This window comes from Pinus tabuliformis, chromosome 5_1, assembly GCF_031772625.1.
Source record: "Pinus tabuliformis cultivar Carrire ecotype Pingquan chromosome 5_1, CPIR1, whole genome shotgun sequence".
NCBI lineage: Eukaryota > Viridiplantae > Streptophyta > Pinopsida > Pinales > Pinaceae > Pinus > Pinus tabuliformis.
In genome coordinates, this window is record NC_142305.1 from 225,431,461 (window position 1) to 225,575,639 (window position 144,179).

A 144,179-nucleotide genomic window follows, 5' to 3' on the forward strand; every position below is an offset into this window, starting at 1 on the left:
AATGCGTCGCGCCAGTTCATTTTTTACACTGCAGAGGGCTACCCAATGCACAGCGCCATCTCAATGTGTAGCGCCTTTTTGGAGACAATTTTTGGAGCTCTTCCTAATGTCCAAATTGGGTACGAGATAGCTCATTGGAAAGCGTATTGAGTCTACCTTCCAACCCAACTTTAATTTTTCAATTTGGAGTTCATTTTCCCTATCAAAAATCAAATCTCCCAAGACTGGTCAAAATGTGAAAAATGAGGCTACCTCAAGGCAGAGTGTTGTTGCAGACAACTTTTTAAGGTCTTCCTCAACTCCAAATTGAGCTCATGATAGCTCATTGGAAATCTCTTTGTGTCTTGTTATCATTTGAATTATCAAGCAAGTAATTATACCAACCAAGCTAAGAGAAATCTTGATTTTCCCAAGGTCACTTCAGAGGTGCATCAATTGTCCTCAGGCAACTGTATTTTTGACATTTCTATAAAACCATGAAACCTGTGTAAAAAGTGAAGGATTTTGTTCTTCCTTGGCCTATTTTGGACAAAAACCTCTCTCAGTTTTCCCAAATTCATCTTTTCTTGCTCAGAAACATCATTGGAGTAAAACCTATCCCGATGTGTGGAGCAGGGGATTTGTCGTAATGAAGTGAAATGAAGGGGATAAGGGGCTTCTAAATTCTTGAGAAAATTTTGGGAAGTAGGGAGGGATGTTAGGAAATAGGGGAAAGTGGAATTTAAAATATTGAGTGAGGGGAAGAGGTCCAAAAGGGCAAAACACAGGTCTAGCCTAGAAAATTGTCAAGTTGTAGCAAGAAACTAGGGTTTGTATGAAAATGAGGAATTTGAGGGATATCAGTGATGGGAAGTGTTTAATAAGGTAAATTAAGGATAGGGGAAGGTGTATGAACATCAGGATACAAGTTTTGTTAATGATTTTACCATACAAGAGAAATTACCTTCAAAACCCTAGGAGAGGGAAAGGAACCTTACCTAGGCACAACTAAAGCATGAACAAGGTGTAAAATGACCATTGGAACCTGAAATGATGATGACAACCTCTGAATGATGGTATACTCAGCTAGATGGTGACATGGACCGACATTTGGACAACTTTGACAGGAGTAAAAGCAAACCCTAGACCTAATACCTAGTGACCAAATTTTACTTGAAGACTCACTGAAATGACGAAATTTGACCTTGACACCTTAAAATCACTTTGTAAGAGCATGTTTGATCACAGGAGGAAGGCTGCAAAGACTGAAAATAATATGGCTCATTTGGTAAAATAGTCAATGGCGACTATAATATACCCATTCCCCCTGGCCGAGGTGGGGTTACATGTCATAAAGTCAATGCCCCATTTAGCGAATGGGCCAACAGCATTGACTGGATGCAATGGTGCAGGTGGTAGTCTGGTTTTTCGGTCATATATTTGGAATGCATGACAGCTTCTGATAGTAATAATACAATATGTAAATATACTTGGCCAAAAGTAACCAACACGAAGAATCCTTTGTGCGTTGCATATCTAGATAAGTGTCCACCACAGGCACCTAAATGGAAATCATTCAATGCTTTCTCGGCCTCCTCATGAGTGGGGCACCTCCATAAAACCGTATCGGTACCACAACAGTAAAGTGTGTCACCAATGATCAAATAATCTTTGGCTTGGTAACGAATACATCACTATTGCGAGTGAGAGGTATCTTATCGGAAAGTTTGGGTTTGGAGATAAATAAATATATCTCCATACCAAACGTCAAATGAAGAAATCAGAAACAGAGACTCATCCAAAATTGATGGTTCAGATGTTAGATCAATGGAGGTCGAGGGAAGATCACATAGCAACTCAGCAAAAACTAGATATTTCTTTGACTTAGACTTGATGAATTCTAAATCAAATTCTTGTAAAGTAACTATCCATTTTGAATATCCCCCCCCCCCCACCAGCAATTGACGTGACAGAATGTATGTCATAGGGTTGCAATCTAAAATGACAGTTATTTTCCATAACAAGATATAATGGCGAAATCTTTGAACAGCTTGCACAGCTACCAGAGCTAGTTTTTCAACATAAGAGTACTTACTTTCTGTATCATTGAGATTATGAATCAAGTAATAAATAGGATGTTCAATCTCATTTTCTTCCCGGACTAAAACCATGCCAATGGTTGTATCTGCAGTGGCAAGATACAGGTAATAGTCATTTTGGTAATTTGGAGAATACATTAATCAAGCTCTAATCAGGGTATCTTTAAGAGCGTTAAAGGAAGTTTATGCGACCTGACCCCAATGAAAGGGTATCTCCTTTTTCAAAAGATTTGTAAAAACTTTAGCCATTTTAGCGTAATTAGGAATGAACCTCCTCAGAAAGTTGGCTTTCCCTTGGAGTCTCTATAATTGTAAAAGATTTGAAGGTGGAGGCAAAACCAGAATTGCCTAAACCCTTAATGGATCGAGTCGAATCCCCTCTCAAGACAATACAAATCCAAGCAAGCGACCGTAACCAACATAAAACACACATTTGTGTGGATTGAATCGAATCTTGTAGTGTCGGCACCGTAAAAATATTGCTCTCAAATGTTGTGGGTGATCAGTCCGCTTTCATGAATGAGCAAGTAAATCGTCAAGATAAGGTTGAACAATGTGCTTGATGTCATGGAAGGCATAATTCATTTCCCTCTAAAATGTAGCCCCAGCATTCTTCATACCGAATGTGAGTTTCCTATAGGAGAATGTGCCCCATGGAAAAATAAAATCTGTTTTCGATTGGTCCTGTGGGCATATATTGATTTGGTTGTAGCCAAACAATCCATCCATAAATGAGAATATTTCGCATCTGGCACATTCGTCAATAATCTTGTCAATAAAAGGAGTAGTATAATTGTCTTTTGGACATGCCTGATTTACATCCCTATAATCGACGCACACTCATATTATTCCTTGTTTCTTCATGACAAGAACAATGTTGGAAACCCAGTCAGTAAGAGGAATAGGGTAAATAAAACCAGCCCGCAAAATTTTTTCAACTTTTGCTTTAATTGCAACAGCTCTCTTCAGATGAACAGGTCAAAGCCACTATCGAACTGGCTTGACATCAGGGTACATTTTAATTTCGTGTTCAACAATACTAGAGTCAATCCTTGGCATCTCCTCATAAGACCATGCAAAAATATCTCTAAATTCACGAAAAAGAGCACGGTAATTATCAAGTTCCAATGGAGAACAATATTTGCCGACATGAATGTTCTCTACAATATTAGGCTTGGTCGAAATATTAATAGAAATCATTTCTTCAATATTTGATAGTTTTTACTCAGATTCGATTATGTCTATGAAAACTAAATTTGATAGGAAATCAATGACTAATGGGTGGTTTAGTTCATTTGAATAATCTTCGATGTCATCTGGAAGATGGGAACGATGATGATAATCTTCCCATGGTTCCTCTCCTATCATCATTGATTGGATGATTCCTTCATCCATAGAATGTATATGTGAAAAAGGATCCAAAGAGGTACCATATTCTAACGACCTATCTACCCATACAATTGTTGAGTGTGGATTTGGGTTTGCCGCACAAGCCCGAAAGATTGATTGCTATGATGATTCAATGGGGATTAACAACATCACCTCAATATTACTATAAACTTCAACTTTCTTGGTAATCCTCCTTAAATCAGATGAGGTGGAGGAAATCATGTTGCAAGTCTATACTCTTGCCACTTCTGCCAAATCAGATGGTGACAGTAGGGTCAAAGTACCCATTAGGGAAGGATCTTTAAAGAGACCTACTCCAACACTTTGAAGTGACAGCGGGGGTCCGTGTACCAACAAAATGCTTCCCGTAGCCTGTGAAGTATTGGCAAAGAAGGCTAGCTAATCAATGACTGTTATTCCACCCCTAAAAGGGAATGCAATAGTATGAAAGTACGTGGAAACTATAGCAGCCATAGCATATACCCAAGGCCTTCCCAGTAAAATGTTGTAATCGAGCAGTCCGTCAACTACCTCAACTTCAACAGTGATTGTTTTGCCCCCTAGTTCGATTTGCAGATTACTCAAAATCCCACATGGAGTATATGTTCTTCCATCAAAGGCTTTCAATGTGGTTGGTGATCATGACAACGACGGTGAACCAAGTGTTTCCCAGCAGCTCATGGACATAATGCAAGTAGATACCCCTCATCAATAATAGTTCGGTGAACATTCTTTTTGAGAGATTTTACTTGAATTAGGAAGGATAACTACGCCAATAACTGTGGTGTATATCCCGCATGGTTAAAAACCACAATATTTGAATCTATAGGATCTATTCCACCTATTGCTGACAATAAAGCCTACTTCTAGGAGGGACAGTTTTGCAACACCTCGAGTGTCGACATAGCAGAAAGTGATTGAGCAATATCTTCCACTATGTTATAATTTTGAGTTGCTTGAGTAATGAGCCCCAAAAATGGATAATTATATGGGCTCATTCAACCTCCTAATTTGACTTAATCCACCATTCTCATTAGTTTATTGCATGTTTTTTCTTATATTTATGCTAATAGAGTGAATTGGGTTAGTCATTATGCCAACAAGTCTAATGGGTGCTTTGTGCATATTTTTAGTCAATTTTGAGACAAAATCAAAGGTTTTAATGAGCACTTGGCAGCCAAATTTGTGGAAGAACAACGGAGAGGATTTGTAGGAAGGTGTCCCCTTCATTTATGGGCCCTTACCTTGAATTCTCCACCATCAGCTCGGAGTTCAAGGGCCACCAAATCAATTATCACAAGGGCAATCGAGCAAGTGCTAGTAAAAGTGCTGTTAACTACAAGTTTTGGCAGCTGAGTTCCTAAAGTTTAGGAGGGCTGTTGGGGTCCTCAATTTGTATAAATAAGAGGGCTTAGGGCCTAATTTCAGTTAGTCACTTTGTAGGCAGAAGTTAACTAGTGTGTAGTTTGATTTTAGTCATTTTTTAGGCAGTAGATTAGCTTTGCATTTCAACACATTTTCAAGCTTTTCCTTGTGGACAGTTTTTGGAATGTAACATTTCTTTTGATCAATAAAGATGAATCTAGATTTTGCACCAGGTATAATCTCTCTTAGGAGGCTGTACCTCTTGGGGTTGGGCCCATCTCATGTGCCCAGTACCTCCTTTGTTTACCTTTATGTGTTTTTGCTGCATTCTTAGAATAAAATCTGCTATTTAGGTTTAAATCTTGTTTTGTTGTTTAGGTTGCTTTTGATGATTAAAAAGGCTTTTCATGTTTAGATTTAGTTGATAGGTTAATAACAGTTAGAAAAAGGGCCATCAAGCATCTCTGATTTCACCTCTCCCTCAGTGGGATCAGGAGCTGGGATCAAGGTGACCTTGCTGCCAACAAAAAAACAGTCTTTGCTTCGCCATGCAATCATTAGTGTTCGATTTTTATTTGCAGAAGTTGTTTACATGTTCAGATTCTTGATTGCTTCATTGCATAGTTATTTCACATGGTTTCATTGCAAATAGAATTCTGTTCCATTTCTTTGTTGTTATCTAGGTCATATTAGGTCAAAGTAATTAGCTTCTTGATTTTCCAAGTCTTCATTTGTCTAATTCGAAAGATAACTTGCAGAGAACCTGTTATCCTTCTTTATATGTCCATTCTCAATCAATCCCACTTGCTTCATCCTATACTTAGAATCCTTGCCTTACATTTTCCATTTGCTCACTCTGCCCTAAATTCCCATATTGTTGTGCAACATTGCTCTACCTCTCCTTGAACAAATCCAACCATCCTTGCCACTTCTCGGCTCCATTCCCCAAGTCCTGGACCTCCTCACACCCCTATATCACCTCCATACCCACTCCTTCATCTTTCTTCCTCCATCCATCCTCCAAAATCCCATTTGTGAATGTCCTATAGAAAAATTACAGACATCCTGTAGAAATTCCAGAACATCCTATAGAACCCCTGCAGACTTCCTGTAGAAGCTCACGAATGGGGTTTCTTGATAGCCAAACTCTGTGAAACTCTCTGGAAGGGTGTTAGGGACCCCTTAGGCCCTCTCTGAACCTTCCCGACCTCCTCCAAGCATTTCCTCTCACCAATCCACCTCTGCATAGTCACAAACCAGTTAAAAGCACTTGCATGATAATTCTAACAACTTATTCAAAAATACAAAAAGATGTTTCTTTTCAGATGTTACTGTAGAAGTAGCTTAGACACATGAATTTTACCTTCCTAGAAGTCAATGGCATCTCTTTCAGTAGCTTGCATCCTCTTTCTTGCATCAGTAGGGCTAGCTGGTAAAATTAGGGCTTGCTAGGGTTTGCGTTTCCTTTCAGCTTTCTAGTTTCTTTCTGCAAGTAGATTAGCTTTCTTTGAGTTAGCTTTTGTCCATCAGTTAAAAAGCTTCTTCTCAGAGCTCATAGAAGTTGGCTTAAGCTCCTAGCGGACTTGTGCTAGCTGACCAAGTGACAGCTGCGGCAAGAGCTAGTACTTGTGCATACAACATCGTCGCTTCCAAGTTTGTTACGAACTACCGGTTTGATAAAATTAAAGAAGGGAGTCCCAGGAGTTGCAACATTATTGCTGCAATACTAGGGCTCACCACTCTTTTTGGCGCCGTTTCCGGGGAAGCGTCAGAGTATTGGTGATTACTGCTATTCTTCTATTTTCTACTACAACCTTCTGCTAAGTAGTTTATTTCATTTCCATTATGCAATTTCATTTCTGCAAAAGTAGATTAGACATTTCCCGCTTTCATAGATTAGCATTTCAATTCCGCAATTTCAATTTTACAAGCGTAGACTAGCATTTCATTCCTGCAATTTCATTTGAGCAAAATAGATTAGTCCTTTCCTACTTTCATTTCAATTCCGCATTTTCATTTCAGTAAGATAGTTAGTTGCAGTTCAATCTATTTTAGTTTTGTAGGTACAAGCAGAAAAAAGCAAAAATCAACCAAAAATATTTCCTTTCATGCCTTGTAGGAGTAGAGATAATTCGGAAAAATGATTACACAACACCCCCACTGCTTCACACAGCCAATGTTCTCCCTTCTTCGATGGCTGTGATTGAAGAACCCTTAGGTGGATAGCAAGACATATTTGAAGAACCTCAAGGGAAGAAGAAGAAGAAACCATTCCTCTGGAGCAAATGGCTATAAACATAAATGTTGGGAGCAGTACCTTATCCAAAAATGAATTTGCAAATCAGATGGAAGATTTCAAGAGCGATATGAGGCAGTTTCTTGCCATGCAACTGGATACCTTGCAGATCCAAAGGAAGCAAGAGGAAGCCAAGAGGGCTTTGGACATCTTTTTTCCTAGGTGCACTAGAAAGCATCCTAGGGACGAATGTCCAATGCACTCCCTAGAAGTGTATTTCTTCTGTGAAGAATACCATCCTACGAATCAGTGCCATTCCTTGCCTGGACTTAAAGCTGCATATCAGAGAGTCAAAGGAGCCACTAAATCACTCTATTATATGAACCAAAGGAGGCCACGTGGACCCATACCCTACCAGGAGGGAATGCAAGGGACATCCTAGACCTATTACGACCCCTATCAAGCCACTTCCATGCCTTCTTGGGGCCCCCCTGCTCATCCTTCCTAGTCCACACCTCCTCCTTGGTTCGTATCCTCTTCAATACCATGCTTCTCTAGCTGCTCATTCATTTCACTCTTATGCTCAGCCACAACCTCAGTGGAATGCACCTCATCAGGGGTGGAGGCCCCAGTACAACTCTCCTCCTGCTCATTTCCCTCCACCACCTGCCCAACCACAACCCCATCCACATCCATCTCAAAAATACACCCCCACTCAACTACCCATATCACCATTTCCAAACCCGCACATTGGAATAGCTCAACTCTATTACAATGTTGAGGCACAACATGTCCAAACAACTCCTCTTGAGCTCCAAGATATTCACCATAGCTCAAGAAGAGTATTGGAGAAAAGAGATTATATTGACAACACTGAAGGACCACATCCAGCAAAAGAAGATTCAAGAGAGGAGATCAAAGAACCATGGGCTGCACTTGATGAAGAGAAGAGATCAGAATCAGAGATCGAGAAAGCTCCCTCATGATTACCATCAAACCCTCCATGTAGTCAAGAGAAAAGTCAACAAAAAGAGGAAGATGTGAAGGTCATGATAGAAGAAGATATGGAGAATGATCCAGATCAGCAAAAGGACCAAGGATATCAAAGCTATATTGAGACATGGTTCCAGGCAGTCACTAAGTTGCAGCAGTACTCTCTTCCTCAGCTATGTTTGATCCCTTCAAAGTCAAATCATTTGGTCTCTGAAATCTGGATAGCTGTAAAAGCATGCATTTCAAGCCGCCACGTCATTTTGTCTCTAATCTCGATGTGCACATGGCTCCATTGGAAGTATTCTTATACTTGAAAAGAATTTTGTTTTTCAAGTTGGGTAGGGTAGGAAAAAAAAAATGAAAATAAGATGAAAATAAAAATCTAAGGTGAAAACCTCCTCGGAGGCACCTCAGATTGGCTCATTGATTGAAAACCTCCATGAGGCGGTCAATGGGCTGGAAAGAAGATAAAATAAAAAGGGAATAAGATCCCTGGGTGAAAACCTCCCTTGGAGGCGCCCAGGGCAGGCAATTAGGGTGAAAACCTCCATGAGGCACCCTAGTTGTTTTTCAAAAAAAAAAAGAGAAACAGAAAAGAAAAATAAAGCTAATTTCCATTGAATAATTTCAGGTTGCAAGAAGGACATTGCAGGTCAGGGGGATCGCTCAAAACAAAGACAGAGAGAGTTTTTTGCCTTCTACAGGAAGTTCTGTGTCTTCTACAGGAAGCCTACAAACAAGCCAAAATCGATCTCCGAAGAGGACCGGAAGGCTAGGAATATGTCCATAAGGCCTGCAAGCATCCATGTTTCCATCCCTCACCCTTCTCCATCATTTTTTCCATCTCATTGTGCTTCTTTCCTCAAAACTGTGTGTTCTACAGGAAGTTCCTGTAGAAATTACAAGATTTCTACAAGAAGCTAGAAATGGATTTCAAAAAGGTAGTTTGGCAAACATGATAGCTTCCTCAAGGGTTTAGAAGTCCTCCTGCAATCTTCAAACTCCTCCTCCATCATCTCCATGCCTGCATCACAGCCCAAGCTCATTTTTTCTACCATGCAAAAACTTGCAGAATGCTTTGAAGAAAAAATACATAGAACAGAATTTGTTTTTTCCCTAGCTTGAAAACCGTGCATCCATTTGCAAAATTGTTACAGGGGGAGTTGTATAGGGACAATGGCAACATGCCTGAGAAATTTCAGCCCATTCGGTTCACAGTTTCCAAGAAACAAGACTCCATCACCTTTAGCCATTTTTGCATTTTCTCCATATCCGTGCATCCGTTTCAAAACCTGTTTCATGGGGAGATGCACTTGGGTGATAGTAGCCCACCCAAGCAATTTCAGCTGATTCCAATGCACGGTTTCTGAGAAATTGATCTCTGTAATCTTCAGCCATTTTCCATTTTTCTCAAAATCTGTGCATCCATTGATCGCAATTTTGCTATGGGAGGTGCATAATGATGATAGGAACATGCTCAGCAAGTTTCAGATCGATCCGATCTATCGTTCGGGAGCAATGGTGAAAACAAGTTTCGGTCCTGTGAAAATTCGACATCAGCAGCTTGAGGGTGCAGATCTGAACATGAAGCCAGCTCCTACAGCATGGATCCGGCCAGAGGATACCTGCACAAGAAAAAATAGCCATGAATCAGCAACCAAGCCACCATGCAACCACAGAAACCAGTGCATGCAGCAAATGAAAGGCCACAGCACCTCACAGTAACCATTCGACTTCCAGGTACGTGACTAAAACTCATTCCTTTGATTGCATGAATGTAATTTGGAAACTTCATGATCAATGAGATGGTTGGGATTAAAAAAATTGGTGGCTAGCTAACTGGCCACCCTCATCTAGTTCAACAGCGCTCAGTGGGTGAATGAGACACGTGCGCTCAGCCATCTCAGGAGGAAATCAGGAAACAAGTAATGGTGATTGTTTGACCTTCAACGTAATTGATGGAGTGATCACAGGTAGGAAACAAGATGTTTCGTAACAGCACCGCCGTCTGCATGGGCCAGCTCACATGTTGGCCACTTCACTCCCTCACCGCAAATCACGCAGCAATTAAAGAATGCTCGACTGACTCTCACCACCCACTAATTAATTTGCACTTGCAGCGTTCTTAGCTGAAGTACGTGTTCTTTGCACCCACAATCTGTTAACCCATCATCCTCCACGAGCTTTTCAGCTTAGTTTAAGATTCTGCTGCGTATCGGGCTCGCTCAGAGGCGCAGGGGTGTTCTACAGGAAGTACGACATATCCTTCCGAAGCAAAGAAGCCTGGACTTTTCTTCATCGAGTTTGGAGTTCTAAGAGGTAGGCTTGAAAAAACACTCTTCCATGCATGATACATTCGAAAGGCGGTGAATTAAACTGTTTTGAATAAGAAAGTATGAAACAAGTCTGCCTGTGAGTCAAAAAATAGCAGCTGCCTGTGTGTGGCACGGAATTTCTCAGTTGATTTTGTGTCAAAATTCTCCTCCACAGTTCTTGTTAACAAATTCCTTCTGTAGAAACGATAAACCACTGTAAGGGCTAACCTGTGCATAAAGAATGTAACTTTTATGTGGTTGGGGATGAAAATTAAGCTCTGCACTCTATCTATGAGAGCCTAATTCCCTTTTGAAAGTTGAGTTTTGGGTAGCAACAGCATTATAACCAGGGAATTGTTGTTCATTGATATCAAACAGCCGAGGAATTCTTCCTTGAGTCCAAGGGGAAACTATGAACAAAATTTCTGTTTCTGACCAAAGCATAAGAAAAAGGGAGCACTCTCACCATGCCAGGGGAATTCATAATTTAGCATTATCCATGGTTATCATTTCAGGTTGCTGTGTGAACTTACACTTCATCCAGTAGCGAAAACAGTCAACACAGGACTTTCTATAGGAAGTCTGGAAACAGGGCAACAGAAGGAAAAATCGCCTGAGATTTTAGCCAGGGAGGCAGCAGCTGTGCTGGCCACCCTAAGCACATCTCCCAAGCAGAAGGGGAAGCGAAAGAGGGAGCCTTCCCTGTATATTAAAGCAAGAAGGAGCGTGAGGATAAAAACTGGCAGACCCCAACCACAGTCAAAAGAGCCAATTACAATGGTAGACACCCCAGCTACACAAAAGGAGAGGTCTCCCTCCAAGGCATCCATCACCTATGAATGGGGAAGCCCGAAGACATCCACCTGGAGAGAAAGAATGAAAATGTTGGACACAAAGGCCTCTCTACAGGATGCTGAGACAGTTCTATAGGAAGCTGAGAATTCTCTAGGAAAAGGAGCACAGGCAGTGGGAAGAAGCAGAGAGAAAAGCATGGTTTCATGACCGAGAAGAGGACATCACTTCAGAAGCTTGGCATGACAGGGAGGCCACCAGGGCCATCAAAGATGAGGAGATAGATTAGCTGCTCAGAGGATGAGCAACACTTTCAGTAGGGGGGTGATGATGAGCCCTAAAAATGGATAATTATATGGGCTCATTCAACCTCCTAATTCGACTTAATCCACCATTCTCATTATTTTATTGCATGTTTTTAATTGTATTTATGCTAATAGAGTGAATTGGGTTAGTCATTATGCCAACAAGTCTAATGGATGTTTTGTGCAGATTTTTAGTCAATTTTGAGACAAAATCAAAGGTTTTAATGAGCACTTGGTAGCCAAATTCGTGGAAGAACAAGGGAGAGGATTTGTATGAAGGTGTCCCCTTCATTTATGGGCCCTTACCTCGAATTCTCCACCATCAGCTCAGAGTTCAAGGGCCACCAAATCAATTATCACAAGGGCAGCCGAGCAAGCGCTAGTAAAAGTGTTGTTAACTACAAGTTTTGGCAGCCAAGTTCCTAAAGTTTAGGAGGGCTGTTGGGGTCCTCAATTTGTATAAATAAGAGGGCTTAGGGCCTCATTTCAGTTAGTCACTTTGTAGGCAGAAGTTAGCTAGTGTGTAGTTCGATTTTAGTCATTTTTTAGGCAGTAGATTAGCTTTGCATTTCAACACATTTTCAAGCTTTTCCTTGTGGACAGTTTTTGGAATGTAACATTTCTTTTGATCAATAAAGATGAATCTAGCTTTTGCACCAGCTCTAATCTCTCTTAGGAGGTTGTAGCTCTTGGGGTTGGGCCCATCTCATGTGCCCAGTACCTCCTTTGTTTACCTTTATGTGTTTTTGCTACATTCTTAGAATAAAATCTGCTATTTAGGTTTAAATCTTGTTTTGTTTTTTAGGTTGATTTTGATGACTAAAAAGGCTTTTCATGTTCAGATTTAGTTGATAGGTTAATAACAGGGAAGATCTTTAGAAAAAGGGCCATCAAGCACCTCTGATTTCACCTCTCCCTCAGTGGGATCAGGAGCTGGGATCAAGGTGACCTTGCTGCCAACAAAAACACAGTCTTTGCTTCGCCATGCAATCATTAGTGTTCGATTTTTATTTGCCGAAGTTGGTTACATGTTCAGATTCTTGATTGCTTCGTTGCATAGTTATTTCACATGGTTTCATTGCAAATAGACTTTTATTCCATTTCTTTGCTCTTATCTAGGTTAGATTACGTCAAAGTAATTAGCTTCTTGATTTTCCAAGTCTTCATTTGTCTAATTCGAAAGATAACTTGCAGAGAACCTATTATCCTTCTCTATTTGCCCATTCTCCATCAATACCATCTGCTTCATCCTCTACTTAGAATCCTTGCCTTACATTTGCCATTTGCTCACTCTGCCCTAAATTCCCATATTGTTGTGCAACAATGCTCTACCTCTCCTTGAACAAATCCAACCATCCTCGCCACTTATCAGCTCCATTCCCCAAGTCCTAGACCTCATCACACCCCTATCTCACCTCCATACCCACTCCTTCATATTTCTTCCTCCATCAATCCTCCAAAATCCCATTTCTGAACATCCTGTAGAAAAATTATAGACATCCTGTAGAAATTCCAGAACATCATGTAGAACCCTTGCAGACTTCCTGTAGAAGCTCACGAATGAGGTTTCTTGATAGCCAAACTCTGTGAAACTCTATGGAAGGGTGTTAGGGACCCCTTAGGCCCTCTCTGAACCTTCCCGGCCTCCTCCAAGCATTTCCTCTCACCAATCCACCTCTGCACAGTCACAAACCAGTTAAAAGCACATGCATGATAATTCTAACAACTTATTCAAAAATACAAAAAGATGTTTCTTTTCAGATGTTACTGTAGAAGTAGCTTAGACACATGCATTTTAACTTACTAGAAGTCAATGGCATCTCTTTCAGTAGCTTGCATCCTCTTTCTTGCATCAGTAGGGCTAGCTGGTAAAATTAGGGCTTGCTAGGGTTTGCGTTTCCTTTCAGCTTTCTAGTTTCTTTCTGCAAGTAGATTAGCCTTCTTTGAGTTAGCTTTCATCCATCAATTAAAAAGCTTCTTCTCAGAGCTCATAGAAGTTGGCTTAAGCTCCTAGAGGACTTGTGCCAGCTGACCAAGTGACAGCTGCGGCAAGAGCTAGTACTTGTGCATACAGCACCGTCACTTGCAAGTTTGTTACGAACTACCGGGTTGATAAAATTAAATAAGGGAGTCCTAGCAGTTGCAGCATTATTGCTGCAATACTGGGGCTCACCATTGAGCCTGAGGGTTGAATGTAGATTTGTGCACAACTCCCTTTGGTGGTTTTATTGTCAATTTACGTATAGTGGGTGGAACAACTTTAGATGAAGTCAAAGTCGAAGGATTAGGTTGATTAGTGGCCTGATTATTCGACCATGATGATGGATTTCCATAATATTTGTTTCTCATTAACACCAAAGCTTCGTTTTTTGGCTTTGTGATGGATAACATGAGTACTTGGGATGTGGAAGCATGGTCTATTGCAACCAAATGTGTCTCCGGGGTTAGAAACAGATCGATAAACACTGCTGATGTTTTTGAAGTCTTTAAAAGTTTAGAGAACTCAGAGCGGTGTGGAGAATCTCTTGAAAATTCTCATCATTAAAATTAGACATGGATAACGAGGTTTCCTTGTTGAAGTAAAGGAATCATATGATTTCTCTAGAGGGGACTTATCTTGTTTCTTTTTGTTTTTCCCCTTTTTCTTGCTCCCTGGTTGCTTTGGATTTTTGCCTTTGTCAAATGAAACAACATTAATCTCGAAGGCAAGAGTATTTTCTGATGCATTGGTAGTTTGATTGGAAATAGCAATAGTTTGACCTGATGGTCTTCATGTTGTTTGCATGCTCAAAGAACCAATCACACCATCGCTGGCATGAGAGTCCTTACTCTATTGTGGAGGAGGGGGGACAGTGAAAGCTGGTCGAGGTGCATTGGGACTTTTGTCATAAAATGTGCCAGATTGTGTGTAAATCAAATCCAAGTATTGGGCACGAGCAATAACTTTCTCTTTTGTGACAACTCCACCTTTTGCCACATCCTTGATGATTGATGGCAACAAGGATTTTATGAACCACTCAACGAAAAGCTGATCGAGAACATATGTCTTAACCATTCGACGATGACGCCGCCACTCATGAATATGATCTGTTATATGGGTAGCAGTAGTCTGTTTAAAGTTGGTTAGGAGTTTTGTTCCAGTCTCGTATCTGATGGGAAATTGAAAGTGGGTCAAAAATGTAGTGGCTAAAGTGGTGAAATTATCAAAAGAAGCTCTTGGTAATTCAATGTACCATTTAGCAGCTAGACTAGTAAGTGTTCTTTGGAAAAGACAAAGTCTAACCGAATCATCATTTAAGAAGTTTGATGAACACCACAGATGAAAGGGCATGACATGATTTGATGGGTCTTCTCCAGGATTTCTGTTAAATTTCGGAATGTCAGATGGTAACTTATGCGGAATTATCAGCCACCAAGGTGCATATAAGATTGGATCATTAGTAAGCTGATTTAAATCTGGTAATTTTAAAGTTGCTACAAACAACAACTATCAATTCAAGTCAAGTTGATCATACCCGGGATAAGATGGAATTGCCTGAGCAATAGGTCTTTGCATACCGACATAGGGCATCTGCATTTGGTAATCTTGGTATGGCTATTGAACAAAACTAGTATAAGGTGGTTTTTGATAACTAGGTTGAATGTGTGGTTGTCCATAACCTGCAAAGCCTTGTTGACTAGAACCTTAGTAAGATTGAGATTGACCAAAACTAGGTTGAGCCTGTGAAACAAGTCCAAACTAGGGTTGGAATTGTTGGAATTGGGGTTGTTGAAAGTGAGGTTACCACGGTTGTTGAATAAACTGTTTTTGTTGTTGGTACAACTGTTGTTGATTTAATGGTTGTTGTTGTCCAGCGATGAAAGGTTGGCCAAGTTGTGAATAAACTATACCAGTGTAAGCCTGGGTCAGTCCAGATAAGGGTATACTAACCTGAGGTTGTTGCTAAACTCCAGAAACAAGTGGTTGTTGTACAACAACCTGAGGAACTTGAACTTCTTGACCTAAAACTTGTGGTTGCAAGGTAGAAGGATCAGTTTGTACCAGTTGAGATACAACAATTTGAACTTGTGACTATGGTACAGTGGTAACAACAAGTGTAGTAGGAATAGCTGACACAGTTTGCATTGGTTGTGTTGGATACACAAGCCTCGATTGAACTGGCATTGTTGGTTGCCATTGACATACTCTAATTCCATATTGGCCTGAATACTGTAGGATATTACCATATGGTTGTCCTCTGAAATAAGGCGGATATGGTGAATAAGCATATTTCTCTCCATATGGTGGCAATCTAGTATTTAATGGATACATAGGTCTTTGTTGACCAGATTGCCCAGCTTGATACTGATATGCAGGATCAAACTATTGAGTTCCCATTAGAGAAGAACTAAGTAAAATTCTAGTTGAGGACATGGATGATGACCATGGTGTAGAAGCAACCCCTAAATGTGTTCCAGATAATGATTGGTAACCAACCAAGACAAACGATTCACCATACAAGTGCGACTCAGGTGTGGTAGAAAACAACGAAGAGGTTACAACAGAAGATTCTATTGCAGCTGCATCAGATGATACAGTCTGAGATGTTGACGGTTGTTCAACCATAGTTAACTGACCCAAAAGTTGTCCTAAATAATCGACAGGTACTTGAAAAGAAGCAAGATCAAATGGAGCGAAAAAATCAGGAGTATTAGGGTAAAGATAAAGCCTAGTTCCAAAGTGAAATGGGGTTCCAGGTGTGGAATCTTCTTCCAATTTCTCCTCTATAGCAATTAAACCTGGTGGAAGAACTTCACCGTCAGGTCCGTAAAATATTTCTGGTGTTGATGAAGTTGAAGTTTCAATAGTTACTGGTGTCTGGGGGGTAACTGGTTGATCGTCTTCCCATAAAGTAACAACTTATGAATGTTTGAATTTGAAGTCCAGATGTTCGGGTAAATGAACAATAGCTTCAGAAAGAGGTTCCTAAACAACTTCAGGTTCAGATGTAACTTCTGTTCGAACTGGGATATATTCTTGATTAACCTCTGGTTGAAATGATTCAAGTTCAGAAGTACTTTCTTGTTGAGAAATTTCAAGTTGAGGATCAACTTGTTGTTGAAAAACCTCAGTTACTATTTCACTAAGATCAGTGCTAATGTCCTCAGGTAATTGTGAAACTTCTTCTTTAGAAATAGATGGGCCAGAAATAGTTGGAGTAACTGGAGTCTCAGTACTTACTGAAATAGATGATTCAGGTAATTCAGATGAAGAACTAGGAGTTCTTGATGTACTAGACTCAGTTAAGCGAGACCGCTTTGCTCGAATTGGTGTCACTTTGAGAGGCAAAGGCGGTTTTCTCATTGTTCTCTGCGAACGACGAGGTATGGGTTGATGTTCCTCCACAATTTCTGATTAATTTTATTATCAAAAAATAAATAAACAAAAAGGGGTATACTAGGCAAAAGGTTTACCAAGCAACTATGAACTGCAGAATACCTCCTGGCAAACCTAGAAGTACGGGTGGGCAATCTCCTCGAATGCTTTGTTTGGTGTATCACAGTTTACAAGGCAGACGACTCAATTACTTAAGGATGGACAACAACCTAGAGTTGTCCTCCCATATATACCCAAAGGTACATGGAGGCCCAGTCCATATAAGTGTTGTCTAATGCAAAACCACATAGTGAGAGCATTCCTATATACTTTATTTACTATAACACCGCCCTATATACCCGAAGATACGTGGACGAGCTATGATATACTCACGTACGTGGAATGAGGTATCACATTCGAGATGTATTGCAGCCAAGTTAGTGGTAGCTGCTTTGTTTTATGATGTCGGACAATCTCTAGCTTAGAACCACTAAATTTTCTTGTTAATGACAATGCTCCATTAGGTAAATTGATGTTTATTTTAAGTTGATCTTTCTTAGGAATTTTCCTTTCAAGTTCACCACATGATGTATTCTGAAATTCCTAGGAATGAAACTATCATGATAAGCATTCTTTCCATTCAATTTAACAATGAAAATCCTAGCTACTTAGGGATAGAGCAATCAAATTTCTTTTGATCAAAGAGAAAATAGCACAATCTAAATGAAATTTCCCCACACTATTCCTATCAGCACACACAAGATTTTTCAATGCAACATTCATGTATTTAGTTTCGATTCTCTTAATGTGAATATGAACAAAAAGGAAATATGCACATACAATCAATCAATCTTTCATATGAACGAAAACTTTTATGGTAGTTCAAATTCGAAGGAAGAGAAGACTTTACGATGCCTTCTTTCGAATGAAGATTAATCAATTATATCCTAAATTTGACTGTTGATCGATAATGACAAAGAAAACATGAAGAAACATTTATCAATCCTATCAAAGTTTGGCTAGACAAGGAGATAAACGCTCTTTTTCTGAGACATAACATTCATTGATCAATCAACAAACAATCAAACAGAGAAAATTTAGCAAACTCTTTCCAAAGGTGGGAAACTGATCCTAGGAGGATCAGCGCAGCCCAGAGTGGGAGACAGTGTGCTTCAGAGCATTGTCCCTAAGCGAGGGATGCTCTGCAACGCACTGTGTCGGTCACAAGCCTGCGCTGGTGATAGTAAGCCATTTCAAGAGGTAATTTGACACAGTTTTGACCAATTTTTCAATGTAAACGGTTGAATTTCAATCTATGAACACAAATAGAGTCTACAAGGATGTCTAAGGAGGTGGATGAGCTACTAGGAAAGAGGATTCTTCCCCAGTGGAGTCGCCAATTTGTTTTGGATAATTTAGCATCTATGGATAAAAACTAATTCACTAGACAAGTAGTTGTGCCTAGAACAACAGTTTAAAGTGTTTTAGACTTTCCTTATAATCAATAGATAAGAAGAGAGGATAGAAGGCCTACTTATAGTTTCGCTTTCCTCGTGTCTCCCTTGTATCGATTCCGTCACTCCTTCCCATACTTAATCTGATTGAAAAGTACCCTGTAAACACAATAGAAGATGAAAATTGATCAAAGAATATGATCCATTGAATATAAATGAAAGGAATCAAAAGTAATTCATACATATAAGCATTATGAAAGAACACATCATATGGAAAAAGGTTCAAACACTTTATTAGGTAGAAGAAGGAATTACAACCATCAGTGTCTGATTCAAAGTCATTCCTCCAACTTGGATCCCATCCACATCACATCAAAAGCAAGACAAGCTTGTGGCATCACATCATTTTCTCCAAAGTCAATTCTCATAACAGTCTTATCTCCTTACAATTAAACATAATCCAGCCCCTGATCACTTAGATGAGTGGTCAATTTATAGGAAGATGAAGGAGGTTTTGTCATTAATGGTGACATTGAATGGCCTTCCATACTTAGAATTAGTTCCATGGAGGAAGGGATGTGAGGATAGGATGCTCCTTAACTGATTCCTCGTCCATTTTTGAGCTCATAGGAGTTGATAAGACAAGGAAACTTCTAGATGACTCCAAAACATAAGAATATTCCCCAAACCCTATGTGAATTTCGCTCATTCTCGCCCAACACACGTGAAAGGAAGCCTAAGTGCTCTGTAGAGCACCCTGGCAATCGACTCAACTGCTTTGCAACGCACCTTCATAAGGGCTTAGCTGTGCTGGTCCCTCTAGAGGCAATTTCTTGATGTCTTCAAGTCATGAAACTATATGGGAAGGAAGCATTCAAAGGGTTGACCTGTTTAGGGCATGAAACAACTGAACTTAGGGTTTGATGAGCCCTAAAACACTGATCTGAATGTTGGGATTTGATGTGCCCAAATGGATATGTAATAGATCCCGAAATTGCTTCTAAAATTATAGAAAGAATAAGGAACACAACATTGAGTTCAACATAGATTTTGAGAGAGGCAATTTCTGGATGTCTTCAAGTCATGAAACTGTATGGGAAGGAAGTATTCAAAGGGTTTACCTATTTAGGGCATGAAACAACTGAACTTAGGGTTTGATGAGCCCTAAAACACTGATCTGAATGTTGGGATTTGATGTTCCCAAATGGATCTGTAACAGATCTGGAAATTCCTTCTAAAATTATAGAAAGCATAAGGAACACAACATTGATTTCAACATAGATTTTGAGAAAGGATGGTTAGATATCGATCTTGATATTCTAAGGCCATCATATGCTAATACAAAATGATGCATGGAACTAGCTGTTATCACCAAAAAATAGATCATCTAGCCTAATTTATTAGATGGATCGATGTACACCATGTCCCACCCTCTCATCTCAAAGCCTAACTCTTTGAGTGTTTGCATGTTACAAGCATCACAGGATGCCCTCAAGAAATCTGGTACATATGATCCGCTACCAGCTCCTCAGCACCATGCGGTTACCATCCCAGCCAAGCCCTCCAGATCCACTCCCCATGACCTCCTCCATTTGTGGGTGCCTCTCCTATGTTCTCCCTAGGAACTGTTGCTCTAGGTCTCAACCATCTAGGAGCTATTCTGTCAGGACATTACCCTACAGGCCAGATACCTTTCTTATTCACCCCTGTAGGAATATTTTTTGTCCCTTTCATGGCTTCACTGGTTCTTCTTAACATGACACTGGGGATCCCAGTGTGGTACATTGATCCCCCTGTAATCATTCTGCTTGGTTAGCTAAGAGCTTATCATGCTTTGACCCCAGTTCAACTGGTACCTATGACCCCTGCCGCTGGTTCAGTTCCATCACAACCTCAACAGGAACTCACTCCTATTGTGAAAGCATCTAGACAAGGGGGCAAAGATAAAAGGAAATAACCTAAGGACAAGCCTCCCTAATCTCCTCCAGCCCCCAAGGCCCAAAATTCATCACCTCCATGCGCTTTGTGTAAAGTGGTTAGGCTTGCCACCAATAATTGTCCTAAAGTTCCTCAGCTCAAACCTTTGGTTCATGAAACATTCCCTGAGTCAAATATCCCTGAAGTCCATGTTAACTTACCGGGTCTACCCAAGAAACTTAGAACATTATGCATAAATCACCCTTGTGCCTTGTGTGGTCATCATGGTCACTATTCCCATTATTTCCCTTGTCTCGATGAATTTCACAATTTCCTCGAAGCACCTCCTAAATATGAGGAAACTTGTAGTGGAACACCTACTCCTCTACTAGTGGATTTTTGTACCACTAATAAACCAGAACAGGGGGATCATCGTCATATAAATCATGCATAATCATATTATGTATCACATAAAACATAAATGTGTTTGGAGTCCACCTCTCTAAATACATCCGCTACGCCCATAACATACCGAGGGGCACATAGGCCCTTACATATCCTTATCATCCTTTAGAGGATCTCATGCCAAGTTGGGGGAAGATGCTTGAATCCCTTTTTCGAGCACTCGGAACACAATGGTGCTCCACAAACTCCTCCTGCTAGGGGGCATCATTCCCACCTCTGCATACCAGATCAGTGCCCTTCATCACATATGTTTGCAGGTAGTATCCCATGCTTGGGGGTATGATGGTTTTCTCCTAGCCATCTTCTCAATTGATTAACATAAATCTCGGCCTAGATCCCACTAGATCTAAGTATGGTCGATTATCCTCCCATTCCTTGGATAGTTTGTCATACCAGCCTCTCTGGCGAGCCATATGCACATTGCATATTGTATATGTTTGATACGATATCTTCAAATATTCTACTCTATGTAACACCCAGTACCCATGTTTGACTTAGTGGGTGAGGATGATTCCATACCTCCTCTAGTAGTTCATTCTCATTTTCCTCTTCCCTTAATCCTTCACCAGGAACCACCATTCCAAGAATCAATAAGGCCATCTCTAAACAAGTAAGGCCACTTGCCTGAAAGTTGTAGACCCTGATTCTGATGGTCAGTTTGTTCGCTATGATATCCACAAGATTTAGGGCCGCTTCTTCCTCTCCACATTCACCACAACTCACTTAGCAATTGAATTCAATTGGAGGGAAAACATCCATTTATAGAAAAATCCACAAGTTTTCTATCACCCATTGTGACCAAACTGTAGCTCAGTTTGACGAACCATCAGTACCATTGTAAATCTCTCATCGAGTATTTAATGGGACTTCCTTGGTTTTTATGATTTGACACTTCACCAGGAAGTCATTTTTCCAAGAAGAGTCACTTCGTCACCTCTCAAAATCGAATTTCTTCATAAAGTGACACTTGTACTTTGAGTGCCACCTCCTCTTAATACTTGTTGTACCACATGTTGATTTTCGTTATGAGTAACCATCATTTACTCATGTTTTGATGGTCCCCACCAGGCCTATTCTGTGTGGTAGCGTCATCGATTCACCCTTGTTCATAACATCCGCCATGAGTGACCATTCCATCCATGGAGTCTGTTTCACATCCCATTATATCATGTCACGGTATTCCATCCATCTTTGCATAGTGTTCATCCTGTGTTGTCCATTTTGGCCTACAGTCATATTGTCCCCATCCCCTCAGGAGTTGAGTCAGTCACTGTTACGTCAACAATGCACTTTATGCTCTAACAAGGGTATTCATTTGTTTGTCCCTCAATCCCACATTTTCCATTATCCATGGTGTTAATCCATTAGTCATATTACTATTTCCCCTCGTGCCTTAGTTGAGGATCCTCATTGCCTCACCTATCGCAGGCCCTATTCTGTCGACATCAGCTCATTTATTGTAGAAGAAAGGCCTACAGGGTGGTGTATCTTGGTTCCAGATTCAATTCTTGTTCAGCACCTCATATCAAGCAAAGGGACTCATAATTTCCCTTTGACTTGGTTATTTCATGTTCGTGATCCATACACTTGATGGTCAAGTGATGCAGCATATTGAACCAGTAATTCCCGAGTGTGCGTGAGATGTTTCAGACCTCATGAGGGGATGGCCCTTCAGGTAGCCCCCCACATGCTTGGATGCATTCCTATTATGCTACACCCTCAGATTATTTCCGCAGATTTGATGGGTTTGGTTCCTACCGATCACAGTGTTCACAGCATGCACATCTCCTTCAGATGGTCCATTTAGTTTTGCAGAGCCCTTCCCTGTTTAGTAGGGGTTCTTCAGTTGTTCCACCCTCCCTCCCACCCATTTTTTGAGGAAAGAGCCATTATATCTCATGTACTCATATATTATTGTATTCAGTCCTGGCTCATGTTTTTCTAGGTGCATTATGTATATGGGACACATTGTATTATTTTTTGGCTCAATTATGCTAGCTTGTCATGTACCATTCAACATGTACTTCATTCCTCAGTTTTATGTTTCTAGGTGCATCATTATTTTTGTACTAAGTTATCTCGGCGCATGTGGGCATGCCTCCCCCGCCTCATTGAGGTTCAGTACCACAACATAAAATGAGACTTGCGTTTGTCTCTCCCCCTCTGTCCCTATCCTCTTTCACTCTAGCTTTATTGGTCTCTCTCGCTCTAGCTTTATCACCAAAAAATTGATCATCTAGCCTAATTTACTAGATGGATTGAAGTACACCATGTAAAGCCAATTTTACCATAGTAAAATTTCTTTCACAGTGAGAAATTACTTAATAAACCACCTTTGTTAAGTAATTTATAATTAGACCCATGAAGAATAATTAAATAAATCACTATTTATTTTATTTTCTTCTAGGAATAATTAATTAAACCATTGTTCAATTATTATTCCTTGTCATATTTGACCCAATTATGAAAAATCAACAGATAAATTATTAATTATCTTATTTTTCTCTAGGAATAATTAATTAATCACTAAGTAGTTATTATTCATTGTCAAATTGACTAAATCCCTTAGAATAATTAAATAAATCATTATTTGTTTATTATTCCTTAACCAATTTCTTGAGATGATAAATAAATCATTTATTTATTTAGTAGTTCTAAATAAAAGTTTAAATAGTTTTTCCCTCCTAGCCAAATATAATAAAATATTCCAAGTTGTTATAACAAGAATGAGGTTAATAATATTTTATTATTGCTCATTATTTGAGGATAACTCAATATTTTGTTATAAATATAAGGGTTTTCCATTCATTATTCACTTTTGATTATTTTTATTATTACACTCGATGTTGTAATTCTGATTATTTTCATTGTCGCACACCATTTCTCTGCCATTTGAGTTCCCATCGAGTTCAATCATTTTATTTTGTTGGGTTTCCACATTATAGAGGAGAGAGACTCTACACAAGCTGAAGACGTTTGAGGATAGACAAGAACCCATCCCATAGAGGGGGACTGGTAATATTTATTTGTTCCCTTCATAGGTGTTATAATAAAATCTACTCTTTGTATATCTGGTTTCCATTAGATGATTGGAGTTATTACTGTTTCTTTTTGTTGTTTAACTATGATTGTGGTGTAGATTAGGACTTTGGCAGGTTTTGTTTCTATCAGTTGCTGCAGATCTACAATGTTTAGATTCCATTTGTATTTTTGAGACTATTTATCATCCACAGTCTTAAGTGGGTTCTTTTCATACATCTTTGAGAAGAAAACACTACAACACTAGCATAGTATTTAAGTGGGGAAACTTGTATTATATTTTTTGTGAAGAGACTTATCAAATGTTGTTCCCCGAGAATGTTAATAATAAAAAAGAATCAACCTGATGAGATATACAAATACCCACTAGGTTTTTTTAAAGGTGGTACTCCTCTTCCTCATTCAGATGAAAAAAACTTTTTGTATTAAATAAATTTGTTCATTCATAGCATCAATTCCTGAGAGTGGACAAGGTAGGAGGATCAAAAAATAAATTAGTTTTCAAAGAGGAACTAAAGAATGTTGAAAATGGCAACAAGGAATGCTAAAAATAGAAGTGCCAAAAAATAGCACTGCTATAAATAGTAGTTTGGGTACTAGTGTTGGATTGAGCAACAGGGAATGAAAAATGGAAGTGCTAAAAGTAGCATTCTATTTTTAGCAGTTCGAGATGGGTTCCAATTTTAGTCAGTCCTTGGACTAAAATAGGAAGTAAAATTTGAATTTGAACTTAACAGCTGTTTGAAAATAAATAAATTAATTCACCATGAGTTAATTAGTTGTGAAAAATCAAACATGAAATCTATGTGAGGACATGCAACAATTTTTTTATTAATTGAGGAATTTATCCATCAGTTAAAGAGATAAGGATGAGTTCTAAATTGAGTTATAATTAGTTGGCCCAGTTAACTGAGTCAAGTCCAGTTAGAATGATTTAAACAATTTGTTTAAATTCATGTGAGTTCAGTTAGTTAATGCATGCTTGCATATAACTGCTGCACTTCAGATCACTGAATATTCTCTCATGAATAACTCATGCATATCAGTTCAGACAAAGACCCAGTTGAGATAAAAGGAGGGACAGTGTACTATCAGTTGGATGGATTTTTCCTATAAAGGAAACTCATCCATGGAGAAGGATTTATCTCCTTCAAGATTGCGCAGTTAGATCAGAGGTTAGTGAGTGTGTGAAGAGGCTAATTCACACAAGTGGTTGCACTAGACCCCAAGGAAAATTGCACAAAGAAATAGGAGGCTTGGAGAGAAGAGGAGAAGTTTTGAGAGAGGCGTTTAACTGTCTAAGAGTAGCAGAGGGATTGCAGAGAGAACAGGATAGCTTGTGAGATGATTCTTTTTGTAATCCAAACTACATTTCTACTTGTATGATAATACAAAGTTAGGGTTTTAGGTTGAGGCTTTCCCGAGTTATTTCTTATGTGTTATGTGTGATTACTTCTCATTCTCAGTTATATGTGTTCTCATTGATCGTGCTCAAATTGATTAAGCTTCCGCAAAGTGTCGTAGAAGTAGATCTTGTATTGTGTTTTAGTATATTGCATAATCTGTTGATCTACAGTGGTAATTTCTACAAACTCATCCACTCTATCTTGACCATTTATATGTTGGACAATTGGCATTGTCTGGATGGTTAGTGGTTGCAAGTATGTTGGAATTAATGTCAACCAAATCAGCATGGAGTTTTGTGGCAACAGATGCTTAGAGGGAGTCTTATGGTTGTTGCAATCTCTAGTAGAGAATCACTATAGTAGCAGGCTTATTGGACAAGCCATAAAATTATGACTATGGTGGTTGGGAGTCCAGGATTCCAGGCATAAGAGGAGGGCCAAGGTGTAATGAAAAACAAAAAGTTTGCAACCATTTCTCAAGTAGAAAATGGGCTCAAAGCCTACATTGGACCTTCTCCACTGGAAAGTGCTCTGAAAGACCTTTCCAATAGTATGTGGAAGTCCATGAATGTTATCACAAAAAATTGATCATCTAGCCATAATTTATTAGATAGATCGAAGTACGCCATGTAGGGCCAATTTTACCATAGTGAAATTGCTTTCACTGTGAGAAATTACTTAATAAACCACATTTGTTAAGCAATTTGTAATAAAACCCATGAAGAATAATTAAATAAATCACTATTTGTTTAATTATATTCTATGAATAATTAATTAAACCATTGTTTGATTAATATTCCTTGTCACATTTGACCCAACTATGAGAAATAAACATATAAATTATTAATTATTTTATTTTTCTCTAGGAATAATTAATTATTATTCCTTGTCAAGTTTTACTAAATCCCTCAGGAATATTTAAATAAATCATTATTTTTTTATTATTCCTTAACAATACTTCTTGAGATGATAAATAAATCATTTATTTATTCATTATTTCTAAATAAAAGTTTAAATACTTTTTCCCTACTAACCAAATATAATAAAATATTCCAAGTGGTTATTCCTAGAATGGGGTTAATAATATTTAATTATTGCTCATTATTCAATGATAACTCAATATTTTATTATAAATAGAAGGGTTTTCCATTCATTATTCACTTTTGATTATTTTCATTGTTGCACTCACTATTGTAACTCTGATTATTATGACTGTCGTGCACCATTTTTCTTTTCCATTTGAGTTCCCATTGAGCTCAAACATTTTATTTGTTGGGAGTACACATTATAGAGGAGAGAGACTCTACAAACGCTGAAGACATTTGAGGATAGCCAAGAATCCATCCCATAGTGGGGGACTAGTAACATTTATTTGTTCCCTTCACAGGTGTTATTTAATAAAATATATTCTTTGTATATTTGGTTTCCATTGGATTATTGGAGTTACCTGCATTTATTAATATTTCATTTTGTTGTTTAACTATGATTGTAGCATAAATTAGGACTTTGGTAGGTTTTGTTTCTATCATTTGTTGTAGATATAAAATGTTTAGCAGTCATTTATATTGTTGAGACTATTTGTCATCCACAGTCTTAGTTGATTTCTTTTCGTACACATAAGAGAAGAAAACAATATAAGAAAATTGGTGACCCCACTGGGTTTTTACTTATGATCCAGGAACCTGGGTGACCTTCAATTTTCAGCTTTGGGTTTCTTCTTTCATCAGTCTCTTAAAGTTGTTTAATAGCTTTTTAACCCTAGATCTGTCAAAATTCTAACTTCCATAAGTTTTATGGTCTTTTACGCAGGTCACAAGAACTAGCCGTGATAGAGACAAAAAAAAATTCTGAGACTTGTCGATCATGAATCAAGGAGCAGAATTCACACTTTTCTGCCCCAAAAGTGTGATTTGGAGGTCAAGAGCACACTTTCTAGCCCAAAAAGTATGATCTCTCAGGAATCAGGTCAGTACGTGCGATTTTTAGGGTTTTGGGGATTTTTTCATATTTGTTTCTGGGTTTTTTTGAGAGCTATCTACTGGGTTGGTTGACGACTATCTCACCCTGCTTAGGCCTTGATCTACTTTGATTTTCTCTTCGAAGTGGAATTTATCCCCTTAGGGCTTCTAGTACATTTCCACCTTTATAGGAGGAGTTTAAATGAGTAAGAAGTCTGAGTTTCTGCAGCAATTTCAGACATATTTTCCATATTTGTACCCTTATTTTTCAAATCTTCAAAGATAGGTTGTTTCCATCCAAAGTTTAATCTTAAACCTTGTTTGGTCATTTGCCTTAGGGTCCCATTGGTTGCCCTAAGCTTTACACCCATATCCCTATCTTTTTGCAGTGATTTTCCTCTCTAGTTTTTTGTTGTTGTTGCACCACTTCCTAATAGTCTAGTGTCATTTGATCCCATTCACACCTAAAATCAAATCCTTTAACCTTTTTAGTGTGTTTTCAGTTGATTTCGCCACCAGCTAGCACAGTTTTGGCAAACTCAGTTTGGGTGGGGTTTAGTTAATTGATTTGTTGTTTATTTTTTGTTTTCAATTTCAATTTATTTTCTGTAATCTTTTTTCTTTTCTCAAACATGATCTGGGCTTAATTAATAAACACACTTTACACACAAGCACACCTTAAGTGAACGAAACTTAACATAATTAATTTATCTCCCCATATAGAGACAAAAACATCGTGTTGATCTCCCTTCACCATTTCTGTGTCACTTGTGTCTTACTACCAATGTGCCATCAAGGCATTTGTTGCAGAGACTCTTAGGCCTTCATCCCCAGCTTCCACTTGAGCATATTACTCCTCCCCATAGGTTCCGAGTTCATAGTCCCCTGAGTCCCAATACTAACTCTTCTTCTAGTTCATCTGATTTTGAACCTCCTTCACCGCATACCATCACCACGTCTGGATGCACTGCTGGTGCAGGAACCCAACCTAGTGTTCGCTTTGGTTCTATCCCAGTAGTCACATCTAGTAGACCATCTCAGGAAACATTCTGCCAGCCCCATGCTATCTTTCATGGTTGGGTTAAGTCTCCTAGATTTTAGCGAGTTGATAAATGGCCCTATACACCACGATGTTGGTTGGCCTACTATGTCGACTAAGTTTCCCTCCAACATCCCAAAGTTTGAGGGTGATTCTAGAGAGGGCCATACCAATCACTTCCGCTCCTTCCATATGTGGTGTTCATCCATTTCCATCATTGATGACTCCATTCATCTTCAGTTGTTCCAATGAATGCTCACTAGAGATGCTGCAAAATGGTATGTAGACCAACCCATCGCTTCTCATTCCATTTTCGCAACGCTTTCTAAAGTGTTCCTCTCATATTTTCAGTTACCTCTCTAATACGACACTGGTATGGAGCTCTTGACCACATTCTGTTAGTCCTCTGCCACTTGTCTTTCCGATCATGTTCAGGAATGGCATAGAAGGAGGAGCACATGACGTGATCCGCCCTTCAAAGACTATGTCTACCTTGATTGGTTTCTTAGGAGCCTTTTATTGCCCATTGCCAAAGATGTCGCGTCCCATTTTCCTCAAACAGAGGAAGAATTTCTCCAAACCACTCTGAGATATGACTTGATTTATGCGTAATCTGGTTATGTCTATACTGTCATTCCAAACCTCCCCTATCTTGGAGGTACCAATGCACCAGGGGAATCTCATGCGAACAAAGGTATCGTTGGATCCATTTCACATCCTTCGTCATATACTCAACAAAGTTATGGCTATCCACAGGGGGGCACTAGTTCCTACAACACTTATGCCCCTACTACTACAACATGTTTCCAGGGCCAGAAAATGCTTGACCTGTCTACCAAAATGTTTCTATTCCACCATCATATCCCTATGCACAGTCGAGCGCTCCAACCACTTAATCATTAGCACCGGAACCTCCCATGCATCCTCATCCCCAGCAGACATGGCCCGGTCAGGATCAAGTGTTTATGCAATAGAGTGTGACTAATCCCCAACATTCGAAGAAAAAGAATAAGGGGAAAGGTAACAAGGTTAGCGAGGGTAATCAAGGTAATCAAACTAGTGAACCCCAAGGGAACCAGCGTAACACCAACAACCAGAAACAGGGCAGTTAGCCCAAGTAGAACAAGTCTATTCATACAAGTAAGCCTTGTGCATGTTTTGATGTACATGGCCATTATACACATGAGTGTCCTCTCTTACCTCAGATGCACCAAATGTGGGAAGCTCAAGTAGCTTCTAGAGGTTAACCGCCCATCCAACAATCACCTCAGAATCCTGCGCCATCTCAACCAGCAATGCTTACAAATCCTTTCCCTCAGCAAGGAATTTTTTTTTGCTCAACCTTAGCTAGGTCAAGTAGCCCATCCCCCCCAACCTTCTAGTCATGGTGACTACCAAATCCCCATGATAAATTCTGATGAGGTTAATACCTCTGATATCAACCTGCAAACTCGGTCACATCAATATGGCAAGTCATCGACTTCATCCACCATTGATTCCAAAACCAAAACATCTACTGAGCCTCTTACGACACCAAATGGCCCGTTATAGATCCCTCAGCCTAAATTTGAGGCAATTCCCAATATCCCAAAGGGTCTGTTACATCATAACACGGCTTCTAACTGAGTTTCCCATATATACAGTATAGTATACGACTTGGCACAATCACCTGCTACCATGTCAATGTTGGAAGTCCTCCTGTCGTGCCCATCTCAAAACAAATCTCTACTAACTGCTTTGGGTGTAGTAGATCCTTTTGATAATTGTTTGATTGTCTTCCGAGTTAATACATCAGAAAATCCCACATTACCTTCATCTATTGCTTTCCAGATACAAGTTTGAGTCTGTAATGCCATTATATCCTGATGTATTATTAACGAAGGTTCATCCACCTATGTGATGTCCATTGTCATTTGGAAACTACCTAATTCACTTGAGTTGTCCCCATCGATCATCACTTTATGTGCTTGGGACGGTCACTCCTCCCATCGTCTTGGCATGTATCACAATTTTACCGTGACTCTTGCAGGAAAGGCTGTTTAGGTAGACATTGAGGTTATTGATGCCTCTTTATATTACAAGATTCTCTTGGGTTGTAGTTACACTTATTTCATGTCATCCATCACATTTGCAGTTTTTCGCAAGATGTGCTTCCCCCATGAAGAGAAGATCGTCACCATTGATCAGTTTCATACTATGAGCAGGAATCTGTGACCTCCCCTGAGTCCATTATCTCGTCATTATCCGATAAAAAACCATCTACTCCTCCCACCAGTGTTTCACCTAGATTCTACAAAGATTCATCATTGTTGTGTGCTTTCCCTAGTCCTCCCCCTCTCATCTTAGAGCCTAGATATTTGAGTGTTTGCATGTTACAAGCATCACGAGTTGCTCTTAAGTAGTCTAATACATCTGAATAATAGCCATCTCCTCAACACCTGTTTTTCCCACCTTGGTCAAGCCATCTGGATCCACCCCCCCAAGACCTCCTCCATTTGTAGGTGCCTCTCCTATGTTCCCACCAGGAACTGTTCCTCTAGGTCTCAACCATCCAAGAGTTTTTCTGCTGGGACAGTACCCTACAAGCCAGATACCTTTCTTATTTCCTCCTCTAGGAATACTTTTTCTCACTGTCACGACTTCACTGGTCCTCCCTAATATGAATTTAGGAATCCTAGTATGGTACATTGATCCCCCTGCAAGAACTCCACCTGATCAGATAATCCCTTATCATTCTTTGACCCTAATTCAACCAGTCACTACAGCCCCTTCCATTGCTCCAGTTCCATCACAACCTCAACAAGAACCTACTCCTATTGTGAAAGCATCCAAATAGGGGGGGAAATCCAAGAGGAAATAACCTAAGGACAAGGCTCCCCAAGCTCCTTTAGACCCAAATCCCCAAAGCGAACACCTCTGTGTGCTTTTGTAAAGTTGTTGGGCACGTGCCAATAATTGTCTTGAACTACCTCATCTCAAACCTTTGGTTCATGAAACGTCCCTTGAACCATATATCCCTGAAGTCCATGTTACCTTACCGAGTCCAACCAAGAAACTCAAAACTTTATGCACAAATCACCTGTGTGCCTTGTGCGATCATCATGATCACTATTCCCATTGTTTCCCTCATCTCGACGAGTTTCGCGATTTCCTTGAGGCACTTCGCAAATACGAGACCACTCGTAGTGGATCACCTACTCCTCTACCCATGGATTCTAGTACCATTAATAAACCAGAACATGGGGACTCTGGTCCCACCATCATGAACCCTCCCCCTGATGTTAAGATGACGAACTCCACGGGTCATATCCTTTACCTGTCGTCATCTTTGATTTCCTTGCAGGAAAATCTTTCTGAGGTTTCTCCACATGCTTCTTTCGAACCTCTTTTGACAGAATCCTAGGTCTCAGCATCTGTAGATATTCCATCTACTAGCTCATTGTATACCATTCCAGATGATGCGTATGTGAACCTTATTTATCAAGTTGATGCACCGTGTATAGCCGCTGCATCATGTAGTCAGCCTTCCTCTCGTCCGCCCATCTTCCATTCTGATGGGGACATCATGGAAGCCATGTCTACCCCTGATTACCTTGCACTTAGGCAAGGGGGAATATATTTTGGAGGATTCCGAAGGCCATAGCCTTCCTAATTCTCCCAATGAAATCTACCTCAAGAAATTTTTCTCATAGAATATCCCTTTGATTTACGTGTCTTTATTTTTGTCATGAAGTTAGGTAGGTGTGGAGCCTGATTATCTTCTTTATTTAGAGATATCGCCACATTGGATAGTTCATAGTGGGGTGGCAACGCTACCTGTAAAATGTATGCTGCAATGGGTGTCCAGGGGGGGCGACTGTGATCTTTGGTATTCCCCCCCCCCGGAAAGGGATCAAGGGCAACACCCTCGAAGCTAAAAATAGATGTAAAATTTCCTTGTAAAATGTTGTAATTTCGTAGTCAATTTGGGTCGTTCATTAGGCAGAGATCTAACAACAGAAGTTATGTTTAATTTAGGGTTTTTTTTCCCTAGAAGGCAACCCCTCGCTATATATGAGGGAATTTCATTGTGTCTATATAGATCTATATTCTGAGTGAGAAAGAGAGAGGAGATTGTGTGAGAGTGAAGAGGGAATTATAACGGATCTACTGTATGTTGTATTTCTTCAATTTGCTAGATAATATAAAAGGAAGGGCTGGTTGTTTCTCCGTGGATGTAGCCCAAATTAGGTGAACCACGTATATCTGAGTCTCTATTGTTTTATGTGTTTTATGTGTTTATGTTTCTACAATATATTTTATGTGTTCCATTGCTCTGTAATATATAATTTTCTAATCGTTGTCTACCATTCCAAATGATGCATATGTGAACCTTATTTCTCAAGTTGATGCACCATGTACAGCTGCCGCATCATGTAGTCATCCTTCCTCCCATCCACCCATCTTCCATTTTGATGGTGACATCATGGTATCCATGTCTACCCCTGATTACCCTTGCACTTAAGAAAGGGGCATATCTTTTGGAGGATTCCGAAGGCCATTTCCTTCCTAATTCTCCCAATGAAATCTACCTCAAGGAATTTCGCTCATAGAATATCCCTTTGATTTACGTGTCTTTATTTCTGTCATGAAGTTAGGTAGGTTACATCATCTCATCCATTATCTTTTATGCCTTTCAAATAGATCCATCATCCATACCATGTATCAGTTATGTCGACAGTGCAAATTGCTTCTCTAGGAATCTAGACTCGGTAGCCTGGGCCATTTTTATCCCCTTGCATACATTAGTCCTTTTCAACAGTGTGCATTGGATATGCCACAAATAAATAGGTCGAATATGATGCAGTGATAGGTTTTTGAGTCGATTTCCTCGCTAATCGCATCCTTCATCTTCATGTTCGTTTAGATTCCTTGCTACTTGTCATGCAATTGAATGGTGTGTATCATGTGTATAACCAAGTCGTATTTAGAAAATATCTACGAGTTAAGTTGTTGGTACGTAAATTTGAAACCATCACTTTCAATCATGTTCCTAGAGCGCAAAATAACTATGTTGATACCATTGAAAATAAAATTCTATATTGGCATTTTTCATATGTATACCACAAAAGACAACCATAAACAAAACACATGACGAACCATCATCATCATATAAAAATACATATCATATTATGTATCACATAAAACATATAAGTTTTTGGAGCCCATAGCTCTAAATACATTCAACATACCCATAGCATGTTCCAAAATTCAAAACCAAAGGGACCAGCATGTATCCATATCTAGTCATTGTCTGGCAGATCCTGTGCCAAAGGCTTTCCTCCACCTGCACGTGGATCACGTACTACCTGACCAACCATCACCATGCGCTACATGATACCTCGCCACTCTGAGGGAAGGTCAGTAAACTCATTTGTGTATCGATCATCTTACTCATGCACTTCATGCTTATAAACTCCAGTCAAGAGTACCTCACACCTACATTGTAGATCAGTGAGTAGCGCACTATCCTCTGGACCCTAATGTGACGACGATGTTCCCTGATCTGCAATCCCTGGCATTGCGGCTTGTCCTGCATATCCTATCGGTTTTACTGGTGTTATGTCTTCATACCACATATTGTACACTAAGTACCATATACATGTGAGAAAAATATGAAATGCACCATAAAAATAACAACTTAACACTTACCGTTTGGTCCCTGTGCTCACCCGGGTGGAAGTGGTAAGTCAGGATCACCCTGATAGTTCATCTTGCTATAATGATAATCGTCAATGTAGATGGGCATCTGATCCAAATGTGGGAAAAATTTAGGTCGGAACACCATTATGACTCCCCCTACTCCTCCTCTCTATAGTAGTTTCCCCCAGGGATGCATCCTGGCCTCTTGTGGGCCCCCATATCAGATTTGTACATGAGGACAGATGGTGGGTATCTTCTCAAAGAAGAACACACACAACACTATACCAAATGCACAATCAGGATTCATGTACCTCCTGCATAGACTTAACTATCATTTCATCGATGAAAACATCATCTGGGCCCACCCATAGTAGGTCCGTACCAAAACACTCTCAACCAGAATCATCTTCCCACCAGTGATGTGGTGGAATGCCTAGCTCCCCAAGACCTGCAGCACTGTTGTGGAAACAACCTGTATCTATAGCCTATTTTCAACTCTATCATGCCTGCAAAACACCACATGTCTTGTCAGTTCATAGAAGAAAACACTGGCCTACAATGATCAACCTACATCCCCCACCAAGCCAACAAAACACCCCTCTTTTTAGCTCTGAATTGTAGTTTTATGCCCAAAAAATGAGAGCTCATAGGTTTTTACTTGTTTCCTATGAACCATATTTCATTTTTGGGCCTAAAAAGTGAGATCCAGCTAATAAAAGGAGCAGGGGTCTCCCAAGGAGCTGCAAGGTGCCAAAAGTCAGGAAATGAGCCCCTGAAATTGAAGAGATGAGTAAGACCACCTACATGAAAGTCGAGGATCCTGATTCCAACTATCGGTTTGTCTGCTATGATCTACACAAGATTTAGAGCCTTCTCCTCCTCTCAAATTAGAGGGAAAACACCATTTTTAGGAAAACCCACAGTTTTTCTATCGAACATTGCGACTAGACTATAGCTCTATAGTCTCACCAAGTACCCTAAAGGGTTCCTCTTATTTTTTAATGATTTGACACTTCACCCGGAAGCCATTTTTCCAAGAAGGGTCACTTCATCACCTCTCAAAATCGAATTTCTTCATATGCGATGCTTGTACTTTGGGGACCACCTTCCCTTGGCGCTCGTAATCTCACATGTCAATTTTCATCGTCAGTAATCATCGTTTACTCATGCTTTCATGGTCCCCATCGGGCCTATTTTGTGTGGCAGCGTCATTGAGTCACCCTTGTTCAGAGCATCCATGATGAGTCACCCTTGTGTCCATGGAGTTTGTTTTGTATCCAATTATATCATGTCACATTATTCCATACTTATTTTCATATTGTTCATTGTGTGTTTCCCATTTTGGTCTCCAGTCATACTGTCCCCCATCCCCTACGGAGTTGAGTCAGTGGCTACCAGGTCAACTGTGCACTTTATGCTCTGACAAGGGAAGTCATTTGTTTGTCCCTTAGTCCCATTTTTTCCATTGTCCCTGGCATTAGTCCATCAGTCACATTACTATTTTCCCTCATGCCTTCATTGAGGAACCTCATTGCCTCACCTATTGCGGGTCCTATTTTGTCGACATCAGCTCATTTATTCTAGAAGAACGGCCTAGAGGGTAGTGTATCTTGGTTCCAGCTTCCATTCTTGTTTGGTACCTCGGATCAGGCAAGGGGACTCAATATTTCCCTTTGAATTGTTCATTTCATGATCGTGATTCATACACTTTATGTTCTAGTGATGCAAAAAATTGTACCAGTGATTCCTGGGTGTGTGTGAGATGTTTCAGACCTCATGAGGGGGTGGCCCTTCATGTATCCCCCCACATGAACAGATGCCTTCATATTATGCTATAGCCTCCAATGTAGTTCTGTAGATTTGATGGGTTCAATTCCTATTGATTGCAATGTTCATAACATGCACGTCCCCTTTAGATGATCCATTCAGTTTTGTAGAGCCCTTCCCTATTCAGTAGGGCTTCTTCAATTGTTCTACCCTCCTTCCCACCCATTTTTTAAGGGAAGGGCCATTATATCTCATGTACTTAGAAGCTATTATATTTACTCCTGGCTCATGTTTTTTCCAAGTGCATTATGTATATGGGATACATTGTATTATTTTATGGCTCAGTTATGCCAGTGTGTCATGTACCATTCAGCATGTACTTCATTGCTCAGTTTTATGTTTCTGGGCACATTATTATTTTTGTACTAATTTATCTTAGTGGGTATAGGTATGCCTCCCCTACCTCACTGAAATCCGGTAACACAACATAAAAGGAGACTTGCATTGGTCTTTTCCCCTTTATCCTTTTCCTCTTTCACTTCAATTCTATTGGTCTCTGTTGGCCCTCATTTTCCATCAAAATTTTCTTATTAAATTACACCTAATTTCAACATTTCCAACCACATATCATCCATATACACCTCATTTTTACCAATTTATGCATATTCAGGTATATAGATTATTTTTTTCAATTTTTTTATATTTTTGCAAAAAATGGGTTTTTAGTGTACTTTTTTATAAAACTGAAAATTCCCGTAATGGCTCCATTGAAGTCATACTTGCAGGACACCTGGGCACGATTTGAGAATAGATATGGAAAGCGTGGGAATCAAGGATGGACGTGTATCTATTGGTTCATTCAAACCGAGCTAAAACAGGCCGAGTCAACTCTAGTCAATCATGACTTGTTGTTTAGAAAATCCCTAGGAAATAGGCCAAATTTAGTATTTTTTGGGATTTTCCAAATTTTTTTGTAACTGAATGGATGGATTCAACCAAGGTAGATGGGATTAGGACATATATTACTGTTAGAGACATTTTAGTCAAGTTTTTTTATTATTTCTCTATTTATGCCAAGACTATTGAAGGCTTGGGTAAGTAGAATTTTATGTAATCTGATTTTGAGACTCTTTGAAGACTAAAAGATAATTGAAGAACCTGTTTCATTTCATTTTTTGTTCATTCTTGAGTGATTATCTAATTTTTTTGTAGTTGAAATCTCTTCAAGTGTTCAAAGCAAGGGTGGAGGGCCCCCACACCAAGCTAAGTGCACTTAGTTAATTTAGCATAATTTTTATAAACTAGTTTTTGCTTCAGATTTCTTTAAATGTATGAAGATTTATTATTATTGTTGGATGAATCTTGATTTAATTATAATCTGCATATGAAGGGACAAACAATAGTTCAAGTTAAATTCTCCTTCTATTTGATTATGAGCTATAATTGAAATTCGTTTTCATTTCCTTGTTGATGTATTTCTGAATTCTAGTTTCAATGTAAAAGTAATAATGATGGAATAAGATTGTAAGGAATGAAAATATGGACCTCCTTAGTTTTTTTTTTCTGAATGCGACTAATTCTATTATCATAAAAAATAGAGATACATATAGATTACAGTGGGCAAGGCTATGAAGTTTTTCCTATCAGCCCTTTCCTTGCCCTGCTTCCAGTTCCAAAATTGAGCAGATTCAAAATTGGAATTTGTTGCTTGACCACTGAAGACACATTAACAAAACACATAGTAACTGAACAGACACCAGGGCCATGGACTGACCCGTACAAAGACAGACAGACACCTGGACTATTACAGCCGACACAAGAACAATTACATCCGACACCTGAACAATTACAGCCGACACATTGACAAAGATGTAGATGTCGCTTGGCAGAGTCATACATTGAGAACCCAAAAAAAACAGCAGAGGTTACCAGGGGCAAGTTCATTCGTCATTGGTGGTCTGGGGCGCCTCTTCAATTCGGCACCCGAAACGGAGAGAATCGTCGGAGTCTGAGAGCTAGATGACCGCGTCAGGGCTCCCTTCCTGTGCTGGCCTGCTTGGACCAGCAAGCGTTGAAGGGCCGGCAACATGGACACAATTTGAAGCTGGGCGCGCTAGGTCAGATCCAAGCTCACGTCCAGGGGCCAACCAACTGGTTCCTACCCCAACCGGAAGGCACGCAATAGGGGATTCCTCTCTGCTAGAGCGTTGCCCCTCCGGTAAAGGCTCTGCCTCTGTGTTCTGAGAAACGCCCGGCTCAATCGTAATAGAAACAACCAGAGTAGAATTAGCTTGAGGGCAGGGGAGCCGATACCTAAGCGTTGGGAGCTCCATCTGACCCTCCTCTGAACGTGGGCTTCTGCCATCATAACCACCATCCTCCTCATTGCTGCCTTGGTACCTCTGAGGCATTGATGTTACTTCGATGGAGGAGGAGGGCGAATTGTAGTCTTGCTGCTGCGTGAGGGCCCTGCCTCTGGTTCCCCCTCGTCTGCTACCCATCCGCGGCCTCTCCCTCGGCATTTCTGAGTTTTCTAAATGTGGCCTTACACAAGCACCCTGAGCTCCTCCCGCAATGAAAACCAACACAATCTCAGCACAGTTGCAGGGTGTGCTCTTTCCTGGCCCAGAAACCAGCGTAACGCACCTCAAATCCTTACTCTCATTTCCTTCTGAGCAGAGCAGGGCCTCAACACATTGCTTGCCCATATTCCTCTGCACACCGAACACTCTCTCATTTAAACGCTCCACTGCATCGATCGCCATCCCCCTCCCGCGAGCTGAGAAGACAGGCATTAATGCCTTCAGCTGTCTAAGTTCATGCGGATTAATATCCCGCTTAGCGTGGTACCTCTTGACTACGCGGGCCTGCCACCTGCCCACGTGATGGCTCATGCCATTACCACGTTGCCACTGCACCCGCATCCGGGAATATGGACCTCCTTAGTTAGGAGCCACTTCTCTCTACATTTTATGCATCATAAACTATTGTTAATCAGTTAATTTTTGTTTCTCTTCATGAAAGTAATATTGTAGGAAAGGGCAACCTGGATCTCCTTAGTTAGGAACCTCTTTCCTCATTTATTGTATATTGAATCAGAAACTATTAAGTTAGATTTTATATTTGTAATATGCATTTCCATCAATATTTCTTTAGATGTATGAAGATTTATTATGATTGTTGGATGAATCTTGATTTAATTCTAATCTGCATATGAAGGGACAAACAATATTTCAAGTTTAAATTCTCCTTCTATTTGATTATGAGCTATAATTGAAATTCGTTCTCATTTCCTTGTTGATTTATTTCTGAATTCTAGTTTCAATGCAATAGTAATAATGATGGAATAAGATTGTAAGGAAGGACAATATGGACCTCCTTAGTTAGGAGCCACTTCTCTCTACATTTTATGCATCATAAACTATTGTTAATCAGTTAATTTTTGTTTCTCTTCATGAAAGTAATATTGTAGGAAAGGACAACCTGAATCTCCTTAGTTAGGAGCCTCTTTCCTCATTTACTGTATATTGAATCAGAAACTATTAAGTTAGATTTTATATTTGTAATATGCATTTCCATCAATCTTTATATTTCATCTTCTAAAATTGACTACAACTAAAATCCTTATACTTTGGACATGCTTCTAAGCTTACAAGCCCGGATTGATAATTAAATACTTGTGTTAATTTTCTTAATAAATTGACCAAACATTTTGGCATTGTTTTCCGAGGAAGCATACTTAGTCAGAGTCAAATAGGAAGATAAAAAACAAAACAAAATATAAAAAAAACAATAACAACAAAAAATTAAGTTTTTTTTAGTTATGTTTCTTTATACCTAGATATAGAGATGAAAAGGGTAGATACATTAAGAAACCCCCCCCCTCCCAACAACTAAACCATTGGTAGAAGTAGGACTACCTCCACTAGAATTTACCACACCAATTGTTGGAAGACCAACTCTGGAACAATAACAACATTTGGGACAAAGGTTAACTCATGTAGAAAGACAAACTTTGTTAGCTTATGAAGTGAAAAGAAGACAAAAAAAATCAGAAACACCTTCCATAGAAAAACAAAAAGAAGCAAGAAAATAAATTGATCAACCCATTCTTGAACAAATAGATCAACCTATTTTTGAAAACAAACAAGAAGTTGAATCTCAAATTTCTATTGAAATAGTTGAAACTACTAAAAAATATATGACAGAAGAAGGGCAAGGATCTACCATCCTCACTCCTAAACAAAGGCTTCAATATGAAAGACAATAGAAAGAATGGCAAAGACAAAGAGAAGAAGAGGCAAGGAGAGAAGCAGAAAGAAAAAGAGAAGAAGATGCTAGAAGAGAATATAATCATAAAAGAAGAGAAGATGAAGAGAATGATGAAGAAGCTACTTTTGGATTTCCAATTATAGATACTCAAGCAATTCTGGGAGAAGAAGTAAAAATGAAGAATATTCCTCCTTCAATTTTACCAAATTTTCATGGAATGTCTTCTGAAGATCCTAATTCCTTCATGTTCGAATTTGACATCTTATGTAGAACTTATGGTTATACTGATGATATTCATAAACTTCGTCTTTTTCCTACTACTCTTAAAGCAACTGCCTTAAAATGGTTTATGGGATTACGAGAACACTCTATCACTTCTTGGGAAGAAATGAAGAAAATTTTTCTGAAGAAATATCAAGCCTATTGTAGGCCTAGAGATTCAAAAGAAGATATTTTTCAAATGTCTCAACAAGAAGATGAGAGTTTGGAAGAATACTTGGAACGATTTTTGTATAACCTGCAAAAATCCAAACAACATTCTCTAAATCCAGATACCATTAGAACAATTTTTCTTAAAGGAATAAAAGATGAATATCTTGATATTCTCAATGTAATGGGTAAAGGAGATATTTCATATATACCATTTGATGAAATAGTTGAATTATGTCAAAAATTACTCTAGAGGTAGATCCAAAATAGGAAAAAGAGAAATAACTTCTAGAGCTTCTAAATCAGCAGCAGGAGGAATAACGAGAGCATAAATAGGGATTCCGTTAGAAAATTTTAAAACAAATCTCTTGAGCACCTTAGGAACACAAGTTGATGTGCCAAAAGAAAATAAGAAACAAGAAGAAGAAGAACAAACAATGTCAATATTTTGTCCTAAGTGTAGGAAGAAGCATCTTTTACGAGAATGTCCTTTGGATAACATTCAAGTGTGTGGACTTTGTACAAAAAATCATTCAACAGAAAATTGTCCAAATCTTAAAGAATTGCAAATGAATCCAATAGAAGAATTACATGGAATAGATTCTCTTTACTATATGGAACCAAGGAGACCTTGGAAACCAAGGATTCCTCAATAATTATTTCAACAAACTCCCCAGAATTATCAATATCCTCCTCAAAATTCATGGAATGCTCCAATGCCATGGAAAGCATGGCCTCCACAACAATATAAAAACTAACTTGCACAAGGTTGGTGAGGATATAGTTATGGAACTCATCCATCTCAACAAATGTACCCTCAACAATATCAATATCTTCAACATTCATTTCAATATAAAAAATTCTAGCAAAATCCACAACCAATGTCATTTCAACAACAAAATCCTGCACCATTATTAACTCAACCACAGTAGCTTCAGCTGCCTTCTAACCAACCCCCACCTAGACCAACTCAATTACCAGCTCAACCAGTAGCAAATCTGAGTAACAAAGTGGAAAGACCAGCTTATAATGTGGAAGAAGTAACATATTTTCCTACATATTCTATCCTTCCTATACAAGATGTCCACTTAAGGTCTGGGAAAGTATTACACAAAGATTCTCCACCAATCATAGAAGAACAAATTAAACAAGGAGAACAATATGAAAAATCTCATCTAGAAAATCAAATTCAGAAAGGAAAAGAAATTATGACTCAAACACCACCCTATCCAGAGAAGTTAGTAGAGCAAAAAATCAAAATTCCAATTTCTCTTCCTGAATTCAATATTTTAGATGAATTAAAGAATTATTATGTCAAAATTCCTTTGCTGCAAGCTATAAAAGATATACCAATCTATGCAAAAACAATTAAGGAATTATGCATTAAGAAAACTGGTAAAAAGAAAAGAGATCCACCCACAATCCAAGTCATTGGCCAATTAGCTAGTCTCATGTCTACAAAGACCACAATTGAAAAATATATTGATCCTGGGATACCTATGGTTACTATTTCGATTAATGATTTTTTAGTTCCAAATACTCTAATAGATTTGGGAGCAGCTATAAATGTCATGACAACAGAAACTATGAAATATTTGAAATTACCTAATATTCAACCTACTGCTACAGTTTTAGGGCTAGCAAACATGTCTAAAGTAGTACCAGAGGGAATATTAGAAGACATCATTGTTTCTTTGTATTCATGGAAATATCCTTAATCCTTTTTTATCTTCCAACCAAAAATAAATCTAGGAGGCCATCCTTTAATTTTAGGCAGACCATGGTTAGCCACAATAGATTCCTTCATTGGATGCAGATCATGAAGCATGATTATAGCACATGGAGATGAAAGGAAACATATTATAGTCTATCCTCCTACTCAATCTCCTTCTTTATTATCATGGCCTAATAATGAACAATAAAACACTCAGCCTATTTTAAGCATTCGTCAAGCCTTTAATTATAGATAAGAGGAAGAAGATGAGAGTTTAATAGATCTTTTTATCTCAGAACTTGATATTTTTTAACTGTTAAGAATAACACAATATGAATATGCAACTCATCTTTTAAATCAATGCTTTCATGAAAATTGTACTATTCAATCATTGCAGAATTCATTTGAAAGCATTTTTCCTATTAATTACATTACCAATTCTCAAAGAAAATTCATTGAAATCGAATCTCCAAAGAGTTTAAATATTGGTAATAATCTGGAATCATCACAAGAAAAACAAGTAATTGCAATATTATAGAAATATTCAAAATATTTTTCCTGGGACTATACAGACATGCAAGGAATTCATCCAAAAACATGTATTCACCATATCTATATTGGTGATCATATCAAGCCAGTAAGACAACCACAAAGAAGAATGAATCTTATGATGAAAGAAAGAGTGAAAGATGAACTGCAAAAATTGTTACAAGTAGGATTCATCTATCTTATTTTAGATAGTCAATGGGTTTCACCTCTAGTTGTGGTACCAAAGAAAAATGGAAAATGGAGGATATGTGTATACTATAGGGAACTGAATAAATCCACATTGAAATACCACTTCCCACTACCATCCATTGGCCAGGTACTTGATTCATTAGCCGGGAAGAAATTCCTTTCATTTTCTTGATGGATTTAGTGGATATAATCAAATAGATATAGCATTAGAGGACCAGGATAAAACAACATTTACTTTTCCATGGGGAACATATGCATACAATGTTTTTCCCTTTGGGTTATGTAATGCACCTACTACTTTTCAAAGAGTAGCCCTTGCAATCTTTGTTGATCTAATTCATGAATGTGTAGATGCTTATATGGATGATTTCACTGTATACGGAGATACATTTGATGATTCTTTGAAGAATCTTGAAAAAAATTAAAGAGATGCATAGAGATAAACATATCCCTCAGCAATGAGAAATGTTTTATGATGTTAACTGAAGGGATAGTGTTGGGACACCACATTTATTCTTTTGAAATCAAGGTGGACCCAACAAAAATAGAAGTCATTTTAAACTTAATGCCACCATCAACTCAGAAATAAGTAAGGAGTTTCTTGGGATATGCAGGTTATTACAGAAGATTCAATGGACATTTAAGTTACTTGCAAAAGACATTGAATTTCAATTGACTATTGATTGTCAAATATGAATTTGAAAAATTGAAAGAGAAATTGTCAATAGCTCCCATTCTTCGTGGACCAAACTAGTCATTTCCATTCCATATATCTATTGAAGCATCTGAAACAGCAATAGGAGCACCACTTGGACAAAAAGAAAATCAATTTAATTATGCCAAATGCTTCATAATTAAAAACCTAACACTGGAAGATTAATTTACACAGTCATGGAAAACGAAATGCTAGTTGTAGTGCATGCAGTTAACAAATTTAGGCATTATATAACAGGCTATCAAGTATTTATTCATACATATCATTCAGCCATTAAATACTTAATGAACAAAGAAATTACCAATGGAAGAATTACTAGATGGCTATTATTGATGCAAGAATTTAATATCACTGTTCTAGATTGACCAGGCAAAGATAATCAAGTGGCAGATTTTCTGTCAAGACTTCATTCACTTGGTGATCAAATCCCTATTTCAGACAATTTTCCAGATGAACATTTATTTTCTATTACAACTAAAACCCCATGGTTTGCAGACATAGCCAACTATTTATCATCTGGAACATTACCATCCCATTTCACCAATAAACATAAAAGAAAAATAATTAGAGAAAGTGCTAGATATAGTTGGGTCAATGGTGACCTCTTCTATACTAGTTTTGATCTATTGATAAGAAAATGTGTTAGAGAAGACGAAATTTTTGATATTTTGAAAGCATGTCATGATGAACCATGTGGTGGCCATTTTGTAGACAAGCGAACAACATATAAGGTACTCAAACTTGGCTACTACTGGCCAACCATCTTCAAGGACTCAAAGGCCTATGTTAAAATATGTGACAGCTGCCAAAGAATAGGAAGACCTACAATATCAGATGAAATGCCATTAAAACCACAGGTACTGATAGAGCCATTTGAACAATGGGCTCTTGACTTTGTGGGACCAATTAACCCACCTTCAAATGGAAAGAAGTACATTCTAGTGTGTATAGATTATGTTACAAAGTGGGTAGAAGCAAAAGCAGTGGTAAGAGCAACAAAAGACACCATGGTTTCATTCCATTTTTAGGAAATCTTTGTTAGATTTGGAGCTCCGAAACAAATTGTTACAGATCAGGGAACACAGTTCACATCCAAACTTGTCTGGGATCTTATGGAAAAGTATAAAATTAAACACAGAAAGTCTACTCTGTATCATCCTCAAGAAAATGGACAAGTAGAGTCCACTAACAAAGTTCTGGAAAATATCATGACGAAAATAGTGCAGATGAACAGGAAAGATTGGTCAAAAAAGTTAAAGGATGCATTGTGGGCATACAAAATTACATGGAAGAATACAACTAGATTCAGTCCATATCAGTTAGTATATGGTAAGGAAGTTCTGTTACCCATTGAATTTCAAATTCAAACATTTAAACTTGCAGTAAAATTGGGAATGGATTTGACAGAGGCACAACAACAAAGAGTCATGCAATTGAATGAATTAGATGAAATAAGACAGCAAGCAGTAGAACGCACATCATTGGTGCAACAACAAAGAATTAAATGGAATGATAGATTTATTAAGAATAAAACTTTTAACAAAGGAGACTGGGCACTACTCTTTGACTCCAAGTTCAAGGATTTCAAAGCAAAGTTTACAACTCATTGGCTTGGGCCATATGAGATAGAAGAAATTTTCAACAATGGAGAAGTTAAAATAAAAACAATTAATGAACAAGAAATTTCATTTATAGTCAATGGACATAGGTTGGAGGTCTATAAAAATCCTATTAATAAAGAAGAATTTCTAAAAAGAGTCTCAACAGATAGCAATATGGAAATAATGGAACAACATAGTGATATGCCTTCCTTACTTCTAGAATAATAAATAAATAAAATAATAAAGGAGTTTGGTTGTGAAAATCCAGGAAATTGGCACAATACAAACTCGAATTCATATTGGAAAACCAACTAGTTTGGCCAATATGAATTCCCCAATTTATTTTACCTTTTCTTTAGTTTATTTTGCAGAAATCATCCTCCATCATTCTAAGACTTGAGGACAAGTCTTAAAATAAGCAAGGGGGAAGATTCGTAATAAAATTATGCAAATAGTTTGGAGCAGTTGTATTGCAGAAGGAACATGAGATGTCAACATTGCAGAAGGGACCTGAAACAAAATTCAAAATACTATTGCAGAAGGGACCTGAACAAATTTCAAAATAACATTGCAGAAGGGACCTGAACAATCAATAAAATGGACTTGAGTCAATATCATATGCGGAAACAAATAAGAAAATACTAGTGTTTATATTCCATCAGAAAATATCCTTGAAGAATGTTGGGCACGGGATCCCCCAAGGCAAGTTTTGGGGCTTAAAGCCAAGATTTTGGCTAAAAAGTATAAATCTGATGTAAAGACTCCGCAGTTTGCGGGCACAAAGCGCAAAGTTGTAAATGAGTCATAAGGTTTTCCACCTTCAATTTTGTAATGTAATGTCGGCTATAGATATCTGCCCATGGTCTGCGAACCATGGGATTGTATAAATAGAGCGAGACTCTAAGTTGTAAAGAAATAGAAGTAGAATAACCATGGAATAGAAGAATAGTGGAAGATCTAAGGGTAAGGTCGAGTCTTTGGGTCATAGAGTAGGAGAAGGCTCTACAACTAAGTGCGCAGAGGCCTAGTTGTCTGCAGGTGAGTGTGCGGACCCCTACAGCTGAGTGCATAGGACAAGCTGAGTCTGTAACTATTGAAGCATTAATAAACAGAATTTTTATCTCAATTCTGTGCAATTATTTCTTGTTTTCTGTATCGAATATATTGGGTATAAATTGCATTTCAATTGTCTATATGGTGTGCGAACATATATAACTATGTAGATTAAGTGAAAGTGAGTTAAAGTATCTAGTTACGCGAAGTTGACTAACATCTATAAGAGGATAATTAGGATATGTGGTGTAACTTGGAAATAGCGCAGATCATTACCATAGCAGCGCGAAATCACCTCATCCCTTGGTTAGGGCTGCACAAAGAACAATTATAGAAAATCGCGAAGGTATCATGGGTCAGAACAGTACACGAAGTAACCTGCGCGAAGGTATCACAAGTCAATATAGTGCATGAAGTAACCTATGTGAAGGTAGGCACAGTTGGACTAATCGACCCCTCAGACATCACAAGGGTGCGGAAACTTGGTTCCAGCATAACCCCATACTGCTTCGGGTGAGACTTCAATCCGCGCTTTGCAGGCTATTGCCGAAAGGGCTAGTAGTGTAGGGATTTTTTTGGCTAATTAAATCTAAACCTGGGTCAGGCCACATCAAGCCAAAAAATGGTTCCGTTGCTGGGACCGAAATCTACATAGAGATGTCTGATGTTATATCATTGGAATCCAATTGGGAAGGAAATTGAAGGCTTGTTGGACAGAAGAATTCACGAGTTCGTGGTGCAGGAGAACAGGAACCCACGACTGTCAAAAGAAGAGTGGTTAGACTGCTACCTATACACAGAGATCCACGAAATCTTCTTCGCGTCTTTCCCTACTAAGCTGTATGAGTGGATCGCGAAGATAGCAAATAGCCAAGGAAGGTGGAAACTCAACAATCCTATTGTGGGGACCCCAGAATTAGTAAGAAGGTTGGAAGCATCAGAGGATAAGATCATGCACACCGTTGATCACTAGCTCAATCAAATTATAGGAGGATTCATTACTGAGTTCGCGGTTGACACCTCAATTAGCTACAGTGAGGCAGAGTGACGCTTTATCAAGGGACTGCAAGGTAAGTACGTAAAGTCTCTGAATACTTGGATTAAAATGTTATTGTGTGAAAAGAGGGTTTGTAATTACCTTGATGTTCGAGGCTACGTGAAGTGGAAAAACTTACAGGAATGAAGGAAACAAGGGACCAAAAACTAGCCCCTTGATTTCACCTCCGCGACAGGACAAGGAAGAGCTCACGAAGGTCCCTCCGCGAAGTGCGATCCATTTGATAAGACAAATAATTCCATGAATATCACCACCACCAGCTTCACCGCCTTCACCTCCATCTTAACCCGTACCACCTCCACCACCACCGTGAGTCAATATGGCAATCATGATAAAGTTGTATGTGTTCAAGGGAGTGGGAAATGAGGATTCAGACCAATTTTGGTTTGTCGCACGAGCCGTATGGGAAGCACAAGGAGTTACGGATGATAATATAAATAAAGTGACACTCATTAGCACCCTGCAGGACCACGCGCTGACCTGGGATATTAAGCACTCCAATGATAATCCAAATGTGGGAATCATGGATATCCAAGCAGCGCTAAATAGAGAATTTAGCAGGCCAAAGTCTGAAGCACAGTCAATCATTGGATTCAAAGAAATCACAATGCTACTAGGTGAAACTCCATGGGAGTTGGATCAGAGGTTGAAGTGTATGATTCGCAAAGCTAATATTAATCTGACGGATGGAAAACATCGCGAATGGTTTGTAGCATTGCTAACGCCACATTTAAGGTGCACGCTACCGCAGCGGAAGTTAACGACTCAGGAAGAAGCCTTAGAGATCATGATGAGGCTGCATGAGACTCCGATGTAGGATCCCAAGTTAGGGGTTCATAAGATCCATGCGCAACTAAAGAATTTATGCATGGAAATGGAAAGTCTAAAACAGGGTAGGACAACTCGACTAGAAGTGCATGAAGAAGTGTGGTGCATAAAATGCAAAGTTCAAGGTCATGACAAGGACCACTTCCTAGTGTTTGAAAATTACCTCGCAACCTCATGGGAGGGGGAATGATGCCATTAAGGCCGAAAGAACAAGCAGGACCTAGCGCGGTGCCTGATCTGTGGTGTGCGATTTGTCAAATAGGTGGAAAACACGCTACAGACAACTGCCATTTGTTACAAAAGTATACACAAAATTCACAACAATTGTTCTGTAACTTTTGTAGGTCAGTGGGACATGATGAGTGCACTTATAGAAGCTATGAGTTGATTATGGATAGAACTCCAACCTGTTAGTTCCTAAATCTACCTCATGCTGAAGGAAGGCAAGTCTAGGGTAACATCAAACCACGCTTAACCTGGTAGCTAGCCCTACCAGGTCAAGAGAGGGCTCTTTCCTTTTCAATATCAATTAGAATATTGGCAACTAGGGCTTGAGATGACTGAAATGAATGCTGATTTTAGGCTAGGTATGGTAGATCAGAGGATTTTGTTTGATTTTGGTGGTTGGTTGCTGGATCAAATGGAGAAGGCAACTTTGGGTCCAGGAAATCAACTCAGATTTGTAGGATGTTCTGTGGGGTGAGGTAGGTAGGTGTTTTGGCACTTGGAATTGAGTGTGATGGTAAGTCTAAGACCAGTGAGGAGTTGAGGAGGGCATGCAAAGTTCATGAGTCCTCTTCAAACAACAGAAAACATTAAAAACTAAATGTGTTCCCAAGGCAGAGCATTGAATATCAATGGATTCCACCTATCTATCTTGATTCATTTAGTTATGAATAAAGAAATAGATGTTGGCACATATAAAACATAAGAGAAACTAAATAAAAAAGGAAGAAATAATGCCAAGACACATTACCACAAGAATCCCACAAAATGTTGCAAAACCCTGGTTTATTTCCTTCCCAAACTGCAGAAGTGATGTACAATGAAGCTCAAAACATCCACAAGAGTCCAACCTTTACAAATGACTAAGAAAGTACATAATATAGACATAAAACCACCTATGCTAGCCATCAGGGGTCGAATCCATGAGAAGAGGGGTGGTTTCGACCATATATAATCTAAGAACAAGAATATAGGTAGTGGAACAACTTGGGTCTAAAAGCATGGAAACTGATTCATTCAACCTCAAACCACTTGTAACTGATGTATCTACCCCATATAGTCATTTTTCATCAAATTTAATTCATATTACATAATTTACCATCACAAATTTACCAAGGAGAAGAGAAAAATTCAACTGGTAGTCAAACTGGGTGAAATTCTAAGTTTTAGGCAAAATTGGCAAAAATTTCTCTAATGTGTAGTGCCCTGAGCTTGATGCACAGTGCCATTTCATGACTACTTTTGGAGGCCTTACACTTCACCAAATCAGGCCTAGAATAGCTTGTTGGAAATCTCTACCTGTCTAGTTTCTGGAACACTTTGAATTTTCTGATTTGGAGTTGATTTGCCCCTTCAAAAATCATTTCTCCTAAGACTGCTTCCTTTGGGTCCAAAAAGTGGCAGAGAGGGCATTTTTTAGGTGTTTTTTGCCCTTTAAGTGACCCAGATCTTCTCCAAAATTTATGAAATTTTATAGGTTTCATTGTTTTTTCATGCTGAATCCAAAACCACAAGCCATTTGGCAAAATAGTGAGCCAATTCAATGCACAGTGCCGATGGCGCTGCGCATCAGCTGAAATTTCCTGTGTTTTTATTTACAAAATTGCAAAATGACAAAAAGTTCCCAAAATTTCCTCAAATTTGGCAAGAGGAAACCTCATTAAGTGCTTTGTTGAGCCAATGAAGCTTCAGCCAAAATTGTGAGTTTATCATGCTCTTTCTTGGCCCTCAAGGCTCTCCTTAACCTAGCTTTTAGCCTCTTTACCCTTGTTTTGCAAATCTTGTTTCGAGCTAGGTAGTGATAGGCCATATGGAGCAGCATTTTCTTCTCATTTTTGGCTTTATCAAGCATCTTCTCAAGGTGAATGTTCACCCTCTCCAACCATGACTCTCGGTCAGCCTCAATTTCTTGCTCAAGGGAGGTCATCTTGATCTTTCTTTTCTTTATCATTTGCCTATTTTCTCTAATCATTGCAGCTCCATAATAGCTTGCTTATCTTCCAGTTGCTTGTTTCCTGCTCAAGAGAGTGGATGATCCATTTGGCCCTCTCAAGGTTAAGTGGTAAGGCTTTAATTTCAACTTCCTTCTCTTTGATAATCATGTCCTTGAGTCTTGAGCTTTGAGAACCCAAATCAGTGACATCCTCCTTAATCAAAACAAACTCTCTATTTTTCCCTTCAAGAGGGATCTTCTCATGCATCTTTTGCTTTCCTTTATCTTTGCAATGTACCTGTTTAGCTGGAGAAGAAGGAAAAGCCCCTTCCACCCCTAGTGGAGATAACATTTACCTGTGGTCTGGTGAAGAAAACGAGACCCCTTCCACCCCTGGTGGAGATAGTACTCACTTGGCAGCTGCAAAGAGCATCCTAGTGCCTCTTTCATAAGTGAAAAACACAGGAACATGAACCTCCTCTGTTTTATTTTCAGGTTACTTTTGTTGCCCAAAAGGTTCACCTCCCTCTTGAGGATCTTAAAATATTTGAGGCCCCTTGAAGCACTCATGGGAAATGAAAGTTTCCCATGACACTCCCAACTGAGTGAACTAATGCAAAACAACAATTTTGATAACAGAAAAATGATAAATACTATTGAGCTGATGTGGATATGGTTTTCTCTTTGCAATCACTGTCATCCTCTCTATGTTTTTGCATATGAAGTAAGGGATGCTCATTATTCTGACCCTGGTAAAGTGCATAAGTAATCTGATGTGGTAGGCATACAGTCTGGAGAACCTACCCTCACATGTAAAGTATTTAATGATACGTTTCATGAGTGGAACATACCGGTCCTCCAAGAATTTGAAAGGAAACACCCTGCTAAGTTTACCATGGTACTTGGCCTTGATATAAGGTTCATAATGCTACTTACTAATATTTTGCCTTTTGTTCCACTTTTCCCCTACATCTCAACCATTTCACAAAACTCAAAATAGGACTAATATCTGAAACATGTGGTGGCTAGAGGGCAAGCAAGGAGTTCACTCATGCTAATAGGTTCCTCCCTAATTATTTTTCCACCTTTATGAGGTTTCTTAGACTGCACATTTCTTTCCCTTGAGCTATCACTAAGTGTGTCCTCTTCAAAACTTGATTCGCTACTTCTTTCCATGCTTGACTTAATGATGTAATGTGATGATGGTATGGTGAACAATGATAATGGTTGGGGACAAAGAATATGAGTATGAAGAGATTTTTCAAATGTGAAGTGGAGTAGGGGAATGAAGGGAAAGATTTAGGTAACTAGGGTTTTGACTTATGAGGGACTTAGGGTTTAATGAAGGGAGTTAGTTTCTTAGGGGAGTCGGGAAAGGGAAAGTGGAATTAATGGGTAGTTTTAGGGCAATGAAGTTTGGGAAAAGGGACAAAGGATGTTGGTTTTGTAATGAAGTGAAAATTTTGCAATGAGGTGAAAATGTATGAAGGCAAGCTAGGGTTTTGATTTTAAGAATTAAAACTCATGAACAAAACATGAAGAAGACTAATTTCAGCTCAAGATTGATGAACACTTACTTGTAAGAGTAAAAAGCAGCATTTAAGAGAATTTGGAATGAGTTTGAGTGATTTTGGAACCTCCCTAGCCAATGCATAGCGTACTGGGCCCAATGCGCAGCGCCTACCTGATGCGCAGCACCTGTGTAATTTAACACTGGCAAAAACTGTTTGATGCGCAGCGCTAACCCTCTGATGCACAGCACTAGACAAAATTGCTGCAAATTTCGGGTTTTCTTCCTCCTTTGCTCAATTTCCCTTCAAAACACAATTTTGGCTCTCTATTTGACTTTTTGCACAATGAAATGAGTAGCTAGCATGAATTTGCTTTATATATGATGCACTTTAATTTTTCTCCATTGCAAACCCACTTTTATAAAGTCTTAGTCACTTTTTCTCAAAAACTCTATTTTTCATTTGAAGTTTGACTTTTTCTTGACAATTAGATGGACTGATGCCTTGGTGCTTTTGTTTTTGTAGTGGCAGGAGTTGGCAAGGTGACCAGGAATAGCTGTTGAGCTTATTACATATAGTAACACTTAAATTACATGATATTTTTTACAAAAAATGGAAAAACTATGTTTTCACCTCAAAACAGAGTTTTGAGGTAATATATATATATATATATATATATATATATATATATATATATATATATATATATATATATATATATATATATATATATATATATATATATATATATATATATATATTATTAAGCATATTAGAAGTAAATTTATGATTTTATGAACTTATTTATCCTCCTCATGTGCTTGCTAACCTTTGTATTCAATTTTGGATGACCATGACGACAAACCCTAAGACCTAGTGAAACTAAACCCTAAAACTGAATGAATGAACTAAAATGACTATACATGACTGAAAAGAGGTTTTTAACGAGCCAACAGGTATATGACATGAGGGAAACTGAAATGAAACCACTACCATCAGTTGATCCATGACCTAGTGGAATGCAGCTGATCGAATGAGACACCTAATATGCGTGAAAAAGAGTAATTTGATCATTGATGGAAGTGTGAAGACACTAACACTAACATTGGCTCTAATGGGGATGGTAGCTCCTGACAGGTGCCAAGAACCACAGATCTTGGAGTCAATAACTTCATAACACCAAAACAAACACCCTAACTCAAGACTCATAGCTAAACTGACTCATTTAAGACTAACTCAACAACCAACACTAAATAATAAAAAATGGAAGCCAGACATTCAACTTTATAGCCTTCACTTCGGGCCCCAAACTATATGAATGGTGACAGTGCAAACTTTGCAATGAAAGGAATAAAATGGTATGTACAATGAAAAAATATGACAGTAGAAAACTCCTTAGAGATAGTACCATTTCAGAAGCCAACCATTTACTGGCCCTCCTGGACAATCTTCCCCATTGACTTCTTTGAGTAGAAAAGAATTTTGACCTCTATATGCAGCAATTCTATATGGTCCCTTCCACAGGTTCTCGAACTTGTCATGCTTACCTTTATCCTCGTTTCTAGCATCCCACCGTAACACTATGTCTTCAATCTGAAATTTTTCCGCCTTTGCCTTCCCATCATGGATCTTTTTTATTTTCTACTGCAGCCTGAAAATATTCTGAAAAACTTCCTCTCTCGTCTATTGTAACTGGATCATTTGACTTATTCTCCATTGAAAATTATCTTCTTCGCTGCCAGCTTCCTGCAGAAGTTTAACAACCGAGACCTCAAGAGATTTCAGGAATACCATGTCAATATTGTATACAATCTCAAACAAAGACATTCCAATTGACTTCTTTTGGCATACTCTATCAACCCAAAGTGCATTAACCAATTTTTTATGCCAACTTTTCTTATTGGTTTCCAGCAACTTTTTAATGATGTTGACCAATGACTTGTTTGAGGATTCGGCCAATCCGTTACCTTGCAAATAATATGCAGTAGAATGTCCTAAAGTAATTTTGTATTTGTTGCAAACGTCAATCATCTTTTTGGACTTGAAATCAGCTGTGTTATCTGTAATAAGTTTGTTAGGACAGCCAAAACGTGACAAAATATTTGTTTCAAGAAACTAAATTATTACCGAGTCTGTGGCTTGCCGAGTGGGGATTGCCTCAATCCACTTTGTGAAATAATATGTCACTGTCAAGATCCACTTGTGCTGAGCTGAATATGTGGGATGAATCTCTCCAATAAAATCTAGTCCCCATTGTTAAAACGGTGCACTAACTTCAACTGGCTTAAGAGGTAGAGGCTACAACTTTCTTCTTCCCTAAAAAATCTGGCATTCATGACAGCTTGTGACAGTTTTATAAACATCAGCAAACAAGGTAGGCCAGTAGTACCCTGCTCTCATAATTTTTTTAGCTTTCATCTTCCAAAATAAGTGACCTCCACAATCTCCCTTATGGAAATCACTCATGACCTGTTGTTCTTCATCTTCGGTTAGGAAATTCAGCAAAATACCTCTAGGATCCTTCTAATAAAGTGCATTGTTCAGAATAAAAAATCTAGTAGCCTTAAGTTTTAGAGTTATACCTTTTTTTTAGCCATCCCCGATGGTGGTGAAAGGTGCTGCAACACGTACACAATATCTGAATACCAAGGAGATTGGAGAAAAATTTCAGATACCTGAATCAACGAACTATCTTCTTCTTCCTCAGACATGGCTGCAATCAACTTTATGTCCAATGCATGTAGATTGGATTCGACCATTAACTTTGCTAGACCTTGCCCTTTGATTAGCTTTGTTGGCTTTATCTCCAAGTCATATTCTAGCAATGTTGTGATCCATTCGCCTCGTCTTCCTTCCGGATCTGTTTGTACCAAAACATCTTTAACTATTGCATTAGGGACGTAAGCAAGGATATGAGAGTGTAGAATATATACTCGGAAATCTTTCAAAGCTTTGACTAAGGAAAGAGCTTGCTTCTCAATGATGTTATATTTTAATGCTCCATATCTTATTGTCCTACTAAAAAAGACAATTGGTTTTTCTAGCTGATCTCTTTTCTACATTAGAACCGCTACCATAGTATGTTCAGAAGCGAATGAAAATAATATGAAATCATGTGAATAATCCAGACTAATCAAAATCGGGGTTGAACAAAGAGCCAACTTTACCAGGTTAAAAGAATTCATAGCTTCCTTAGTCCACTTGACCACACTATCCTTGTTCAACATATTAGTAATTTCCCTCAAGTGTTTAGCTAGATTAGGCACAAAACGATGTAAGAAGTTCATCTTACCATTAAATGCTTGGATCTCTTTCTTATTAAGAGGAAAATATATCTTCTGTATAGCTTCCACCCTAGAAAGATCAATGCGGATTCCTTCCTTTGATATTATGTGACCGAGAAGCTTCCCTTCATCCATAACAAACAAGCTCTTCTTGGGATTGAGTGATATTCCATGTTTTTTGCAATGCTGAAAAACAATTTTCAGATGGTAAAGATGCTCTTCATCTGAATTTGAAAAGACAGTCAAATCATCAAGATACACTACTAAAAACACATATTTTTCATTTGCGAAGGCAATGTCCATGGCATGCTGAAATGTTTCTCCAGCATTCTTTAAACCAAACGGCATCTTGGCATAGTGGAATGTTCCCCAAGGAGTGGTGAATGTTGTCTTGTCCCTGTCATATTCATGAACCAAAATTTGATTATAGCCAGAATATCCATCGAGCAACGACATACGAGATGCTCCAACTACTCTCTGGAGAATGTGGTCCATTTTCGGTAGTGGGTAGTTATCTTTTAATGACACTTTATTCAAATTTCTGAAATCTATGCACAATCTGATCTCACCTGTCTTTTTCCTCACAAGAACCAGATTGGAGATCCAATCTGAAAATCTGATCGGAATGATTATACCAGCCTTGTACAATCGATTTACCTCTTTTTCTATTGATGGCAGCAACTTTGGATTTATCCTTCTCAGCTTTTGGCAAAATGGCTTCTGATTTGGCTTAATAGGAATTATATGTTGAATTATATTTTTTTCATACTCCTTTAAATCTATATAGTCCCAGGAAAATACATCAGAAAATGAAGACAATAAACTAATGTATTTAGCTTTTACCTGAGGAGGTAATGCCTTTGACAACTTCACCATATTTGGATTCTCTGCTATTCCGATATTTACATCTTCAAAACCCTTCTCGGTTGGCACTAAGCTTGGCTTTCGGGCTACATCATCTTGATCAAATAATTCCTCTAAAGGTATAGGGCCATTAGGGATGACATTATCTTTCAACTGTAAGACTTCCATCTAATTTACCTCTATTTCTGGTTCACCATCATTTTTCTCACCATCTATAGAAGTGTCTTTATACTTACCTTCATTTTGTAGAAAATCATCAATTTCTTTGTCATCCTGAAACCCCTGCCAATATCTTAGATTATCAGGGATAGCTAGGCGATGCTTCACATGAATTTCAAACTTATTGTTTGAATTCATTGGGATCTTTAAGTTACTTGTAGTTGTAGTAAGAGAATTTACAATGACATTTTGTGTATGAGGGACACATGTCAAAGTATGATCTGGAAACAACCTCAAAATATCTAAAACTGCATTACGATAAGCCCTCATTTGCAGATGTTTGGCATGGTATTCACCGTGGACTTGTTTGATTACTAATTCTGAGTCGCCATAAACTGAAATTCTCTTTGCATTCAACTTCTTAAGTATCTTCAACCCTGCAATCGGTGCCACATACTCGGCTTCGTCGTTAGAACAATCGAAAGCCAATTTATATGAACAAATTCTTACATTGCTCGGGACTTTACTTGGTAGGAAAACAGGGCTGCGTATCCGAATCCCAATTCCTGCACCATCCTTACCTACTGCTCCATCAAAATCCATATTCCATAAACCAGCTTCTTCCTCCAAGTGCTGGAATTCTATTTGCTCTTCTACATTTGGCTGTTTTCCATCAATTTTCTGTTGTTGGTGGAATGTAGACTACTCAGTGGTACTTACAAGCTTTTGTCTCTCTTGATCAAGTACTGCCCTAAAATTTTCTGCTATCTCTGGAACATCTTCCACTTCAACTAGCTAGCTATTTACATCATTAAAACCACTATCTGAATAAATAACAAAAGATCCTAAATCTTTATGTACAGAGTTAATTAGATGATTCAAAGGTTTCTCCTTGCTTGCGATCATATACTTCATTTTCTTCTCTCTATATAATTTTCTCATCTGACCAAACACGGGAATAGTGGCATAGGAGAAATCTAATTGCAATTTCCCTTTCAGTTTTGCACCCCATGACCTAGATAAAAGCATGCCAAATCTAGGGGGAATGTCGGCCACAACTACATCCATGAGAACATTCTTTGCTGGAATCGGATATAAAGTGACAACCAAATCCTTAATGACACCAATACATCTGACCCGACCGGAATCAAAAGAATAAAGATCATGATATTTTCAGTGATGTCGAGACCCAATTTTTCCATAATTTCCTTTGGCATCAGATTGTGAGATGCTCCTGAATCAAACATGGCATTGTGAAAGACATACTCATGCAATCTAAGGCTGATGTAAAATGGGGCTACTTCACTATCCTCATATTGTCCTTCTAATGCAAGACCAAAAATAAGCTCGGGTTGGTTATCTTCCACATTAACCATATCAGACAGGGGATCTACATTAAAAATCCTTGAAACTTGACTCTTATAACTACTATTCTTCATTAATTCAGTCAAAGGTATTGACACTTTTAACTTAGCAATCTCATTCTCTAAGCTAAATGTTGTAATTTTATCTACCTCTTTGGCCGGAAAATCCTTCTTTTCAGACTTTTCCTTTGCTGTACTTGGCTAATTTGTCTTCTCATTTGCAAATTGTACTTTGCTAGAAGTAGGATCTGCTGGCTCCTTTCCTTTTTTCTGAACAACTGGAGAATCATTCTTAGGTTGTGCTGCTTCCTTTCGCTTTTGGACCGGATTGATTGGTACATCCCTGCTCCTGAGTGAATACTGTCTTTATTGTGCTGTCAGTGCATTCATATATCCCCTCTGATATTCATCTGATTCTTCTTCTAGGACTATTTCATTGGCTAGTATAAAATCCTTATCTTTCTGTGCAGCTGGGATCTCTGAATATTTCTCATACTCCGTGATATAGATAGGCAAACCATCTGCTGTAAAAAAGTGATCTTCCTCTCCTATTGGATCCTCATCATCCTCTGACCTCGAGTTATGCACATAATTTTGTTGTAGAGGTGTTTTGACTTACTGCTGTGTTGAGTGATATTGTGCTCTTTTCTCCCGCTATTTGATCCTGAACTGTGGTTGTTGCTGACCGTGGAAATTTGGATTTCGAATTGGTGTCTCAGGCTTGTCCGTAATTGTGAATCTATCAAACATTTTCTCAATTTTACGGAGCAAGTGATCTTAGGAAGAAGCCTCTTTTTCTATGGTCACTTTTTTTGGCTCTTTTAGCTAATAGATTTTCCTCCACACTCACTGCAATTTTCTGCATATCCTCCAATGTAGTAGGATCTCATTCTCTCAATTGGTATGCCATGTCGGGATCAAAACCATCGGGGAATTTTATGAAATCCAACCCCATTGGTGGCTTGATATTAGCTAGAATTGCATTATAGATAGTATTGAATCTCACACAGTAATCCTGAACACTTTCACCAGCATTCCTCTTTATATTCTTATACTCAGAAATAATTTGGAGTGGATTTTTCTTTACCTCCCAACGATCCAGGAATTGTCTGTGAAGAACCGACAATGTATTAATAGTCCCCGCGAGTAGTGCTCTGAACCACTTGCGAACCTCGCCTCCAAAAATTTGCACAAATAATCGCATGGTCACATTCTCTTCATCTATCTCATGAAGATCAAAGAAGTTGTTCATCCTGTCGAAGCTTATGAGTGGAACCAGTCATAAATGGTACTTTTATCTCTTGACCAATTTCTGCTTATATTCTTAAAGTGATATGCAGTTTTCAGTTGTTTATATGTTAATGCATGAATATGTGGGTTACAATTTGGCACTTATGTATGGTGGAGTCATTTATTTGTGTTTGATATATGAATAAATTATTATGCGATATGTTGTTCACAACTGTTTTGCTTAACTTTTTATGCAGAATGGTTTATCTTAATTGATTTCTATTCTTATGATAGCTGAATGATCTTTATTACCAGTTATTGTTCGAAATCTTTTTAGATCGCATAATAGAAGAAATACACCCCGGGTTAGCGTAGATTAGATGTGTTGTTTCTCATTAGATTACAATAGCATAGAGTTAGTTTAGAAGTTTGAATTAAATTAGCTTCAAATACTCTTAGATTAGCATCATCCAACTCTACACACACACACACCCCTTAGATTGGGAAACTGGTCCCATTATCCCCAGTCGGACCCGCTATACCAAACGGATAAGGAGCTGCCAACCAAGGTCCGGACCGGGTGGGTATCCCCCTTGTTGTCGACCCGATTTTCGGGGCTTCAACATATTTGGCGCTAGAAGGAGGGCACGAACTATGAATGGCACCTAAATCAAAATCTAAATACCATTCTGAGAGTAAATCGCCCTCATCAACTCCCCCGACTTCCCCAGTACGTTTAAATCCAGAGTCAGAAGTCGCTCGCATATCAACCGCTGCTACATACCCTAATATTTCAGACCAATTTACCATTGAACCCCCTGAAGTTCAAACTCTGATTCGCAAACTCCAGGGATTTTCTATTTGTACTCAGAGGTTTGATAAATCTCAAAGCAGTGTGACTTCGCAGTACAATCCTGCTCATCCCCTGACCAGATTAAAGAGTGAAAAATTTGGCATCCAGCCAACTGAATTCCCTCTCCCCACCAGGAAAAGAGCAAGGAAAACACCACCAAAGTCTGACAGTGAGACTCTTTCATCTACATCGTCCATTTCAACTCCCTCACCGCGAAGTCAGCCACCCACATCTTCATTCCAAACCACTCATCCATCTTCCACAACCCCTCCTCTTCAATCATCAAAGATCATAATATCTTCATCTTCCCAGCATCAGGGAGCATCCTCTGCACTTTCATTTACTAGCAGCTCAACGATGGCCCAGTCTCCATGGAACAATCCTGGGGCAGTTTTAATGCCTCCACCCCTATGCCCAATACCGGCCCATCCTGAGAAATGGCTACCCAAATTCAATCCAGAAGCAGGCATGCTAGCTGAAGAGCATATTAATAATTTCATGCTTTCTGTTAATCTCAACGGAGTTACCAACGAGGATGCTGTCGTCCGGCTTTTTCCCTACACAATGCAAGGAACAGCCGGGTCATGGTACTTTTCATTACCTTCCGGGTCTATCACAAGTTGGGACATTTTTCAAAGTCAATTCCTTACCAAGTTTGGTGATGACAGATCAACGGCGACGTTGATCAATGACCTATCCAATCTTAAAGCCGAGGCTAGAGAACCCATCAAAGATTTCAATTTACGGTTCAATAAAATCCTAAACAAAATTCCCACTGCTTCCCAGCCCAGCGAAGAAGTAAGATGTGAATGGTACATTACGGCCTTACCATCAAACTTGGCAATCTTCATGGATAGGGAAAATAAGACAACTTTAGTTGAAAACTTTACAGAGGCGATAGCAGTAGAGAAATGCGTAGTAGCCCTGTAAAAAAGATCTGCTATAGAGGAACGCAAATCTAAGAAAGTCTCCTACAAGGAAGACCCCAAGAAGAAACAAACGAAAGATCCTTTCGATTTGGAAGGATTACAAAAAATGTTAAAAACCATGTCCAATGAGATGATTGACATAAAAAAACAAGTAGCAGAAACTTCTTCAAAAAATCCCTACAGAGCTTTTAAAAGAAATCCTTCAATGGATGTGAAACCACCCAACGCTATCTCAAACGTCGAATCCGAAGAAGAGGAAGAAGAAGAGAATACCACTGAAGGGCAGACCGATGACGAAGAAGTTGTGGAACTACAAAGAATGTGGGATTTCATCCTCCCACAAGAAGAAGATCAAGAAGCATTTCCGGTTAGCACACGAAGCAAAAATCAACTTGATCCTCCCCAAACTACCCCTAAGCAGAAGGGCGCAAGCCCTGCAGCAAAAGATAAAGTCGCAACAAAGAAAACAACTGCTAAAGCGACTCAATCTAGCCCAGTCCAATCAGATCAAACACCTCCATCAAGAACATTGATTGTGTCGGATGAAATGGAGTACAATATTATCGATGACATGAAAAAGACTAGGGCTAATATCACTCTTTATGAGTTGAGCAAATTGAAACATCAACAGAAGATAATGATGAAAGAATTACATGCCGTGCCTACTAAATCTTTGCCTACAGCTGTAGCTTCCCACAATATGGGAAGACCTCCAACCAACACGATCAATAAGGTTGACCCAAATGACATCGCCTTGATTGGAGGAAGATCAAGGTCTCACACTCCCCCTTTTCTTCTCACTTATGAAATTTTCAACAAAAACGTACACAATTGTTTGGTAGATTCTGGTGCTTCAACGAATATTTTACCCAGATCAATATGTGCCAAGTTGAATGTTCAACCACAAAAATCCGCAGTGCGCATAGTTCAGCTTGATCGATCTCAAGTCGAAGTGATTGGTGAACTTAATCAAGTGACCATAAGATTGTCGTCTAACCCGAAGGTATGTCAGGTTATTGACATTCTAGTAGCTGATATCCCTGAATTCTATGGTTTAATTCTTAGCAGGGATTGGTCCGAAAAGCTCCATGGATACTTCTCAACCGACTGGTCGCACATGTGGTTACCCTACAATGGTAAACCGAATCAAATAAAGGTTGAACGAGAGTTACACCAGAAATACATAGTGACGGAATTGGAGGGAGAAAATGAAGCAATAGCATACAACAGCAGTATCATAGGCAATTACTCAGTATATTCTTTCCTCGGCAATTTCAATGCTCATACCTCACCTTACTTAGAAAATTCAGTTTTGTCCCAAGTCGAAATTTTTTCCCAAAATGATAATTCTAAATGTGTTAATTTTTTAGATAACCCTGTAAATACATCTTTGTTTTGGAAATTATATTTTGATGGCTCTAAATCTAACGAGGGAGCAGGAGCAGGATGCGTTCTGATTAGCCCAGACGGAAATAAGACCATGCTTACGTGCAGACTTGAATTCGATTGCACAAACAATACAGTGGAATACGAGGCCTTGGTGCAAGGCCTATACAAAGCAATCGGGTTGAACGTTAAGTACCTTCAAGTCTTCGGAGACTCTGGGATTGTCGTCAAACAGGTACGTAACACCATACATTGCCTATCAGGTCATTTGAAGCACTATCAATCTTTAGTACAAGATCTGACTGCACATTTCATAGCATTCAATATTTCGTCAATCCCAAGACTCCAAAATGCGAGCGCATACCTGTTAGCTAACGTAGCCTCTAGACTTATTCCTTCCGAAGATTTTAGTCCAAATAGATTCTCAATAGAATTAATCTTTAGACCATCCATCCCTGACAACATTACAAACTGGAGAGTATTCAATGACGATCCTGACATTGTAAATTTCCTCACTTCTGAAGGATCCTACTCAAATCAAATAATTGAGGAAGACCATCATGATCACCAAATACATCAAAATAGCACTGATAATGCTATACCTAAATCGGTGGTTAAGTTAGAAGACTTATATGATTTGAAAAGTCGATTTAAAAGGTATACCAATTCTAAGCTCTACAGTTCGACTCTGAACTACGAATTAGTAAACCTAGGAACCGATGATAAACCACAAAACGTTAATCTAGGCCACACCCTAGCCCCTGAAGAAAAATTAGCATATATCCGTCTTTTGAGACAATGCAAAAATGTTTTTCCCTGGAATTACGATGAGCTGAAGACATACGACACTTCTATCATTCAACATACTATCCCTATGATTTAAAACCTGTCCAACAGAAACTCAGAAAAATCCACCCCAATTTAGAAAATTAGATAAAAACTGAGCTAAATAAGTTGTTGAGAGCCAGAATAATTTTCCCTGTCAATCATTCCAAATGTGTCTCCAATATGGTACCCGTTAGAAAGAAAAACGGAGATATTAGAATTTGTATCGATTTCCGGAATCTCAACAAAGCCTGTCAAAAAGACAATTTTCCCCTCCCACCTATGGAGCAGATATTACAGGCAATAGCAGGCTCAGAATTAATGTCTTTTTTGGATGGATTTTCAGGATACAATCAAGTGCTGTACATCCCGATGATCAGTTAAAAACCACATTCCGAACTAAATGGGGCACATACGCATATCGGAAGATGCCATTTGGTTTGATCAATGCCGGTGCTACATTTCAAAGAGCCATGGACATCGCATTCAAAGGTTTAGTCAATAAATCTATAGTGATTTACCTGGATGATATAACAGTGTACTCCAAGAAGCGAAGCAACCATCTCAAAGACTTGAAACAAATCTTTCAACGATGTTTAAGGTATGGGATTTCACTTAACCCAAAGAAATCTTTTTTCGCATTAAGTGAAGGAAAACTTCTAGGATTCATAGTGTCAAAATCTGGTATTCACATTGAACCTGACAGAATCAAAGAAATTTCTGAAATATCCATGCCTCATAACAAAAAAGCCATGCAATCTTTCCTTGGTCAGATCAATTTTGTGAAGAGATTTGTCCCAGACTTCTCACGTATTGTTTCTCCTTTGCAAAATATGATTAAAAAGAATTCAAATTTTAAATGGGGTCAAGATGAGCATGAAGCATTCAACTTGATCAAACAAGCTATAATTAACGCTCCATCTTTAGCGACCCCAAATTTTTCAGAAACTTTTATCTTATACACATTTGCCTCAGAGAAATCTTATGCAGCGATTCTAACTCAAGCAAATCAAGAGAAAGCGGAAGCTCCAATCGCATTTTTTAGCTCGAATTTACAAGGTGTTGAACTCAACTATTCAGATGTGGAGAAACATGCATATGCTGTTTTCAAAGCGATCAAATATTTCAGACCTTTCTTACTTAAAGCCCATACTAAGGTCATAGTACTGTTTCCAGCGGTAAGAAACCTTCTGATACAGAAGTATGTGGGCGAAAAAAGAGCAAATTGGATCACCGCTTTACAAGAATACGATCTTGAGATCAAACCAGCAAACATTGTAAGAGGTCAAGGCTTCTGCAAAATGTTGGCTAGAGCATCGCAAATTCCTGAGAATTCATCTGAAGAGGTACATACGTATGAGGTAAGCCTAAACGATGCAGAATCATTATATGCTGACACCATTTATTATCTTAAGAACGGCTATGCTCCATCACACCTAGATCACACCAAGAAAAGAGCTCTGAGATTGAAAGCTAAACAATACCAGCTCATAAATGATGTTCTGTTTAAAAGGAATTACGATTCTGTGCTTCTTAGCTGTCTTGAGAAAACTGAAGCCGAAAAGGTTTTGCAAGAACTCCACGATGGACCAGCAGGCGGACACTATGCTGGAGACACTACTGCACATAAAATCTTACGTGCAGGATATTATTGGCCCACGCTGTTCAAAGACTCACACAGTTACGTGAGGAAATGCCAAGTCTGCCAGACTGCTGCAGGGAAACAAAAGAAACCGTCCATGCCACTACAGCTGGTTAACATCGAGCAACCATTCAGTCAGTGGGGCTTGGACATAATAGGTGAGATCGTTCCTCACTCTTCTAAGCAGCATAGGTACATCCTCACGGCAATGTTGAAAATTGTGCAACAAGAAATGCTTGTTGAGAGTGCAACAAGATGATGGAGCTTAGTGAAAAGAGTCGCCTTCACTAAGTGGGCCCGCAGGTTATTTTTGGTGCAAGTCTATTTTTAGACATATGGATCATGTCTATGGATTGCAGGTTGCTATTTATGGATGATTGGTAAAGTTGGGAAAAATAGATGGACTTCTATTTTTTATCGAAGTGTGGATGATCACAGTGTGAGTGATCAAAGTCTATTTTTAGGCTGGCTGTCAAAAATAGAAAAGTCAAATATTATTGTCTCATAATAATATTTGGACTATAAACTTGATCTTATTCTCTTGGAGCACTTCAGGATGAGCTACGGATGTGGTACATGCAGATCCCAGAGGGAAATACGTGGTTACCTATGGGATGACTAATATTTGCATGCAGGACTTCAGTTAGAACTCAAGTGAGTTGAGTTTAGTGGACTGGAGGTGCAGTTGATGGAGTTGTGTTCAGTTTAGCTTTGTTAAACTGGTTGTATTTAGTCTAACTGATCAATAGACTAGAGATGAGTTAGGTGAATTAGTTATTAATTAATTCACAAGTTATTAACTCATAATACAACTAATGAATACATCAGTTAACTTAGTTGCATGTCAGTGCATGTTCAGTTCAACAGGGACAGGTGGTAGAGAATCAGATTGCTATCAGTTGTGACTATAGTTGTGCACCAGATCTTGCACAATCAAGGGATTGAGTATGCCAATGAGTTTGCTCACGTATTTGCCCAGTATTGTAGCCTTTTCTCACGTCCAACAAAGTGTGAGTGATTATTTTGAGGTGAAATACGAGTTTGGGAAGCCATTCTCATCAGTTCTTGAGCAAGTATTGAGCAGTGGAGGTAGGCAAGCAGTGGAATAGATTTGGAGATCATATCTTAGCTGTATTGTGTGTAACAGGTGGAGCTGGTACTGGATTGCTTGTGATAAGCATTGTACTTTGTAATGTTACATGATTCAATCAATATAATATACAGATAGTTGGGGTTTTTAGCGAGATGCTTTCCCCGGGATACATACTGTGTTAATGAGTTTGATTGATGCTTCTATGTGCGCTTGTGAATGTTTCTGCTTCTGTAAATTGATGATCAACGTAGAGGAGTTTATGTATTGTGTATGTATTCCGCAATAGTACATGATCAGGATAATCTCCATTGAATATGTGTCATATTATTCAAAATTTCTACATGGTATCAGAGCTAGATAATTGTAGAAAAAGTTTCTACAGGCAACAGATTATTTTACTAAATGGGTAGAAGCAGTTCCTCTCAAGACAGCTAATTCTGAAAACATTATTGAATTCATAGATCAATTTATAATCACTAGGTTTGTATTGCCAACGGCCTTAATGTTTGATAATGCTTCATACTTTTCTGGAAATACAATGACTGAGTTTGCACTTAAAAGAGGGTTCAAACTGAAATATTCAGCCAACTACTATCCACAAGGTAATGGATTGGCTGAATCAACAAACAAAAACCTGATCAGGATTATTAAAAGAACATTCGACCAAAACCAAAAGAATTGGCACAAAGCATTGGTAAATGCTTTATGGGCAGATAGGATAACGAAGAAAGCTTCAATCGGCACTTCTCCCTTTAATTTAGTTTATGGGAAAGAAGTGGTTCTTCCAACTCACTTAGTCATCCCCTCTTTGTCTTTAGTACAACACATCGATGAGGTATCTACCTCCTCCATACAACTAAGACAAATGGAAATAATAAAATTAGAAGAATGACGAGAACAAGCTAAGAAAACCCATGCTCATCACCAAGCGCTGATAAAATCCTCTTTTGACTCAAGCATAATGACCAGAAAAATTTTTCAGATGGGAGATTTAGTTTTGAAATGGGATAAGGCTCATGAAGAAAAGGGCAAACATATGAAATTTCAGAAACTGTGGCTTGGTCCTTTTCAGATTGTAGAAGTCATAGGCCCATCGACGTTTGTGTTGCAGGATTTAGCAGGTAGAAGAGATTCTTTGCCTCTTAATGGACAGATTCTTAAAATATATTTTCCATAGAAGATCACTCTTCTATTTTTGTAGGATAGTTTTAGTTTTTATTTGTTTTTCTCTTTCTTATAAATAAAACCAGTTGTAGATGGTCACTAAAAGGGTTCATGAAAAAGACACCAATTCTCTATCAGATTTTGAGCTTTTCGCTTGTACAAGTAGCAAAAATTTTCGAAAAATCTGATTTTTATTATTGACAGGTAGAGTTAACTTTAGCCTAGACATGATACTAGTTTCAACTTCAAAAAATTTGATGAAAGCAACCTTTGGTAAGAAATTGTTTTATATCAGCACAATGAAAGGTATCAATAATAAAATAAATATTCTCTGTAAAGCTGCTGTTTTCAAACTCTATTATTGTCGTCCAGAGCTTTCTTAAGGAAAAACAATGACTTCCTCCCTGCTAAAGGAAATCGCAGCATTCAGAGGAACAATCTGAGAAAACACTATATCTCAAAGAATAAGAGGTCTCATCACAAGCCGGCTTATCATGATCACAGATATTATAACTTGCTGACTTTGCCAATACTGTCTACCAAAACAGGGCAATGACTCAAGATTGTTGCAATCAAAAGACAAGGGGTCTCATCACGAGCCAGCTTGTTCAGCAAAAGTGTAAATCAAGTGAATGACTATGTCATAATTTGGCCACCAAACCAAGACATTGTTCTTTAGAGAATAAAAAAGGAAAAAGTGTCAAAAAGCGTTTTTCTCTGAAAAGTTGTAAATAACCTTAAGTAGGATAAAGGATCATTGCTAGGTAACAGGTAACCCTGTCGAGGCTATGGATGCTTGCGGGCAACAGAGGCTTTACCTATGACAAATGAGCATATTTTAAAAGCCAGCACGCATAGAAGACCTTATTTTATCTTTAAAAGACCAAGTAATGTCTGGTGTGAATACAAGAACTAAACTTGAGGAAACAAACAATTGGAATATGAAAAGGTTGAGACAAAGTATCATTGATAGGATAAGACGTAATGTACTCTATCTGTCCATAACAAAATTTAGACATATGAAATTTTTTCTTCTTCGGAAGTTGAAATTCAATAGAAAAGCAGAGATAACTGGTTCTTCAAAGTGAATCGCCATTGTTGTGGTCACCAACAACCCCCCTCTTTGTTTGGTATTAGCAATAACACCAAGCAAATGGGGACCCTTAACAAAAAAATCTAAAAAACATTTTATCAAATTTTTTGTATTTTAACTCCCTAAAGCTGTATCGCATCACGAGAAGAGAGTGAAACGTTTTTCTATGCGCATAATAAGCTGCGAAGAAGCGACGCGAAATTCATCGCATCGCATATATTGTGAAGCGCTCTTAAATGAAAAAATTAAGGAATCGTCGACGGCCGATATGCGACGTCGCATATCGCAACATCGCATAAGCAGCACACAATGATTGGATGATTAAGCACGATTTGCGATTCGCGATCTGCGATTTGCGATCTGTGATGAATGCGATCATCAATTCCTGCGATGACACATCTTGACGACGCAATCCTCGATACTGCGATACGAGTCGCAAAAATCACTCATCGCGAAATTTCCTCGACATAGTGTTCAAGGAAAGCTGTCTATAGACCAAAATTGGGCGCGCGCCTTAAAATAAATTAATGATTATACGCCAAAGTATCCAAGAAGGATTGTGTTGTGTTTTTCGAAGAGTCAGTTCATTATGAGTGTCATGATTATGCATTCATTAGAGCTTAAAGCTTTCATGTCAATCTTTTTGTCATTACTCTTTTCCTTTGCGTAAACTGTAAGGCAGCAACTAACATAAAGCAATGTGCAGGAAACATCTAAGGAAAAGGGGAAAGCGTCAATACTCGAGAACAGAGAAGAGATGCCTTCGCAAACGGATGCCGCATGCAACAGGACCGCAGATTCCAGAGTATCACTCGACAGATACTGATGTCAATGGGCCATCCAAAACTCAGAGTCAAAGGCGCACAAAAGCAGCATGTTTATAAAAGATCCTGAAGCTTAGACTGGGTAAAGCAAAAAGAAAAACGCTAAAGAGGGAAAACGCACCAGAAAAGCCTGGAACAAAGAACGGAAGCAGTTTTCAATACAGAAAATTGTTCAGAGAGCAAAGTCCTTAACTTATTCAGTCATTCGCAAGGCCGGAAACTGAAATAGCAATAGCAAAATCAGTTTGAGAGAAATTCGGGTTATACCAAGTATACACACAGTGAATACACCAAGCCAGAGGAAGATTTTCGAAAATATCTTCTAGTTTGTCAGAAAGCGGTGCCAGCTCTTGTTATTTCTATTTTCATAGCTCAAACGAAAGGAGAAGACAACCAGCTGACTCTTCCCAGGCGAATGTTGCATTACTTACAGCACTAAGGAAAAAATACAGAAACGGTTAGAAATTAGATTCAATTTTTAGAAATAAATTTGCTTTAGTAGAAGGGCGGTCATTTGAAACCGTGTCCTAAATTTATGTAATTAAGATTAATTAGTTAGCAGTATTTAAACCCTTCTCAGGCATTTGGAGAAGGGTCCGGAAATTTGTCAAAAAACTTGTCCTTAGAACATGCACTTTTGCACCCTCGGAGGGGGTTTTTGATGAATGTATGGATCAAGATTTATCAATGTTTGCATTTAATGTCTGCTACTAATGTTGCACTTTTGTACTCTTAGTAGATGTTAGAACAAGTAGAGATAAATCGTTATTGCTTGAAGCTTATGAGTGGAACCAGTCATAAATGGTACTTTTATCTCTTGACCAATTTCTGCTTATATTCTTAAAGTGATATGCAGTTTTCAATTGTTTATATGTTAATGCATGAATATGTGGGTTACAATTTGGCACTTCTGTATGGTGGAGTCATTTATTTGTGTTTGATATATGAATAACTTATTATGCGATATGCTGTTCACAACTGTTTTGCTTAACTTTTTATGCAGAATGGTTTATCTTAATTGATTTCTATTCTTATGATAGCTGAATGATCTTTATTACCAGTTATTGTTCGAAATCTTTTTAGATCGCATAATAGAAGAAATACACCCCGGGTTAGCGTAGATTAGATGTGTTGTTTCTCATTAGATTACAATAGCATAGAGTTAGTTTAGAAGTTTGAATTAAATTAGCTTCAAATACTCTTAGATCAGCATCATCCAACTCTACACACACACACACCCCTTAGATTGGGAAACTGGTCCCATTATCCCCAGTCGGACCCGCTATACCAAACAGATAAAGAGCTGCCAACCAAGGTCCGGACCGGGTGGGTATCCCCCTTGTTGTCGACCCGATTTTCGGGGCTTCAACAGGTCGCCACTATGTTAGCGCCTAAAATCTACCTCAGGCTAAAGGAAGGCAGGTCTAGGGTAACATCAAACCACACTTAACCTAGTAGCTAGCCCTACCAGGTCGGGAAAGGGCTCTCTCCTTGTCAATATCAATTAGAATATTAGCAACTAGGGCTTGAGATGATTGAAATGAATGCTGATTTTAGGCTAGGTATGGTATATTAGAGGATTTTGTTTGATTTTGGTGGTTGGTTGTTGGATCAAATCGAGAAGAAAACTTTGGGTCCGGGAAATCAACTCAGATTTGCAGGATGTTCTGTGGGGTGAGGTAGGTAGGTGTTTTGGCACCTGGAATTGAGTGTGATGGTAAGTCTAAGACTAGTGAGGAGTTGAGGATGGCATGCAAAGTTCATGAGTCCTCTTCAAATAGTAGAAAACATTAAAAACTAAATGTGTTCCCAAGGTAGAGCACTGAATATCAATGGATTCCACCTATCTATCTTGATTCATTTAGCTATGAAGAAAGAAAGAGATGTTGGCACATATAACACATAAGGGAAACTAAATAACAAAGGCATTACCACAAGAATCCCACAAAATGCTACAAAACCCTGGTTTATTTCCTTGCCAAATCGCAGAAGTGATGTACAATGAAGCTCAAAACATCCACAAGAGCCCAACCTTTACAAATGACTAAGAAAGTACATAATATAGGCATAAAACCACCTATGATAGCCATCAAGGGTCAAATCCATGAGAAGTGGGGTGGTTTCAACCATATCTAAACTAAGAACAAGAATATAGGCAATGGAACAACTTGCCTCTAAAACCATGGAAACTGATTCATTCAACCTCGAACCACTTCTAACTGATGTATCTACCCCGTCAAGTCATTTTTCATCAAATTTACATCATTTACCATCACAAATTTACCAAGGAGAAGAGAAAAAGTCAACCGGTAGTAAAAATGGGCAAAATTCTAAGTTTTAGGCAGAATTGGCAAAAATTTCTTTCATGCGTAGCGCCCTGAGCCTGATGCGCAGCACTGTTTCATGACTGCTTTTGGAGGCATTACACTTCACCAAATCAAGCCCAAGATAGCTTGTTGGAAAGAACTGCCTTTCTAGTTTCTGGAACACTTTGAATTTTTTTATTTGGTGTTGCTTTTCCCCTTCAAAAATCATTTCTCCTAAGACTGCTTCCTGTGGGTCCAAAAAGTGGCAGAGAGGGCATTGTTTAGGTGTTTTTTTCCCTTTAAGTGACCTAGACCTTCTCCAAAATTTATGAAACTTTCTAGGTTTCATTGTTTTTTCATGTTGAATCCAAAACCACAAGCCATTTGGCAAAATAGTGAGCCAATTCAATGCGCAGCACCATCAGCTAAAATTTCCTATGTTTTTATTTACAAAATTGCAAAATGACAAAAAGTTCCCAAAATTTCCTCAAATTTGGCAAGAGGCAACCTCATTAAGTGATTTTCTGAATGAATGAAGATTCAGCCAAAATTTCTAGTTTATCATGCTCTTTCTTGGCCATCAAGGCTCTCCTTAACCTAGCTTTTAACCTCTTTGCCCTTGTTTTGCAAATCTTGTTCCAGGTTAGGTAGTGATAGGCCATATGACGCAGCATTTTCTTCTCATTGTTGGCTTTATCAAGCATCTTCTCAAGGTGAATGTTCACCCTTTCCAACCATGATTCTTAGTCAGCCTTAATTTCTTGCTCAAGGGAGGTCATCTTGATCTTTCGTTTCTTTGCCATTTGCCTATTTTCTCTAATCATTTGCAGCTCCATAATAGATTGCTTATCTTCGAGTTGCTTGTTTTCCTGCTCAAGATAGTGGATGATCCATTTGGCCCTCTCAAGGTTAAGTGATAAGGCTTGAATTTCAGCTTCCTTCTCTTTGATAATCATGTCCTTGAGTCTTGAGCTTTGAGAGCCCAAATTAGTGACATCCTCCTCAATCAAAACAAACTCTCTGTTTTTCCCTTCAGGAGGGATCTTCTCATGCATATTTTGCTTTCCTTTATCTCTACCCTGTACCTGTTTAGCTGGACAAGAAGACAAAGCCCCTTCCACCCCTGCTGGAGATAGAATTTTCCTGTGGGCTAGTGAAGAAAACGAGACCCCTTCCACCCCTGGTGCAGATAGTACTCACTTGGCAGTTGCAAAGAGCATCCTAGTGCCTCTTTCGTAAGTGACAAACACAGGAACATGAACCTCCTCTGTTTTGTTTTCAGGTTCCTTTTGTTGCTCGGAAGGCTCACCTCCCTCTTGAGGATCTAAAAATATTTGAGGCCCCTTGAAGCACTCATGGGAAATGAAAGTTTCCCATGACACTCCCAACTGAGTGAGCTAATGCAAAACAACAATTTTGATAACAAAAAAATGATAAATACTATTGAGTTGCTGTGGATATGGTTTTCTTTTTGCAATCACTATCATCCTCTCTATGTTTTTGCATATGAAATAAGGGATGCTCATTATTCTGACCCTGGTAAAGTGCGTAAGAAACCTGATGTAGTAGGCATACAGTCTGTAGAACCTACCCTCACATGTAAAGTATTTAATGATAAGTTTCATGAGTGGAACATACCAGTCCTCCAAGAATTTGAAAGGAAACACCCTGCTAAGTTTACCATGGTACTTGGCCTTGATATAAGGTTCATAATGTTGCTTACTAATATTTTTCCTTTTGTTCCACTTTTCCCCTACATCTGGAATTCTTGTGGCCTCTGCAATGGTAGTTGGTGAAAGAGTGAAGTTGAACCCAGCAAGATGCACCATATTGTTTTCCAAGTTTATCACAAACTACCTTGGTAACTCATGGTGATATTTGACCCTCTCAACCATTTCACAAAACTCAAAATAGGATTGATATCTGAAACATGTGGTGGCTAGAGGGCAAGCAAGAAGTACACTCATGCTAATAGGTTCCTCCCTAATGATTTTTCCACCTTTATGAGGTTTCTTGGACTGCACATTTCTTTCCCTTGAGCTATCACTATGTGTGTCCTCTTCAAAACTTGATTCGCTGCTTCTTTCCATGCTTGTCTTAATGATGTAATGTGATGATGGTATGGTGAACAATGATAATGGGTGGGGACAAAGAATATGAGTATGAAGAGAATTTTCAAATGTGAAGTGGAGTAGGGGAATGAAGGGAAAGATTTAGGAAATTAGGGTTTTGACTTATGAGGGACTTAGGGTTTAATGAAGGGAATTAGTTTCTTAGGGGAATAGGGAAAGGGAAAATGGAATTAATGGGTAGTTTTAGGGCAACAAAGTTTGGGAAAAGGGACAAAGGATGTTGGTTTTGTAATGAAGTTAAAATTTTGCAATGAGGTGAAAATGTATGAAGGCAAGCTAGGGTTTTGATTTTAAGAATCAAAACTCATGAACAAAACATGAAGAAGACTAATTTCAGCTCAAGATTGATGAACACTTACTTGTAGGAGTGAAAAGTAGCGTTTTAGAGAATTTGGAATGAGTTTGAGTGATTTTGGAACCTCAGTGGCCAATGCACAGCGCATTGGGTGCATTGGGCCCAATGCTCAGTGCCTGTGTAATTTAACACTAGAAAAAACTATCTGATGCATAGCACCAACCCTCTGATGCGAGCGTGAGGCAAACTTGCTGCAAATTTAAGGTTTTCTTCCTCCTTTGCTCAATTTCCCTTCAAAACACGATTTTGGCTCTCTATTTGATTTTTTGCGCAATGAAATGAGTAGCTAGCATGAATTTTCTTTATATATGATGCACTTTAATTTTTCTCCATTACAAACCCACTTTTATAAAGTCCTAGTCACTTTTTCTCAAAAACTCTGTTTTTCATTTGAAGTTTGACTTTTTCTTGACAATTAGATGGACTAATGGCTTGGTGCTTTTGTTTTTGTAGTGGCAGGAGTTGGCAAGGTGGCCAGGAACAGCTGCTGAGCTTATTACATATAGTAACACTTCAATTACATGATATTTTTTACAAAAAATGGGAAAAACTCTATTTTCACCTCAAAACAGAGTTTTGAGGTAAAAAAAATTATTAAGCATATCAGAAGTAAATTTATGATTTTATGAACTTATTTATCCTCCTCATGTGCCTGCTGACCTTTTTATTCAATTTTGGATGACCATGACGACAAACCATAAGACCTAGTGAAACTAAACCCTAAAACTAAATGAAATGAACTGAAATGACTATAAATGACTGAAAAGAGGTTTTGAATGAGCCAATAGGTATCTGACATGAGGGAAACTAAAATGAAACCAATACCATCAGTTGATCCATGACCTAGTGGAATGCAGCTGATCGAATGAGACACCTAATATGTATGCAAAAGAGAAATTTGATCACTAATGGAAGTGTGAAGACACTAACACTAACATGACCTACAGAGTTCAGGCAAAATCGTGGCCCCTAGACTAGAATGTAGGAGTGGCACGAACAGGATTTTAGGGGCGTGGACGAGGCTGAGGCAAAGGAGGACCTGGAAGAGGTTGCGGTCAGGTGATATGCTACAATTGCGAAGGGCTAGGACATTATTCCCGCGATTGTACGAATCTGACGCAGCCATCATTTTTATATTGCACCTTGTTTGACTATGAGATGGAATATTTTCCTACACTAATAGCTAGGACACACGACAAAGGAGTGCTACCACCTCTCCCGACTCAGAACCTGCAGATGATGAGGTCTGAACCGCACGAGGAAGATCCAAATGTGAACATTGTGCTTTGAAGTGGAATCGCGATGAGAGATGATAAAAGAAAAAACCCCGAAGATAGTACTTGGGTTTGCAAAGCTCTGGTGATAGAAGCGGAGTTTGATTTGGAACGCACTCAGGAAACCTTCATGGAAGCTAAGAGGAGCTTCGCTAATTCCTCCATTTCAAGAAGCAAAGATAAACTGGAGCCGGAGATGGACCCATCTATGGTCACAACATTCCTGGAAACATGCATGAAGTTACTACGTGACAGTAAAGATGTAAAAGGATTACAGGAACTCATTAACAGATGCGCTGGGACCACGCTAGGAGAACCATGCGTAGTCCAAAATATTGGAAAGCATAAGACAAGGACGGGAAGAGAAATGAGGTTAACCGTGCGAATTGGAGAATATGAAATGCACCAAGCAATTATGGATTTAGGATTAGATGTGAATGTTTTGTCAAAGCAGACATGGGAGTGAATGGGGAGACCTACGCACAATGGTTTCCGATTCAGCTGCAAATGGTGAACCAACAGAAGATAATACCCATGGGGCGATTGCAGGGAATCACTATGGATATTGAGGGAGTGAGCATGCTAGCAGACTTTGAAGTGATAGAGATTGTTGATGAAAGCAATCCCTATTCCACACTCTTAGGAATTGATTGGGCCACTAACGTGAACGGGGCGATTAATCTAAAGAAGTGCAAGATGATTTTTGAGAAAAAGTCACTACGCATAGTTATAACTTTGGACCCTGCTAAAGGATCGCACTATACAGAGTCGGTGCGTGACTATGAAAGTGATGATGATTTGGGCTGCATCTATAAGATAACAGCATGAAACCAAGACTGGGTGAATCCCACTATGGATGGACAGCTTGCATGGGAGTGCAAGAGCTCCTGTACTTCGGATTCGAATGAGGAAACAGAGCAATGGCAGAACCGGTTACATGAGGTGACTACACTGAATTGTAATATGATGACAAGGTCGCTGCGCTGCATATCGACAGAAGTAAGATACCTGCCTACATATGATGGCCTAAGTGAGGTAGATACATTCCTGAATAAATTTGAAAGGGAGGTGCTGGAAAAGCAATGCTTCTAGGCCTTGAATTGGGTACTATGTGCTATGCCCATGAGGTGGTGGGGTATGCACAGAGGGAGCTTTGATGACTGGCGTGAATGTTGAAGGATGATGTGCACACAGTTTGGGAAACCTAGATTACGATTGATAGATAAATACAATGGGTAGGATGATCTGCATGCACAGCTAGCCAAGTGGATGCAGGCATATGGAAAAAAAACCTACGCAGATGCGCATGAACTCCACGCTGAGTGGTATGGTCAAAGCATGTGTTGGGGAGACAAATATGCAGTTGGCTCTTAAGGTTGGATAGACTACATGTGGGAAGAACAATCGCGCATAAGGTTATCCACGCAGAAGCATTTGATAAGGTGTTCAACGCGTTGAACAAGGTATGCAACACGCAATGAAGTGGTTGGGACCCGCGCATACCCAAATAAACACCTTTTTGGTTAGTCGATGGAGTAGAAGCCGTAATGCCTATGGAGTCTATCATGTCTAGTCCGCGCATAGTGGCACTCACAGGGGTAATGGACCGCGGACCCTGAAAGAAAGGCTCGCGTTGTTGGAAGAGCTTGAAGAGGAACTATTGGGACTCGATGAAGAGATCCAGCAAGGTGATCTTAGGCTCCAAGAACTCATGAATGAAAGAGTTTGGTTGAGGGGGAAAATTTCCATGGCTAAATCGGAGTCAAGAAGCTTGAGGAAGGAATAAAGAATGACCTTCTTGATAGAAAGACCATAGTGATAGAGCAGGATGAGCTCGATTACATAAACAGACTTAGGGACCACCGCCGAGAGTTTCTCAGTTTGTTGCATGGGATGGGACCGTATGTTATTAAGGAAATCACAGATGATGGCGTAGTGCAGTTGGAGAAGTTAAATGGTGAACTCTTCCCAGGAAAAGTAAATGGCAGTCATTTGAAGCTATACAGAGGTGGCCTGGCCATCTGACTAGCTGCAAGAAGTATAGTCTTAATGCTCCAGGCAGCTGAAAGGAGGCGCAAGACTATAAACTACTCTGCTCGGGAGCTGCGCGGTGACAGGACTACCTGCAATAGCAAAGTATCACAAGGTCCGCGACAGTGTGAGGGTAGTTGTGCTGCAGTGCGGGTCATTGGAAAGTGACCGTTACAACCCCTATTCACGATGTGATGCTTGGTTTGAGATCACATGGAGCGGGCGAGAGGCACTTAAGGCAAACTTTATGGGCTAGATTTGGGAAAATTTGTCACCAAGGGAGCATTAATGGACCGAAAGTGGGGGGGAATAGTCGAATTTGAATTCAAAAGGTGCTATAAATTGCAAATGGCTGCCCAGCAAACAACACTTGGCCATTTGAGAATTGAGCTATTGTGCACCCAGAGATTTATGAACCCAGATATGTTTGATCTTTTGAAGTTGAAGGCATTGTTTGAGAACTTACCTGAGCCGTTGAGAGATTTGTGGAACAGCAATATGGCAGCATCTGAAGAAGCCATGGATATCAGAGAGATGACCACTGAAGAGGTCACATAGACCATGACGATAGGAGATGTCCCAAAAAGCATTGGGATAGTCGCAGAAATCCCTAAATCGCCACGTACACCGAGACCCAAGAAAGACAAGTCGCCTATAGTACTAGTGCGCATGTCCCCCAGGAATCCGTTAAGGATGAGGCTCACAATGGAAGAAAAGGGGAAAGCGATCAATTTGGAAGCCGATGAGGAGGAAGAAGACTTTGAAGAAATCTTGGTAGAGGAGGAGGACGAAGAAATGGAGGAAGAAACCCAGGGTGCAGACCCTCTGACCAGGTTGCCTGCATATGTTCCTCTGCAGAAGGGGAAGGCACAGGTGCCTAAGGACCTAGATGAGAGAAATAGATCTCTGTAGACTCCGCTGCTACCTGATGATATCGTTTTTATAGAGCGCACTTGGGATGGGTGCCAGTTCTAAAATTTGAAGACTGGGATCTCACAGACCACGAGAAATTCCCACATCTGGCAACCGCGCAACTAATGCGCCAGAAGAAAAACACACTAGCGAGAGCAATAGAGTTGGAACCGCACAAGTGGTTACAAAGACTAGAGAAAGTAGGATTGTTAAACCTACTTTGGGTGCCGCATAACCATCACACCTCAGTGATTATCTTTTTCATTAGGCAGCTGCTCTACCTAGTGCATGATGGGTGTTTGTGGCTGGATGTGCCCATCCCCATCATGGATCACCTAATTCACAAAATTACCTAGCTCTCTTGCAAAGGGGAGGATCCAGTGAACATATCCAAGGGTAAAAGTGATGATTTGGTTATCACAGAGGCCATGAAGAAAAAGTTAAAGTTAGAGAAGAAAAATAGAGGGTACGCGATCTCCAATATCAATAATGTTGTGGTCAGAGTCGTGACACAGATACTGGCTGGGAAGGTTATGTAGAAGTGCCACGTGGATGAGGTGCCCACGCTAGTGGTTGAACTTGTCGTGCAGTGTGCCGAGGGGGTCTAGTTTAACTGGGCAGATTACTTGTGCCAAGAATTCCTGGAAAATTATCGCGAGGCACAGGAACAAGGGAAGACTTTCCACTATGCATGGCTTCTACTATCCATAGTGTTGGTGGCTTGGGAATTGCCTGAGGACAACCAGTTCCCCACAATTGCATAGGATCTTCCAGAGGCAACGAAGTACACTTCGCTGTGGGCAACTAAAGACATGCAGAGGATTAGTGACAGCAAAATATTCTAGGTGTTCAAGGAGATGAACATCAGAATGGTGATTAATCGCAAGCCGGAGTTATCACCCACTGTCTATAACAGTCTGTAGAGATTTGCGGAGTTCAAAGAAAATTTCCATCATGTGTATATCAAGGTGCGCAAGGACCCCGCGAAGAAATGGAACAAGATCCCTTACCTGGCCACAGAGAATGTCATATTCGTTGTGCTTGAATCGTGGCCACCGGAGTGGTGCACTCCAGCCAGCTTCGCGGTGGAATTAGAGAAGTCCACTACACAGAGGAAAAAGGAGGAGGCAAAATTGCGAATGGCGCAGTTGGTAGAAAAGAGAAGGAATGAAGCAACATCAGCCAAGGTGCAGGAGGCGTGCGACGCTACGAAGGCAGCAAAAGAGTAGCAGAGGGCAACTGAGAATGACCGCTAGGGAGAAAAGTCACCTTCACCCACACAGGAGACAGATCTAGAGGAAGGTGGCGCGGACCTGCAGACAACATCCACACAACTCAAGCGACAGTGCCCGAGAGAGAAGGTGGGGCCATGGAAGAAGTCAAAAGCCTCAAAGACTTCTTTCGACCCACTCACCCTCACTGAGGGGGATCTCCATGACATAGGGAAGACAGTGTAGGACATCACCGCGGAGGAAAACCAGATGGTGTTGGCATCCCTCTGGACACAGATACAAGAGTTGCAGGTGCACACTCCTCAAACTAGTACTCTATCGACCAGCCTCACAATAGGCATGGTCGTGGCTGAGGAAATGTTGTCCGTCCATATCACCAACACTATAGTGCTGCCAAATGGTGCACTGGTTACAGAAAATGAAGCCGATAGGCCTATGGTAAGTGCATTGAAAGGAGTTGGGATAAACATCACTGCAATCCCTCGAGAGACACTCTATGTTCTACAGGATGGAGTGACTATAGAACTGCGAGCCAAGGAGGGCCGCGTGCTCCAAGTGATGAGCAAGAAAAGGATTAATATTGAACAATTGAGCTTGCAGCACGACGAGGTCTTGACACAGAACAAACAGTTAGTGCAAGTGGTTGAGGAAGCCTACCAGATGGTCCCTGAGTTGGCCATCCCAGTAGAGGAACCAACAAAGGCATGCATCTAGAGACTAGTGCTATGGGGTAAAATGCACAGTGTATGGAGAATGAAAACTACCCTCAAAGGTCTTCCCAGGACCTTTGATAGACTATAAGATTATTTGCAGAAGCTACCAAGTTATACACATGTTCATCTATCAAATATCAATTAAAAAAGTATGGAAAGAGGATTACCTCAAGTATCCTTCTAGATTTGCTTAGAGATGTCAATGTAGCCAAGAAGAACTCCTTCAAGGCCGGCTCCAAATCAATTCTTGCACAAAGGAAAGTCAAACACAATCACATCATACAATCTTGAAAACTAATATAAGAATGCATGATGAACATCTATTTGCATACAACCAAACTACTCATCCAAACAAGTATCGAATGAACAACTTAATGAACAAGGTTACCGACACCATGGAGTAGGGAACACAACTTCAGTTTTGTATTAATAATAGAAGAGTGATTACAACCCTCTGTTGTATCAGTGTTCCTTTGCCCCTTCTACTTCTCTCTCTCTCTTCTAGATCACTTGTTCAAGTTTGTGATAGTTCACAATAGCTTAGTAGGCTATCCTTTCAAATGCTCTGACCTCTTTCACAATAACCCTCACCTTTCTTATATAGAAATTGAGTTAGGGTTGCCAAGCTCCTCCTTGAGTTCACTAGGGCAAAAGCAATGAACTTGCCATGCTTTTTAGCTCTTTCCAATTTGCCTCCTTTTCTCAGATTAGAAATCCTCCAAATATCTCGATTTTGGATGTTTCCTTGCTTTTCTTGCATAATTTTAGGAACAAATATCTAGATATTTATGAGCCAATTCGTTCCTTTGACCCATTGAACTTCATCAAGTTTCACTAATGTTGTCCCCTCACTAGTAACATGAGTTAGTGAGGTCACTAATGCTCCCTTAGGCTTGGTAACAAGCTTTATAAAGCAGGTTTTTAGTGTGCTACCAGCGTTAGTGTGGAATCAGGGCTTGCAATTGTGGTCTTTGCTTCAGTCATCATGTCTTTCACCTCTGAGTTGATAAGGAGGTCATTTTGTTGTATAACAGATACCCCCTAAAGTATGAGATCAGAGGGAGAGATGATGACCGAAATACTTTAATGAAACTGTAATTTTTCCTATCAAAATGTAGAGAGAGAGAAGCTTCGGGCGGCACAAGAAAACTGATACAACACACACACACACACACACACACACACACACACACACACACACACACACATATATATATATAATTGCTAAAATCATGTCCTGAGTCGAGCATTCCCATGCTCAGTAGCTATGTCAGAGTAATCTTCTCAAAAGAAATATGACGATACTGGCCGCTGGTAAGCACAATGTGGGTCTAGTGTCATAATAGGATCATCCTGAAATAGTTGTCTTCAAAAAACAATATCCACAGCTTGGGAGAGGAAACAAGGTTGAATGATGCAAGCCTCTACCCAAGGTCTTGATTTCCGCTTCATCGAACAACATAGATCGATACATGTGAATATATGTGTTGATGTCGAACATGCACGAAATCATTTGATTACCAATCAATAATGGAGACCATTAACAAATGCAAGGAAGGCCACCGATAATGGTGATGGTCTCCAAGATGAACAGTACAATCTAGTGAGTGTGAAAAATTTCTTTGTCGTCAAACACCCGTAGAATCACTTAATCAAGAGCCAATAATGGGAACCCTTGACCAAGCACAAGGCAACCTGCCACTAATGTCTGCAAGTACCAAGGCACTGAATGTGTTTCTGGGTTATCTTCCTAGATAGAGTGTTGAAGTCGATAGGAAGAAACCTGTCAAAAGGTAGGCAATGATGTGTACTACATCAATCGACACGAAACGGGACAAGAATGATTTTGTTTTTTGAGGAATACTTTGAGCATTGGGTCTACACAATGGAGGGAATGATGAAAGGATATGGTTGATCAGTTGATGGAGGAAACAAATGGGTAACCCTTGAACAATAGAAGGCACGACAATGGTTTTAACCAGACAACACTAGACTCATGAACACTACAGAATGTTAGGATACAGAGACACAATTACACCAGGGTATATAGGCTAAAACTCATAGGATGGTAGGGTTCATATTGAGAGGCCATAAAAAAGGAGCTTTATCTGAGGGAGTGCCATGTTCAAGGGAACGACTGCTGCCAAACCACACTTTCAAATATGAAATACAGTTGTATTGTCCACTTTCCCCGTCTAATTAATTTTATGAGTCCAGGCGGGTAAACTCATCGATCTTTTCATTTTTAAAGAGTCTAAAAAGGACGGAAAAAAGAGCGACTCTTTGCCCTATATGATTATTTTAATGAGTCCAGACATGCAAACTTGTCAATTTTTTCATGTTTTAAGAGTCTGAAAAGTATCGTAAAAAGAACAACTCTATATCTTGTCTGTGTAATTTAAAGAGTCCAAACTAGACAACTCAGTGGTCTTTTCATATTTAGAGAGTCTAAAAAGATCGTAAAGGGAGACTCCATGGTGGTCCCTTTGTCATAGTTGTTAACCGAGTGTGACAAAAGGTTAGTAGTCTACCCAGATCGGTTACTTTTCCGTAAGTTAATCTATTAAACCCGGATAAAGAGAAACTTATTTTCAATAGATGTCGACCTCATTTTGTTACGAGTACAAGGCGACAGACTAAACTTGTTTTTCATGAGCGCAACGATGAAAACTCAGAGATGTTTATATTTTTTAAAGAGTAATAAAATATCTCAAAAAATGCTCTAACCATCATCGCATAGATTTAACGAGCTCAACGATGAAAACTCAGAGATGTTTATATTTTTTTAAAGAGAAATAAAATATCACGAAAAGTGCTCTAACCATCATCGCATATATTTAACGAGCTCAACAATGAAAACTCAGAGATGCTTATACTTTTTGAAGAGTAATAAAATGTCACGAAAAGTGCTCTATTCTTCGTTGTAGTAGTTTAACGAGCCCAAATAAGGAGACTCGAGGTTTTTCGGATTAACGAGTAAGAAATATACCATAAAAAGAATGCTCAATTTTCTTCATGGTAGTTTAATGAGCCTGAAGAAGGAGACTAAAGGATTTTTCGGATTAATGAGCAAGAAAAATACCATAAAAAGAATTCTCGATCTTCTTTGATCTCATGCTTGACAATAGAAGGGTCTATGCCACGCATTTCCTCATAAGACCAAGGAAAAACATCGCAGAAGTCCCTAAACGGGTAGGTGACACTCACAATTTCCTTAGGATTGTGATTGGCTCCAATCTATATGTTTTCCACGATGCCTGTCATGACAGAAATATCGATGAGCAATGTTTTTGAAATATTGCTTATGTTTCCTTCGGCTTCCAAAGTTTGGAAGATCATATAGGGTGAGGAAACGATTTCTGGTATGTCAGGGCATAGGATCTGAAGAGGCATCATGTCCGAATCAGATATCGAAACATGATGGTGTGAATCCTCCCAAGGTTGCTCTTCTAAACTCGTGATCTCTCTAATATCTTTGTCCACAGGTAGGACTTGATTGAGGAGATCAAAAGAAGGCATGGTTATGGAAGGGGTGGTGGTACCGTCGGAAATAACCAACATGACGGGAGGTTCGGATGCGGATTGAATAGCTTGGTAGGCCAATTCATCTGGTGATAGCAGCATCTGGTCTCCGAATGTGTCAAGGTCTGAAGGAGCTAGCAGGATCCATGGATCAGTCTGTTCATGAGGAAAACATGAAAGCATGTTGACCGATTGTGAAACCTTGGGTGGCTAAAGAGGAAAACATCCCATGAGGGAAGAAGCCTTCAGTAGACCGGTACCTAAACTGACATAGCCATCAGTTCCACCTCCTACTAGGGGTATGTAGCCACTTGGTAATGGTGAATAACAAGGGTGCAGAAAGACAACTGATCCACTATAATAACCTTTCCATCCAATGGAAATTGGATGATGTGAAAGATAGTAGATACAATGGCCAACATGGCATATGTCCAACTACGACCCAGCAAGAGATTATAGTCAAGTTTTTTGTCTACGACTTCTATGTCCACTGTTACAGTTTTCCCATACAAAGTGATGGGGAAACTAGCTAGGTATCCTTTTGGGATAAAGGTGTGGCTGTCGAAAGCTTTCAAGGAGTTCGATGGTGGGGTTAGGGTTGGAGAACATAGGGTGAGCCAACATGACGCAGGTAGAATCACCTTTGTCGATGACAATTCTATGTATACCTTTACCTTTCGAAGTGATATGCACCTAGAATGCAAGCTGGTGAGAAAGGTGTTGGCATTATGGCACAGGTTTGGAGCTATGGCACAGGTGTTGTCCTTGATGGAAACTCTCTTTGGTGACAGATCTCAGGACCAGATCTCAGTTCAGGCTTTCAGAATGAAGAAAAAGATATATATGCAGGTTCACCTAGACAAAGGCGCATATACACGCGGGTTAGACATTAGAAATGCGTGTATGCTTATACACGCACTTTTATGCAAGAAAAAGTGCATATATGTTGGAGAACTCACTTTTGGTCCGTGGTAGTTAGTCCGTGGTAGTTAGTCCTTGGCATTTGAACCTATGGTTTTGGACCATGGTATCTCGTCAGAAGTGTTGACCCCAGGTATTGGGTCCTTGGTATTGTTTATTATGGTTTTGGACCGTGGTATTGTGGAAGGCCTAAGACTATAAAAGAGGAAGGAGATCATGTGGCAAAGTATCATCTGAATTGTTATTGAATATCTGATAAAGTGCTAGATCTGGAATACTGGTAATTGGGTTATGGTGCAGATCTGGATCTGAATGAAGGAGGAACCTTAGCGCAAAGAGAAGGATAAGTTCTATTGATGGATCATAATCTTTAAGCTTGAATGATAGTATCTTTGTATGATTTTGATCTGTTATATGTGGCGCTTGCTTGATCTATAAAACTGATAATCTGGGTTAATTAGTGTTTGAATATCTAAAAGAGAAAATTATCCTTTATAGATCTATACGCAGGTTCAGTGAAGCGAAGGCGCGTATACACGCTGGTTCAGTGAATGAAAACAACGTATACGCAGGTTGTTCCATACTCAGAAGCGTATGCACGTAGGTTTCAGGCTATTAAAGTAGCGTATATATTTTGAGTTGGGATCTTGCTGCTTCTGTTTATTGCTGCACTATTCTGGGATCATAATTTGGTGTGTAGTTGCTGTTGCTATGATTTAGGTACAGCTGTCAGAGAAGTGTCTACTTGATTTAGTGCTAATTGGTGAAAAGGAGATTGTTTGATGCAGAAATTCTTGATAGCTGATTGAAGTTCATGGATCCAGTCTGAAAATTGATGAAACGTGGTCCCTAGAAGAAAGAGAAAGTTGTAGCCTTCTGTAGGCTAGCACCTACGTACTAGTATCTTGGCTAGTGCAAGAGCTAAGGGGGTTGTAGCTTCCTTCCAGGAGAAGCTAGAGAATGAGAGAGGGTTGTAGCTCTCTATAGGTTGCAGCCTGTGTACTGGTAAAGGACTGCACCAGTACATTGTAAAAGAAGTTTCTAATTTAAAGGAAGATAGAGATGAATTGCAGCAGGTGGTTTTCACACACATTGGGTTTCCACCTTATATCTTGTGTTCTTGTGTGCGATTGTCTTTCTGCTCTATTTTACTGTTTCTGGTTACTTGTTATTTGATTCTGAAACACAGATTAACAATCAACATTAGAAAGATAAAGTAAATTAAAATTTTGCTTTGTATACGCGGGTTTCCTTATGCAGAGTTGTGTATATATGCGGGTTTAATTAACTGAAGTAGCGTATATCATTTGATTTTGAAAAGGGAATATTTGACTTGATAATACTAATTCACCCCCCCTCTCAGTATTATTTCCAAAAATTGGTATCAGAGCAGGTCCTTCAGAAGAAGCTTGATCACTTGAAGGAAGATCTTTCATCATGAGCAACTACGAGAGGGAAGCATCAATCAGGCCACCAATTTTTGATGGGACAAACTTCGTATATTGGAAGGTAAGAGTTATTGCCTATCTTCAATCTCTTGGTACAAAAGTCTGGGATATCATAGATACAGGGTATACTTTTCCATCAGCAACTCCTACAGATCCAGATGAGAAGAAGAAATATGAAACAAATGCAAAGGTGGTAAATACTCTATTAGGATGTCTATCTCAATAAGAATTTGTCAAGGTTATGCAGTATAAATCCGCAAAAGAAATATGGGACAAGATTGTACTGAGCTATGAAGGAGATGATGAGCAAAACTTCAAACCCTCAGAATTCAGTATGAAAATCTCAGAATGCATAATGATGAAAGTGTGGCTAACTATTTCCTTCGTGTAGATGAGATTGTTAATTGTATGAAAAATTTGGGAGAAGAAATAAAAGAGGCTGTTGTGGTTGAAAAAGTTCTAAGATCTTTGTCCCCTAGGTTTGAATCTAAAGTTTCTGCAATAGAAGAAAAAGAGAATCTACGAAATCTTACAATGTCACAGCTGCACGGAATTCTAACTGCTTATGAAATGAGGAAAGGAGGGCCATCAGACAGGAGAGAAGCTGCTTTCAAGGCTTCAGGCAAGGGAGACTACTATGAATCAGGACACATGTCAGAAGAAGAAGAAGAATCAAATTTTGTCAAGAACCTTTAACGGGGTGTTGGAAGATTCTGAGGTAAGTTACCTTTCAAATGCTTTGCTTGTGGAAGAGTAGGTCACTATGTTGCCAAATGTCCTCATAAGGATAAGATTGACAAGGGGAAGGAACCTGTTAGATGGAACAAGAAACAGAATGCAAATAAGAAAAGCTATTACACTCATGAAGATAGTGATGGACTATCAAATAGTGATGAAGATGAACGAGGTAATAATTATAAACTTTTAATGGCTTTTGAAGATGATGATTACATGGATGCTATAGATGAAGAAGGTTTTTATGAAGAAATCTCTAAACTCAAAGTCTGTTTAGAAGAGAAAAATATGATTATTGATTCTCTACAATGTCAACTGGCTGAAAGGGAAAAACATCATGAAAAATTGGAATGTGAAATTGTTGGTCTTAAAAAAGAGATTGAGAAAACAAAAGCTCTTAATCTTAAATTCGTTAAAGGATCTGAAACTCTGGATGAGATTATCAATGTGCAACGTTATCCACTAATCAAGATAGGTCTGGGATACAATGGAGAAGCATCACAAGCATCCACTTCCAAAAGTTATCTTGATGCAGCAAGGAGGAGCGAGCAAAGGCCTAATAGAAATCATCAGGTAAATCAGGGATAGTTTTCCTCAAGAATGAACAAAGACTATCAGGAAAATCGGGGACAATCTACTTTAAGGACAAATAGAAGCTACAACCAGCCACAGGTAAAACCTTCTCAATTTGCCTCAAGAATGGATGCCAATAGGAACTACAATCATTTGGCTGGTAGATTTGACAATCACAGGAGTTTCTTCAATGGCCAATGTTTCTCATGCCATAACTTTGGCCACAAAGCTGCTCAATGTGTTGCCTATAAGACAATCATGACTAGAGAAGCTCAAAAACAAAGAAGTATGACTGGAATCATGAAAAGGACCTATAACAACTTTTCAGCCCTTGAAAATGAAATTGAATGTTCTATTTGTAATAACTTTGGTCATGAAGATTCTGAATGCAGGAGCAGGTTTGGGAAGACAACTCAGAAGGAACAAATCTCAAGTGCCAGAACATGGAGAATGAAGGAACCACAACGAGAAAGATGTGGGATAGCTTTATATGCAGAAGGACAGGAAAATCAATGGTACATCGACAGTGGATGTTCGAAGCATATGACAGGTGATAAAGAAAAAGTTGAATCATATAGTGTTTTAGAAAAGGGAAAGAAAGTTTCTTTTGGAAATGATACCCCTGCAGTCATAAAAGGAAAAGGCACTGCTCAGTTGAAAGAAAAGGTCAAAGCTGGAAATGTTTTGTATGTTGATGGCTTGAAGCATAATCTTTTGAGTGTTAGTCAGATGTGCGATCAAGGAACCAAGGTAATATTTCGATCAAATGGATGTAGTGTTCGTGATCTTGATACAGGAAAAACAGTGATCAAAGGCAGAAGAACTCCAAATAACTTATACATATTTGAAGAAGGACAACAAAAATGTTATTTGAGCAAGGATGATGAACACTGGTTATGGCACTGGAGGTTGGGGCATCTAAGCTTTTCACAAATAAGGAAAGCATGCAAATACCAGGTGGTTCGTGGTCTTCCAGATATCAAAATTCCAGACAACACCATATGCAAATCATGTCAGTTTGGTAAGAAAAACATAACCAACTTCCCTGAGAAGGAAGGATCAGCCAGCAAGCCTCTTGAACTAGTCCATATAGATGTATGTGGTCCATTTAGGACAAGGTCACCTCGAGGAGAAGAATACTTTATATTATTCATTGACAACTTCTCCAGAATGGTTTGGTTAGGACTTATGAAACACAACGATGAAGCATTCGAAAAATTCAAATCTTTCAAAGCCTTGGCTGAAAATGAATTAGATCACAAAATTAAGTGCCTCAGATCTGAAAGAGGTGGGGATTTTACCTCAAATGAATTTTTTGATTTCTGTGAAGAACATGGAATAAGAAGGGAATTCTCTACAGCTAGGACTCCTAAGCAAAATGGAGCGGTGGAAAGGATGAACAGAACGGTTCAACAAATGGCTCGTGCTATGCTTGATGAGTCTGGAACTCCCGCAACCTTCTGGGGTGAAGCTGCATTTGCTGCGGTTGTTATTCTCAACAAAACAAATGTCCGAGTGAACAGCACTCAAACTCCTCATGAGCTCTGGTATGGTGAGACTCCTTCGGTAAAGCATTTCAAAATTTTTGGAAGAAAATGCTATATTAAGAATAATGATGAATAGCTTGGCAAACTTGAACCTAGAGCAGATGAAGGTATTCTCCTTGGTTATTCTCCCCACACCAAAGCATATAAGTGCTACAATAAAAGACTTGGAAGAATTGTTGACAGCATTGATGTGGTGGTTGATGAAAAAGGAAACATTCCTAGGCAAGTAAATTATGAAAATATCGAAGAGGATGAAGACTACCCTCCAAATCAGACTGATGAAGAAGAAGAAGAACCTCAAGAGGCACCAGAGGAACAGATAAGGATAGAAGAGAAGACTCCATCTAGGTATGTTCAGAAGAATCATCCAGAATCTCAAATTTTGGGGCAGAAAGAGGCAGGTATACAAACAAGAAGAACAATTGCAGAAGCATCAAGCTATTTGGCATTGCTCTCCTCCACTGAACCACAAAATGTAAAAGAGGCATGCAAAGATGAATGCTGGGTCAAGGCAATGGATGAAGAACTTGAGCAGATCGAAAAGAACAACACTTGGGAATTGGTTCCTAAACCAAAAGATAAGAATGTCATAGGGAAAAAATGGATCTTTAAAAACAAGATGAATGAAAATGGGGAAGTGATTAGAAACAAGGCCAGACTTGTTTGTAAAGGGTATGCTGAACAAGAAGGAATAGACTTTGAAGAAACTTTTGCTCCCGTCGCTAGACTTGAGGCCATCCGAATGTTTCTTGCTCTTTCAAGCCTTCAGAAGTTCAAAGTATTCCAAATGGACGTGAAATCAGCCTTTCTGAATGGAGACTTAGAAGAAGAAGTGTACATTGAGCAACCAGATGGTTTCATTCTTGGGAATGATCCAAATCTTGTATGCAGATTAAAAAAGGCTCTCTGTGGTCTTAAACAGGCTCCAAGGGCTTGGTACTACCGTTTGGACAAATATCTTCATCAACAAGGTTTTTCAAAAGGTTCAGCAGATAGCAATCTTTATATAAAAATTGAAAATGACAAATTGCTAATACTTGTTGTGTATTTAGATGATCTTATCTTTGGCAGCAATGAAGAAGCTATGAGTCAAAGCTTTGCCTTGGTGATGCAGAAAGAATTCGAAATGTCCTTGCTTGGAGAACTAACATATTTTCTTGGATTGCAAATCCAACAAAATGAAGGCGGTATCTTTTTGTCTCAAACCAAATATCTCAAGAAGATCTTGAAGAAATATGGCATGGAAGATGCCAAACTAGTTTGTACCCCCATGGTTACAGGATGCAACCTCACTGCAAATGATGAATCGGTAGCAGTGCATCAACCAACCTATAGATCTATGATTGGAAGTCTACTTTATTTGACAGGTACACGACCAGACATCATGCATGCAGTAGGAATAGTTGGAAGATTTCAAGCAAATCCTAAGGAAACTCATCTTCAGGAAGTTAAGAGAATCTTCAAGTACCTTCAAGGAACTCAAAACTATGGCTTATGGTATCCTAGAGAAACAAATCTCACTCTTCATGCTTATACAGATGCAGATTGGGCCGGAAGCGTGGATGACAGGAAGAGCACAAGTGGTGGTGCATTCTTTATGGGTTCCAGATTAGTATCTTGGTTCAGCAAGAAACATAGTTCGATTGCTTTATCTACAGCTGAAGCGGAATATGTGGCTGTTGCATCTTGCTGCACTCAACTCCTTTGGATGATGCAGACCTTGCAGGATTTTCAAATCACTTGTACACCACCTATCTCCATCTTATGTGATAACACAAGTGCAATCAACATTTCAAAGAACCCTGTCATGCATTCAAAGACCAAGCACATACCGATCAAGTATCACTTTCTCCGGGAACAAGTGTTGGAACAAAAGGTCAAATTGGAATACGTTCCTTCTAAGGAACAAGTTGCTGATATTCTCACTAAACCACTACCCAGGGATACTTTTGAATACCTCAGACAAAAGATGGGAGTAGTTGATGCATCATCTTGCTGTTAAATCTTGTCTGTTTCAGAGAAAAATGGGTGTACACGAGTTGCCTGAGGAGGATCCGCGTACATACGCCGTTTTGTGCAGAGACAGTCGCATATATGGAGGTTTGATGGATATCAGTAGGGACAGGCTCTGGTTGGAGATATTCTGATATGGGTCTGATAGAGACCATCCAGCACAGGTTCAAGTGGAGCAGATAAACTTCTAATGATGCATTGTTGGCATTATCTTAGAAGCTTTTGGTTCTAGTTCACAGCTGTCGCAGAGGGAGAACAGAAGGAAATCTTGGTTGTTGATCTAAATGGTGATTGACAGATGCTGCTGCTATCAGTTATTGGTGACTTTCATAAGTCTTGTTCTAGATATTTCGTCTCTATGTCATGTATCTCCTTTGTGGTATCTCTTTTATGGTGTCAAGGTCATGTAACGGCCTATTTTGGTTTCCCCACTATGCCTGGGATGATCATGTAATGAACTTGGTTGTCATAAATTTCTGATGTATCCCCACTTGGTTGGGTGGATGATCCCCACTTGGTTGGGTGATGGATGTATGTATTGAGTCTTTTTGTGATAGGAAGGTCTTTCATGATGTATAAGTCATGTTTCTTCTTGAAGAACATCTTTTTACAGATCTTGCCTACAGTCAGGGGGAGCATGGTCAGCACCGCAGGGCAGAGATTTCGGCATGTACTCAGGGGGAGCACAACCCTTTGCCCTTGATGAAAAAGGGGGAGAATGATTTTGAGGATTGTGGGGTTGCCATCAAGTACAAAGGGGGAGATTGTTGGAATTAAGGCACATGTTTGGAGCTATGGCACAAGTGTTGTCCTTGATGGCAACTCTCTTTGGTGACAGATCTCAGTTCAGGCTTTCAGAATGAAGAAAAAGATATATACACAGGTTCACCTAGACAAAGGTGCGTATACACGCGGGTTATATGTTACAAATGCGCGTATGCATATACATGAACTTTCATGCAAGCAAAAGCGCGTATATGTTGGAGAAATTAATTTTGGTCCGTGGTAGTTGGTCCTTGATATTTGAACCTACGGTTTTGGACCATGGTATCTCATCAGAAGTGTTGACCCCAGGTATTGGGTCCTTGGTATTGTTTATTATGGTTTTGGACCGTGGTATTGTGGAAGGCCTAAGACTATAAAAGAGGAAGGAGATCATGTGGCAAAGTATCATCTGAATTGTTATTGAATATCTGATAAAGTGCTAGATCTGGAATACTGGTAATTGGGTTATGGTGCAGATCTGGATCTGAATGAAGGAGGAAACTTAGTGCAAAGAGAAGGATAAGTACTATTGATGGATCATAATATTTAAGCTTGAATGGTAGTATCTTTGTATGATTTTGATCTGTTATATGTGGCGCTTGCTTGATCTATAAAACTGATAATCTGGGTTAATTAGTGTTTGAATATCTGAAAGAGTGAATTATCCTTTATAGACCTATACGCAGGTTTAGTGAAGCGAAGGTGCATATACACACTGGTTCAGTGAATGAAAACAACGTATAAGCAGGTTGTTCCATACTCAGAAGCGTATGCACGCAGGTTTCAGGATATTAAAGTAGCGTATATACTTTGAGTTGATATCTTGCTGCTTCTGTTTATTGCTGCACTATTCTGGGATCAGAATTTGGTGTGTAGTTGTTGTTGCTGTGATTTAGGTACAGCTGTCAAAGAAGTGTCTACTTGATTCAGTGCTAATTGGTGAAAAGGAGATTGTTTGATGTAGAAATTCTTGATAGTTGATTGAAGTTCATGGATCCAGTCTAAAAATTGATGAAACGTGGTCCCTGTAAGAAAGAGAAGGTTGTAGCCTTCTGTAGGCCAGCACCTACATACTAGTATCTTGGCTAGTGCAAGAGCTAAGGGGGTTGTAGCTCCCTTCTAGGAGAAGCTGGAGAACGAGAGAGGGTTGTAGCTCTCTGTAGGTTGCAGCCTTCGTATTGGTAAAGGACTGCACCAATACATTGTAAAAGAAGTTTCTAATTTAAAGGAAGATAGAGACGAATTGCAGCAGGTGGTTTTCGCCCACATTGGGTTTCCACCTTATATCTTGTGTTCTTGTGTGCGATTTTCTTCCTGCTCTGTTTTACTGTTTCTGGTTACTAGTTATTTGATTCTGAAACACAGATTAACAAACAACATCAGAAAGATAAAGTAAATTAAAAGTTTGCTTTGTATACTCGGGTTTCCTTATGCAAAGTTGCGTATATACGCGAGTTTAATTAATTGAAGTAGCGTATATCATTTGATTTTGAAAAGGGAATATTTGACTTGATAATACTGATTCACCCCCCCTCTCAGTATTATTTCCAACAAAAGGGGAGGTTTACACTTGTCCATGTCAAAAATAGCAAGCGTGGAATCCTTTGGGTCGATACCACCAATAGTCAAAAGCAAAGCTTTCCATTGTGTTGGGAATGTTCGTAATACTTCGAGTGCCAACATAGTTGATGGTGCTTGCACCAAATCTTCTATAATGTTGTAGTGTTGGGCGGCACATGCAGTTGTATTGTGCATTGTGCGTCGAAGTTCCCCTTTTGGGGGTCAAATTACAAAGTCCTCAACCGACCTTTCTGTTGGAAATAATACTGAGAGGGGGGGTGAATCAGTATTATCAAGTTCTTTTAATAAATCTTCCTTATTTATACTTTGAATTATTTTTGCATGTCAGTACCATAAAATAATGAGCATGAACAAGAAAAACAGACAGTCACACCAAAGAACACCAGATATAAGGTGGAAACCCAATGTGGGTGAAAACCACCTGCTGCAATATGTCTCTATCTTCTTTCAAATTAGAAACTCCTTTTACAATGATTTTGTACTGGTGCAGTCCTTTACCAGTACGCAGGCTGCAACCTGTATAGAGCTACAACTCTCTCTCATTTTCCAGTCTCTCCTGGAAGGGAGCTACAACCCCCTACTTCTTTTCTTTCAAGGATCACTTTTCATAAATTTTCAAACTGGATCCATAAACATCAAGTGATCATCAAGTACAAGTAAATCACCCAGTCAACTGCAGTAACAAGATCAATAGTAACAGTAAACAAAATCCAGAACACCTTATCAACAGAGAAAGGTCAGTCAAATAAATGCCTTAATACAGATCCGCAGTTTTTCTTTATCTGGCATGCGTTGCTACGCACTTCACCTCATGCACCTCTGCGTATCCCCGCATAGAGCCTTGAACTGCACTGCGTATCCACGCACTGTGCCTTTAAATGCGCCGCGTACCTATACTGTGCCCCCGCACCCACTGCTTCTATCGCGCCGCGTACTTTCACTGTGCCTCCGCAGTCACTGCTTCTATCGCGCCGCGTACTTTCACTGTGCCTCCGCAGTTACTTCTTCTATCGTGCCGCGTACTTTCACTGTGTCCCCGCACCTGCGGCTTCTGTCGCACAGCGTACCTCCGCGCTTCTGCTTTCTCTTCACTGTGAACCACCGCACCTGGACTTCTGTCGCGCTGTGTACCCACGCACTGCGCCTTCTTCTGCTATGCGTACCCCCGCACTTGCACCGTTAATCACTTGCAAACCGCTGATTAGGGCCAAATTGGCAGTCCACCAGTGTGGCACAGATAGTCAGATGCCCAGATCTAATCATGCGCCCGAGAGATCACACTTCATAGATTCACTTTCAACTTCACTTTTATATAGATCAAGCTTTTAAACCGATAACCCAATATTTCAGATCTTAAGATATTCAATTTGCAAAAGATACCTTGGCCAAGTGATCTCCTTCCCTATTTATAGTCAAGCCCTCATTCACACCATGGGACAAAACCATCAAATAACCAAAACAAGGGATCCAAACCGGGGCTAAATTAGATCCTATACCACGGGCCAAAAACCATAGGATCATGAAGGATGGGCTAAATACCACGGGCCATACATAAGAAACCCCATATGAGCGCGCTTCTCTGCCTTGAAGTGAGTGAACTGGGGGACTGCACCTTCTGAACGAGTAACCTGCGGGTATGACCGCATTTCCTGCACGACGTACCTGCGGGTACGCATGCTTTTCACTAGCACATGCAGACCTCTTAATTTTTATCATTTTGAGAGCCTGATCAGAGTTTTGCCACCTGTATGAGTTGCCATCAAGTACAACACATGAACCATAGAGCCAAACCAGAAATCATAATGCCAATAATCTCCCCCTTTGGACTTGATGGCAACCTCAAGATTCTCCACGTCATTCTCCCCCTTTGACATCAAGGGCAAAGGGTTATACTCCCCCTGAGAACATGCTCCCCCTGATTATAGACCAGATCTACAAAAGAATGATCACCAAACACCATAAATGAACATGAAAGAGATAGAGACATATTGCAGCGATATTTGGATCAGCATCCATGATCTCCTTTTGTACTTCTACCATAATGCCAACAATGCATTATATGCTCCCCCTGAACCTGTGCCATTAAATGTGTACCCCATATGATCCTCACATACAACAACAGATGAGATTCAACAACAAGATGATGCATCAACAACCCCCAGCTTTTGCCTGAGGTATTCAAAGGCCTCCCTGAGCAATGGTTTGGTGAGTATATCAGCGACCTGTTCCTTAGAAGGAACATACTCTAACTTGACCTTTTGTTCAAGCACTTGTTCCTGGAGAAAGTGATACTTGATTGGTATGTGCTTGGTCTTTGAATGCATGACTGGGTTCTTTGAAATACTGATTGCACTTGTATTATCACATAAGATGGAGATAGGTGGTGTACAAGTGATTTGAAAATCCTGCAAGGTCTGCATCATCCAAAGGAGTTGAGTGCAGCAAGATGCAGCAGCAACATATTCCGCTTCAGCTGTAGACAAGGCAATTGAACTCTGTTTCTTGCTGAACCAAGATACTAATCTGAAACCCATAAAGAATGCACCACCACTTGTGCTCTTCTTGTCATCCACGCTTCCGGCCCAATCTGCATCTGTATAAGCATGAAGTGTGAGATCTGTATCTCTAGGATACCATAAGCCATAGTTTTGAGTTCCTTGAAGATATTTTAATATTCTCTTCACTGCCTGAAGATGAGTTTCCTTTGGATTAGCCTGAAATCTTCCAACTATTCCCACTGTATGCATGATGTCTGGTCGGGTACTTGTCAAATAAAGTAGACTTCCAATCATAGATCTGTAGGTTGGTTGATGCACTGCTTCTGATTCATCATTTGCACTGAGGCTACATCCTGTGACCATGGGTGTACATACTGGTTTTGCATCTTCCATGCCATATTTCTTCAAAATCTGCTTGAGATACTTGATTTGAGACAAAAAAATCCCTCCTTTTTGTTGGATTTGCAAACCAAGAAAATATGTTAGTTCTCCCAGCAAGGACATTTCGAATTCTTTCTGCATCACCAAGGCAAAGCTTTGACTCATAGCTTCTTCATTGCTGCCAAAGATAATGTCATCTACATACACAACAAGTATTAGCAATTTGTCATTTTCAACTTTTATATAAAGATTGCTATCTGCTGATCCTTTTGAAAAGCCTTGTTGATGAAGATATTTGTCCAAACGATAGTACCAAGCCCTTGGAGCTTGTTTGAGACCATAGAGAGCCTTTTTCAATCTGCATACAAGATTTGGATCATTTCCAAGAATGAAACCATCTGGCTGCTCAATGTATACTTCTTCTTCTAAGTCTCCATTCAGAAAGGCTTATTTCACGTCCATTTGAAATACTTTGAAGTTTTGAAAGCTTGAGAGAGCAAGGAACATTCGGATGGCCTCAAGTCTTGCAACAGGAGCAAAAGTTTCTTCAAAATCTATTCCTTCTTGCTGCGCATACCCTTTACAAACAAGTCTGGCCTTGTTTCTAATTACTTCTCCATTTTCATTCAACTTATTTTTGAAGACCCATTTTGTCCCTATAACATTCTTATCCTTTGGTCTAGGAACCAACTCCCAAGTGTCGTTCTTTTCGATCTGCTCAAGTTCTTCATCCATTGCTTTGACCCAAAATTCATCTTTGCATGCTTCTTTCACATTTTGTGGTTCAGTAGAAGAGAGTAATGCAAAATAGCTTGAAGCTTCTGCAATTGTTCTTCTTGTTTGTACACCTGCTTCTTTCTGCCCCAAAATCTGAGATTCTGGATGATTCTTCTGAACATACCTAGATGGAGTCTTCTCTTCTATCCTTATCTGCTCCTCTGGTGCTTCTTGAGGTTCTTCTTCTTCATCATTCTGTCTTTGAGGGTAGTCTTCATCTTCTTCGATATTTTCATGATTTACTTGCCTAGGAATGTATCCCTTCTCATCAACCACTACATCAATGCTATCAACAATTCTTCCAAGTCTTTTATTGTAGCACTTATATGCTTTGCTGTGTGGAGAATAACCAAGAAGAATGCCTTCATCTGCTCTAGGTTCAAGTTTGCCAAGTTGCTCATCAATATTCTTAATATAGCATTTGCTCCCAAAGATTTTGATGTGCTTTACCGAAGGAGTCTCACCATACCAGAGCTCATGAGGGGTTTGAGTGTTGTTTACCCGGACATTTGTTTTGTTGAGAATAACAACCGCAGCATATGCAGCTTCACCCCAGAAAGTTGTGGGAGTTCCAGACTCATCAAGCATAGCACGAGCCTTTTGTTGGACTGTTCTGTTCATTCTTTCCACCACTCCATTTTGCTGAGGAGTTCTAGTTGTAGAGAATTCTCTTCTTATCCCATGTTCTTCACAGAAATCGAAAAATTCATTTGAGGTAAACTCCCCACCTCTGTCAGACCTGAGGCACTTAATTTTGTATCCTGATTCATTTTCAACCAAGGCTTTAAAGGATTTGAATTTTTCGAGTGCTTCATCTTTGTGCTTCATAAGTCCTAACCAAACAAACCTGGAGAAATCGTCAATGAATAATATCAAGTATTCTTCTCCTCGAGGTGTCCTTTTCCTAAATGGACCACATACATCTGTATGTACTAGCTCAAGAGGCATGCTAGCTGATCCTTCCTTCTCTGGAAAGTTAGTTCTGGTTTGCTTTCCAAACTGACATGATTTGCATATGGTGTTGTCTGGAATTTTGATATCTGGAAGACCACGAACTGCTTGATATTTGCATGCTTTCCTTATTTTTGAAAAGCTTAGATGCCCCAACCTCTGGTGCCATAACCAGTGTTCATCATCCTTGCTCAAATAGCATCGTTGTTGTCCTTCTTCAAATATGTATATATTATTTGGAGTTCTTTTACCTTTGATCACTGTTTCACCTGTATCAAGATCACGAACAAGACATCCATTTGATCTAAATATCACCTTGAATCCTTGATCACACATCTGGCTGACACTCAGAAGATTATGCTTCAATCCATCAACATACAAAACATTTCCAGCTTTGACCTTTTCTTTTAACTGAGCAGTGCCTTTTCCTTTTATAGTTGCAGGAGTACCATTTCCAAAAGAAACTTTCTTTCCCTTTTCTAAAGCAGAATATGATTCAAGTTTTTCTTTATCACCTGTCATATGCTTCGAACATCCACTGTCAATGTACCATAGATTTTCCTATCCCTCTGCATAAAATGCTATCCCACATCTTTCTGTTTGTGGTTCCTTTATTCTCCATGTTTTGGTGCTTGAGGCTTGTTCCTTTGTCTGTTGATACTTGCTCCTGCATTCAGAATCTTCATGACCAGAGTTATTGCAAATAGAACATTCAACTTCATTTTCAAGAGTCGAAAAGTTGTTATAGGTCCTTTTTGTAATCCCGGTCATACTTCTTTGTTTTTGAGCTTCTCTAGTCATGATTGTTTTATATGCAACACATTGAGCTACTTTGTGACCAAAGTTATGGCAAGAGAAGCATTGTCCATTGAAGAAACTTCTGCGGTTATCAAATATTCCGGCCAAATGATTGTAATTTCTATTGTCATCCATTCTTGAAGCAAATTGAGATAATTTTACCTGTGGCTGGTTGTAGCTTTTGTTCATCCTTAAGATAGATTGCCCCTGGTTTACCTGATAGTCTTTGTTTGTTCTTGATGTAATTCGTCCCTGTTTTACCTGGTGATCTCCATTGTGCTTTTGCTCATTCCTTCTTGATGCATCAAGATAACTCTTTGAGGTGGATGGTTGAGAAGTTTCTCCATTATACCCCAGACCTGTCTTGTTTAGTGGAGAACGTTGTACATTGATGATCTCATCCAGAGTTTCAGATCCTTTGACAAACTTAAGATTAATAGCCTTTTTTTTCTCAATCTCTTTTCTAAGACCAACAATTTCACCTTCTAACTTTTCAAGATATTTTTATTTTTCATCAATTTGAAATTGTAGAGTATCAATGATCATATTCTTTTCTTCTATACATGTCTTGAGTCTAGAAATTTCTTCATAAAAGCTATCCACATCTATAGCATCCACGTAGTCATCATCTTCAAATGCCATTAAAAGTTTATAGTCATTACATCATTCATCTTCATCACTATTTGATAGACCATCACTATCTTCATGAGTGTAGTAGCTTTTCTTATTTGCATTCTGTTTCTTGTTCCATCTAGCAGATTCCTTTCCTTTGTCAATCTTATCCTTATGAGGACATTTCGCAGCATAATGACCTACTCTTCCACAAGCAAAACATTTAAAAGGTAACTTACCTCTGAACCTTCCAGTACCCCGTTGAATATTTTTGACAAAATTTGATTCTTCTTCTTCTTCTGGCACGTGACTTGCTTCATAGTAGTCTCCTTTGCCTGAAGCCTTGAAAGCGGCTTCTCTCCTGTCTGATGGACCTCCCTTTCTCATTTCATAAGCAGTTAGAATTCCGTGTAGCTGAGACATAGTAAGGGTTCGTAGATTTTCCTTTTCTTCTATTGCAGACACTTTAGATTCAAACTTGGGGGACAATGATCTTAGAACTTTTTCAACCACAATAGCCTCTTTTATTTCTTCACCCAAGTTTTTCATGCAATTAACAATCTCGTCTACCCGAAGGAAATAGTTAGCCACACTTTCATCATTATACATTCTGAGATTCTCATACTGAATCCTGAGGGTTTGAAGTTTATCACGCTTTACCTGTTCATCTCCTTCGTAGCTCAAGACAATCTTGTCCCATATTTCTTTTGCGGATTTATATTGCATAACCTTCACGAATTCTGTTTGAGATAAGCATCCCAGCAGAGTATTGACTGCTTTAGCATTTGTTTCATATTTCTTCTTTTCGGCCGGATCTGTAGGAGTAGCTGAAGGAAAAGTGTAGCCTGTATCTATGATATCCCAAACTTCTGTACCAAGAGATTGAAGATAGGCAGTAACTCTTACCTTCCAATAATTGAAGTTTGTCCCATCAAAAATTGGTGGCCTGATTGATGCTTCCCTCTCGTAGTTGCTCATGATGAATGATCTTCCTTCAAGCGATCAAGCTTCTCTGAAGGACCTGCTCTGATACCAATTGTTGGAAATAATACTGAGAGGGGGGGTGAATCAGTATTATCAAGTTCTTTTAATAAATCTTCCTTATTTATACTTTGAATTGTTTTTGCATGTCAGTACCATAAAATAATGAGCATGAACAAGAAAAACAGATAGTCACACCAAAGAACACCAGATATAAGGTGGAAACCCAATGTGGGTGAAAGCCACCTGCTGCAATATGTCTCTATCTTCTTTCAAATTAGAAACTTCTTTTACAATGATTTTGTACTGGTGCAGTCCTTTACCAGTACGCAGGCTGCAACCTGCAGAGAGCTACAACTCTCTCTCGTTTTCCAGTCTCTCCTGGAAGGGAGCTACAACCCCCTACTTCTTTTCTTTCAAGGATCACTTTTCATAAATTTTCAAACTGGATCCATAAACATCAAGTGATCATCAAGTACAAGTAAATCACCCAGTCAACTGCAGTAACAAGATCAATAGTAACAGTAAACAAAATCCAGAACACCTTATCAACAGAGAAAGGTCAGTCAAATAAATGCCTTAATACAGATCCGCAGTTTTTCTTTATCTGGCATGCGTTGCTATGCACTTCCCCGCATAGAGCCTTGAACTGCACTGCGTATCCACGCACTGTGCCTTTAAATGCGTCGCGTACCTATACTGTGCCCCCGCACCCACTGCTTCTATAGCGCCGCATACTTTCACTGTGCCTCTGCAGTCACTGCTTCTATCGCACCGCGTACTTTCACTGTGCCTCTGCAGTTACTTCTTCTATCGCGCCGCGTACTTTCACTGTGTCCCCGCACCTACGGCTGCTGTCGCACCACGTACCTCCGCGCTTCTGCTTTCTCTTCACTGTGAACCACCGCACCTGGACTTCTGTCGCGCTGCGTACCCACGCACTGCACCTTCTTCTGCTATGCGTACCCCTGCACTTGCACCGTTAATCACCTGCGAACCTCTGATTAGGGCCAAATTGGCAATCCACCAGTGTGCCACAGATAGTCAGATGCCCAGATCTGATCATGCGCCCGAGAGATCACACTTCATAGATTCACTTTCAACTTCACTTTTATATAGATCAAGCTTTTAAACCGATAACCTAATATTTCAGATCTTAAGATATTCAATTTGCAAAAGATACCTTGGCCAAGTGATCTCCTTCCCTATTTATAGTCAAGCCCTCATTCACACCATGGGACAAAACCATCAAATAACCAAAACAAGGGATCCAAACCGGGGCTAAATTAGATCCTCTACCACGGGCCAAAAACCATAGGATCATGAACGACGGGCTAAATACCACGGGCCATACATAAGAAACCCCATATGAGCGCGCTTCTTTGCCTTGAAGTGAGTGAACTGGGGGACCGCACCTTCTGAACGAGTAACCTGCGGGTATGACCGCATTTCCTGCACGGCGTACCTGCGGGTACGCATGATTTTCACTGAGCACATGCGGACCTCTTAATTTTTATCATTTTGAGAGCCTGATCAGAGTTTTGCCACCTGTATGAGTTGCCATCAAGTACAACACATGAACCATAGAGCCAAACCAGAAATCATAATGCCAACACTTTCGATATGCAAATCATTAGGCGGCGGTGGGTTTTGACCTAAGGATGGTTTTGTTGTAGGAGCGATAGGAGCTCCATAAGATTTGGCTCTTGTAGCTAGTTCTACCATTTCAAATGTGAAAATGGTAGAAGATCCTTCACCAGCTGAAGGATGTTGCGAACCATCATTGCCCCCTTACGGGGGTTACGGTTGGTTTGCAATAAGATTTTTCTGCTATTGAGTGGGAAAAGGATTTCTGTTGAGTGGGAAAACCAAATGGTGTTGGCGGCCCTCTAGACACAGATACAAGACTTGCAGGTGCGCACTCCTCAGACTAGTACTCTATCGACCAGCCTCGCAATAGGCATGGCTACGGCTGAGGAAATGTTGTCTGTCCACATCACCAACACTATAGTGCTGCTAAAGGGTGCATTGGTTACAGAAAATGAGACCGAAAAGCCTATGGTAAGTGCATTTAAGGGAGCTGGGATAAACATGGCTACGCTCCCTCAGGAGACAATCTATGTTCTGTAGGATGGAGTGACTACAGAGCTGTGAGCCAGGGAGGGTCGCGCGCTTCAAGTGATGAGCAATAAAAGTATTAATATTGAAAAATTGATCCTGCAGCGCGACGAGGTCTTAACACAGAACAGATAGCTAATGCAAGTGGTTGAGGAATCCTACCAGATGATCCTTGAGTTGGCCATCCTAGTAGAGGAACCAGCGGAGGTGTGCATCCAAAGACTAGCAGCAGGGGTGCGCAAGGTAAAATAAGAAATGGCTAAGGTTTAGCTGGAGCTGAACCTTTAGATAGCTGAGCTACAATTGAAGGTGTAACCTTCAACTCTACCTGAGGTGAAGGAGCAGTGCGCCAGCACCATTACAACAGGAATAGCGGAGATAAACAATGCAATGAAGGACTGCACCAAACTATTCGAAGAATCGTTCAAGGTCCTCACCACTCTGCAAGAGGAACCGAACATACAACACTTAGAAATAGAGGTGCACGAGCTACAACAACAATACGATGAAATATAAGGGACCACGCAGACGGTGGCCCTTACACAGACGCTCACGCGGATGCAGTAGGAAAAAGCACTCAAGGAGAAGGTAGACGCTACACGACATAAGGAAGTTTTCTTGAAGGCGTGTATACAACCATGGATCGATGAGTCATTCGTCATTATAGCCTCGATTAAAGCCAAGCTTGCGCAGATGCAGGGAATGCAGGAACAAGTGCAGGACAATAGGTTAGCTATAGCAATCTCTGAATAGCGCGTCTAGGAAGTGCAGCAGGCATCTACTCAATGCGTTGTCGATCTTGCAACAGTCTAAGCAAAGTTGGGAGGTCTCCGAGTGAAGATCTTCACACCGACAAAGTGACTCAAGGGTGAGTCATGATATTTGTGTTGGGGACCTATTGGGCGTAGGATCCCCCAAGGAAAGTTTTGGGGCTTTGTTAGCTACCTATACCAATAGGTTTCATATTTCATGATTGGCTATGGAAGGTCCAAATATGTTCTGCTTTGATCATGCAAAGATCACATATTTCCAAGGAAGTACAAGGTGTGTAAATAGATTAATGCATCCCAATTTTGATGGATGGTCCAACAGTCTAATCTGGATCATTCCATGGTTTAAATTTTGCAGTTGTAGATTAGAGAAGAAAGTTTGTCCAAACTGTTTAATCTTGGCAGACAAGTAGTTCAGGTAGAGAAGAAAAGGCTCCCAACAGCTTAATCTGGGACCTTGGAAGAGATAAGGGTAGAAGTAGATAGCAAAAGCAAAAGAAAAGCCAAAGAAAAGAAAAGGCAAGTAAGGGTCTGCAAGTCCAAGTGCACCCTCCAAGAAGAAATAAAAAAATGCTAGGCAAAGTAGCTGGGTAAGTAGTTGGGGTTGCAGAAAGGGTATCTTTACCATTGCAGATGTATTAACTGTGTTTACCAAAGCAAAGTCAATCAATTGACAAGGTGTTCTTCTGCATCAAGTTGCAGCAAGCAAGGGAGCATGTCTAACTTCCCTTTTCCCTTTCATGTCATTTACTAACATCCCCTCACCAGTTGGGATGCTTAGAAGAATTCATGGTTTCATGGTGGTTCTTATGGCTGTGAAAGCCACATTTCCTATGTAAACTTCTTTTCATTTTGATCTACTCTCTAAACTAAGTGAGTTTCAAACAAACTTAGTGATATCCCCTTCATTTGCCTTCCTCATCCATATTAACATCTAATTCTACTATATAACTCCCCTATCACCTTTCCCCTACTAATATTAACACCATGGTGTATAAACCCCAAATTTGGTATAAATATCCCTCCCTTTGGCATTATAGCCAATATGTTCTCTAAAAGGGATCAAATGACACCTGGTCATGTTGAAGAACCTGAATCTAACCTTCCTCCCCCTTTCTGATTCCATTTTAACCCATTACCCCCATTTGCAAAACCTGAACCTTGTAAAAATCTTTTTTTACCCTTAGCCGCTTTAAAATTGCCAAATATGACACAAAAACCCACTTTTTGTGATTAACCAAAGTTTTGGCGCATATTTGTTTTTTGCGAATATATTAAAAAACTTGGTTAAAAAACCATACCCCTACGACCCTCCGCCTAAGCGCGCATTCCAAAAACAAATATTAAATAAGTGCCGCGCCTTTGCATTATCCACCGATCACTTCACGGCCCCGATAGCCGTTGGATTGAGGCCTCCAGATCCGACGGCCATCATGGATATTGGAGCGGTCCCCGGGGCAAAGGTTTAGCACCCGAGAAAGTGACGTTGTGTCACGTCACGGCGCGGCCACGCGTCGATCATTGCGCTATCTCGGAGCGTCCTCTGACAGATGCGGGGCCGTATCCTAACCGCCCCGAGAAACCGCCACGGTTAGGGCTAAACCGTAGCCGTCAGGTCTTTCACCGCCCGGTTTGCGGGTACAGTGCCATCCCCACGTCATCACCGTGTCTACCACCGCATCGTATTTTTGTCCGCATCCGTGCCAACGTGCCTGCCACCTCATTGCCCCATGGACCAATGGCTGCCCGCCACGTCACCTGATGACGTCGGCTGACGTCATCCGACCTTGACCCCACCAATGACGTCATGCTGACGTCATCACAAAGAGGCGCCAAATTTGTCAAAAAACCTATATTATGGCCAAAAATGCGTTTTTACATTCTTTTCACTCTATTTTTACTATTTCCGCTGCATACTGTTCACGCCCGATTTTTCGCCAACCTGCTGAAAATCAACCAGGCGACCTCCAGAGCACCAATCCAGACTGCTCGTACAACCTCTGCTCGCTATTTTACCAGGTATTTTTCATCATTCCTCCTCCGCACGCCTGCAGTTGTCTGTAAATGCTCTTAGAAGGCCTAAAGGACGTTGAAATTTACAAATTCACCAGTGAATTCCTCTACAGAGCCATTATTTTCAGCCACCACCTCGAAAAACACTAGCTGAGCCTTAAATTCCCGAGGTTTTGTCAGAACAATTGAAACTGCTCGCGCAATCGTGAGACAGTAGGTTATGCGCGTTAAAAACTTGCTACAGGTGACAAAGTGAGGCCTGACAGTGTTACAGTCCCCAATTCAAACAATATTTCACTTGCTCTTGGGCTAATTCCCCTCTGATACCTGTAACTCACTTGCATTGTGGTAAATCACCCCTGAACTGGTCTGCCTACTGCAAACAGTTCAATCACAATTTACAAGACTCAAAGAAGACCATGGACACTCCCATTGCTCTAAACATCAAGCCTCTCAACGCCCCTCACTAGGAATTAGAATGGAAAGCCCTGGGAGATATGGATTATCAAATGCTAGACTGGTTTCCATTGGGCTCCAAATATAATATTCAGATGTTGAATGAGTTGAAAGCCCAGCACCTTAGTGGAGCAGACATCTTGGGGATTTGGGACTCAAACTTGCCCATCTACAACCTCCCCCAGGTAAATCCTATGCCAGAGTTGGTCTACAGATGCCAGGAGTGCTATGACCCAAGCCAAAGAGCTGTCATTAGCCCTACAGGCTCAGTCCTGTTCCATATCACCCCAGAGAGTATAAATGAGATGCTGCACTTCCATACTGCAAAGCTATTGACCCCCCTCCACATGCAGAACTTGATAAAGAAGGGGAGCAAGTTGTCAAATGACCAACTCATCAAAATCAACCAGCTGTTTGTAAAACCAGGCTCTGAAGCCATCAGAACTCCTCCTATTGGATATCAGTACTTGAATGAATTGGGCAGGATGTTAGTGGATTTGATCAGCTATGTCCTAGGGTTCAAGGGACTGGAGGATGTGGATGAAATCATAATGGCAATGCTGTCTCTATTCTCTCCTGGTAAGCCCCCAGCTGTACATTATGATTATGCTACATACATTGCAGATAAGATCCATGACCAGTTTATGAACTTGAAGAGGGAAAGACTGTTCAGGTATACCTCATACATATACCACCTATTCTTGTTTTATCAGCCAGCCAGCTTCTCTATTCCCTTGAAACAAGTCAATGCCCAGGGAAATCCAAGGTCAGTTGTGTTTTGGACCTCTGTCTTTCATTGTGCCTCTGTATCACCTTACACATACTCTGAGTTCATTGACTTATTTATTCATCCAGCCATGACAGTATTGCATGGTGTTCCTCCTCCAAGGCTAACTGATGAAATGAGGAGAATTCTCCACCTGAACAAAACCTACAGCATTGGTAATTGGTACCTCTACCAAAACCACACAGTCATCAGAATATATGGCTGTGAGTTGAAGCCTTTTAGGTTGCCAAGGTATGTCCCCATGAAGCTTTTTGCCTTAGAATATTTCAGGCAGTTTGGGAATGCCGACTACCTCCACTTTCAAAGCAAGAACAAGAAGTCACAGTTAAAGGTAAGGAGCCAGCTGGGTCCTTTCCTATACAACAGAAAAGAGGAGGGGTGGAAAGAGGCAAACAGTATCCTAGAGGCCCTTAGACTGCAAACTAGCTTTGAATGGATACCCATGACCCCAATCACTTTGTCTCCCTCAGGAGGATAAAATACAAATTGGGCAGCTATTCACACGTAAGGCAGCATGAGATTGAACAGCATGCCAATGCATTAAGCTGGGAAGAAGGTACCCTAGAAGAGGAAATTACTAGTGAAGAGCTGCTAGAGAGAGAGGCTAGAAATATTCAAAAGGAAGCTGACTTAGAAACTTGTGGACAGGTTCCCCTCTCATACAAAAAACAACTTGGAGCAGCTACTTCATCATCAACAACACAACAGCAAGCTGCCGGGAACACGGCACAGACAGCCAGCAAAGACAAAGAAAAGCAGGTGGAACAGCCACCTCCTTTGACAGAAGAGCAAGTGGAAACATTGCTGCAGCAACAAGAAGAGATGGAACAACAGGGAGAAGGGCAGCAGCAAGAAGAGGAGAAACATAACAAACAGCAGCCCTTGCAGCAAGAAAGAGTGATTGATGCTCCAAGTTCCACTGAGCAACAGGCTCAAAATATAGTGCCTCCTAGGCCAGAGACTACCTTTGATGCCTCGGTCCTCCAAACCCCACAGAAGGAGGACTTAACCAGAAAAAGGGATAGAGAGACTCCCCTGACTTCATCCATCAACCAGGGAGAGAAAAGACAAAGATTGAATGACTTTCCAGAGGATGATATAGCAATAAGACAAGCAATGGGCATGGGCCCACCCAGCAGAGAAGTTTCAGCCAGTTCCTTCCAGCATGAACAGGACAGAGCTATAGGAGGAGAGGTCAGCTCCTCCAGCCAGCAAAAAGAAGGACAAGTAAGCATCAAACAACAATTTATAGACATCAAAAGGAGGAGTGATCCTATCAAAATACAGCTGTACAATCATCTGCTAAACTTGGCTCCCACCAATCAGCAAAGACTCATGTCTGCCTTCGATGTAAGTGAAGGCAAAATGATCATGAGTCACTTTATGCCCACAGCTCTGCATCCCCAATCTGCCTCAGATTACCTCAGGACCAACATGGAGGTCCTGGCCAAAGACATACACCCAATGGACAAAATCGAACTGCACAAACGAACTGGTGAGATGGTGTATGCCTCCTTGGCAGATGAAACATTGGAAAATTACAAACTAAAAAGCAGCCTTGATAATACAGCCTCTCAGCTGGAATTGGAGAGAGCATCATCACAAGCTAAGGACAACAGAATCAGGTCCTTGGAAGATATAATTATAGAGATGGGACATGATCCCAAGGATGTTAAGGGTATCCAAGAAATTTTGAAGTTAAGGGATGCAGACATGGCGGCCTTAAGGAAGAAAATCAAACTCCCAGCCACAATCCACCCTCAGACAGATGATGTTGCCCAACAAAGACTTGAAAAAGATGCCACAGATCTAATGATATCTCTGTACAAGGAGCTGATCCGGACTCAAGACAAACTAGGAGAATCAGAAGCTGCAAAGGCAGCACTACAGACAGCATTGAAGCAAAGAGAAGAGGGTCAAACCTCCCAGCCTCCTCCTGAAATAATCAATCTTGAGGAAGCTCCTCCAACAACTGCCCCTCCTCCTCAGCAGACAGGGCCTACAGCACCAACTACATCAACAACTGCACCAACAACAGAGCAGACTCATAGTCTGGATATGCAGAAGCTCCGAAATGAAATTCAAGTCCTGGAAGCTCAAATGTTGGAGCTCAATTCAGCCAAAGAATCTTTGGCTAAAGTAAATGAGAGATATGATAAGAGCAAGCAGAGTGAAGCTGTAAAGGAACGAGAAATAAAAGCTCTAAAGAAGAGGATAACTGAGCTTGAGAAGGAGCTCACACTAGAAAAGGTGACAGCAGAGCTAAAAGCAGTCCTCTGGGGCAATATTGGCCGGTCTATCACCAATCAGTGGCAGTATATTGAGACTATGGATGAACAATCAGTACTCATTGCAAAGGCAAACAGGGAAATACACAGAGCTAGAGCAAGCCTTGGCAACATGCCTGATGCTGCCACCAGAATGATCAATATTTTAAATAACAGGACAAGCTCTCAACTGGCCACCATGGGAATTGCTCACAGGACTGAGACAATCTCAATGGTTAAAAGGGTCCTGACACTACGAAACCTGGTTGGAACGCTGGAAAGGAGAACCCAGGATATGCAGACCGAAATCAACAAGTTCATGGACAGATTTCAGGCATTACAGAACAGAGGCCTCCCCAGTATATTAAGCAGTGTAGGAAGACTGCTTACCCTTGAAAACTACATCAAAAGGGTTGATGCCCATGCTGCAGGACAAATTGCAAGACAGCCCAGTACTTCAGCAGAATCAGGGCCGGCATCAGGGCAAATTTTGTACAATAGGGTGGACAACCTATTTTTTATTATGAATGAGATCAATCATCTGTTTGATGTACCTCCAAATTTCTTTAAGTATACAGAAGCAGATGAAACCATAGAGGCAATTGTGAAGCACCAATTGCCCACACAGGAAGTCTGGAAGAATTTGACACAGATAATCTTATCAAGCCAGAACCTGTAATGTTAATTTTTGTCCAGTTTATAAGTAGTCATGCACAGGCAGAATTTTGGTAGATAAATATACAAAGGAAAGACAGAAGCCGAGCCAACTCAGCAGGGCTATTCGGTCACCACAGCAGCAATCACAATCACAGGTGGCAAACCCAAAAAAATACAGCGCAGCAAGCATAAAGACGTGTTCTCCAGCATTTAATCAAAGCATTCTAACCGACTCAGTGGCCTCCAAAGGCCAGAATATCTTCTGACAAAGCATAAAAACACCTTTACTTTGTATTCAATGTTGTAATAACTTTCTGATTTTAAATATCTTAGAAGCTGGTGAGAGTATTAAATCTAAGATAACTTAGAACTCAGATATTTTTGTAAAGACCGAGAGTATATATTTGCTCCTCGCATAAGCTTGAGGGGTTGTTGTTGATTTCTCCTAAAGAAATTCTTATGCTATAATCCTTTCAGAAGTTGAATAAAGAAAGTGATGGAATTTCTTGGATTTCTGAGCTGTTGAATGTGTTTCGGTGTCTGTTGATGACTGCTGGATTCCTGTGTATTTCACCATACAATAAGTCTCTGTACCTTCTCACTGTCAATTAGTTGTTTTGTTAAAATTCATATATGTTATCTGATTTTCTATACTAAGCAACAAGGAAAAAGAATAACTTTCAGGATTTATCCTCTGAATACCCTGAGTTCAATCTGAGTTGTTTATAAATGTTCTCTTCAGCTGTAGTATAGATAAGTGTAATTCTTAATTGCTGCACTTTCAGAATACACCTTTCACCGTGGCCTTTGTTACAGGAATTCAAGTTTTTCTCCTGTGCAGTGTGCTCACTTTCACCTCATCAACTTAATAGAAAATTCTTAATTGCTTTCTGTTGGTTGACATACATCACCATTTAAGCCAATTTTGTTTGTCTAGAGTACACAATAGGCCCTGCAGTTTGAACACCACCAGTCCAGCATATCAAAACATTTCACAACTCCAAACTCCATTGCCCAATGGTATTTCACTATCTAAACACTATATCATAAGATTTGAAAGAAATCCTTCAACCCAAAACATAAAACAAAACCTGAGCATAATAGCTAGCCTAAAAACACCATCATAACAGAGACAAATCATCAAGAGAGAGCCCTCTCTGATCACAGTTTGGCTAGAAACAGTGATCCAAAGATTGGTTAGTGGTTACCCCGGCCGTATTCCCTTGGGAGTCATAGGGAACAACCTGGGTGTTAACAGGCTTAAAACCCAGATTTTGGCTAACAATTGTAAATCCGATGTAAAGACTCCACATTTTGTGGGCGCGAGGCGTGAAGTTGTAAAAGAGTCATAGGGTTGTCTACCCTCAATTTTGTAATGTAATGTCGACTATAGAGATCTACCCATGGTCCACAGACCATGGGATTGTATAAATAGAGCGAGCCTCTAAGTTGTAAAGAAATAGAAGTAGAATGACCATGGAATAGAAGCATAACGAAAGATATAAGGGCAGGTTGAGTCTTTGGGTCGTAGAGTAGGAGAAAGCTCTGCAACTGAGTGCGTAAAGGCCTAGTAGTCCACAGCTAAGTGTGCGGACCCCTGTATCTGAGTGCACAGGACGAGTCGAGTTTGTAACTGTTGAAGCATTAATAAAGATAAGTTTTAGCTCAATTATGTGTATTTATTTCTTGTTTTCTATATCGAATATATTGGGTATAAATTTCATTTCTGTTGTCTATATGGTGTGCGAACATATATAACTATGTAGATTAAGTGAATGTGAGTTAAATTATCTGGTTACGTGAAGTTGACTAACATCTATAAGAGGATAATTAAGATACGCATTGTAACTTGGAAATAGCAAAGATCGCTGCCATAACAATGTGAAATCACCTCAGCCCCTGGTTAAGGCTGCGTGAAGGACAAGTATAGCAAATCACGAAGGTATCATAGGTCATAATAGTGTGTGAAGTAACCTGCATGAAGGTAGGCACAGCTGGACTAAATCAACCCCTCAGACATCTCAAGGGTGTGGAAACTTGGTTCCAGCATCCCCCCATGCTACTTCGGGTGAGACTTCAGTCCACGCTCCGTGGGCTGTTGCCGAAAGGGCCAGTAGTGTAGGGATTTGTTTGGCTAATTAACTTTGAACCTGGGTCAGACCACATCAAGCCAACAAAGAACCATCATCAAGAATCAAAGATGAACCGGCAAAGAACATCATCAGTTAGTATTGACATCAAGCTATTATGGAAGTACAAGTACAGTAAGTTTAAAAAAATTAATCTTAGAACCTTTGATTTTTGAAATTTTTTCTAGAAATTGATAAAACTAGTTTAACTTGATATGCATTCCATTACATAACCATTCTACATTTCACATTTATCCTACTCCATTAACTTCATCATAATAATCCTACCATACAATAATCCTATCCATAATAATCCTATCCATCATGACATATCCATTACCTTACCATACAATAATCCTATCCATCCCTACATATTTTATAAGCATTTTTTATTGAGAAATAAGGACTCAATGTTTTCCCCTTAAAAAAAATAAAATGTTGACCTATACAAACTATACAAAGGTTAATGTCATAATGATAATAATTTGATTTTTAAAAATGACCTATCCTATGGTCATTTTAAAAACAAATTAAAGAGATAAGTAATAAATTGAAAACCTAAAGTATGACATAAGGAGCACAATATTGTAAAATGCATGATTAAAAAAGCATAAGGTATATGCCTAAGATATATGCCTAAGGTATATGCAAAGGAATGAAATCAAAACATGAAAATGGAAAGACATAAACAAAGGTGGGCATATGAAATAATGAAGGTGGCCATGAATGGAAATGATACGGTGTAGCAGTGATTAGACAGGCTTGTACACCGTGGAGCCACGAGAACGCAGCCACGGGGAGGACGCAGTCATGGTAGGTACAGTATGCAGGTTAGAAGGTGAGTTGGCATATTAAAACTATCAAATGAGTTCAAAACCATGAGCAAAGCTATTTGCAAAGCTCTGTATTACGCTTTTTAACTCAAACCTGTATTACGAAGTTCTTTCACCATCACGGCCCGATTTAAGCTCAGGGAAAGGATGATAATGTTGTGCAGACAAATGCACGCATTCAACACCTCGTGAAAGAAGTTAGAACTAAAAAAAAACACAGAGAAAAGTGTTAAAAGAGAGAAGCCAGAGCTAAGAAAGAGCAATGTAGAAATAAGTGAGGAAGTTGTGGAGAAATAAGGAGGTTAGGCATTGGTTTTAATGCTGAGTTGAAGATCGAGTCCTCTGTTCGCCGAGTGGATTGAAATGCTCCAACAAACCCTAGGAATTGCACAAGAGAATCAGGTAAGGATCAATTCCGGATTTTTCTAAGTCTTGAATGGATTTAGTGGTTAAGTAAACTTGAGATTGTTTTAAGAAGTGTCACATGGAATTCCAGTTACAAACCGGGTCTCTGTCACTATTTAAAAACGTTGCCACCTTTAAGCCCAAACTGTGCCTCCATTCAAAACGATTCTGCCACCTGTGAGAAGAGTGAATCCTCGGCAAAGATTCAACAGGAGTCCTAATCGAATTTTTGTTGTGTCAACACAGGAAAATTTATTAACTCAGAGTCATCACAAGACCACTCCGAGATCAGGTATCTTCATTAAATTTCGAAATCTCTCCATGTAGATTCGATGTATGAAACAGTGAGCATATCTTTTATACACAGTAAACATAATTTTCATACATCGTGAGCACATTTTTGTGAAGAATACTATGCACAATGAACACATGTGAAAGGATTTTCGAAGAAGAAAGGCAGAGCATGAATTCATGAGCATTGTAAAATGATTTTTCTCTCCATCTTTTACACAGTGATTTTTTAAAAAGGGACAGAGAACTTGTTTTTCTTTCAAAACAGAGAATGATATTTTTGAGAATTTGACAAAACAGAGATCGAACACATGGATTGTAGAGCAATAAAAACATTTGTTAAAAAAATTATGATCTTTGCATGAAAAAAAAAATTGACAAGTAGATCATTCATCTTTACAACAAAATAGAGGAAGTCAAGAAAGATTTGAGCAAAGGAATCATTTTGTTTTTTTCAAAAGATCAGGTAATAAAAATTACTTGAATACGCAGGCAAAAACATATATATACATGTGATTTTGTTTATAATGAGGATGTTGACTATACAAGGGTACATAAACTAGTATACAGAGAACATGTCCACCAAATTAGAGCCAAGTGAATTCAAGGTAGAAAATTGGGGAAAAGAGACCATAGAGAAGCTATATCAGGCAGGGTTGATAGGATTCCTTCAGAAGTTCAAAGGGCATAATGACAGGATAACAAAAGAGTTCATAAACAATTATAGTCAAGGTCAAACAATAGTGGGTAACCTATCTATTCCACTAAGCCCAGAATTCATTTCCGAAGCTCTAGATCTTCCATTAGAAGGTGAAGAATACCAAAAAGGCTTTCATTTTAAAGACAAAGGGTGGACTTTCTTTTTGGAAAAACATAGAAAAGGATCATTTGATAGGACAAAAGGCATTCTAAGGGAGTGGTTGAATGAACCTTGGGTAGAGTTGGTGTTAATCATTCAAAAGTACTTTACATGTGATAACAGGTTCAGTGTAGTCTACCTCTTCCATATTAGACTACTTCAGCATATCAAGGGAGAATAAAAAATCAATCTACCCTACTTCTTCTCTAAAAGTTTGATCAAAATGATAGAGAGTGTGAAGAGTAAAACTGAAACTAAGGAGACACACATCTACCATCAGGGGCTTATTAGAATACTGGTAGAACATCAAATAAAAAGTAAAGGTTTGACATGGAAGGAATTTTTAGCCCAACATCAGATTGAAGAACAAAGAGTAGAGGAGAAATTTGAACCAATACATAAGACAAGAAGCATAATGAATTCTCCCTTGAACATGAGGACTAGGTCCAAGAAACAACAAGACAGTATCATGATTGAGAAGGAGAAATCTTTTCTATCTATTCCTAGGAGGCCTAGGAGGAAAAGCCAAGAAGAAACAAGTGGTAAGGGAAAGGATCCTGAAGTGAAAATTGTTGAATCTCCTCCAACTTCAAAAGACACTGATGAAATATTTGAGAGAATGCAAAAGGAATTCTATGAGGAACCTCAAGAGAGGGATTTATACTTTGACAATGTTGAGGTAGGAGCTATCTCATCACACTCTACCTCAATAAATTTCTCTCATATAATATCCCTTTCATTTTCGTGCCTTTATTTTTATCATGAAGTTAGGTAGGTTGCATCATCTCATACGTTGTCTTTTGCACCTTTCAGATGGATCCATCATCCACATCGTGTATCAATTATGTCGACGATGCGAGTCACTTCTTCAGGAATCTAGCCTTGGCAGCCTAGGCCATTTTTATCCCCTTGCATAAATTATTCCTTTCGAACTGTGTGTGCATTGGATATGCCACCAATAACCAAGTTGAATATGCTACAGTGATAGGTTTGTTAGTCGATTCCCTCACTCATCGCATCCTTCATCTTCATATTCATTTAGATTCCTTGCTACTCGTCATGCAATTGAATGGTGTGTATCATGTGTATAAGTAAGTCCTATTTAGAAAATATATACAAGTTAAGTTGTTGGTACATGAATTTGAAACCATCACTTTCAGTCATGTTCCTAGAGCTCAAAATAACTGTCATGTTCCTAGAGCTCAAAATAACTATGTCGTTACCATGGCAAATAACATTCTAGATTGGAATTTATCATATGTATACCACAAAAGACAACCATAAACACAACACATGGAAAACCATCATCATCATATAAAAATGCACAATCATATTACTTATCACATAAACCATATAAATTTTTGGAGCCCATAGCTCTAAATACATCCAGCATACCCATAGCATGTTCCAAAACTCAAAACCAAAGGGACCAACATGTCCCCATATATAGTCATTGTCTAGTGGATCCCGTGCTAAAGGCTCAGCTCCACCTACATGTAGTTCATGTATTGCCTGAACAACCATCGCCATGCACTGCATGATACCTCGCCACTCTAAGGGAAAGCCGGTACACTCATTTGTGTATTGATCATCTAACTCATGCAATGCACACTTAGAAACTCCAATCAAGAGTACCTCACACCTATAGTGTAGATCAGTGAGTAACGCACTATCCTCTAGACCCTAACATGATGACGATGTTCCCTGATCTGCAACCCTTGGCATTGCGTCTTGTCCTACATATCCTGTCGGTTTTACCAGTGCTATGTTTGCATACCAAATATTTTACACTTATTGTCTGGTCCCCATGCTCACCCCAGTGGAAGTGGTAAGTCAAGTTCACCCTGATAGTTCATCCCACCATAAGCATAATCGTCAATGTAGAGGGGCATATGATCCCAATGTGTGAAAAATTTGGGTCAAAACACCCTTATGATCCCCCTACTCCCTCTCTCTGTAGTAGCTGCCCCCAGTGGTGCATCCTAGGCTCTTGTGGGCCCCCATCTCAGATTTGTACATGAGTACAGATGTTGGGTATCTTCTCAAAGAAGAATGCACACAGAACTATACCAAATGCACAATTGGGATTCACCTACCTCCTGCATAGACTTAACTATCGTTTCACCGATGACAACATCATCTGGGCCCACTCATAGTAGGTCCGTGCCAAAACACTCTCAACCAGCATCATCTTCCCACCAGTGATGTGGTGGAATGCCTGGCTGCCCAAGACCTGTAGCACTGTTGCAGAAATAGCCTGCGTCTATAGCTTATTTAGATCACTAATCGAGATGGTCGTGCCCTTCACATGCACACCCCTTAGACAATGGTGCTCCAAAAACTGTGTAATGTTCCTCCCACGATGAAACACTAGATGTATATTCCCCACCACCCATAGGGTAGGGAGTCTGGTCAAGAAATAAATATCATGTAATGTGAGCTCAATCTTATGCCCCTTCACTACAAAGACCTCCTGGTCTAGATCCCAGTAGCTCACAATCCTTGATAGCAAGGGCTCACTTGCCCTCATCAATGGGTTTTGTCCTAGCTTGAGAACCTTGTAGTGAGCTAACGCTCCTCGAACCCCCTGATCCCTCTAAATCTTGGATCAAAGGGTATCCAAGTCTCGGTCATGCCAGTTGATCTTCAACTCTACCATGCCTGCAAAACACCACATGTCTTGTCAGTTCAAAGAAGAAATCACTGGCCTACACTGATCAACCTACAACCCCCACCAAGCCAACAAAACACCCCTCTTTTTAGCTCAAAATCGCAATTTTTTACCCAAAAAATGTGAGCTCGTAGGTTTTGACTTGTTTCCTGTGAGCCAGATCGCATTTCTAGGCCCAAAAAGTGTGATCCAAACGAGAAAAGGAGCAGTGGTCTCCCAAGGAGTTACAGGGTGCCAAAAATCAGGAAAGAACCATAGAAATTGAAGAGATGAGTAAGACCACCTACATGAAAGTCGCAGATCCTGATTCCAACTATAGGTTTGTCCACTATGATATACACAAAATTTAGAGCCTTACCCTCCTCTCAAATTGGAGGGAAAACAACATTTTTAAGAAAACCCAGAGTTGTTTTTTAACATTGTGACCAAACTATAGCTTTGTTTGATGAGCCGTCAACGTCATTGGAAAACTCTCACCGAGTACTCTAATGGGTTCCTCTTATTTTTTGATGATTTGACACTTCACCCGGAAGCCATTTTTCCAAGAAGGGTCACTTCGTCGCCTCTCAAAATCGAATTTCTTCATATACAACGCTTGTACTTTGGGGATCACCTTCCCTTGGTGCTTGTCATCTCACGTGTCAATTTTCGTGATGAGTAACCATCATTTACTCGTGCTTTCATGGTCCCCACCGGGGCCTATTCTGTGTGGCAGCGTCATCGAGTCACCCTTGTTCAGAGCATCCACAATGAGTCACCCTTGCATCCATGGAGTCTATTTTGTATCCCATTATATCATGTCATAGTATTCCATACATCTTCTCATATCGTTCATCTTGTGTTTCCCATTTTGGCCTCCAGCCATACTGTCCCCCATCCCCTCCAGAATCGAGTCAGTCACAGCCAGGTCAACCATGCACTTTATGCTCTGGCAAGGGAAGTCATTTGTTTGTCCCTTAGTCCCATTTTTTCCATTGTCCCTGGTGTTAGTCCATCAGTCACATTACTATTTTCCCTTGTGCCTTCAATGAGGACCCTCATTGCCTCACCTATCGCGGGTCCTATTCTATCAACATCAACTCATTTATTCCAGAAGAACAGCCTAGAGGGCAGTGTATCTTGGTTCCAGCATCCATTCTTGTTCGGTACCATGGATTGAGAAAAGGGACTCATTATTTCCCTTTTACTTGGTCGTTTCATGCTCATCATTCATAAAATTGATGGTCCTTTGATGCAGCAAATTGTACCAGTGATTCCCGAGTGTGTGTGAGATGTTTCATACCTCATGAGGGGGTGGCCCTTCATGTAGCCCCCCACATGTGTGGATGCCTTCATATTATGCTACAGCCTCATATGCAGTTCCATAGATTTGATGGGTTCAATTCCTACCGATCACAGTGTTCATAGCATGCACATCTCCTTCAGATGATCCATTCGGTATTCCAAAGCCCCTCCCTGTTCAACAGGGCTTCTTCGGTTGTTCTACCCTCCCTCCCACCCATTTTTTAATGGAAGGGATATTATATCTCATGTACTCAGATGATATTGTATTTAGGCCTGACTCATGTTTTTTCCGGGTGCATTATGTATATGGGACACATTATATTATTTTTTGGCTCAGTTATGCCAATGTGTCATGTACCATTCAGCATGTACTTCATTCCTCAGTTTTATGTTTCTGGGAACATCATTATTTTTCTACTAAGTTATCTCAGCGGGTATAAGTATTCCTCCCCCACCTCACTGATATCTAGTAGCACAACATAAAAGGAGACTTGCATTAGTCTCACCCCCTCTATCCCTATCCTCTTCGCTTCAACTCTATTGGTCTTTGTTGGACCTCATTTTCCATCAAATTTTGCTTATTAAAATACACCTAATTTCCATCATTTTCAACCACATACCATCCATATACACCTCATTTTGACCAATTTATGCATATTTAGGTATATAAATTATGGTTATCAAATTTTAGATATTTTTGCAAAAATTGGGTTTTTAGTGTATTTTTGAACAGAACTGAAAATTCCCATAATGGCTCCATTGAAGTCATATTTGCAGGACACTTGGGCATGAGCTGAGCATAGATATGGAAATCTTGGGAGCCAAGGATGGACGTGTACCTATTTTTTTGGTCAAACCGAGCTAAAACAGGCTCGATCAACTCTGGTCAAACATGACCTGTTGTTCAGAAAATCCCTAGGAAATAGGCCAAATTTAGTATTTTTGGGGATTTTCCAAATTTTGTGTAACTAAATGGATGGATTCAACCAAGATATATGGGATTAGGATAGATATGACTATTAGAGACATTTTAGTCAATTTTGTTTATTATTTCTCTATTTAAGCCAAGACTATTGAAGGCTTGGGTATGTAGAATTTTATGTAATCTGATTTTGAGACTCTTTGAAGACTGAAAGTTAATTGAAGAACCTATTTCATTTCATTTTTTGTTCATGCTTGAGTGAGTAACTGAGTTTTTTGTAGATGAGATCTCTTCAAGTGTGAAAAGTAAGGGTGGAGGGCCCCCACACCAAGCTAAGTGCACTTCTTGGTTAATTTAGCATATTTTTTATAAACTAGTTTTTGCTTCAGATTTCTTTAGATGTATGAAGATTTATTATGATTGTTGGATGAATGTTGATTTAATTCTAATATGCATATGAAATGACAAACAATAATTCAAGTTAAATTCTCCTTCTATTTGATTATGAGCTATAATTGAAATTCATTCTCATTTCCTTGTTGAGTTATTTCTAAATTCTAGTTTCAATGCAATAGTAATAATGAGGGAATAATATTGTAAGGAAGGACAATATAGACGTCCTTAGTTAGGAGCCACTTCTCTCTACATTTTATGCATCATAAACTATTGTTAATTAGATAATTTTTGTTTCTCTTCATGAAAGTAATATTATAGGAAATGACAACTTGGATCTCCTTAGTTAGGAGCCTCTTTCCTCATTTATTGTATATTGAATCAAAAACTATTAAGTTAGATTTTATATTTGTAATATTCATTTCCATCAATCTTTATATTTCATCTTCTAAAAATGACTGCAACTAAAATCCTTATACTTTGGACATGCTTCTAATATTACAAGCCCAGATTGATAATTAAGTACTTGTGTTAATTTTCTTAATAAATTGACCAAACAGTCTCTATCTCTCTCTCTGACTCCACTTTGTTGTCTAGTGATTGTGTTTTTACAATGTACTTCAGTCATAAAATTTTTTCCTAACACTCATACGTTGGGGGGCAATCTGTTATCACAAAAAATTGATCGTCTAGCCATAATTTATTAGATGGATCGAAGTACACCATGTAGGACCAACTTTACCATAGTAAAATTGCTTTCACTGTGAGAAATTACTTAATAAACCACATTTGTTAAGCAATTTATAATTAAACCCGTGAAGAATAATTAAATAAATCACTATTTGTTTAATTATCTTCTAGGTATAATTAATTAAACCATTATTTAATTAATATTCCTTGTCACATTTGACCCAATTATGAGAAATAAACAGATAAATTATTAATTATCTTATTGTGGAGTAGGTAAACTCTAAGTGCGGACACAAACAATTCCTCTAGACTGAGAGAGTAGGTCTAGCCAAAAACAAACAATCTATGGAAGGTCTCCTTAGTCTAGAATCAAATAAGAGGGCCTACCTCTTAGTGCACTATTCCTCTTGATGACGTTCTTGCTTCCTCGCTCCAGCTATCTTCCATTTCCTTCCTTCGAACACCTAAAACAAGTCAACAACAACAAACAACAAACATGATAACATACAAATTGCATTCAGCCTACTTAACAAGTCAAGAAAAATTAAGCCATAAATATGGGAGATGACATTTCATGTAGGAAATCAATCGATAGTTGCATCTATATTAGTTCAAGAAGATATTACAACCGATATCTTGACATTTTTGTTCTCCTCCGACATATCCGGGTTCCCACACACTTCTGCTAGCATCTCATGGATAACCTCAACAATGGTAGTCTCAAGGCTCTTCCCTTTAGTTTTCACACCAAACCAAACTCACAATCATCCCTTAAACACAAACTAAAAAGCTACAAACTATGGGTAGCTTGCTGACTACTCCAAAATCAAAACTTCAACTAGAACTTAATTAGGACTAAAAGCTAACTTGTGCTTGGGAAAAAGAGAGGTTTATATAGCTTGGATGGAGGGGATATGGATCCTCTTCTCATAGGAGAAGGCCTTATCTCTTGGATTAGTTCCATCCTAATAGGGGAAAGGAGCCCAAACTGACCTCCTCGACTCCATCCAACCTATCCATTTACCAAACTTCTGTTACAAAGCTTCTAGAGCTGGAAGCTTCAACTCCATATTTAAAAAACTTTCCAAAAGAGGATCGGCGCAACTGAGAATGGGCTCATTCAATCCAATCGGCACTAGGGACAGTTGTAATCCCTGCATATTGATGCAAGGAGGACACAGGTCATTTGCGTTGGTCTTATAAACTGGGATAAACAGAAGATTTTCGGGAAATGATGCAAAAGGGAATTGTTCTGCTCATGAAGAGGGACATAATGGGAGTTTCTTCATGATAGGAAAGCATGTCGGGTACAATGTAGAGGTTCTCCAGGATCGTGGACAGGGAGTACAGGGACAATGAAAAAATGTTGTGTAACACTTATTTTTCTCTATGAATAATTAATTAATCACTAATTAATTATTATTCCTTATCAAGTTTAACTAAATCCCTCAGGAATAATTAAATAAATCATTATTTTTTCATTATTCCTTAACCATATTTCTTGAGATGATAAATAAATAATTTATTTATTTATTATTTCTACATAAAATTTTAAATACTTTTTCCCTCCTAACCAAATATAATAAAATATTCCAAGTGGTTATTCTTAGAGTGGGGTTAATAATATTTTATTATTTCTCATTATTCAAGGATAACTCAATATTTTGCTATAAATAGAAGGGTTTTCCATTCATTATTCATTTTTGATTATTTTCATTGTTGCACTCATGGTTGTAACTCTGATTATTTTCATTGTTGCACACCATTTTTCTTTTACATTTGAGTTCCCATTGAGCTCAAACATTTTATTTGTTGGGTTTACATATTATAGAGGAGAGAGACTCTACAAAAGCTGAATACATTTGAGGATAGCCAAGAACCCATCCCATAGAGGGGGACTGGTAACATTTATTTGTTCCCTTCACAGGTGTTATTTAATAAAATCTATTCTTTGTATATCTAGTTTCCATTGGATTATTGGAGTTACCCACATTTATTACTATTTTCATTTTGTTGCTTAACTATGGTTGTGGCATAGATCAGGACTTTGGCAAGTTTTGTTTCTATCATTTGTTGCAGATTTACAATTTTTAGCGGCCATTTATATTGTTGAGATTGTTTTTCATCCACAGTCTTAGGTGATTTCTTTTCATACACATAAAAGAAGAAAACACTATAACAATGAATCTACATTGGGTTCAAAAGTTATTGACAGTTGAAGTTAGTCCTATGCAAGTCAAAATATCAGAGCAGGTTGGAATATCAAGACCTTGTGAGGTCAAAATTTTGGAGGGTTGGAGTTTCAAGAGTTGATTCTTGGAACCCAATATCGAAGAGGCTGTAATATCGGACCTCAGAAATTTATTTCCTTGGCAGCTTATTTAAAAGAGACCTGAAAGGAGCAGGGCTAAATTTCGAGACCCGATATCGAAAGGAAAGAGCATGCAGCATATCAGATGTCAGAACATCAGGAACTTGATGTTTGATTAAAAGGGACTCGAAATGGCATGGAACTAGGGAAGTAGGCAAAATTTCAGAAGGCCGAAATATCGGAGGTCAGAACTTGGAGCAGGTGGCTATGAGAGCCTAGAGATTTCGAAACCTCGAAACTTCGTAAGTTATTAACTATTGAATTCTTTAAAAGTTCTGAGGTTGAGAGCTGATATTTATAAATGATTTCAATGAAAAAACAAAGGACCCAAGGAATATTTCTCTCTCTTCCAATAAGACACATGGAAACATGTGATTGACCTAAGAAGCCGACGAGGAAGATAACATCAGCATGATGTGGCAGTATGGAGGACACATGGTAGTGAGATTCAACATTTTGGGTGGCCTAATAGGGAAGATCTATGTGACATGTTTCACCACTAAGGAGATGCCACGTTGAATTGATTACATCAACACGACGTCATCTCATAGGTCAAAATTTTTGAGGTTGGATTTTTTGTAACTCCTGTGTAATTGTTTTATGGAAAGTTCTGATCTAATACATGTTGGGTCCCTATAATACTAGTGATTACCCCATTACTGTTGTAGTTATACCCCTTATTAATATCGTTGTGCCCCTATTGCCCCCGTATTGTTATTACTGTGCCCCATAGAATCCCTCTATTGTTATTTTTGTGGCTTTATATTATTATTGTTAGGTCGGCTAGATTATATTGTGACTCCTTAGACTCCTATATATAGAAAGGAGGTTTTGTCATTTGAATCATCAAAGAATTGTTCATTTATGTAATGTAAAGGAGGTTTCCCCCTCGAAGAGGCTAAATTCTAAGGCATTGATCTATCTTTTCTATCTTTTCTTCAGCTGGTTTCATAACATTCGGTATCAGAGCTTTGGATTCTAGGGTTTCGCTGCTCCAAAAAAGTCATCGTGGAATTTTCGCTATAACTTTGTTTTTGCGACGTTTCAAAAGTTTCAAAAAAAAACCCATTTGAGAATAAATCGCGCTGAACCTCATTTCTGAATTTCAGAGCTTTTCGCGCTATATTTGCAGAGATATGATCTGAGGAACTTGGTCTTTTTGCAGACTCCTGAATTACATTCCAAACAGGTGACCTGGGGAAAATCGTCATAACTTTCTCTCTGGGGAATGGATTGAAATTTCGTAAGAAGGTACAGAAAGAAGACGGACTGTAGTTTTGTGTATGCATTTTTTAGATCCAAAGGTTGAAACAGTGACTCGTGGCACATCGTACAAGTTCGCTCTACTGAACTAGTCTATAATCATGTCACTGTGGGAGATTTCACATAACTCTTCCTTGGAGAATCCAATTTGGGTCAGACTTGTGGCATTGGAAAGAGGACACAGAGGGCTACTGTAGGTCACAAATTCAGAACTAGATGATCGAAAAGTACAGAGATACATCAGAGGCAATATCGAGCTCCTACAAAGTGAAAAAAGGTGTGTAGATTTTCTTAAATTTTTGCTTAAGCTTGGTTTGAAAATTTATTTTGAAGGAATTCAAAGGGCATAATAGAGAATTATTATCGGTAACTGTTGCCCCGAAGAAATAAAATTCAAACACCTAGTAAGGAACCTGAAAGCTCTAGCATGACTCATGAAGAAGAAGAAGAAATGCTATATGATATATCAAAATTACAAGAACAAGTGCAACAAGTGTCACTTGCACAAAAAGCAACAGAATACAAGAGGGATGGTTTAAGGAAAGATGTAGAAGCTAAGATGGATGTTTTAAGAAAGGCGTAGAAGCTAAGATGGATGGTATGGAAGCTAAGGTGAATGGCATGGACGCTAAAATTGAAGGCATGGATGATAAGATGGAAGAATTGAAGATAAATATGAATAAGTTGCTACAAGCAATGGTCACTAAGGGTGAAAGGGTACTAAAGGAAACTCATGATGAGAACAAAAGAAATGTTAATCATGATTCCATAGACTCTAATGTTGGATCGAAGACTCACCACATTCCAAAAATCGATATGAGGAATTTTGATGGCAAGGATCCCGCCACATGGATATTACAGATGGAGCAATTCTTCGATCTCAATAATGTGCAAAACACAAAAAAGGTATGTATGGCAACTTTATATTTGGAACCAAATCAGTTTGTATGGTATCAATGGCTTTGCTCTCGTAAACAATTTATCACTTGGGAAATTTTTACGGAAGAATTGATAGCACATTATGAGGATACAAAAAACAACACTTTTTTTAGCCAATTGATAAGTCTCAAACAAAAGGGTTCAATAATGGAGCAAATTGGGGAGTTCCAAAAATTGAACATAAGGGTAAACGATATTCCAGAGGAGCATAGGATTGATGTGTTCATAGGGTCTTTAAAGGATAATATCCAACATGATGTTCGCCTTTGGGAACCTGATTCATTAGAGAAGGCATTCAGGTTAGCAAGAAAAATGGAAAGAAAAATTATGGCAACCAGGAAGCATAACACTCACAACTATAAAGAAGGAAGTGTTGTTGCCCCTAGTCTTCCACAACCTATAAGGTTGACACCACAACAATTGGAAGAAAAAAGAGCAAAACGGCTTTGTTACAGTTGTGATAGCAAATACACTAAAGGTCATAAGTGTGCTGAGAAGAAATTATTCTACATAGATTGTGAAGAGGAAGAAGAAAAGGAGCAAGAAAGGTCAAAAGAAGAGGATATACTCCAGGAACAAATCCTAGATGAAGAACAAATAAATCCAACCATATCTTGTAATGCATTGGCAGGAATTACCACTCCTCAAACCATCAAGATAGAAGGAAAAATCAAGAAGAAAAAGGTAATAGTGTTGATTGATTCAGGAAGCACCCACAATTTTATTCATTGTAAGGTAGCAAAAGAATTGAATTGCTTCCTATATCCAGCACCAGAGTGTCAAGTGATGATTTCAAATGGAGGAACAATAAATTGCTCTGGAAAGTGCCATAATATCAAGCTATCCATGGGAGAATATGTATTGACTAGCCCAATGCTTTCCATTCCAATGGGAGGTGCTGATGTGGTACTAGGAGTCCAATGGCTACAATCCTTGGGTACAATAGCTTTTAATTTTCAAGAACTTTTCATCAAATTTTCTACGGAAGGAAAGGAAGTTGAATTAAGCGGTATTGCAGGGAAACCAGGAAAGATAATTAGCTCTAATGGTATGACAAAGCTTCTAAAAAAGGAGCAAAGAGGTGTAATTGCACAATTATGTTCGCTAGATGTTTCCACATCGGAATCATCTATTTCTCCAAATATCCAAAAAGTCCTGGACAATCATTCCAAGGTATTTGAGACTCCCAAAGTTCTCCCACCTATGTGTGATCATGATCATGCTATTCATCTGATTCCAGGAAGTGTTCCTCCAAACATTAGGTGTTACACTAAAATTTGTCACCATGACTATTTGCAGTCAGTATGGCTCCATCAATTGTCATACTGTCCTCCTTGGCAAGTCTTATACCTCTGCTCCTCATGTCAAACTCCAAGAAAGAGAGAAAGTCTTTAAAAATCAATATAACTCTGGTTACGCAGTTTCTCTTACCCTTACTTGCATGTATGCACCTCAAGTTCATAATACATGCGTACTTGTACGCTCTGTCTGTAAAGGGGTGGGTGTGTACTCCTGTAAAGGTCAAAAGGCGCAAGTTTTACTCCAAAAAAGTTACTTGTGGTCGATTCTAGAGCATTCTAGAAGATGGTTTGACGTGGATTGAGCGCCTCCAGATGGTTCATGTATCCCTATGAAAGAAGAACTTATCCCATGAAGAGGGGAGCTATCCCATTGAAAGAGGGGCTTATCCCATTAATGGTGGACCTGATTAACTTCCTCCAAAGCATTATAAATACAGGCATTGGGCCAGAAGGAGGGGAGGTTGAAAGCTGAACATTCCTAAGGGTAGATGCTGCTGAAATTAGGACTCCCTTATAGAGCTTGAGAGGAGAGATTCCCATCCTTTCTTAGCTTCATTTGGAAGTGGGTGAGCTGATCAAAGTAAAGGAGAACTCTTGCTGGACCCTGGGAGGGACCTGCACAACAACAAGGCACTGGTTGTAATGGTTTCTTTTGTTTCCACTTAATACAATTAAGTTCATTTTTCTCAACAAGTTGTTATATATAATTTGTTTCATATACTCCTTGGTCTTTATGATGAATATGTTTTATTTTATGAGTTATTCAGGTGCTATGTAATCGTTTGCTTGTTAGTGAATGCAGGTTTCAAAGAGAAGGAGGAGCTCATCTGGATCGGAGAGGCTGGACTGCTACAAACAGCGTTGGACTAAAGGTATGCTTTAAACACCTGGTTGCTTGTATTTTAAATGCATATTTAGGGAAAGATAGTGCTTAATTGTCTTGTTTGTCACTAGAAAGCCTTAGCTTCTAGGGAGGTCGGTTTTGTCCGCAAAATTGACTCTTTCCACATGACAAAATGGCGACTCCACTGGGGAATCCATGGATTTGATTGATTTCTCTTTTGATTGATACTTTGATTTGAGAAAAGTCGATTTCTTTCTGGTTTTTTACTAATTGACTGTGAATTTGGGTGGAATAGCTTAGGGTTAAATTAGTTTTTATTTTTCTTGGTTTTGCTAGCAGTACGCACCCTCTGCATTAAGCACAGTGCATACCTGTACGCACTGCAGCTTTGTACACAGAGCGTGGCCGCACCTGTGCAAACAGGCTGCCTGCGTACCCTATCAAAAGTTGAGAAAATTCCATTTTTTCCTTTTTGCCTCTTAGATTTTGTTTATAGCTTGTTTGTTGCTGCCCAGATCCACTGGTTACCTGTCAAAAGTTTTCATCTCAGCTTGTTTCATTAGTATCAAGGGTTTTAGTGAAATTCCTAGAAGTTCTAGCCCTAGGTTTGATTTTTGCATTGGTCCTGTAGTGACTTTGGCTTTAGAAGTTGTAAAACCTTGGATCTCCCTGGTCTTTTCAGTCTTCTTAGGAGTCGGACCTTTCATAAAATCCACCTGTGTGAGAAACCTACCTTTGTGTTGTCTCTTTGCGGAATTTCGACAAAGCTTGTCTGTTAAAGCTATGAATTTCATTCTTAAGAAAAAGAACAAAAGATTTTGATTTTTGTTTTTGACTGGTTTATGATTCTGCATGAACTAGTCCTTGGTTGAATTGTAACTGAGTAAAACATCCTGGAATTATATTTTGTAAGCTTTTACCTCATTAGATTTGCTTTTAGGTAAATTTCTCTTAGATTTTCATAGATCTTAAAATTGATTTTTGTTAAGTAGTTTTTCATGCTTTGTTAAAATAAAAATAAAAAAAAAATGGTTTGGAATTGATTTGCATTAGTTTTTCTTGATAAAATTAGTGCATTAGAGAATTTGTTATATTTTCTCTTAGTGATCAATTTTTTGCATTGTTGGAAGTGAATGGAAACTCTCTCCTTACTTTAGTTAGGATTCATCGAATTGAAAAGATTACATTATCATATTCGATTGCATTCAGTTGAGTCGGGTCATAACACCATTGGTTTCGTATCCATTTACCCATTTGAGTAATAACAACCTTAATAACACAGCGCTTAATTAAAATTCATCTAGTAATTTTTACATTTCTAGGGCTCTGAAACACCAACATAGCTTAGGCTAGTGTCTTCGAGTAGGAGAGTAATTAACTCTCCAAGACAGTAAAACCAAACAAGTAGCTCATCTTGTGGTAGGATAAATCCAACTGTTACATTTATGCTCTGGGAAAGCTCCTCTTAAAGGAGAAGCACGAGATCGTGTCCGAACCAGTGAGGGGATCAATCCTCCTTCATTGGGAACGACGCCAGATACGCACGTACTACAAACGGTAAACCTCGGATTGACCATTGTCGAGGAGCCTGGGGTCACTTGTCGGTAAACCTTGGATTATTGTCAAGGAGCCGACAAGGGGATTGAGCTTGTTACTCTGCCCTTGCGTGTTATCGGATCGTAGACTGTTCCCCCAGGTATATTTGTTGCTGTTGGTGACCTTAGTGACCATTATCTTTAGGGTTCTACCCAAGGTGACGGTGGAGGGAAGATCCCACTGTACCTGGAGCAGACGTCGGCTAGACTCACTTGGATTTTCTAGGGGGTTCACTTCACTCGAGACGGTTAAAGTGGAGGAACTTGGTCCAGTCTATTCATTAAGTAGGTTGTCGGGGTAACTGTTCCACCCGCCACTTCTGTACTGAATTTTGCGATGTTGGATTTCATCACCAACTAGTGTTTTCGATCCGAAAGGTTACTGTTTGTGTGTGGTTTGACTCCTATATTTGATAGCGCGTGTTAATTTGTTTGTTTTTACTTCTAGAGACCATAGGTGTGAATTGTGAATTTTAATTGTTAGGTGTGAATTGTGAATTGTTAATTTTAGTTATAAATTGTTAATAAAATTCACTGAAGTTGAATATAATGGCAAATGTTCCAGAATTTACCAACCTAGGAACCCCTCCTAACGAGAATCCTAGTACTTTTCCTTACTTTGGAAATGTTGGTCCTCCTTATATGGCTACTTTGTCATTACCTGGATTTACAATAGGTTTACCGATATGGTTATTTTCAACTTAGTTGGCCCAAAATACTCCAATTGTTCCACCTCAACCGAATGCTTCACCTCAACAGAGTTCACCATCTCAACATCACCAACCTTCTGTTGACCCTTTACCTTCTTCGCCTAATTTTTCTTCCTCCATTTCTTCCTCTTCGCCTGGTAAAAGCCTTGATGCTAGTAACCAGGTGTCTAAGAAGAAGAAGAAGAAGAAGAAGAAGCAAGATAAAAATGAAGTCAACCAACCAACCATGGCTGTAAGTGTTAGTTGTGTTGAGGAAAATTTCTACATGCATCATAAACCCAAATACCCTTGCAGGCTTTGTAAGGGTGACCACTTCCTTGTCAATTGTCGTGGTATTCCAAAGGTCTTGGAAGTATGGTCAGAAAAATCTCATCAACTTTTCATTGAACCATCAACCAGTGATAGTCAGGTTCCTGGGAAAAAGGGTAAAGTTAGGTTTCCTTGTAAGTTATGCAAAGGGAGTCATCAAACTCACATTTTCCCTCACATGGATGAAGCCTCAACATTTTTGGAAAACCTTACTGTTCCACAACAAGAATTTCCAACTGGTTACCGTAAACTTTCTCCCAACCTACCGTCAACTGACGGAGTGATTGATCTAACCTCAAGTACAGTCGATCACACTCTTCCATTGGAGAATGAAACTCATGTCACTCAGGATGATGATCCATTAGTTGATCAAGTGGCCGATTCAATTTCACATTCGGTCGATCCCACTTTCCCTTTAGAAAGTGAACTTCATACCGCTGAGGTTCTTTTTGTTACATCAGATTCTTCTACACCGGGGGGCATTTCACCTGTTTCTACAGAACCCCCTCCAAGTACTGAGGTCTTTTCCTTTGATTGGAATAGACTGACAGAACCTCGTCTTCCTTCCTCCATCCCTTTCCAAATCATTGTCAAGGCTAGTGGTAGGGACATACATCGTACTCAGGTAGATGAAGGTGCTTCTGTTAGTATTTTATCCTCAACTGTTTGGAAAGCTTTGGGTTCCCCTCAGCTTGCGCCTATTACGCAAAATCTGAAAGCTTTTAACAGAACCATTAGTGAACCTTTAGGGATCCTTCCTAAGTTTTCTATTACCTTGGAAGGTAAAACTATCTGTATTGATCTTATGGTAGTTCGAGGTCCCTTGGATTTCAATTTACTCCTTGGGTGAGACTATGTTTATGCAATGAAAGCTATCGTATCGACACTCTTTCGCGTGATGTCTTTCCCTCACAATGGCAGTATTGTGACTGTAGACCAGCTTTCGTTCCCTAGTCTTGTCTCAACTACCAATAATATGACACCCCTAAATGTTCCTGATTCTAAAGTGGTATCTACCCTGCCACGGGTTAATTATGTGGCAACTGGTCCCATGTTTTCAGTTACCGATGTAAGTGAGCCTCTCACTGTTTGCTCATCTTCCTTTGATTTAGATCCGGTAATTGACATGGAAAACTCTATGGGATTACTTGAACACGATGTTCTTATCCCTTTTGAGTCCCTTGACATGTGTTCCTTCCAGAGAAGTATTCTTCCTTCTGATGAAGACCTCTTGGAAGCCATGATCAAGGTGTGTCCATTGACATGTCTTTCTTCCAGTTGGAAGCCATGATCAGTTGTATGAGGAAAGTTCCTTTTACTGTGTCGACCTCGTTAAAAAATGAATCAGTGAGTTATGAGGACAGTTCTTTTCCTGTGTCAACCTCGTTAAAAAATGAATCAGTGTGTATGAGGATAGTTCTTTTCCTGTGTCAACCTCATTAAAAAATGAATCAGGGTGTCAGAGGAAAGTTCCTGTTACTGAGTCAACCTCGTTAAAAAATGAATCAGGTACGAGGAAAGTTCCTTTTACTGTGTCGACCTCATTAAAAAATGAATCAGTGAGTCATGAGGATAGTTCTTTTCCTGTGTCAACCTCGTTAAAAAATGAATCAGTGTGTATGAGGATAGTTCTTTTCCTGTGTCAACCTCGTTAAAAAATGAATCAGGGTGTCAGAGGAAAGTTCCTGTTACTGAGTCAACCTCGTTTAAAAATGAATCAGGTACGAGGAAAGTTCCTTTTACTGTATCGACCTCGTTTAAAAATGAATCAGTGAGTATGAGGACAGTTCTTTTCCTGTGTCAACATCATTAAAAAATGAATCAGTTGGTATGAGGACAGTTCTTTTCCTGTGTCAACCTCGTTAAAAAATGAATCAGTGAGTACGAGGAAAGTTCCTTTTACTGTGTCGACCTCGTTAAAAAATGAATCAGTTGTATGAGGATAGTTTTTTCCTGTATCAACCTCGTTAAAAAATGAAATAGGCTAGCATGAGGATAGTTCTTTTACTGAGTCAACCTCATTAAAAAATGAATCAGGTAGATTTTAGGATATGTAGGTAGATTGTAGAAATTAGGGTTTTGAGGATAGTTCCTGTTACTGAGTCAACCTCGTTAAAAAATGAATCAGGTATGAGGATAGTTCCTGTTACTGAGTCAACCTCGTTAAAAAATGAATCAGGTATGAGGATAGTTCCTGTTACTGAGTCAACCTCGTTAAAAAATGAATCAGGTATGAGGATAGTTCTTTTCTTGTGTCAACCTCCTTAAAAATGAAACAACTCCCTTTTCAAGTTAAATATTGAAAGTAAACCTTCATTCCATCCATCTGGTTGAATGCAATGAAGCCTGGGGGGCATGTACCTCACTTTGCATCATGATACCGGGGGCATGCGAACTTTTTGAGCATAGTTCCTTGTCTTGTGTCAAGCTCGTTAAAAAATGAAACAAGGAGGCTTGAGCATAGTTCCTTGTCTTGTGTCAAGCTCGTTAAAAAATGAAACAAGGATAGGTTATTTAGGTAGATTGTAGAGAGTAGTCATGAGCATAGTTCCTTGTCTTGTGTCAAGCTCATTAAAAAATGAATCAAGGATTTTAGAGCATAGTTCCTTGTCTTGTGTCAAGCTCGTTAAAAAATGAATCATGGTTTTTAGAGTAAAGTTTTTTGTTAGGTAGATTGTAGAGAGTAGTTATGAGCATAGTTCCTTATCTTGTGTCAAGCTCGTTTAAAAAATGAAACAAGGGTTTTTGAGGATAGTTCTTTTCCTGTGCCAACCTCATTAAAAAATGAAACAACTCCCACGAGTCTTTCCAAGATCTTGAATGTAAAGCTTCATTCCATCCACCTCATTGAATGCAATGAAGCTTGGGGGGCATGTACCTTGTTTTGCGTCATTATGCTGGGGGTATGTGAACTTATAACAAGCATAGTTTTTCATTTCAAGCTTGCGTAAACATGAAACTGAATCCGAGCATAGTTCTTTTCCTGTGTCAAGCTCATTAAAAAATGAAACAAATCCTCCTCTACTTGAGTCAAGAGTTTGACTAGATCTCATAAATGTTAAGTTGTATATTTAGGTTAGTTATTTTAGTTTTTGCATAATTTTCTTAGTTGTAGGTTGAGTCTTTCAAATGATTTCGTAACTCAACCTTCATTTCATCCAACTGGTTGAATGAAATGAAGCTGGGGGGCATGCACTCTAGCAGTTACGCTTAGGGGACATCAAGCACAGTTTTCTCTCTGTTTCAAGCTTGTGTAAAAATGAAACTACTTTGAAGCATAGTTTTTCTCTGTTTCAAGCTTTTGCAAAAATGAAACCTATCTCGAGTCAATTTCAGTTATTTTCAAGACTCTTTAAACTCATGAAAATCCCGAGATTATTTTGCTATCTTTCATTCTCGTAAAACAAATGAAAATGCCGAGTTCTTTTCGTCTTTTCCTGCTCGTAAATTAAATTGAAAGTCGGCCATCTGAGTACATTTTTATCATTTTTTCGAACTCGTTAAAATTTATGAAAAAGTGAAAACCATGAGTACATTTTTATCATTTTTTCGAACTCGTTAAAACTTACGAAAAATTGAAACTTTGGAGTTCTCTTTTAAGCCCTTTTTAGACTCCTAAAACATGAAAATATTGCCGAGTTTTTCTTTTTAAACTCGTTAAAACGGAACTAAAAAGACGGTCCTCTTACAGCCCTTTTCTGACCGTAAAAACATGAAAAGATTGCCAGATTTTTGTCATTTCAAATTTGATATTGGAAATAAAACGACGTGTCCTTGATCGCTTTTTACTTTTCAGGTCAGAGACACTAATCATGAAAGTACTCCTTGGTCGTAAAGATCAAGCGGTTCTCTCAAGTATTATTTTATACTTTTTCAGGCTTGGGAGACAAAAATTTACGAAAAAGTTCAACCTTGGAGTCTTCTTAAGTTTTTTCAAACTCTCTAAAATTGAAAAACGCCGAGTTTCTCCTATACTGGACTCGTTAAAATTTCACAGTAAAGGACCTGTTCGATTACAAACAGGAACGGACCACTCCTTCTTAGGGTTCGAATCTAAACTAAGTTGGACTCATCAGAAGGATGAGCTTATAATCAAGCATATGTTATCCTCCTCAAGCTTGTAAAAAATAAAGAGGTACTTGCCAGAAATGGTGGGGGAAAAGAGAGAAAAATGAGCCTATTTGTTATCCTTTGTCTCAGAAGAAACCTTATCACCACTCTTGAACACGACACTTTTCATTCACCTGGGTTGGGAAATCCTTTGCCTAACAGTTGATCAAACCACATTGAAAATCTTCAACCAGTTCCGGGTATTAACTTTGGGTCAATTGTCACCAAGCCATCTATCGTGTCGTTATGTGTTCAAGAGGTCACTGCAAATAAACCATTCATCTGCAAAATACCCATCATCCATCTCGACCATCCCTGAGTCAGTCCTTACAGCTACATTTCTTCAACTTAATCTATGATTTCGTATTGTGGGCTTGCCTACGACGGATCGCTTTCTATCGACATCAGCACATTATCTAGAAAGATGATCTAGGAATCGTCAGTACCTTGAAATCTGCATGCCTCAATGGCAGGTTTCTCGCCTTTGACGACGGTTTACATCATTGACTTTCGATCGAAGGATTCCGTGACATGTTCAACATCAACACATCTACTCACATCTCATGGATTGTACTGGGTACTTTGAGAACCATTGACATCACTGGTGGTCTCTCTCACACTTGTTAACCGTTTACATCATCGACTGGTAATCAAGTGGTTTCTACCATGTTCGACATCAACTCATTTATTCGCATGGATAGAATCGTACTATTTCGGGAAGTAGAAATGAACACCCTGGATCTAGTTTCCACCATCCAGGCTGCGAGGAGTTTTGTATTCATTATATAGTAGGCTAATCATAAACAGATGGCTGCATCCATACTGTGTCTACATGAGTCTATGATTATGATGTACTGCGAAATCATTCCTATATCAGAGCAGTAGTTAGTTTGTTAGTTAAAGTTTTCAATCTGAGTATGGGAATGCCTACCTCAACGATGATATGATCTCATATATGTATTTTGTGTTGAATATTTGCTGGGCTCTCCACAAGATAATCCTTGAAATGATAAAGTGCTTCACCCTTCCTAGATGATATGAAACCCTAATCTACTACAGGCTTCGCACTTTAGGGGGCAATCTGTTACACTAAAATTTGTCACCATGACTATTTGCAGTCAGTATGGCTCCATCAATTGTCATACTGTCCTCCTTGGCAAGTCTTCTACCTCTGCTCCTCATGTCAAACTCCAAGAAAGAGAGAAAGTCTTTAAAAATCAATATAACTCTGGTTACGCAGTTTCTCTTACCCTTACCTGCGTGTACGCACCTCAAGTTCATAATACCTGCGTACTTGTACGCTCTGTCTGTAAAGGGGTGGGTGCGTACTCCTGTAAACGTCAAAAGGCGCAAGTTTTACTCCAAAAAGGTTACTTGTGGTCGATTCTAGAGCATTCTAGAAGATGGTTTGACGTGGATTGAGCGCCTCCAGATGGTTCATGTATCCCTATGAAAGAAGAACTTATCCCATGAAGAGGGGAGCTATCCCATTGAAAGAGGGGCTTATCCCATTGATGGTGGACCTGATTAACTTCCTCCAAAGCATTATAAATACATGCATTGGGCCAGAAGGAGGGGAGGTTGAAAGCCGAACATTCCTAAGGGTAGATGCTGTTGAAATTAGGACTCCCTTATAGAGCTTGAGAGGAGAGATTCCCATCCTTTCTTAGCTTCATTTGGAAGTGGGTGAGCTGATCAAAGTAAAGGAGAACTCTTGCTGGACCCTGGGAGGGACCTGCACAACACCAAGGCACTGGTTGTAATGGTTTCTTGTTTTTCCACTTAATACAATTAAGTTCATTTTTCTCAACAAGTTGTTATATATAATTTGTTTCATATACTCCTTGGTCTTTATGATGAATATGTTTTATTTTATGAGTTATTCAGGTGCTATGTAATCGTTTGCTTGTTAGTGAATGCAGGTTTCAAAGAGAAGGAGGAGCTCATCTGGATCGGAGAGGCTGGACTGCTACAAACAGTGTTGGACTAAAGGTATGCTTTAAACACCTGGTTGCTTGTATTTTAAATGCATATTTAGGGAAAGATAGTGCTTAATTGTCTTGTTTGTCAGTAGAAAGCCTTAGCTTCTAGGGAGGTCGGTTTTGTCCGCAAAATTGACTCTTTCCGCATGACATTAGGCCGTACAGATATCCCTATGTCCAAAAGAGTGAAATTGAACGTATGGTTGCAGAAATGCTAGAGGCTGGTATAATTCAACCGAGTCAAAGTTCTTTCTCTGCTCTAGTAGTATTGGTGCACAAGAAGGATGGATCATGGCACATGTGTCCGAATTATAGGGAGCTCAACAAGCTCACTATTAAAGATAAGTTTTCCATTCCTGTCATTGATGAATTACTGGATGAATTGCATGGATCAATTTACTTCACCAAGTTGGATCTTCGTTCAGGATATCATCAAATCAGAATGAAGATTGAAGACATTCCGAAAACAACATTTAGAACTCATGAGGGTCATTATGAATTTTTGGTCATGCCTTTTGGCCTTACCAATGCACCTTCAACATTTCAAGGTTTGATGAATTCAATTTTCAAACCATTCCTTAGAAAATTTTTGTTAGTATTTTTTGATGATATACTAATCTACAGCAAGTCTTGGAAGGATCATGTTGAACATGTTGACAAGGTGCTACAACTATTGGAGGAGAAACAATTATATGCAAAAAGATCCAAATGTTTCTTTGGAGTCCAGGAGGTGGAATATCTAGGTCATATTGTATCTCATGAAGGAGTTAAGGTAGACCCTAGCAAAATTAAATCCATTAAGGAATGGAAAATCCCCACATCCATAAAGCATCTGCGAGGATTTCTCGGGTTGACAGGGTATTATCGCAAGTTTGTTAAGAATTATGGGAGAATAGCAGCACTTCTAACAACATTATTGAAGAAAGATGCATTTTCATGGACTCTGGAAGCAACAAAGGCCTTTGAACATCTTAAAGAGGCAATATGCCAAGCACCGGTCTTACCTACACCAGACTTCACAAAAACCTTTATTGTGGAATGTAATGCTTCAGGAAATGGAATTGGTGTTATTCTAATGCAAGATGAAAGACCCATTGCTTTTGAAAGTCGTCCAATCAAGGGAAAGTTTTTAAGCAAAGCTATTTATGAGAAGGAAATGTTGGCAATACTCCATGCACTTAAGAAATGGCGACCCTACCTAATGGGAAGACACTTCAAGGTAAAAACGGATCATGATAGCCTTAAATACTTTTTAGAACAAAGATTATCCTTTGAAGAGCAACAAAAGTGGGTCACAAAGATGTTGGGTTATGACTTTGAAATCATCTACAAAAAAGGGAAGCAAAATGTGGTGGCAGATGCACTCTCAAGAAAGGATGAGGATGTGGAAGCATTGTTGTGCGCCATTTCTATTATCCAACCAGATTGGATAAACGAAGCAGGGGAGGAATGGAAGAATGACGAAGAAGTGTGGGCACTTATTCGAAAGTTACAACAAGATTCCAGTACGTCTAATACATTTAGCTAGAAAAATGATTCGTTATGGTACAAAGATCGCTTTTACCTCTGTAAGAATTCCCAGCTAAAACAAAAGATTCTTATGGAATTGCACACTTCTCCCTTAGGAGGGCACTCAGGATTTTTAAAAACTTACCACAGGGTTAAGAAAGATTTTTTTTGGGATGGCCTTAAATCATATATTCAAAAGTTTGTGGCAGAATGTTTGGTTTGCCAACAAAATAAAGTTGAAACAATTAAGACACCGGGTCTATTACAACCTTTATCCATTCCAAGCCAACGTTGCGAGGAGGTTTCAATGGATTTTATCACAGGTTTACCCAAGTCTGAGGGAAAGAGTGTCATCATGGTGGTAGTTGACAGACTTACCAAGTATGCACACTTTTGTGCATTATCACATCCATTTAAAGCCAGTACAGTTTCTACTGCATTTATGGAAACAATTCAAAAGCTACATGGAAACCCAAAGATTATTGTAAGTGACAGAGATCCCATTTTCACTGGAAATTTTTGGATAGAATTATTTTCTTGTCTTGGTACTCAGTTAGCTCATAGCTCATCTTATCATCCTCAATCTGATGGGCAAACTGAGATAGTAAACAAATGTTTGGAAGGATATCTTCGTTGCTTTGTATCTGATAAACAAACACAATGGGTCAAATGGTTGCCTCTGGCTAAATGGTGGTATAACACTTCCTTCCATACAGCAACAAAAATGACCCCATTTATGGCACTTTATGGGTATCAACCACCATCCATCACATCATATTTAAGAGAAAATTCTAAGGTTCAGGCAGTGGAACATCACATCGAACATCAACAACAAGTCCTCCAACTCTTAAAGGATAACCTCGTGTTGGCACAGAATAGAATGAAACAACAGGCAGATCAACATCGCAGTGAAAGAAGTTTTGATGTAGGTGATTGGGTATTCCTACGGCTACAACCATATAAGCAAATGTCCCTCAAGAAAGCTAAGAAGGATAATAAATTATCACCAAAGTATTATGGTTCGTACAAGGTGTTGCAAAAGATTGGTACTATGGCATACAAATTGGAGCTTCCTGCAGCTTCTCGATTGCACCTAGTTTTCCATGTTTCATGTTTAAAAAAGGTTATAGGTGACAAGCTCCCAGTTCAAACAATATTTCCAGAACTTGACGAGGAAGGAAAAATTATATTGGAACTGGAAGCAGTCACAGAAACAAGAACTCGACAGCTACAAAATCGATCAATTCCAGAGTATCTTATCAAGTGGAAGAACTTATCCGTTGAAGATTCCACATGGGAGGATGAGAATTTTATGCAGAAGTATCCAGAACTACTCAAGTGTTGAGGACAACACTTTTTTGAAGGAGAGGGGCATGTTGGGTCCCTATAATACTAGTGATTACCCCATTACTATTGTAGTTATACCCCTTATTAATATTGTTGTGCCCCTATTGCCCCCATATTGTTATTACTGTGCCCCATAGAATCCCTCTATTGTTATTTTTGTGGCTTTATATTATTATTGTTAGGTCGGCTGGATTATATTGTGACTCCTTAGACTCCTATATATAGAAAGGAGGTTTTGTCATTTGAATCATCAAAGAATTGTTCATTTATGTAATGTAAAGGAGGTTGCCCCCTCGAAGAGGCTGAATTCTAAGGCGTTGATCTATCTTTTCTATCTTTTCTTGAGCTGGTTTCATAACAATAAAGGGGCTCAGACATTGGTGGTGCTTGGTTGTGAAAGTCCAAAATAACCAAGGGAGAGAGTGATAACATAGGGAGATAGGCCCCTAGTAGGTGCTTGAAGACCGTAACACCTGAATGGTATGTTTCTAGTCATAGGCAGTGGTCCTATAGCATAAAAGAGGCTAAACGTTGACATAAGAAGGGATAAAGGCATCAGAATATTGCTCTTTCATAGCATTTGTTTTAATAAAAGTTATGAAATAAAAAGGCTCCCATATTTCAGTATAGAGTGTTAAAGGATGAATGAGTTGAAAACTTGAGAGTAAATGCACGAAGATGAGTTAGTTGATGAAGTTAATGGTGACTGCAGAGATTGTTGGGTCAAGGCGACGAGGACCACGATTCTCAGAGAAAAACTATTGGGCTTTTCTCAATGTTGAAAGAAATCCAACTCTGATCTCCTATGCACGTCTTATAGAAATAAATGAAGAATAGAAAATCCATGAAAGCCATCTCTGGTCTCTTGTGCATGTCTTATAGAAATAAATGAAGAACAAAAAGTCCATGCATAATTACAATCAAGCTCTTTAAGACATGAATATGCATGGGTAGTGTCAACAGAGTGTACAAGTGGATTGAGATTAAATTCGCAGCATAGAGAGTGACACAATGAGATGGTGAAGTGAACGAAGCCCATTCTTATATTTTAATGCAACGACAAAATTTGTAAAAAGAGAATCAACAAAAGAATGGAGTGTCATTCCAAGAGTACACTCTCGAGCTGTGTGGATGGAGAAAGAGACAACATTGAGCTCACTGCAACACAGGAGAAAAACTCAGAATTTACATTGAGCTACTGGGTAATACAATATTGTAGTGGATGTGCTCAAGAGAGTGGAGTAGAGTGTGAAAAAGTTGAGCAATTGGCCCAAATGTTGAACTAAAGTAGATTGTTGAAGAGGTTTTGTGCAATAGAAGGACGAGAGCAGAGTATATGTAGTTGTGATCATAGGATAGGCGTTGCTGTGTGAGACTGAGAGAGCCTGTGGAATAGTAGAGGACTGAGAGTAGAAGTGTGGTACTATAGTGAACCATATTGCTATTTCTCAGTATATGTAATTGCCTTTGTTTTCAATCTAAAAATTGTATGAAAGGTAGAATAGTAGCTAGAGAAGGTGGTGACCTACATTCATAAGAGGTTGGTGCCTCTTAGCAAGTAGGTGCTTGATATCTTAAGAGGGTCAATGCCTCCTATGAGTGGATGATCACAAATAAATCAAAGTAATTAAGTAGGTGCTTAGTTTACATCATAATAAAAAACAGATCGGTGGTTTTTTCCCTTTGGATTTCCACGTAAAAATAGTTGTGTCAATATGTGTATGCTTCTCATGTGATGGATTGAATGTACATGTGAATGCATTATCTTGCTGATTATCTGTATTGTGTATGAAAGATCTTATAAGTAATTGACCATAGTGAAAATAGTTAAATACTTGTACTAAAATTAAAAGAACATCACTAATACTTATTCATCCCCCCCCCAACCCCACCTCTCAGTAATTCCTTATTCCAACAATTGGTATCAGAGTGAGCTTCCTTCAGGAACAGTCTAACCACTGGAAGGTATATCCATAAGGAATTATGTCTAGGCAAGAGATTCAAGATGATTACTCAAGAAATATTAGAGTTTTTGATGGGACAAACTATGTCTTTTGGAAAGTTTGGATGGAAGCCTACCTTATGTCCCTAGAAGTAGATGTTTGGAGCTCTGTTCTAGTAGATTATGGTGTCCATGATGTCCCTCCCACTGATGAAAATGTTAAAAAATTATATGAATATAATTATAAAGCCAAGAATTCCATTCTCTTTGGCCTCAATCAATATCATATATATTATGCGTTATAAGTTTACCAAGGAATTGTGGGTGAAGCACAATCAGAGTCATGAAGGAGATGACGAAGTCAAGAAGGCCAAAATTCAAACCTTCAAAATGAGGTTTGAAAGTTTAAAAATAAGTAAAGAAGAAATCATAGTAGAATACTTCCTAAGAGATGATGAAGTAACCAATATCATTAGAGGACTTGGTGAAGAAGTCGAGGAAGATATGATTGTTCAAAAGGTCTTGTGATCCCTACCCATGATATTTAATGCTAAAGTCTCTACTATCAAATAAATTTCTCATTTAAAGGATCTCAAGATGGACTAGTTGCTTGGTACTCTCATATCTTATGAGATGAGAGTAGGAAGAGAAAAATATGAACCAAAGGAGGCAGTGTTCAAAGTGTCCAAGAAGGCCAAGCGGAACAAAGATCATCAAGATTTCTCCAACTGTGAATTTGATCAGGAGATGGCTCAATTTGCCAGGAAAATGAAGTGTGGCTTGGGAAAATATAAAGGGAAGTTTCCCTTTAAATTCTTTGACTGTGGGAGAGTTGGACAATTTTCGTCCAAGTTCCCTTACAAAGAAAGGGCTAAAAAGGAATATGATCAGAAATTTGGAAAAAAATATTAGAAACATCATAAGAAGAGTTCTACAAGAAAAATGGGCTCTACTCCAAATAGTATAGTTTAGCACGAGAGTCAGACAACAAAAACTCTTCAAAATATGATTCAGATAAGTACTTACTTACGGCATTTGGAGCAGACTACAAGAAACAAAATATTACTCACTCTGAAGAGGAAGAAGAAGAATAAGAAGAAGAAGGAGTAGTTGACTTTGAAGGGGAACTCATCAGTGCTCTTGATGAGATAAAGAAAGCAAGGGGAAAAAACAAGTAGCTAAAAGAACAACTACAACGTGCTAAAGAAGGTATGTACAACTCCGACAATGAGGATTTTGTTTATAAAAAATAAAAACTTTAAGAAGCCAGTAAAAGAAAAGATAGTTTATCCCTTCTACTAGAAGAAAAGAAAGGAACATGTGAGAAACTAGAATAAGAGAATAATCAATTAAAACATGAATTGTTCAAGGTAAAGCAGGAAACGATGTCAAAGACATGCAAAGATGAAATTTTTTTCTTGAAATTAAAACTAGAAGAAGATAAATGAAAGGAATATGTTCTTTAAGATTTGATCCATGAATGGGAAGAGAACTATTAGAGTCTCGAGGTAGAGGTTGTCTCTCTGAGAATGGATCTTGAGAAAATGAAGACCAAGAAAGGCATAAATGAAAATTTTATAGAAGGAACAAGAAAGCTAGATCATATTCTAAGTAGTCAGAAGTCTTTAGGAAACAAAATATGCCCGGGATACTCCATATCACAAGAATCTTCTATGGGAAAGACGAACTTCAAGTCCACATGATTTGAGGAACCTTAGAGCTATGAAAAGTTGTATCAAGAAAGGATCAATGAAGACAAATATGGAGTAATCGAGAGAGGATCCTATCACTAGAATAATAACTCCATATACCCCAAGGAACCACACCAATGGAGAATGAATCAATCAACCAAATAACAAAGTTACCTTCATGCACAAACTCATGAACCTTCCAATGTCAGGTAATCTTATTTATTTTATGGTAATTTTTATAAATGTAACATCTTTGGACATAAGGATGTTGATTGTAGAAAGATAAAAGTTGAAAGAGATGAAAATTTATAATACAATAGGTATCATAATCTTCTATCTCAATGAAAATGCCTTCTCTCCCCTAATATATGATGTTGAATGCTTCAAATGTAATAATTTTGGACACAAGTTAAGTGAGTGCAGAAGCAGGCTTGAGTATCCATCTAAGATTCATAACACTTGGAAACCATATTCTCGAAAATATAAGGAGAATTGGAAAATAAAATATGGAATGTGGACTTACTATATCAGCACATAATTAAGAAAACAAATGGTATGTGGATAGTGGTTTCTCCAAGCATATGACCGGGGATAACGGCAAATTTATGTTGCTAAAGGAAAATGACAGAGGGAACAATGTCACTTTCGACAACAATTCCCCAACAAGAATTAAGGGTATGGGCATAGTCAGTCTTGATGAAAATAATAAAGCCCAAAATGTGATGTATGTAGAAGGTCTCAAGCATAGTCTTGTGGTGAAGTAAAATTATGAGTGTGGACACAAACAAATTCCTCTAGCCCAATGATGGGTCTAGCCACAACATATACATTCTATGGAAGATTTCCTTAGGTTAGAACCAATTAAGATGGCCTACCTCTTAGTACGCTTATCCCTTTTGATGATGTCCTTGCTTGCTTGCTCCATCTATCTCTTGCTTCCTTCTTCAAGCACCTGAAACAAGTAAACAAAAGCAAACAACAACCGTGATAATAGATAAATTGTAATTCAACCTACTTAACAAGTCAAGAAACATTAAGCCATGAATCTATAAGATGAAAATTCATGTAGGAAATCAATTGATAGTTGCATATATATTGAATCAAAGAGAGATCACAACCATTGTCTTGACGTTGTTGTTCTCCTCTGACAAGATGAGGTTCCCACACACTTCTTCTAGCATTCCATGATGGCCTAAATCAACAATAGTTCTAAGGCCCTTCCCTTTAGGCTTCAATCCAAACCAAATCAAACTTTTCCCTCACATAACTAGATAGCTACAACTATGAATAGCTTGATGTTTTACTCCAAACCAAAATAGCACTGGCACACCCACATTAACACTAGCTTGTGCTTGGGAAGAAGGGAGGTTTATATAGGATGAATGGATGGGAGATGGATCCTATTCTCATGGGAGAAGGTCTTATACCTTGAGGTAGTTCCATCATTATATGGAAAAGGAGCCCAAAATGACATCCTCGACCCCATCTCGCCAAACCATTTACCAGAATTCCGTTACGAAGCTTCTAGAGCTAGAAGCTTCAGCTCTCAATATAAAAAACATTCCATAATAGGACTGGCATGACTGGAACACATCTCAGATGCTCCGGTCGGTGCTATGGATAGTGTTAATCTCTGCACATCGGCGGGAGGAAGACAAGGGCCATTAGCGTCAGTCTTGTAAACTAGGAAAAACAGAAGTTTCAAGGGAAATGGTGCAAAAGGGAATTGATCTTCTCATTAAGAGGGACACAATGGGGGTGTCTTCATGAAGGGAAAGGATGTAGGGTTCACTGTAAAGGCCCTCTAGGATCAAGGAATGGGGAGTACAAGGATAGTGACAAAATTTTGTGTAACAGATGTCCCCTAAAGCGTGAAGGTTGAGCCAGAGTGAGGGATAAAATGCTTTATGAATTAGTGTAGGGAAACGTAGTCTACCATCAAAAAACCTGCACGCACGTACAGATACATATACATAACTGAAAAATCTGTCAAATGATACATGAATCGTGGCATGGACACAACCATCCAGAGAATGCTCATGTAACTAGATCCAGGTATGGGCGTAGCCATCCGTCAAGGAGGATCAAAATGAAACCAAGGTATGGTCATAGCCATCCAATAATGAAAAGGACCACATATGATAACTCAAGGTATGTTCGCATCCATCCATTTTAAAGAGACATGCATATCAACATAACCATGTCACATCACTTCACAACCTGGACTTTTGTGATCTAAGCCCAGGGTCTTGCGCTCCAACACGACCTGATCAAGGTACAAATTCTAACATGTGAATGGATGTGTTGACGTCGAACATGCTGGAAAGTCACTTGATTACCAGTAAATGATGTAAACTATTAACAAGCACGATAGAAACCACCAATAATGACAATGGTCCTCAAGGCACTATCAGCACAATCCATGGAATGTGAATAGAGGAACTGAAGTCGAACACCCATGAAATCACTCGAGTGAAAGCCAATGATGTGAGCTTGGCGTCGAGTGTGAATAACTTGCCATTAGAGCATGCAAGCTCTAAGGTACTGCACGGGAGTCTCTCAGTCAACTTCTTGAATAATGAGTTGAAGTTGACGGAAAGCGATTGTGTTGAAGGAGGGCCATAATGTTTCCCACATCATCGACACAAGACGAAAGGATGCAAAATGATTTTGGATGATACAGAGAATCAGAAGTGTAACTGCAAAAGGACAACTCTTGAACATATCAGTGACACAACTAGAATTTTGGCAGCTTTTTGATCCATAGGATCGATGATCATAATGACGTGGTAGAGATCAAATGGAAGGCAAAAATGAACGGCCCAACCCAGGAAGGTCAACAATACAAAGGAGGTGATGAGCCCCAGAAATGGGTAACTATATGGGCTCATTCTGCCTCTTATTTCGATTTAATCCGCCATTCTCAGTATTTTTGTGCATGTTTTTGAATATATTTATGTCAATAGAGTGAATTGGGTTAGTCACTTTGCCATGTATTCTAATAAGTGTTTATTGCAGATTTTTTGGACAATTTTGGACAAGGACCAGGAATTTATGAGAAAAATGGTAGCCAAACTCGAGGAAACAGGGAAGAGGATTTGTAGGAGGGTTGTCTCCTTCATTAATGACCCCTTTCCTCGAATCCTTCATCAGCAGCTCTGAGTACAAAGGCCCACATTGATGATTCCAAAGGAGCAGCCGAGCAAGTCAAGTAGGATTGTTGTTATCTTCAGTTCTAGGAAGTCGAGTTCCTTAATTTTAGGTGGACTGTTGGGAGTTCCCATTTGTATAAATAAGAAGGCTTTGAGCCTCAGTAGGTTA